The 124,037-nt window shown below is 34.2% G+C and overlaps 8 protein-coding genes, 1 long non-coding RNA gene and 3 pseudogenes across 9 annotated transcripts; 3 read left to right on the forward strand and 9 right to left on the reverse strand.

The window, feature by feature from the left end:
* Positions 1-9,686: 9,686 nt before the first annotated feature.
* LOC148166795 (uncharacterized) lies at positions 9,687-10,615 on the reverse strand. The gene is made up of 2 exons (XM_088048471.1): positions 10,277-10,615; positions 9,687-10,227 (listed from the first exon to the last, which is right to left on the reverse strand). Exons 1-2 carry the CDS (start codon positions 10,487-10,489, stop codon positions 9,823-9,825), a joined length of 618 nt encoding a protein of 205 aa, XP_087904597.1. The 5' UTR covers positions 10,490-10,615; the 3' UTR covers positions 9,687-9,822.
* A 10,406-nt stretch (positions 10,616-21,021) lies between these two features.
* On the reverse strand, positions 21,022-21,678 carry LOC148166796 (uncharacterized). Its single transcript, XM_088048442.1, has 3 exons — positions 21,289-21,678; positions 21,077-21,226; positions 21,022-21,045 (listed from the first exon to the last, which is right to left on the reverse strand). The coding sequence occupies exons 1-3, from the start codon at positions 21,676-21,678 to the stop codon at positions 21,022-21,024; spliced, it is 564 nt and encodes a 187-aa protein (XP_087904568.1).
* Positions 21,679-23,415: 1,737 nt separating this feature from the next.
* LOC148166797 (uncharacterized) lies at positions 23,416-24,264 on the reverse strand. Its single transcript, XR_015770936.1, has 3 exons — positions 23,908-24,264; positions 23,542-23,854; positions 23,416-23,483 (listed from the first exon to the last, which is right to left on the reverse strand). It is a non-coding gene; the product is annotated as an uncharacterized LOC148166797 (long non-coding RNA).
* Positions 24,265-42,991: 18,727 nt separating this feature from the next.
* On the reverse strand, positions 42,992-44,497 carry LOC148166798 (uncharacterized). Its single transcript, XM_088048443.1, has 2 exons — positions 43,081-44,497; positions 42,992-43,017 (listed from the first exon to the last, which is right to left on the reverse strand). The coding sequence occupies exons 1-2, from the start codon at positions 44,495-44,497 to the stop codon at positions 42,992-42,994; spliced, it is 1,443 nt and encodes a 480-aa protein (XP_087904569.1).
* Positions 44,498-45,224: 727 nt separating this feature from the next.
* Positions 45,225-47,552, reverse strand: LOC148166799 (uncharacterized). The gene is made up of 4 exons (XM_088048444.1): positions 47,397-47,552; positions 46,406-47,331; positions 45,390-46,340; positions 45,225-45,321 (listed from the first exon to the last, which is right to left on the reverse strand). Exons 1-4 carry the CDS (start codon positions 47,550-47,552, stop codon positions 45,225-45,227), a joined length of 2,130 nt encoding a protein of 709 aa, XP_087904570.1.
* Positions 47,553-50,098: 2,546 nt separating this feature from the next.
* LOC148166800 (uncharacterized) lies at positions 50,099-50,956 on the reverse strand. Its single transcript, XM_088048445.1, has one exon. It carries the CDS (start codon positions 50,954-50,956, stop codon positions 50,099-50,101), a length of 858 nt encoding a protein of 285 aa, XP_087904571.1.
* A 7,251-nt stretch (positions 50,957-58,207) lies between these two features.
* LOC148166801 (uncharacterized) lies at positions 58,208-62,014 on the reverse strand. Its single transcript, XM_088048446.1, has 4 exons — positions 61,937-62,014; positions 59,365-61,831; positions 58,641-59,295; positions 58,208-58,580 (listed from the first exon to the last, which is right to left on the reverse strand). The coding sequence occupies exons 1-4, from the start codon at positions 62,012-62,014 to the stop codon at positions 58,208-58,210; spliced, it is 3,573 nt and encodes a 1,190-aa protein (XP_087904572.1).
* Positions 62,015-64,832: 2,818 nt separating this feature from the next.
* LOC148166802 (uncharacterized) lies at positions 64,833-66,001 on the reverse strand (annotated as a pseudogene).
* A 13,543-nt stretch (positions 66,002-79,544) lies between these two features.
* Positions 79,545-81,383, forward strand: LOC148166803 (matrix metalloproteinase-18-like). Its single transcript, XM_088048448.1, has 8 exons — positions 79,545-79,555; positions 79,608-79,614; positions 79,682-79,772; positions 79,886-80,036; positions 80,114-80,644; positions 80,720-80,836; positions 81,005-81,130; positions 81,161-81,383. The coding sequence occupies exons 1-8, from the start codon at positions 79,545-79,547 to the stop codon at positions 81,381-81,383; spliced, it is 1,257 nt and encodes a 418-aa protein (XP_087904574.1).
* Positions 81,384-92,079: 10,696 nt separating this feature from the next.
* LOC148166804 (uncharacterized) lies at positions 92,080-92,942 on the forward strand. The gene is made up of 3 exons (XM_088048469.1): positions 92,080-92,169; positions 92,476-92,526; positions 92,580-92,942. The coding sequence occupies exons 1-3, from the start codon at positions 92,112-92,114 to the stop codon at positions 92,936-92,938; spliced, it is 468 nt and encodes a 155-aa protein (XP_087904595.1). The 5' UTR covers positions 92,080-92,111; the 3' UTR covers positions 92,939-92,942.
* A 12,481-nt stretch (positions 92,943-105,423) lies between these two features.
* LOC148166805 (uncharacterized) lies at positions 105,424-119,770 on the reverse strand (annotated as a pseudogene).
* Positions 119,771-119,937: 167 nt separating this feature from the next.
* Positions 119,938-121,098, forward strand: LOC148166806 (uncharacterized; annotated as a pseudogene).
* The last annotated feature ends 2,939 nt before the right edge of the window (positions 121,099-124,037 follow it).

The following is a 124,037-nucleotide window of genomic DNA, read 5'->3' on the forward strand; positions in this document are numbered from 1 at the left end:
GGTCAAACACCTCGGTCAACACACCTGCTTCAAACTTCAAGTTCTTAATACGGTGTTGCAAGGTCCTAATACTGGGATATGGCAGCTTTTGTCTGCGAACTTCCTCGTAGCCTTTTGCCCCGTAAGCCATATACAATTTGAGGCCTTTATTAATACTATCATCCGACCACTCCACACCTCTGTGGTTTCCGTTTGTTAAAAAATTAATTTGATCTGGATTAAACAATTTCTTGTATGTCTCTTTCATCTTTTTTACGCGCCTTTGTAACATTTGATATGCGCGCTGCGTGTTTTTTAATTTGGTTTTTAAATTCTGGTACGGTACATGATCACACCACTCTTTACTCATCTCATCAGTAGAAACCACAGTTGTTGGGTCATTATTCCCCTCTGCAAGAACGTTACTTGTATTCACATTATAAATATATGACAAGTCCTAAATACATACCATAACAATTTTCAGTATTTTCACCAACAGTTTGTTGTAACAAGTCTACTGTTGTGGTCTTCTCTAATTCTGTGTAAGAAATAAACAGCTTAGCTAGGTGTGTCACCAATTAGTAAACTCATACCAGTGCGTCCTTTCTTTGCGGAAGGGCCTTGTAATTCTAACACTGGGATGGTGGGCACAGCATTCCATTTTAAAAGTTTTCGGCCATCTCGTCTGTTGGGTTCAAATTCAGTACTTTCAAAGTGTGCCTGCAATTTTCACATTATATAATATATGCTTATCTTAACCATAATTGTTGTATTTTACTTCACAAATATGAGCTCTTGACGGTATTTCAGTCCTATTAATAAACTGCACCCACATTTGTTTTCTCTGTTTGCTATTGGCACCTTGTGGTAATTGAAATAAACGGAAACCATTCTCCGTACGATTCTTGCACGATGGCACGCTACATCCTGGCATTTTTTATCACACCTCACGACTTTAATACAATTACACAATTACAATCAGGATCGCGTACTTTATTACGTACAGCTATTCTGTCATATATCTTATAGGTTATGTCCATAGGTTATGACCACAGAACACTGTTGTGACACTTGTCTGGTTACGTCCGGTTGTGTTTCTAGTTACAAAACCGCCATTTTCACTCCAAAACAGTGGCGATACCAATTGCGATACTCTCTAAATCCAGTAACTCTAAATTTTGCAATCGTAAAGCGCCATCTGCTAGTGCTTCTGTGTACACACACACAGCGGTCGTGTTGGAGCAGTTTACCAACGCTTCAACCTTTGTTTGGGGAATTGTGAACGTAGGTTGGTAGCGGAGAAATCAGCTGTTCACTCTTGTTGCGTAGCGTCCCGCGCACTGTTAGCACGTGTTGCTTTCGGATTGTTTTAGTTAGTGCTCAAGTGGAAGGTTATTTGGTTAACCGGTTATTTAGATGGAACTTTTCATTGCCAAATGCGGAATTCTGCACCGATAACCAAGGTGAGTGTTGCATTTATAAGCTTCAAAATAACGATTTACACTGGTTTTCAATTAATTTGTGAACTCATTTGTGCTAGGTTGAGTTTGCCTTCATCTTGAAACTGACAGATTCAAAAATTAATTAAAATACTGAAAATAATGGAGTGCGGGCACTATACCCTATTTCAATGGATAGCGAGGCCCCCATTTTAGTGTCAACGAGTATATATGAGAGAGCAGTATATTGTACATTGCTGGGAAATTTTGTAAGGTCACATCAAAGTTTCTGTTTTATAAGGTACCGCTATTAGTTTTCAGTGCGCAATTCAAGAGAGACAGACATAGTCCACAAAGCAATGGGTTAGAACGAGACGCAAGATTTTAGGAAATTGTCATAAAATTGTTGACGTAAAATTTGTCATTGACAAAATTTAAGGTTATCTTAAATTTGTTTGTTTAAAATACACTTAAATAAACCGTGGGTACAAAAAGAAAATTGGTTCCAACATTATAACAGACTATGTGAATACGTAAGAGGTGAGCTAAACGACATTAGGACCGATTACATTTTGCCACGTTAAGGAAGAGCAACACTCAGTAAAGTTCTTTTTATATTGTAGCTTCTGCAGACAATGTGGTAATAATGATGCGATATAAAAAGAACTGACAGAAAGCATTGCATAAATGGAAGTAGCAAATACATGAGCAGAAAATGAAGTACATGAGATATTCTTCAAGCGCTATTTAGAAGAGAGAGAGTTACAATTTGAAGATGTATACATGTTTAAGGTCTTGATTGAGTTTATACAGAACAACTGCAATTATCAACAACAACAAAACGAATATCAGGAGCAAATATTAAGGTCATGGCAAAATTATTTAACACCCTAAAATACAAAATTAAATCTATTTCTAACACTACAGGAGACCATTTGAATACGTAAGAAGTGAGTGAGCAAACCAACATTACGATCAATTCCATTGAAGTGCGAGTCATGTGTTTGAGCCTCTAGCGTTGTCTTTGGCAGTGTTTCAACGATTCCACCTGTATACAGTAAGGGCATAAGTGTTATAAATTCTTTATATGTTGTGAACTGTAGCGAGAAATATAAAAATTATAAGACCTAAAGAAGAACTGAAAAAAAGCATTAGGACGGACATACATGGAAAATGCAAGTGACGCGTATAGTGAGGAAATGGCTAAGAGTATATGAAATAGTTGAATAGTTGAGAAGTTTGAATGTGGAAAAATATTCAAGAACTTGAGGGTGCACAACACTGAAATACAGATTGTTGCAATGAAACCTTGTGATTTTCTTATGAAGTAACAAGAAACCAAATGCAAGTCTGTAAATGGATGAGACTGATATTAGTCATATTTGTGAGTAAAACAATAAGATGATATAGTGTAACTGATAAGTAGGTGGGAAATATATGTATTTAGTAAGAACTGAGGCAGCAGTAGTTAAGATACATCAATGATTAATTTAAGGTAAAATGAAGATTCAACGTTGTATCCAGAAACCAAAGAAATAGTGCATCATCTAACTTAACGAGAATAAAATAATTTTAATCAAATCTTTAATTCTACTACATTTTCTCTATGAATGTATAGCTATGAGTTAGCACCCATGTGTTTAAGGACCTTCGTACGCCACTTAGAACTATAGAACCTGTTTTACCTATCTTATGTGTATTTCTTGTTCTATTGCATTTTCAGTGTTCCCTTTCATTATGAGGAAGCAGCAGTGGCTTCAAGCCAATCATCTTCTGCCGCTGATGTTGAAAGCGATGCTGTATCTCCCTCCTGAGGCTGCGTATCTGCAGTGTTCAGTGCAATGACTGTATCTTGTCCTTCTGCTGTTTTATGAGGTGCCTCTTTTAGATTAAGGGTAGCAAGTCAGTTGGTCCTACAATTTTGATGACGTTTCCCGTTGAGGCCGACAAACTTACACTTTACAAGATTTTTGCTTATTTTTTTAGGCCATTGAAACATTTCTGTTCATAACGCAGGTTTTGTGATGTACTTTGCTAGTACCACATGTGGTGGCCTTCCTTCTTCCATTTTCTTGTCCATAGGTTTGATTTTAAACTCATATTAACAATAAGATGAACGAGTTATTCGGCTGAATGCAAGAAGTTCATGTTGGTATTGGGGCTATTGGGATACAAAAGCGATTGAAGACAAATTGGAGGAACATTATTTAAATTTAGTTGACGGAATTCGTAAACTAACAGGTACAAAATTCCATAAGCTTATAAAAGTACTCAAGGGTTCATATACAAAAACCAACTTTAGTATTCCCCCAATACGTGCTGCTTAATCAATGTCACAATGATCGTCGGCTTAGATAGGGCTTCCATCTACCTTCTATTTGGAGTTTTCTGAAATTGGTGGAAAGTCGTCATACATAAAACGTCAAATAGTATTTACTTACGGCGGAGGAAACAAAAACACCATAACGATTCGTGTTGAGAAATCGCACATTCGAACCATTTTATTACAAACGATATTTGACAAGAATTGACAGTTCATAAAGCAATGTGTCCATACAAACAACACAAAATTTCCATGTCATTTAGTGCGCATGTAGAGATAGACAGAAGATATCGTTGTCTTTCTTTTTGTTACTAATGGCGGTACCTTATAAAACAGAAACTTTGATCTAGTGACCTTAAAATTTTGGAAGAGTTGGTGCCACCTGGAATGTAATGAGGTAGAGGGGGATGACATTGTCAAATCTAGAAATCTGTCAGTTTGTGCGAACGGTGCGAACTTGGCGAAGGGATTTATTTACATTAACCTATTAATTAGAATTGCTGAAGTTGCTGGTTTTCAAAAAGTGAACTGAAAACGCATTCATCAACGAAACAACAAATTATGACGGTGCTGTCAAAGTGATGGCAGACAAGGTCGGCAACTTTTGGTTTATAAAAATGTCCCTATAAAGTACACTTCTCCACACAATTTTTTGGTACAGTCCCAAATTTCGGGCCAGGTTTGACATTTGGACCTCGCTAAGGTCTGAAATGAAGTATACTGCCTGTAAAGTATGCAACCTCCCACTCTGGAGGATCAACAAACCGTGGCGGTCTATTTAAATACCATTGAAAGCGTTGTTTCGATGCAGGATTTATTTATTTTTGACTGTGTTTTTACTATGGTTGGGTTGAAACCTTTTAATATGTATTATCTATACTGCCATTGTTTATTTTAAGACACTTTTGGCGTCATTAGTGGTCCAAAAACGCCAACGAATGACGAGTTTCCAAATTTGGCATTTTAAAAATCGCAAAAAAAGTTACAGGCGTTTGTCGCTTGACGATGAAAATTATAATAAAATGAAAATATCTGCAGATTAGACAAATAAATAATAATAGTGCTTTGTATTTTAAAAGAATAAGCTCTTATCTTCGTTAATTTTAGAAGAAAGAATTTGAAAATGATAAATTTTCCACGAGTTTTTGAATAAAGTGAACTTTTCCTTGCTGTTGGACGTTTTCGATTTTTAAATAAGTTGCTCAGAATACACTCTACAAAATTTCAACTTAAAATTTTTATTTCGATTTTCTTTAAATATTAAAATTTTTAAATTCGATCATTAATTATTGATAATGAAATATTATTATTTTGTTCATTTCAGTTGAATAAATGATTTTGTTTATTTTTTAGATCGCATAAAATTATACTTAATGGGAAATCAAAATTTAAAGTTGAAAGTGGTTCAAAATTGTGTAAGAAAGCATGGACAACATTGTACATATGTACTAAGAAATTCATGGCTCATTTTGGTTCGCCAATTCTTATTATACAATGTGTTACTGCTTAAAAGAACTGTATGTGCTAAAATAAAATTGGAAATTTTTTATTTAAAGACTCGTCATTTAGTATAAATGAATTTAAAATTCGATTCTAAGCAACTTGTCTTACTTGTCTTAATAATACCTATCTTTAAATACATGTATTGCAAAGTTGCAAGTTGCATATAAATATTCCTAAAAAGGAACATTACAATTTTATCAAAATTTAACTTAATATGCCAAAAATTATAAGAGATACCTGTGGCGTTATTAATTGAAGCCACGATGAGAGATAAATAAAAGTAACGTAAGTTTGTTAAAGAACTGTATTTACAACTATCTTATGACGTAAGATGTGTGGTCGACTGATTAGATGTGTGGTTTACAGCAGACTGGTGGTTCGAGGGTGTCGAACCGCCCATGTCGTAAATCCTGGGCGAACCCAGGGCGAACATAAGGGAAGAGGGGAAATAAGTTCGAACATCCTCCCCCGCGAACAAATGTGAAATAAAATGTTTCATGTAGCATGCAAATGATATAAACGAATGATAAATAACTACAAATAGCAAGAAATGTTTGAAAGGAAAAACTTAATACATATGTACCATGCATATGCTTAAACTAACGTAAATAATTCCAATAATAATTGCATAAATCAAAAAAGCAAAAAAAAACAACTTAAATCTAACATAATAACAATGAGAAATTACGTTATAATTAATAACATCATATTATTTTGTTTCCTGATTTTCGTCCTTATTGTCAATTGGTAGCACACACACCCGGTTTACCGCACGTTTTGTGATGCCCGCATTACGTCATCCTTTCCGGGGTGAACTTTCACGACGCGGCCAAGTCTCCACTGCAGAGGCGGAAGGTTCTCATCGCACAAAACGACCATCGTGCCGATTTTCACGGGCTCCTGGTGTCGTTGTCTCCATTTCTTTCATGGTTGCAGCGACGCAAGATATTCCTTTGCAAAGCGCTGCCAAAAATGTTGGCGCATTTGCTCAACCCTTTGCCATCTCGACAGTCTGCCTTCCTTGATATCACATAATGACGGTTCGGGGGGAGCCGGTAGTGGCGCTCCAATTAAAAAGTGTCCTGGAGTCAGGGCCTTTAAATCGTTGGGGTCATCATTCAGCGGAGTTAGGGGACGGGAGTTCAGGCAGGATTCTATTAAAACTAGAATTGTGTTCATTTCATCCAATGACAGAATTGAAACTCCCGCAGTTTTCTTAAATTCAGCGTACACTGATGTATAATAACTCAAGTTTACTTGGAAAAAATAAGCGGAATGTCGATATCAGAGGTGGCACGATTTTAGTCATGAATTTTCGCGAAAATTGCGTTTTCTATGTAGGTAATATACCTATTTGACGAACATAAATAACCACGGAAACTTTTCATAGACGCAACAACACTCTGGCGAATCTCAGAGTGTTAATCACACTACTCTGACGTCACACGCTCCAATAGACAGACGTCTGACTTTATGAACGCACTCCAGTGTAAGTACATCAATAATAATAATAATTTCTACACGATATTACCGTTGACTACATCAAAAGAACTAAGATATAAAAATATTTTGAATATTATGCTTCAATGTGTACTAATACATTTTTAATTTATTTTTTAACAACGTTAATTTCAGTTTCAAGTCTTTGGGCTAATGATTTTCACATTCCATAAAACCGTTTCCTTATTTTAAGTTGTAGTCTATTGTTATAGATTCTTTATAAATAATATTCGCACTAATGTGAGAAGTTATGCGTACGACAACCCCGAAATTCTTTGTTTACTGACGATAAGTGGCGGTTTGTGTTCATTTTGTTTAGGGAGGCAACGTTTTTTGTTCAGAAAGACATGTTGGTAATCATTGATTATACCAGTTGTTAATAAATGTTGTTAAAGTTTTTATATATTTTGAATTCAAAAAAACGTTTCAAATAATTCTGTTGGTTTAAACGGATATTTATGTCTCGTTCCCGAGAAGCACGGATAATCGAGGTTGTACTGCATTTGATTGATGGCAGGATCTAAGACTCCATTAAAATTTTGTTTTAGACACAACCGAGAAATGGTGCCTTTTTTTTCTTTTGTTTGGCTCAGATTGATTAAAATAAACTTTTTCAAAGATGTTAATTTAAAAATTAAAATAACAATCTTGACTTCTAAAACGTATTAATTTTAAAAGAAACGCTTGTAATCGGTTTTTTGAAAACATACATAAAAATTAACTTAAAGTTTTCTAAATAATTTTTCTAGTCAGTTGCTTCCTTTGTTGACAAATTATCGAAATCTGAATTATTTTTATGTAGTCAAAAACTTAAATTAACTGTGTTTACAACTGGAGATGTAAAATTCCATCGCGTTGGAGCGGTTGTAGGTAGCCTATTACCACAGATTTTATCTAAAATATGTGTCCGTTTTGAGGATTTTGAAAAATAAGTCGAGAATTAAATGACTTGCCATAACTGCAGCACCGTCGTATGTTTGGGCATTTTTTTCTAAACTAAATTTTCCAAATGCATCTGTCAGAAATTAGAATAATTCATCAGAAGTCTAGAACCAGAACCAGAACTGACGTCATAAAACCCCATGAACCTTTCTAAAGCACTCTCTCCGTTTTTAACATATCTTATAATTACCAAAAGTTGAGAACGACACGTCTATTTCTAGTTGTGAATTACAACTTGCGCAATCGAATCCAAAAACTGAATTATTATGAAAGAAATTCTTCAATATGTCATTTCGTTTAGACATTAATAAAACCAGTTCTTTAAAATTTCTTTTTATTCAATGATTCTCGACTTTTGTTGTCTCCGCGAAACGATAGTTCCTGATTAGAAAGAAAGATACAAATGTCAACAAGTATTTTTTCAGTTTCTCTATTTTTTTTAACTGAATTATTAAATTTTAGTATCTCGTTCTGACAGAGTCTATCAGAGTTGATATGTTTTGTGTACATCTGCAAGTACAAGCGATGTGCTCTTGGCTTTTTGCATGCTTTTCTAAAGAAGGACCCAAATTTTTTATATTATTGTAACCCAATTTTGACCAAATAAAAATGTTTTGGCAATGTTAAACTACCAGTTAATAATTTACACTTATCGTAGCACGAATTTACGACACTGCGTGACGGTAAAAAATAAATAAACATGGTAATACTTAAATATTATATTAAAAAAAAAGAAAATTAACAAAATGAATATAAATGTTACAACTTCTTGCAGTAAAATAAAAATGCATATATAATATTAATTTAATTTAATTGTTTTAATCGGTTCTTTCCAGAAAGAAAAAATGTAACAATTGATTTATTGATTTCTAGATTGGAGGGACTCTCAAAGCGACGAAGTACAGCCTCTAAAAATTAGAAACAAAAGTTTAAACTGCGTTAAAAAATTTACATATAATTTACCTTTAAGCACAGTGCTTAAATTTAATGCGTTAAAGGATTCTTTACCTCCTCTACCAGCAGCGCTAAACAGCAATGTTGCCTGTGGTGTAACGATTCTTTTTAATATTTCGTAAACCGTTCTGTGTATGTTTTCTCCGCCTATAAGAACCATGAAATTCAGCTAAAAAAAATAATAAAGTAAACTCGTAGTAAGTAGTAAGTAGTAAGTAAACATGCGATGGTTATTTTATATTAAGCTTGCTGACCTTAAACCAATTTCGAAGCCTAGAAAATAAATTCGTCAAACGCCCATATACGATTTTAAAAACATCTTTTCTCTGTTTCGATTTTTATTTCTAGAAACGCATTTGTAGGACTTTTCGATGACTGCCTGCTGAAGATGTTTCTTTACAGTTATTACAATCTGATCAGTACAGGCGCAAACTGTTTCATGAGAAAAACTGCGACCGACAGTGATATAAAATAAATTCAAAATTAAAAATATAAAATGCTTATTCTGTCAGAAAATTATAAAACTAATATAAAAAAACACAATTCTAAAAAATACTTTAAAAATTTGAGTTCATTAAAAATATATAAAAAAAAATAATTAATTAAACAACAGAAAATAATAGTAGATTATGTAACAAGTTTTATAAACGCCACTTTAGTCACGAGTTTGTTTAAGCACGAGCGGAGCGAGTGTTTAATAAACGAGTGACTAAAGAAGTTTATAAACGTGTTGCATACTATATTTTTTCTACGACCTCAAATTTTTCACCACAATAAATAGGTACTGAAGCAAAAATATGAAATACATACTAACTTTCCCAAAATTTAAAATATTTATTTCTCTATTGTTACATTAATAGTGATATTAGACACATTTGAGCAGTTATTGAACTGAATAATAGGCTTGCTTGAGTTATTAAGGCTCAACTCTGTATTATTGTTAAGTTGACAATGAATGTTGCTTCCGTTATTTTCACTTTAGATCATCTCTTGTATTTCATCACCCATCTCGTTTACGCTATTCCCATAATTATTAATTGACTGTACTGTAGTGTTTACGCTATGCCCATCATCATTAATTGACCCTACTGTATTTAAAATTCGGTTGGCAGTTGTAATTTTGTTATTTAAGGAATGGTCGATATATCCTTCTGCAACTGTGGTGCTACGCCATCCTCCATGTCATTTAAGAGCTGTTATATCAGCCTCAGAGTCCACCAGAAGTGTCGCGGAAGAACGACGAAAGCAGTGCCCCGTGTAACAATTTGCATCTGGTAGTTGTAGAAATTTAGCAATATTACATGCGAGACTACCAAACTTATTGATTCCAATGGGTTGTCTAGTACACGTACCACGTTGATAATTCAAAAAGAATCGTGAAATAGTTACATCGGGAGGACGTAATTCCATGTATTTTTTACATATATTGTAGAAGGTTCCTCCAACCACGAACTGGCGTTCGGTTTTTGTCTTAGTATCAGGAATATGAATTAACAGGGCTGTTCCCATATCTTCAACATGAGATGTTTGTATTTTCATTAATTCTTCTCTTCTACATGCCCCCATAATACCAAAAATTAAGCCAACCTACAATATTATTTTTAGAAATTTCTGCAAATGGATAATTTTTACCCACCTTCGTAAATAAATAAATTTCATCTGGTGCTGTTGTAATGAATTGCCTAATTTGTTCCGGAGTTAAAATTTTGGACTTCTTGGGCTTATAACCATCAGATGTTCGCTTCAGGAATGCAATTAATTTGGGATATTTTTTTATGTCAATGTTGTTTTTGAGGTTAAGTGTCATCTTTAGCATCGAATAAGTTGCCCATAAAGACGATGGTTTCATTCGTTCACATAAATTTTAAAAATATGCCAGTAAAACATTCTCCGAAAATGAATGCGCCTTCTTAACAGAACACCACTCCATGAAGAGTTTGTAAGCTCTCTCGTACTGGCATTTTGACTTTTTCGGCAATAAATTGGCCGTTGCCGACGCAACGACCTCTCGAAGATCAGGTGGGGTACAGTTTTCGAGGTCGTTATCACTTTCCTCTTGCATTGCGAAGGGGAATGAACTAATCTTGAATCACCTGAATCACCGAAATTTTTCGCAAACTGTCAACTGTCAAACTGTAGCTAACTTCAACTCGTAACTAAAATACAACGCTATCTTCAGTCCGTGACTATAGAGCTACTTTAGTTACGGGTGGCTCGATGTATTTAAAATGTCACTTAGCATCACTTAAGATGGCCATTTAAAACGGCATTTTAGATACGGTCGTAGAAAAATAATTTTACTCTTGGTCCCCTATAAACCTTTTGAATTTCAGTTTTTCGGAGCTTTGGTTGGGGACTTAATCTCCTTTTTCAGGTGTCTTTTCTAAGGAGGTCCACATCAGACGTCTAGCCAACGATTCTGTTAAAAGTTTTAATTAATATATATAAATATTTAATTCCTTGCATACTTACTGCGCACTTTTTCAAGGGTAACCACTGCACTGGACCCTATTTTACCCTGAAAGGGGAAAAGTTTAAAAAATCCTAACTTTATAAAATTCTTGTTGAAGACTGTGGATTTTAAACGTGCTCGCGCATCCCACTTAATAAATAATTAATTGGATTATAAAAAATATAATGTAATTTTGAATTCTTGACGGCGAATGTGTTGAATACGTTTTAAGGGCACTAAATTAATATCTAAGTTTGTTCAGTTTAAAGTTTTTTAATGAGAATATTTATGCTTCCCTGCCCTGCATGTGTTAAGATTTTAATTAAACATAAGTACATATTATGTTTTTGTGGCGAGAAGTTTGGCTAATGAGAATGATAGGCAGACGATACTTTTAACAATTTTATTATATATTATTACATATTTTTATACGAAAGGATATTGATCAATTAAACACAGTAAAAATTGCCCGAAAATATTCGTGTTTTTTAAATTTGTTTTGCCACATAAATTCATGCATATAAGAGGCGAAAAAGGCGGAAGGTGCCAAACTGTCGCCGCAACTTCATTTTCGCCCTCATCCACATGTTCTCTGCGTTTTGAGTGTGGACATCAGGATCTTGAGGATCCACAGAGTGGTGCCCTCCATCCATCAGACACTATAATTGTTCCTGGCAATATCATCCTAATTTTTTGAATTATAAATAATTTAGAATTTTGAATTATAAATAATCATAAATTGATAACATAAAAAATAAAAATTATCTTTAAAAAACATACAATCCAATTTTGTTGCAAAAACAAGGGAAGTGTAATCTATTTCGTCTGCCAAAATTTGGGCTCTTGTTAGAATTTCGGCCGGCTCAACAATGAATTGTGGGGCAAACCTTCTTTCAGCTAAAAATAATCCATTTAAAAATAAACAAAACTAAATAAAAATAAATAACATACCTGCCATTTTAAAAATTGTCTGAAAAATATAAAGAGCGGGGGAAAAGAAACAATAAAACAAGCACTAAACTACACAAAAGTGGAGAAAAAGCAGGCAAGCAAGAAAGCAATGAAGAGTTATTAAAACTAAATTTTTAATAAAACTATGAGTATACAAGTACCTAACTTAAAAAATATAATATAAACTAAAAATACTAAAACATACTCTAACTATAACACTAATAAACTTAAACTAGACAACACACTAAAACTACTTTAAAGATAAACTAAAGGCTACTAAAACTACAACGAAAAAAGCACTAAAAAATATCCGAGATTCTGTAAATTGTGTTAGAAAGGAAATTATATATTATATATTATATATATATATATATATATTATATTATATTTAAAATCATCTGCCTACTATACTATTTCGATCAATAGTTACGACTATAACGCACAGTTTGATATAAATAGCAATGACAAATCGTAATTTATCATTAAATTGCATATTCGTAACAACATTAAGACAAAAATGTGATTTTTCAGAGTACCTATTGTGCTAATTTTCTCATTACAATGATTTGTGGATTTAAGCTTCTATTCATACTTATACTGAAGTACCGCTGTATGAAAATACAAATTGGAAAGCTTGGGTCAATAAAATGCAAAAAGTGCCGAAATGTACGGGAAGGTTCGCGTATTCTTTATCCCTAATCACTTTATCCATCTTTACCCAGTTGGGTTTTATTGCACTCCCTCGCCAACCAGTCATTCCGAGAAGCGCCCATTCAACACTCCAACTTCATTAAAGGAGATTTGGAAAAACCGGCCAATTCTCTAATCTTTACTAAACCCCGGTTGTTTGGTACAATTATTTAAACTGAAAAGATAACCCATTTTACATAAACTCCCAATTTGTCTCTGAATTGCATTTTCAAAACAAAATATGCAAAAAGTGACTTTTTAAAGTGTCTGTTTTGTTAATATTTTTAGCGCGAGCCAAGGACTGTCAACATAATTTGTCAAAGTAATGGCATTAACGAAATCCCCAATTTATGAGATGCAAAATTATTTTGTAAAAAACATTTGCTCAAGAAAACAAATTTACGCTTAAACATTCTTTTCTTATCGAATTGCACGACGAGTGGAAGAACACTACTAGTTGCAGATGTAATGTGTAACTGTAGTGTTTAAAAGAATCAAACGAAAAATTTTATTAACGTTCAGAATAATTTTGTAATAATTTGCTGCCACTCTTCCATTCTTTCATTTTTGTTAAATTTGAATTAAAACTTATTTTTGAAAGTCTGTTTTAAACTTTAAAAACTGGATACACGAAAAAATAGCAGTAAATAGTAGTAAGAAAAGTGCTTTCCAGCTCGTGAAAAGTTAATTAACTCGCTGCACCCGTTAATTCAACCCCTTTGCACTCATTCGAAAACCAGCATTTTTCATTACTTGTAGAACAGTCTACTATTAATTCATAAGGACTCCATTTATTCCAATAATTAACGAATTTTAAAAATAAGAGTTAAATTCGAATCATAATAATCCTATTTTTATTTATAAATAGCTATTTAATAGCATGGTTGTCTTTGTTATGTGGACTATTGGTTTTTGTCTTTACTAATTTAAGAACATGTTATTGTCTTTCCTTTTTTATGGATTTGCTAAAAATTAAAACAAAACACAAATATAATATACATAAATGTATATGAAAAAGCAGTAAATGCAATAACATGTACTTGAAACAATTGAGTTATGTAACTGTGTTAACCCTTTCAAGTGTTGAATATTGTAATTCATGGTTCATACAATAATGGTGAAGTCGAAATGTGATCATTAATCAATTAATTACTCAAAACGTTTTCACACCAAATTTCGTCAAAAAATGCTGACGCGCGTTCCGATAGCAATGCTACAATGCTACGTTCCGATAGCAATCAGAGCGATGATTAAACTATAGTATTGTAGATGTTCTTAAAATGCGACTAACCTTTAGTGCATAGTAATAAATAACATTTACTAAAATATTCATAAATGCTGGAACATTATCATGAACATAACATTATTATGAAAAGGACAAAATAGTGGCAAAGGATCTGGTATGTCATCCAAATTCAACAGTTGTTTTCTTAGTTTATACTTTATGACCAAATAAGGTAAATGATTTAAACAAATTCTCGCTGTATTCCTAACATATTGGGTAAATTGAGTATTAGGTTACACAAGGTTTTGTAGTCCATAATGTCTTCTGTGGCAGTTGGTTTTCCGTTTCATGAATTTTAAGACATTCAGAACATTTAGGCAATTGCTTGCGATTTTTTTTGGCTATTGCACCTGCCACATAAGCAGTCGCAAAGTCCAAATCTCTTGCCTCATCCACTACAGGAGCATGGGTGGCTAAAATTGGAGTAGCCAGGCGATTAACAATTATTTACTAGGCAAATTTAACGTGGGCAGAGAAAAATTCTTTAGTGTGTCTTCATAGAAACATCTGCTAGCGAAATGACCCAAGCAAATTGTATAATTTTTGGTGGACTCGCCAATCTTAGGATTATTTATCCGCTTCGGCCAAACATTCCTAATATTTTTGTTAACTTGTATGTGTACTCTGAAAAAATTTAGACATATATCTTTAACTATTAAAATGATATTGATTCTTACTTTTTGGATATAGTATCACCACATCCAGGAATACAATACCCTCTTCCTCCTGGAGTCATGTTTTAATAAAATAATATAATGTCTGTTTTAACTATGTGATTAAATTAGGTACTAACACTTTTCTAGACACTATATAAAACACTTAACTATGTCCACAACTAACACGAAATTTAGAAAATACACAAAACTTAAAACGAAACGAAGAAACAGGAAACACACTAAATAAAAGACAAAACCAAAATGAATCTGATAGTTTGCAGACTCTGCACAAATTTCAATTCCTACAATCTGTCAACGACGGCGCTTGCTTAAAATAAAAATACCTAGCGCCACCTAGATCAGAATCCGCAAGTAGTGATTTTTGTAAAGGGGATCTTCGCAGTCGAACAGTATTCAGATTTTTTGTGTGTAATTTGGCAGAAATAACTTAAGTTGAAAATAAGCAATGGTGCAACCAGTATGTAAGAAAGAGAAAGTAATACAAACATTTAGAGAACTAAAATTCGACACTTTCAAGTTCCCTGTTATTGGTCGAAAAATGGTTCTGACCTGACCATAACAAATTAACCGGATGAGCTTTGAAGGATGAATGGGAGTTTACGATGCTGATGTGTCGGTTTATGGTAAATAGAATTAATAAGCATAAAAAATACATATATTGAACAAAATTATTCTTTTCCCTCCTGTGAATTTACAAATTATTGCATTGAAACATTCAGCAGCATTATTTTTCATATTCAAAATTAAGCTGTGGGCATTTTGAATCAGTCTTTTTCCGCATGCTTCTATGTCTTCGAAGATTTCAGACTCTTCATCTGTGGAACTAAATTTGCTTCATTGTCTTCCTTTCTTTGACAAAAGTAACTATCACAACAATCGTGTAATCCAAAAACATGTTTTGGACTATTGATGATGTCTTTTGTCAGAAGAGCCAAAGATGTCTTCCAAACAAATTTTTTCTGTTCTTCTATACGAAATTGCCTTCTTTACAGCGTTATTAGTCTGAATATGTTATTATTGAGACATTTACACAGAGTCGGAGGTACTAAAGTCTTTTTCGAACTGAATCTTAGCTTACCCAGGTCTCTAAGTTTAGAGCAGTAATTTCTGAGTAAATGGTTAACACACTCAATTTTTTTAATCGCAACACAAAGTTTTTTAAAAACGCTACTGTCTTCGTCTCCCACAAGCTGTGTATACATAAGTCCATGCATTGCCATACTTTGTCTGTTTGCGTTTCAGAAGCAATTATCGTAAATTAAAAATATTTTTAAGAATTATTAAATATCTCGCTACATCTTTAATTCACATTTTATTTTCATTTTCGTGCTTTTGGCGATAAAAGAAACATAGGTTGCCACCGATTTGTCAATTTTTATTTTCGAAAAACGTCGTTTTTGGCGTTTAAATTACATATAGTTAGCACTAGATTAAAACTGTTTACCTGAATTTAAAGCGCCAAAAAATAATCGAGTTAAGACAAAAAACCGGTAGCCAATCCGGAAGCTGAACAGAATTTGAAAATCTGTAACTATGGACACATACTATCGTCTATTGGTCAGACTCGTTGCCTAGGAAATTGGGATGGCCTTTTACTCCATATCTAGAATAAGCTTTCGGGATTGGTTGTGAATTTTTTATGTTTTCTCGAATACTATTAAACTTAAGCAATTTTTGTTTTGAAATTTACCATCTGTATTGCTGTCGGCACTCTCCCTTGCTCTGTGGGTCACGAATTTTGGGACATCCTGTATAGAACAGATATAAACCCTTCCTGTCGAAGACATGTATGGAGCGCAATTAAGACCAAAACATACAATTGTATTCGTATAAAGCCCCATTACACTAAAAACGCAAAAAATGTTTCTTTCAATAGAAATGAGAAAATATGCATCTTTTAGATCGATTGTTGCAAAAAACATTTTTCATTGATTAGTCTTGCTACAGTCCTAGTGTCTTCAAGTTTGAAGTGTTTAGTTTTTAAATGTTGGTTGAGACTCTTTAGATTTAGAATTAGACGTTTAGTTCCGTCTGGTTTTGGACCCAAAAAACATTAGAAATAAGTTGGTCTCTACAAACTGCAACTCTACTAATAGCTCCCATTTTTGTTAATTTGTTTATTGAAACCTGTAAGTCTTTTGCCTCAGAAACCGACCATTTGGGTTCCTTTGGAGTAAATACTTGCAAAGGTTTTGTAAAAGTTCCAAACTTATACGACTGAATGTGAGATAAGATTTTTCTGTCACATGTGATAGCTTCCCACTTATGTTTATAAAGAGCTAATCTCCCTACCGGTGTAGTTATTGTCGCATTTGTGGGCGACGATGTGGATTGGTTCTCTGAGTGTTCTTTTAATTTCGGATTAGGCTTGGGTCTTAGGGCAATTCCAGACTGTTCGATTGATTTTGTTGCTTTTGCGCGAGTATCCAAATCGCTCCCAAAAAGCCAGCCATCCACTGTGGCTTCCTGGAGAGTTGGTTTGATGTTGAGCAAAACAAGTTTTCTCCTGGCTACAGATTCTCTGAAATGCAAGTCGGCTAACATTCGTCCTGCATCGCTCAATGACTTAAGAATGGTAAGATCTTCTCCTCCTCCCCCCTTGTTTGTTCAAAACTAATCTAAGGGCAGAGATACTTGCACCAATTTCGGATTGTAAATCTTGCAGTTTCTTGTCTTTACGACGGTTGGATTCAGCAAGAGCTACTGAGACCTCTTTGTTCAATTTTGGCGGTTGAATAAGAGGGCAGTTGCTGGGAGTTGGATATTTATCCATCAATGATTGTAGGTGTTCAGTGGCTAACTCATCTGTCAAAATGGCGGACCAATGTTTAGCAATTCCGGGTTGGATGGTACTGTGTCTGGTCATTCTCCAACACAGTCAAGATTTTCTCGTCAGTGAGGACGCTATTTTGCAGCGAATCATCATGATGGAGATTGGAGGTTGTTTCCACTATGGAGTCTAAATGGGGAAAAAAAAGATTCTGTATTCCATTGTCAAACTCAGGAAATAATAAGTTCATAGTTTTAGAATGATGGGTTCATTAAAGAACTAAATTCTAAAACTTCAAGAGGTGCAGTCCTTGGCAGCCACCATCATCTTGAAAGGGGTTGTACTACATTGACGACCAAATAACAGTGTTTTCATGGACACTTGTTTAGTGTACTCATTGACACTTGTCTGTAGTGTAGTAAATCAAGTGTAACCCTTTTGTAGTAGAAAAAATTTAAAAACGAAAAAAAAAACATTTATTGTGTAAATCGTCGTCTAAGCGGCAACATGCTCAATGTCAATTGTGAAAATATGTTGTTACTACTTTTTCTCAAATGTTTTTTTTTGCGAAAATCTTACTGATGGGGATTATCTTTTGTATTACTGACTAGGTCTAATCTTAAGCTAAAATTTGATACCAAATAATAATTGAGAAAAATTACTTACACTGGCAAAAAACGGTTTTTGTAAAAATTGGGATTGCGCATGTTGCCGCTTTTAGATGGACGAAATATTCACGGTTACATTTATTAAAGCTTTACAAATTTACAAAGAACGACGTTATTTTTGGCTGAACTTTTTTTTATTGATAATACATAGATAAAACAGTCTTTTCTTGCATAAACTGTAGGCTTAAAATATGGTTCACTTCTATTCGATTTTGTTGGCTCCACTTCATTGCAATATTTAAATTTTCCTTATGTTCACGTAAGCGAGTGCTTCCACTGTTCACACTATACGGCGTTTAATATAAAAATTGTCATGTTCACACTATCGCATCGTTCATATGACAGGAAATTCATGTTATCGAGCTTCTACTGTATCTACATTTTTGCTCATATTTTAAGTTTGGAGCAACATGAACAAGTCCATGCTTGAGCTACTTGCGTAGGTTTTTACGTAATTATAAGGACTGTTCAAAAAATGGTACAGATTTGTTTGATATTTTTAAATTAAATTACTAAAAGTGAAATTCACCGGCTGATGAATAATTCTCAGTTTCTCTCGTATAAATGATTAAAATTTTATTTCCGACATATGGCATTTAAATCATTCTTATTGTTATTATTAACGATCATAGATATCTGTTTTTTAGACAATACATATTCTAACAGTGTCAACTGAAGGATTTTGGCACGCGTGTTCTTTAAAGACACCTTACAAAAGTGATCTTTGCCTATGCAATCATTGTGAAAAATCGGTTCCAATCGTGGTATGTTCGTTCGTTGTTGGTATCCCTTGTCAAAAGTTTAGGAATTTATTTTTGATTTTAGAGCAAACACTTGGATTCCTCTTCATTGGACACAAACAATTTTGTAAAATTATCCATGAAATGTGAATTTTGTGTAGCATTTAATTGTCAAGCTCGTCATCTTACCTGAATAACCCTGTATACACATTAATTTCTAATTATATTTCAGTGGTTCTAAACTTGTTTGTTGATGCAATGTACAAAGTGAGTCACAAAATTGCAACACAAAATACACGTTTCACTTTGCAAATTTTATTTCCACGCAACTTGCAAACCTAGTTAGTGGATAAATTTGACATTAGAAATAAATCTGTTAAATAAACGAAGCAAATTGTTGCAAGTATTTGTGTTATGTGGATAGGATCCTCATGTTCAGTAAATGCTCAATAAATGCTGTTGCAGCCGCCAGTCCCTATGCACGACGATAGCCTGGTAGCACCATGTACAGCAAAATGTTAGGTTATGTTTTGTTGGATCTGCAATATTTCTAGTACTGAATTAGCCCCGTCAACAAATCGTCAATGTAGAAATGTTTACATATAACTCGACTTCGGAAATTGGGCGCTTTTGATTCTTTAGATTGAATCTTTAAATTGATCTCTTTAGATTTTGCTGGAGATTCTTGGGCCAAACATCTTTGCGAGGTTTGGGTTCAGCACAAATTGAAAAGTTCTGAAACCGATTAATACCGTGAATAGATCTGATTGCGATTCTGCCATAAAGTTGTCGTTGAAACTTCGGCCGTTTGTAGTTTTTGAATATACGTGAAAAATCGTGCATATTGTAAAGTCCGTTTTTTTTTAAACCACCATGACCGCAATTTTCCCCTGAATTACAACCGGCAACGTTGGCTAGGGAGATTTTTGGTGAGAAAATAATTGTCAAATTTTTGACATTTCTGATAATTAGGCAGTGTTTCCGTTAAAAACGTTTCTTATACTCCTCATTTATTTTGAATACCGCATTTCAAGGTCACAATTTGTGACAGTTGTGGAGCTTTACGACAAATTTAAGAGGATTTATGTATTGAAAACAATCACGAACAGGTCTTTGGGTGTTCCAGTACTCATTTATGTTCAATTCAATGGATAAATCTTCTCAAATTTATCGTAGAGCTCCACAATTTTCACAAATTATGACCTTGAAATGCGGTATTCAAAATAAATGAGGAGTACAGCCTGTGATTTCACATCAAAGGATTTAATAATAAAAAGACTCAGCACAGCCGAAAAGCCGTTTTGTGTAATCAAATTGTCAATTAGGCAGCTAACCTATTTGATTTTATCACCAAAAAGTCACCATCGACGGTGACGTAACTGACGTGACCTGAGCAAGTCCGTTATTCGCAGTTATCGTTGAGTTCTTCTGTCTTTTGTTGTGTTGTATTGGTTATAAGAAGTCTTCATTTTTAACAATTGAATAAATTTTAAACATTTTGAAACGTATTGCTATCATAATGCCTCCGAAAAAAGCAGCAGCAGCAGTAGCGACGAAGGCGGTTAAACGGACAAAAAAAGAAATGGCAGTTGAAGCAGAGGAGCTCCAAGAGAAACCACTACCCAAACGCCGAGCAGCCAAAAAGGAAGAAGAGGTCTCTGAGGAGCCCCCCGAGAAACAAGCAAAAGGTAGAGCAAAGAAAGAAGAATCTGTGGAGCCCCAGAAGAAACCAGTTAAAGGCAAAACCCAGAAAGAATAGTCTGAGGAGCCGGCAGAAGGGATGAAGAAACCGACTAAAAGCATAGCCAAAAAAGAACAGTCTGTGGAGCCAGCTGAGCCTGTGAAGAAGCAGCCCAAAAGAGGAGCTAAAATAGAAGAGGCCGAGGAGTTCGAAGAACTATTTCTCACCTTAAGATTAAACGTTTTTTTATTGAGGTACAGTTTTCGTTCCCGCTGCGGAACCTGGCCTGACCTGACCTTTTTTTTTCTGTGGAGGGGAAATCCATCATGGACACCCGGAACTTTGGTTCAAACGCTCCGTATAGTGCCGGACTCTTACCGGCTAAAACCCCTCCGTGTAACCGTTCCATGCACCGGAAACACCTTTCGGCATGGCTTCAGTGCACGACACTCCCTACTATATGATTGCTAACTCGACTTTCTTTCCTCTTCCTCTTTCGCTTTCAGTATGTCCACCACGTACCTCTACAGCTTTCCAGTTCGTGGCGCTTTGAAGCGTTGTCTCCACAATGTTTTCCGCTTCTAGGTGTACGGATGTTGTCTTCCTGGCTTCTCTCAGTTTACTCATCCATTGCCTACATCTGAAAAATGTAAGGCCATCCTTTTCAGATAGCTACAAAGTTCCCGTGGCCGCTCAGGAATTTCCTCATGTTTCCTCTCAAGCCAAGGGCGGACCTTGGGTATGATTTTTTTCGTCCGTTTTGCGGCGTCTGTCCGTGTCCATTCCTCTTCCCATTTCCTGATAGTCTCATTTCGTGCTGCAATCTTGCTCTCGGGCCGGTTTTCTTCGTTTCCATACCTACGCTCCCTCGCTAACAAATGTATCGAGATTGCGCCTGCAATTACCTGTATTGCCGCTGTGCTAACAGTCCTATAGGCACTAGCGATTTTTCTTTGGGGGTTTTCAAGCACGGTGCTGTACCTCGCTACGCTCATCCATTCACTCCATATAGGAGCTGCATATAGTATAGTTGAAATCACCACGGAGCCGAACACCCTTCGCCTGGATGCACGAGTTCCACCTTTATTTGGCATAATTCTTTGCAGGTTGTTAACAACTTTCATCCTCCTATCCGCAGCGCTTCTAATGTGACATTTGCCCTGCCGCCCACTCAATAGTCTCTTCAATAATTTCTCTGGTTTTTCCGCAGACAATCTCGAGTCTGTGTTTCGGAAATTCCCCCTTTCTGAGGAAGTTGACTAGCAGTTGCCGTAGAATTTCCGGCTCTCGCACTGCGATTAGTTTGATAATTTCTTTACTTTAAATTATTATCTCAATTAAGACAATATTTCTATTTTTAAAGTCGTATTAATACATTTAAGGTCACTAGATCAAAGTGTCTGTTTTATAAGGTACGGCTATTAGTGACAAAAAGAAAGACAACGATATCTTCTGTCTATCTCTACATGCGCACTAAATTTTGTGTTGTTTGTGTGGACACATTGCTTTATGAAGTGTCAATTCTTGTCAAATATCGTTTGTAATAAAATGGTTTGAATGTGCGATTTCTCAACTCGAATCGTTATGGTGTATTTGTTTCCTCCGCCGTAAGTGAATACTATTTGACGTTTTATGTACGACGACTTTCCACAAATTTCAGAAAACTCCAAATAGAAGGTAGATGGAAGTCCTATCGAAGCCGACAATCATTGTGATATTGGTTAAGCAGTACGTATTGGGGGAATACTAAAGTTGGTTTTTCTATATGAACCCTTGAGTACTTATAAGGTTATGGAATTTTGTACCTGTTAGTTTACGAATTCCGTGAACTAAATTTAAATAATGTTCCCCCAATTTGTCTTCAATCGCTTTTGTGTTTCAATAGCCCCAACACCAACATGAAGTTCTTGCATTCAGACGAATAACTCGTTCATCTTATTGTTAATATGAGTTGAAAATCAAATCTATGGGCAAGAAAATGGAAGAAGGAAGACTCACATGTGGTACATCACAAAACCTGCGTTATGGACAGAAATATTATTTCAAATGCATAAAACACAAGCAATGATATTGTAAAGTGTAAGTATATCGGCCTCAACGGTAAACGTTCTCAAATGTGTTGTAGGACCAACTGACTGCTATCCTTAATGTAACAGCGGGGCCTCATAAACTAGCAGGTGGACAAGACACAATACTTGCACTCATCACTTGAACAGTGTAGATACAGTCTCATGAGAAAGACACACCATCGCTTTCAACATCAGCGGCAGAAGATGGTTGGTTTGAAGCCGCTGCTACTTCCTCATAATGAATGTAAAAACTGAAAATGCAATGGGACATGAAATATACATAAGATATGCAAAACTGGTTCTATAGTTTAATGTGGCGTACGAAGGTCCTTAAACTTTGATGTCTCTTAACTACTGCTACCCCAGTTCTTAGTGAATACATATATTTCTCACCTACTTAGCAGTTACTCTACACCATCTTATTGTTTTACTCACAATTATGACTAATATCAGTCTCATTATTCATTTATAAACTTGTACTTGGTTCTTGTTACTTTATATGAAAATTTCAAGGTTTCATTGCAACAATCTGCATACAGTGTTGTTCATCCTTAAGTTCTTGAATTTCTTTCCACATTCTTTACTTCTTCTTGATTGCATTTGTGGTTGTTGTTTCAGAATTCTTCTTTTGACTATTTCATATACTGCTCATTTATTTCCTCACTATATGTGCCCCTTCTATTTTCCATGTTCCATTGCTCTCAGTTCTTCTTTAGATATGATAATTCTACATTTTCGCTAAAGTACACAATATATAAAGTATTTATAACAAATTACATTTATGCTCTTACTGTATACACGTCGAATCGTTGAAACACTGCCAAATACAACGCTGGAGGCTCAAGAACTCGAACAAAGCACTAAAATACATTATTCGCACTTCAATGGAATTGATCGAAATGTTAATTTACTCCTTACGTATTCAAATGGTCTCCTGTAGTGTTAAAAATAGATGTAATTTTGTATTTCAGGGTGATTTAAGTAAATAATTTTAACATAACCTTAATATTTGTTCTTGATATTCATTTTGTTGCAGTTGTTTTGCATAAACTCATTCAAAATCTTAAACATGTCTACTTCTTCAAACTTGTAAATTCTTTCTTCTTAATAGCCCCTTTAAAATATCTCATGTACTTCATTTTCTGCTCATGTATTTGCTACTTCCATTTGTGCAATGCTTTCTCTCAGTTACTTTAACATCTCATCATTGTTACTACATCGTCGGGAGAAGCTACAATATAATAATTGCTAATAACATATTCTAATTAGGGCGTTACTGCATACAAGTCGAATCGTTGGAGATTAGAAAAGACAGTGCTTGAAGTCCGAGACCGTTTCTGAGTGTTGCACCTCCTTAACGTGCTAAAATGGAATCGGTTCTAATGTCGGTTCGCTCACCTCTTACGTATTCACATAGTCTGTTATAATGTTGGAACCAATTTTCTTTTTGTACCCACGGTTTATTTAAGTGTATTTTAAACAAATAAATTTAAGATAACCTTAAATTTTGTCAATGACAAATTTTACGTCAACAATTTTATGACAATTCCCTAGAATCTTGCGTCTCGTTCTAACCCATTGCTTTATGGACTATGTCTGTCTCTCTTGAATTGCGCACTGAAAACTAACAGCGGTACCTTATAAAACAGACACTTTGATCTAGTGACCTTAAATACATTTTTTATACAGTGCCATCTTATGTACTTTTTGTGCACCAACTACAAAATTGACAGAATTGACAGATGATCAAATTTCAGATTATTTCAGTTGAAAGAACACAAATAGTTGGGCAGTTTCTGTGGCCTAAACTACAAACTTATCAGGATTAATTTAGTTTACAGATCCAATTACTCGAAGTATTACTGCAAACCTTTTTATTAACTCTTCATCAATGCCCGTGATTTCTGAGGAAACTTTTTGAGTTTGAAAAAATTTCCGAGCAGTATTTCCATCATTTGTAGTGCCTTCTGCTTGCCTGACTTGATCAACCCTTGACGTTCACGAAATTTTTCTTGAATTCTTTGTTTTGATGCAGATTGTACAATTTTGTGTTCTTGAGATTTGACTGACCACTTTTTAAAATCCAAATTGTACGCTATATGCAGAAGACATTCATTCAAAAAAACGAATTTTGGCATGCAAAGGGGATAAACCAAAGTTGTAAAATTTTTCATTACAGTTTTTCTTTTCTATATTTGACAAATCATTCAAGTCTTTGGGGCTTGCAGAACAAATGTAGCAAGGCATAGCTGAAGACGTTTGCGAAAGCACATTACAAAATTTTCCATCTACCATTGTCATAATCAAAGTGTGCTTCACCTGAGCAGGTCCAGTGCCAAAGTTTGTAGGAACAAGTGACTATATTTGGTTTGTGACTCTATTAACTTCACTTGTTATAACTTCTGGTGTCTCCTTGCAGAAACATCTAATTGGAAGACAAAAGTTAGTTGAAGAAGTTTTTTTATTTTTCCATATTACTTTTGAATTGTTAAGTAAATCAAATATTTTGATGGGTACTAAAGAAGCCACAAATACAGAAGAATCATCCCAACCATTCTAATCCATTTCTTGTTCCACAGCTTGCTTCTATAAGCTCTGCCCCGAAGCTCCATAACACCCCATTTGGTTACCATTTGGTAACCATTGTTAAATTTTAAACACCTGCTTCATCAAAGTTTATTGATTTTAAAATTCTTTTAGACATTACTATACAGGGTCCGGCAACACTTGTGTCCACCCCCAAAATCGTCTTTAATTTTAAAGAGAAAATTTTGAAAATTTGCATACACTCACAGTTGACAAAGCTCTAGAAGCTGACGCAAAAATTTGTTTTTTATCACTGATAGATTTGGCGTCGCGACGCCTTAAAAATCTAATTTTTAGGTAATTGTGAGGTTTTATGATATCAACCCCTAATTTTTTTTTTTTTTAATATAAATGTGTTAAAAATATCTCAGTTGTTATTTTAGATTTAATGCAAAATGTCTTCAAAATTTGGGGAAAAAATGCTGTTTTATCAAGTTAGTTTCCAATTTAATTACGTCAAAATTGGGAACCACGTTTACACCCATCTGTCAACATTTTGTGTCACAAATGACATCTATCCTTTGGCTCGCTTTAGATTGTAACAAAAGTTTTACTTGGTGAAATTGTCGCTTTGTCGATGTTAATTAACGATTTGTGGTGTCCATAAAGTGCAACATGCCCGTGTTAATCAAAATTAACCTTTATAAGAGTGAATGAAGTGACTTGTGAAATTTTGGTGTAGACGTAGTTTGCCCCTGCGCTGTCATAATTTTGAAAACTAACTTGATAAAACAACGTTTTCTTCGCAAATTTTAAACACAGTTTGCATTAGATTTAAAATAAAAACTCAGATATTTGTATCACAGTTATGTTGAAAAAAAATTGAATTTGCGAATATTTCCGCAAAAACTCAAAAATCGCTAAAAATTATACTTCTTAGGCGTCGCGACGCCAAAACTATCGGTGATAAAAAACAAATTTTTGCGTCAGCTTCTAGAACTTTGTCAACTATGAGCGTATCCAAATTTTTAAAATTGTAACTTTAAAATTAATGACGATTTTGGGGGTGGACACAAGTGTTGCCGGACCCTGTATATATAAAACGTGTACAGGCGGAGCGCCTCTAATAAAACGAGAATACCGGCGAACGAGTTACGTAGTTTTGCGCGAGTACCTTCTTTCACCGATTTTTTCTCGACACTTCCGCCGAGCTTTCCCAAACGTACACTTTCCCGAGATTCCGGTGGTTGTGGTTTGGTCCTTTTCCGATTTTTGCTTTTCGCGTGAGAGACTTTTGAAAGTCGTTTTCGTTCGTCCGCCTTTGCTGACGTGGTAGATGTTTCAAAATGCTTTAATGTTCGTGGGGACAAAACCATAACCATTGAGTCGAGAGAAGTCATAAAGATGCAGTAAACATTTCAGAAAAGGGTCTGATTTTTTGTACACACAACATGTACGGTAGCGGCTTTTTTTCTCGGCACTTATTTTAATCGGTTCGAGCAACGAAGGAAACATTAGCGGAGATTGATTTATTAATCGAATTCGACTTATTTTTAATACAGGATCTCTTTGACCATCAAGGTGTGTTTTGGGTATGTATGCGTAACTTACACAAGAAAATCTTTAAGCATATTTCAAAACTTCAATTTACAAGCGCGAATGCATTGTTTAATCACAGATTATTATCATTTGATGGACAAACATTTCTTGATACTCTGTATAAAAAATTTGCATAAATACCAAGTATCTAACAGGCTATTTTTAAGGATACTTATGCGAAAGTACAACAGATAAATGAAATGAACGTGACGATTATCGAATTTTATTACGACTCGGTCGATTTTTAATCGTTGATATTAGACAGACTAAAAATGCGGGAAATCTTTACACAAAAGGAGTAAAAAATAAGAAAATTTCAGAATCTGCTAATTTACTGGTTTAATACTTTTGTATAGTGAGTACTGCAATTAAGCCATAAAATCACTATTTGGTACCTGCTGTAACTTGACAGCGAAGCTTCAAATACTACTGTATTTTTTACCTCCTCTCTTGGGATCTGAAGTGGTAAACAAACTGGACCGCCGCTTTCGGGTGACGAAGACTTAATTACTTAAAGCATAATCAAAGAAACGAACGTGTAATCAATTTCGTTTTTTTAAATTTTAATCCATTCCCGACCTACTACAACAAAGTCGTACTTTATTATCTCTCGAAACCGTAGCGTATCATTTTTCATTAATTTTTCGCATATTGGGATATTTCTCGAAACAGTTACCCATGGAAATTTTATTAGTCCTAACTTATTCTGTTCTGACGATATAAATAAAATATTCTTTATAATTTAATTCTTAATTCTAAATCGACATCACTGCATTCCTCTTCACACAACTAAAACAACGACCATCACACAGCGATAGTCGCGATAAACAAATATGAACTGGACGAAAACAATAAATTAACAAGGGATTAAGAAGTCCTGATGGTCGTTTTATTGTAGTTTAACAAAAAAAGAAAAGGGAACCGTTCATCATAAATACCCCAAAAACTCAAGTACCATTTACGACTCGGCCAACTTATAATCGTTCTAAAGCAGTAAATAGATATTAGACGAGACTAAAAGTGCAAGAGTGTATGACTTAATAAGATACTTTTTACACAAAAGGAGTACACCATCTGAGTTAGTTTTGTTATTTATGAGTATTTATAAGTACCGACATCCACTCCACACCCTTTGTTACCAGAAAAAAAAACGACCATCAGACAGGGATAGTCGGGTGGCACATTTTACCGATGTTTTTCATCAATAACAAAATCTGCTATTCGGTAAATTGGTACTATTGTGTAGTGAGTTTTAAAGTCATGCCGACAACTGTTCAAGCGGAGATAAGAAGGAGGTATATGAGAATTGGATAAATAAGAGTGACTTTGCAGTTCGCAATTTTGCATACGCTACGCTTCGCCTTGCTACTACAATTTAATTGCTCGACAAAAAGTATCACTTTTCTGCCGTCTAAAAAAATCTACCACTCAAAAATTTGACAGTTTTCACGACCGAACTGTACTATTCTCGCTCCTTTTGCCCTTTTGCCGACGAGTTTCCAAACTAACAAAGTGGCGGGTTTTCGTCCTCTTCGGCCGTTTGATTTTCGCAAAATCAATTTTTAAATATCGCCGTACGTCGGTCGTCGCGGAGACAAAACCATAACCATTATGTCGAGAGAGTCATAAAGATCTATCACCGTTCCAAAAAAGGGTCTGATTTTTTGTACACATAACAAGTACGGTAGCGGCTTTTTTTTTCGGCACTTATTTAAATCGGTCCGAGCAACGAAGGAAACATTGGCGGAAATTGATTTATTAATTGAGTTCGGTTTATTTTTAATACAGGATCTCTTTGACCATCAAGGTGTGTTTTGGGTTTGTATGCGTAACTTACACTTGAACATCTGGAAGCATTTTTCGAAACTTCTCTTTACAAGCGCGAATTCTTTGTTTATCACAGATCATCATTTGATGGACAAACAGATAGGTACCGATATCACTCCACACCCCTCTTCACCCGAAAAAACCGATCATCAGACCATCGCCGACTTCATCTTATACCAAGCCTGTTCAATTTTGATTTCTCCCCTTTGCAAAAAGTTCCCTCAAGGTCATCGCCGTACATACGCCAGCGACCCCAACGACGAAAAAACGTATCAAATTCTGGTGATAATTCTTTCATTTTGGTGACATTTCCGTCACTTTGAAAGTTGCAGTGATGATAGGTTAGGTATGTCGGGTAAATTCATCAAAAATTACGGCATCTGGAATGCAAGGAAAGCGATTTCTCCGAACTTCCATAAAGAAAACAGATCATTCTCTTCGCGGAAACGGCTACTAATCAGAAATATAAAATTAAAAATCAAAAAATGCCAGAACGGTGTTTCAAGAAATCGTCGAGAGTGGCGCTAGCTTACGCACTCCTTACGTACTCATGGCCTACTTCGCGGGAACAGATCTCGGAAGCTATTGAACAGGCTTGGTATAAGATGGAGTCGGCGATGATCAGACAAGCGGGTGGTGAATTTTACCGAATCTGCTAATTTACCGGTTTAATGCTTTTGTGTAGTGAGCACTTCAATTACGCCATAAAATAAAAAAATTGGTTCCTGCTGTAACTGCAACTTGACAGCGGAGCTTCAAGTGTTGCCCGAGTATTATGATCAGTATTTTTTACCTCTTTTCTTGGGATCTGAAGTGCATGTAAACAAACTGGACCGCCCCTTCCGGGTGACGAAGACTTTATTACTTAAAGCATAATCAACGTGTAATGAATTTTATTTTTCTAAATTTTAATCCATTCCCGACCTCCTACAACAAAGTCGTACTTTATTATCTCTCGAAACCGTGGCGTATCATTTTTAATTCATTTGTGGCATTTTGGGATATTTCTCCAAACAGTTACCGATAGAAATTTTATTACAAGCGGGTGATTTTGACACGGGGGAAGTTACAAAAAACATACCTACAAATAAATCTTAACTTTATTCCGTTCTGATAATATAAATAAAATATTCTTCATTGTATAATAATGAATGAACGGATAATCAACTCGAAGAGAATAATACATTTTTCAACTATCTACTCCGTTTTTCAAAAAATAAATTTTTTCAAACGTCAAAAATTTTGTTTATCCCACTTGTCACGGTAAAAGTTTAATTTTTGTGCTTATGCAGATAAAGCACGTTATATGATCAGGCTCCATCGTAACAATAGAAATGTGTCAAATGCACTGAGTCTGCTTGAATATATTTTTTTTAAGTAAAATAGACAAATTTTATTTTTAATCGTTCGAAAGCAGTAGATATTAGAGGCTAAAAATGCAAATGTGTGTGGCTTAATTCGGTACTCACTACACAAAAGGAGTAATCTATCACAGTACTTGATTTGTTATTTATGACATACGTACCGACATCACTCCACACCCTTCTTCACCAAAACAAAACGACCATCAGACAGCGATACTTAGGTGGTAAATTTTGCAGATGTCTGTCATCAAAAACAAAATTTAAGAATCTGTTAATTCACTACTTCTTAGTCCTTTTGTATCACTACTTCTGTGAATACTCCAATTAGGCCGTACAATCATTAATTGGTGCCTGCAATTGTAAAACTTGACAGCGAAGCTTCAAATGTTGCCCGTTTGTGACCAGCATTTTTTACTTCTGATCTTGGGATCTGAAGTGGTTGTAAACAAATGATTGGACCGCTCCATCCGGGTGACAAAGACTTTATTACTTTATTACTTAAGTATTACTTAATCGAAAAACGGAACGTGTAAACAATATCGTTTTTCTAAATTTTAATCTATTCCCGACCTACAACAACAAAGTTGGACGTGCTAAATAAAAACGTTTAAGTCTTTTGAGTTCTTATTTCTGGAATTAACTGCAATAATTGTGGCAACCAAAATTAAAAAAGCCGGTTTAGATAATAATTTAATTGAATGTAAGTTAATATGGCAACTAATTTGAGAATTGCTAACATTTGATTGACAGAAAAACGGTTACATTAAATAACTTTAACATAATATTAAGTATTTAATCGAAATAAACCCTCTATGATTAATGCATTTTCCGGTTCAATTTCTTACAGCGAAGCCCGTTGGTTTTTAAATTATTATTACTTGGTACATTTTATTATTTATTTTTAATATTATTATTTCAAATTATTTCAAAAATCGAAAGACATAATCAACGGAGTCATATTTCTTTGCTAATTGTTAAATGAGAGTTAACTACAATCGTAGTAAATGCAGCCTGTATAATTTACCCATTTTCCTGTTCATTTTTTTATAGCGAAGCCCGTTGGTTTTTAATTTATTTATTTTTAGTACTTCTAAGTATTTATTTATTTTTAATCTAAAGTTAAAAAAAAGACAAACGCAACTATTTATATCAATGAGAGTTTCAAAAATTAAAGAACATAAACAACGAAGTTATATTGGTTTGTTAAATGTTAAATGAGAGTTAATTAGATGCTCTCGGTAATCTATGAATCTCGATTTTTTTGTGGATCTAGCTTTTCTGTGGTCATCTTTGTTTCATAGTATATTATGCATTAATTTCAAATCAAATTCCAAAGCTAGGAAAAGCGAGGTTTACAAAAAAAACGAAATTTACCGATTTTGAAAGGCGACCTAGGTCCTAATTTTGGTAAAAAATGATTGTTTTGGTACGTAACTATGGAATTCCATGAAATGAATTGTCACAAACTCACAAAAATTATCAAGAGCAGTCTTTTGGCATTGTTGGTACTGTTTGATTTTTTGTAGCAAAGCCCGTTGGTTTTTAATTTATTTTCTTTAATACTTTAATCTATAATTAAAAAAAATGTCAAGAACAATTATTATTTTTATCTATCAAAGTTTCAAATATTGAAGGACATAAACAAGTTTGCTAAATGTAAAATGCGAATTAACTAGGTGGCCCTCCAAAATCGGTAAATCTCGCTTTTTCGTGGATCTAGCTTTTCCGTGACTATCTTTGTTTCATAGTATAACAAATAAGTAATCACAGGCCACGGAAAAGCGAGGTCCACGAAAAAAGCGAGATTTCCCGATTTCCGAGGGCCACCTAGTGTGGTCAAGTAAATGTTGTAAAGTTATTTGAGTTTATATATTTTTTTTGTTATGATCGCGTCTGCAGGGTGAAGTGTGGCGGCTACTGCTTGACACTTCATCTCAATGATGGCGTTCTTGTCAATTAAACCATGAGAACTGGCGGTTAAAACGCATTTGTCTTCATAGACGAATAATCCACATATTTCTACGCACAAATTATATATTTTTTTCAAATTGCTTTATACAAGTGTGTTCATAAATGTTTCTAGCATCAAGGGTGGCTATGAAATGTCAAATAAATTTGCCACTCGTTACTAATATGGGTTTAGATTTTTCAACTGACATTTGTAGTTAACCTCAATCATTGAACAAAGTTAGTTTTGAAAACAAACTGTTCAAGTTGTGGTTTGAAGCCTGAAAATCTAATTTTGACACAAAACCGTAACTGAAAAGTCATAGACGTAAAGTGACATTTGAAATAATTGTGAACATAGTTATATTCACTATGAAAGCAAAGCGGCAAAATAGCGCATGACAGAAATTCTAAAGCCTCCCTTGATGCTAGAAACATTTATAAACACCTTGTAGCAAATACTTTATTGTCTTGCCCATACTTCGTATTTTTGTTTCCAGTGAAATGTAAATATAATATATTTTTAATTTTCTTAACAGGGGAAGTGGTTTTTCGCATTTTACAAATTTCACCAAAATGGGATGCTGTTAACTAAAAACTAACAAATAATTCGTCCTTATATACTAAAAGCGTGTCGGAGCCGTCCCTTTTGGCGCTGGTAGAAGGGAGTAGAGGGGGGAGGAGGGGATGGGGCGGTTGTCTGAGTTCATTATTACAATTTTGTTCCTAAATATTTCTAGACTTTCATAAATGTCAAGAAATTTATGTAAATAATTGCAAATTTCGGTCGTAATGTCGCAAAACTACTTATTGGCAGGTTAATTTTTGTTGTCGGACCTTTTAGTTGGTTTGCTAATTCTTTGGTCATCAAATTAAACTGTGATTCACAATCGAGCAGGGCTCGACACTCCATTAACTCGTTATCAGCTTTGGCGATTTGGACTATTGCAGTGGCAACTAAAATTGTATTATTGGAATTATTGCGTGATGATAATTAAATATTGTTGACAACGCTATTAAATTCATGTAACAATGTCTAACACTCATTTTTCGGATTTTGTTTGTCAAAACATGCTCATTAGTTAAACAAATATACTGACTGTATTTTCCCTGGGCTTCAGATTTATGGATTTTTTTAAAACTTAAACAAAAAGCAAACGTGCAACATTTAAGTATAATGGATTAATCAAAGAATTTTTTTTATTAATAACGGGTGTTGCCACCATTAGCCCTAAGAACCGCTTCCATACGGTTAGGCATAGATCTAATGAAAATAACTTTTTCTGGAGGAATATGGTTCCACTCCTCGCAACTTTCAGATCATGAAGTGGCTGCGTCGCAGGATTTCTGCCTCGAATCCTATTTTTTAAATGATCCCATATGTGTTCTATCGGGTTCAAATCGGGGCTCCGTGCTGGCCACTTCATAACTGGGATTTCAACAGTATCAAGGTATTGTGTAACGACTGCTGCAGTATGTGATGTTGCATTGTCGTGCATATACAGGAAATTTTCCCCGACAAATCCAGCATAAGGTATCACATGTTCTTGCAGAATCTCCTCGATGTAACTTTGGACTGTTAAACCTCTTCTGCGTTCACCAATTCGAGGACCAGTCACAAAAACAAGTTCTGTTTTTCCTTCACTCGAAATACCGCCCCAGATCATACATGAACCGCCACCATAACTGATCTGTTCGTTTATGCAGCATTGTGCAAATCGCTCTGTACACTGTACACTCTGTACACTGTACACGGTCTTCTGTACACTTTTACTCGTCCATCATTTCCGTGTAGACAGATTTTGGTTTTATCTGTGAACATAACTTTACACCATTGCTCAAAAGGCCAGTCCAAATGATCTCTAGCAAATTGCAATCGAGATTGTCGGTGAGCTGCAGTTAATTTTGGACCAGTTGCAGGTTTGTGAGGTGTCAGGTTCCTTTCCTTCAATCTTCGCCTCACAGTGACGTTGTGGCAATAAATCGATCATCTCTTTGAGATGTAGCACGAGGTCTTCCTGTTTTTGGCCTAGTTGTAAAGGCACCAGTTGCCAAGTACCTCTGGTGAAGTCTTTGAATAGTTGCACGACTCAAATTAAAGCGGCGAGACACATCTCGCTGACTGAGTCCTGTTTCAAGCAAAGCAACTGCCTGTGCTGTTTGTACAGCCGAAGTATACATTTTTTTTAACTCTAATTGTTTTTTGCTTGTTTGATATGTCAAACACGTCAAATAGAAGTTACCAGCAAATGGTTTGCTAAGCATTCTTAGCCTAGGAAAAGCATTAAATTAGATCTGTAACAGTGAGAAAATATGAACATTTTTACTTTAAAAGTTGTTAATGTGGTTATTTATAAATTTAACTTTGGACTTTTTTGTAATCTTAAATTGAAAACAATAAGTTTTGCAATGATGCCCTTTTTGTTCAAAACTGACATATAGGATTGGAACATTTTCCAGTTGAAGTGAAATTTTCAAGGTGGCCTGATACATTTGCACGCAAGTGTATATTGTCGGTACTCCGGCAGCAAGGGTTTGTAAATACATTCAGTTCTCGCTGTGGTGAAAAACCTCATCATCTGAAGGGTCACCACGAAGTCACGACCAGTTTCAGTTTTCCTTTGGAAGCGATTCCCGATCTCTTCTTCCAAGTCTTCCCTGTATTCGGGCGGGTAAAAGAATGCTTGGAACTCTCTCGTCCCATGTGCGGAGTCTGTCTTTGTTGTTACGGTGCCAGAGAATTGCTTGGTTTCGCAACAGCATGAAATGAGTTTTCCCGGTTTCGGAATCATGATAGTGTTTGCTAATTTCCACGCGGTTGGAAAGTAAAGATTTGTTAAGCAATTGTTAAAAATAGCGGTTACTGCAAGAAAGCCTGAGTCTGGTAAATTTGTCAAAATGATAAGTTTAATCTGATCGGGGCCCGGAGCTTTGGTAGTTTTTAAATTAAAAATGATTGATTTTACTTCGTGAACTGTAACTGGGTCGGTTAAGTGCTCATCGTTGTGGGGATATGGGAGAGGTTCGATTAGTGGAATATCGCGTATGGTTTTAATGTTGGCAGAGACTTTTTCGAAAAAGGGTTGATTGAAATGTGGGTCGTCGGGGACTTGATGAATTTGTTCAAGAAGATTGGCAACGCACTCGGCTTTGTCTTGGGGAGAGTGGTAAACGTTGGGGCCTTCGATTAGATTTTGATTGGGTTTAGAAAGTTGACCAGAAATTGCTTTGAATTTTGACCAAAATGCTTTACCGTCTCGGTAATCTAAGGATTCGCAGGTTTTGATCCAAGTTTCCTCTTTGAATTGATTGATGTCGCGTCGGATTTTGGCACTGAGTTTGTTGATGAGGGTTTTGAGAAAGGGGTCACGAGTACTGACAAAGTCGCGGTAGATTTTAAGTTTTTCCTTAATTAGTCTTAGAATACGCGCAGGTAGAGGGGTTTTGTCCTTTGGGATGGATTTAATCTTAATGGCTTTAAGTTTAGCTGAAGTTAATGACTCTACTTACTGGTCGATTTCTACCTGAGAATTGACTGCGGTAATGAGTGGAAGGGTATTATTGAATTCTTCTCGGAAAAGTTCCCAATTCGCGTTTTTGTAATTGAAGACTTTTGTAATTTCCGGAGCCGGCTGAGGGCCATTAGATAAGAATTTAGCAATTAGTGGAAAAAGATCTGAAGTTGCGGTGGTTAATGGTTTTGGTCAATGCGGGTTTTGGTGCGGAGGACGGTTTTTGACGCAGACTCGACGAGTTCTGCGACTTTGGAGCGTTGATGGGGGAAGAGGTCCTACAACATTTTGGTGACGAAAGTGATCGTCTGTCGCACAGAAATGCACTGAGGTTCAGGGTCTGCAAACTCGGGTGGGGGCAACAAGATGAGAGTTGGAGCAACGGGAGTGTCGCAGGTGACGACTGCGTCTTTAATTTTGGGACATTTTTTGGACCATGCAGGATGGTCTCCTTTGCAGAGAAGACAGGTAATTGTGTCAGAAGGACACTTGTTAGAAGGATGGCTTTCGGGGCATTTGGGGCAGGCCAACTTGTTGTGGCAGGAAGAGGCGGCGTGCCCAAGTTTGAAGCACTTGGTGCACTGGAGAGGAGCGGGTTTTTGAGGGGCTTTGGATGGCTTACAATGGTAGCGCTTGCCAAAAAGAATGATTCCTTCCTTGAGGAGGAAGTCGACGGCGGAGGTCGTTAAAAACCGGAGGAGATTGCAGAAGTTGCCCGTTTGTCTGGAACGGATGCGCCAGACATTCGAGCATTGCAGGTCGAGACCGCGAATGGCATTTAGGACTCGTCCTGGACGTCTTTGACTACAGTTGACATTTGTGGCGCCTTAGGGGCATTTGGGGGAACGGGTTGAGCGGAAGCTTTATGGTGCACTTGCACGATCGAAATGATCGGGCAGGCGGAGGAAGTGCACAGGCGAGATTGGAAATTTGAGGGGAGAGCTTTAGTGGTAACTAGAAGAGCGGTGCGGTTCCAGTTAACCACAAGTTTGGAGATGTCCTTGAGAAGCAAGGACGTTGTCAAGAAGCCGTAGAGGGATTTTTGCGTGGAAAAGGCTTGGGGAAGATTTCGGATTGTGTACCGGAAGGGATACACATTTTGACCGATTTGTTGGATTTTAAGGATGAGAAAGAGAATGCTCTCTCACGTGGAGGAGAGCGAGGTGGAGATTGAGTTTTGCTTGAAACGGACTTACCCGTAGACGTTTTGGATTGCTCTGACGAGCTCGCACCACTGGCACTCACACATGAACTTGCACTTTTCACGGCGCGATGGCGAAGGTTGTGAGTACTCATCAACGGAGCGCGATGTTGAGTACTCAGAGAACACTTCAAGAATGTGTGTGACTGCTCCGCTGTTCGTCGCGGGTTTATATAGCCGCCGGGCAGCCGATGACGTCACAGCGGTGGGTGGGACGGCGTCAGGTGTTCTCGCGCGATTTCGGAAAACTTCGAGAAGCTTCGTTACAGTTTGTCGCTTTATTCTAGTAAGTTATTGATATACAATTTTTTTAAATGTTGAACCATGATATGCTCATAATAATTTAGAATTATTTTTTTTTAAATATTACCTTTTATCATAAATACCAATGCATGATCGGCAAATGCTGGTCTCCTGTTTCCATTTCCAAAATCGACAATTCCCTGCATAGAATCTATTTTGCAAATAGAATGCATTAAAATCCATACAAGTATCTATACAGGGTGTCCCAAAAGTGACGCACCACCTTAAAAGGGGGTAATTGGGTGGTCCTCCAAAGTACCAAAAAAATGTTAAAAAAAATTCCAGACTCTCTGTTTTCGCAGGAGGAGTAAAAGAAAATTAGGAAAATGGCAACATTGCAGAAGTGTACCCCCCTATAATTTAAATTTCCAGTAGTCAAAGCCATAGTAACGTTGCTGTTGCATTGTTGGCGTTAGTCAGGTCGGCTCATGAACGAGTATTGTAACTATGGTTTCACATGAACGATGTCACACTGATGAGATTGTTAATTCAAAAATTTTCTTAACAGTTTTTAGGCATTTCTTACAAGATTTTTCCGATTTTTTTTGCACCAGGCCTTTGCGCAAAATGTTCTTTGGGTAACAAATTTATTTGAACGTAAAATTATTGCACAGAAATCGTTAATTTTCGCATCAAACTTTGCCTCTTCAACCCATCGTATCTCGAAAAATTGAAGACATGGATTTTTTTTAACATTTTTCCGGTGATCTATGGCATTGTCCGATGATACAGTTTTACGGTGGTGCGTCACTTTCGGGACACCCTGTATATTAAATTTGCCAGGGAGATAAAGAGTTGGTAATGAGTACCGCTTCAGTTTGTGATTATCCAAACAAAATCTATGAAAGTGACGAGCAAAAACTCGATAATTGCTCAGCAGATCCTCGTCGCGATTTTGCAATTTTGTTTTTTTTTTTATGCGATCGAGCCAAATTTTACGTATGTCCACATTTGTGGCAAAACCGAATCTACAATACATATAATTTTAATGCAATGAAATAATTACTAACATGTTTATTATTGTTATTGGTTCAGATTCGGCCATTTTGTGGCCGACCAAGAATATTCATATGAATAAATAAATTATATTGCTAATATAATATGAAGATACAACAAATAACTTGTACATAACTTGGAAGATTTTTGTTGTCACATCCAGAACACAACATGGTCTCAGTTGTTGTCCTAAGATCATTTTTGTAATTATAAAAATAGTTCAATTTTACCCACAAAACACGATTTGTAAGTTACTATAATAACTGAATGAATTACAAATCCATAACATTCAAATGTAAACACAAAAAAGTCAAAGAAAGAATTCAAAAAGTAAAAAACACTGCCAGCAATAAATTGCGCAATATTCAGTAAAGCACGCTTTACTTTTTCTGCTGACTATAATAAATTTTTGTTCGTGTCGACATGGACCTTCCATAAGAAAGCATTGAATGGCTTGGAGTATCAATTTTATTGTAAAAGTGATTTTAATAAATTTAATTTTTATTAATAATCTCGTTTCCTTTTTTTATATAAATCTAGTGTTTTTAACTATAATTATAATTATAAAAATACTAATTTTTCCAAGGTCACAGACAAAAAATATTGCTTTTAGGCCGTTTAAATTTTCTTTAATTGTTATTAAATCCTAGTTTGGGGTTTAATAATCAATCTAACAAAACGGAAGGTTAGCCCGCTAATAAAATCCCGGCAAAAATTAAACTCGAAGTGAAATAAATATGAAAAATTTCACAAATATTTGTGGCTTTGACAACGAAATGTATAAATTATTTTGTGTATCATTTTCTTCGTATTTTTTCCATAAAAAATTATAATCAATTTTGTTTAAAAATTTATTTAAAATAGAAGAAATAGAACGTTATACTTTTCTAAAACAAAATTGTAGTTAATTGTTTTCACATTATCTTCTGACGATCCCTGATGGAAGGAGTATACAATGAGCCCAATCATTTATGAATAAATATTTTATTTAAAATAACAAAAAAATAAAAACAAACAAAAAAAAATTCTATAAAACAAAAAACTAAAAAAAAAACTATTACAATTATATACAAATTAATTGTTGTAAATATACAACGTGCCACCACCATTAATGGTGACATAGAAAATAGAAAAGACATGTAAATAAATCAAAATTACACTTAACATAATAGTTTACGAAAATGTTTGTTCAATTAGGTACTCTATACAGGGTCCGGCAACACTTGTGTCCACCCCCAAAATCGTCTTTAATTTTAAAGATAGAATTTTGAAAATTTGCATACGCTTACAGTTGACAAAGCTCTAGAAGCTGACGCAAAAATTTGTTTTTTATCACTAATAGTTTTGGCGTCGCGGCGCCTTAAAAATGTAATTTTTAGTTAATTGTGAGGGTTTGTGATATCAACCTCTAATTTATTTTTTTTTCATTATAAATGTGTTAAAAATATCTCAGCTGTTATTTTAGATTCAATGCAAATTGTCTTCAAAATTTGAGAAAAAAATGCTGTTTTATCAAGTTAGTTTCCAATTTCATTACGTCAAAATTGGGAACTACGTTTACACCCATCTGTCAACATCTTGTGTCACAAATGACATCTATCCTTTGGTTCTCTTTAGATTGTAACAAAAGTCTTAATTGGTGAAATTGTCTCTTTGTCGAAGTTAATTAACGATTTCTGGTGTCCATAAAGTACAACATGCCCGTGATAATCAAAATTAACCTTTATAAGAGTGAATGAAGTGACTTGTGAAATTTTGGTGTAAACGTAGTTTCCCGCTGCGCCGTCAGAATTTTGAAAACAACTTGATAAAACAGCGTTTTTTTCGCAAATTTTATACACAATTTGCATTAGATTCAAAATAAAAACTCAGATATTTGTATCACAGTTATGTTGAAAAAAAAATGAATTCGCGAATATTTCCGCAAAAACTCAAAAATCGCTAAAAATTATACTTCTTAGGTGTCGCGACGCCAACCAAACCGTGAAAAAAAACAAATTTTTGCGTAAGCTTCTAGAGCTTTGTCAACTATGAGCGTATGCAAATTTTCAAAATTGTAACTTTAAAATTAAAGACGATTTTGGGGGTGGACACAAGTGTTGCCGGACCCTGTATATCTTCCCTTTTAAATTATATGTACCGGGTGTTCCAGCGATTGCTGAACATAGGGAAATAACATGGGAAAATTAATTTTATTTTTTTCCTGCTCTCTCGAACTCCCAAATGAAATTCGGTCAATGGTGAATTATTCTTTGAATGATTCTCAATCAGACCGTAATTTTTTATTTCGATACTTTTGCAGCATTATTAAAAAAAACAAATTAAACACTGTTAATTTTAAACTTCCCGCTGAAATGTCGGTATAATTGAAATTTGATATTTGTCGTTGTGACAGCAGATCACCGTGAGTCCAAACTAACCTCACTTTTTAAAGATTTGAAGATTTCTTTTGGAGGACTAACCCTAGATGAAGAAGCTAATAGTCCAACTGAGGTGCTACATCAGTTTTACTGCAGTTTTGCACTACAAAATAGGTAGCATTCATGCTACAACTGAAATGCATCTCATTTGTCAAGATGCTCTGTTAACGGATTATTTGCTTCACAAAGAGTCCAGAGCATTTTAGAAACGACAAAAAATATATGGCAAGGAATGTCGAATAGAAGAACACAGCTAAGCATTGGTGTTTTTGTTTTTATTAAAAGTTCAAAGGTTCAAAGTTCTCGCAACATTTTGTTAAATTTTAACCACATTTTTGCACAGACTGAAGTTACCTATGTCGGAAACCAACAATTTGGGCTTAGAACAAGAATTTTGAAACGTTAGACATCGTTGTTAGTCCTCCAAAAGAAATCTCCAAATCTTTAAAAAGTGAGGTTAGTTTGGACTCACGGTGATCTGCTGTCACAATGACAAATATCAAATTTCAATTGTACCGACATTTCGGCGGAAAGTTTGAAATTAACCATTTTCAATTTGTTTTTTTTAATAATGTGGTAAAAGCATCGAATTAAAAAAATTACGGTTTGATTGAGAATCATTCAAAGAATAATCCACAAGCACATGTATAAAAAAACAAAGTAGTACAATTAACTACTAATATGGCCCCTTGAGAACACAGCTACTTTTTAAGGAAAACACCCCAATTTTCAAGGGTTAACAGAAAAGCAGAAAAATCGTGAAAAGACTACCGTTTTCAAGGTATATTTTAAAATTAACACTTTTTAAAGAATTTGACCGGTTTTTCAAGGTACCTTTGATAAAAGTAAAAATTTTAAGAAATATATCCTGTTTTATCAAACGTGAATACGGTTTCGGCCAAGAAAAGTTACCATTTAAAAAACACTAAAAATTCGTCTTTTGTAATGTTTTTCTGTTGTGCTACTTCAGAACAAAAATGAATACGGTTTTGGCCAAGCAAATTCGAACAAGCCCTCATGAGAAATCTGAATTCACCGTCCTGTGAAATTTTATAAGGATGACGACTTTAAAAGAAAATTGATGTAAAAACTGTATTTGTTATAGTTGCTTCATTACCTACCTGCTAACTTCTTCAATTCCCCTAATAAAAAATGTTTTTTTTTATTTTTAAATGCGACTTATGAGTTAAAGGTGAAATTACTTACGTTTTTAGACATTTTATCATTGGTTTTCAAGTACTTAATAGACAAATAACAACAACATTAATTCATACATTTATTTATTTGATATTCCTTTGTAATATGTATCACATTTCTATACTTAGGTACTTTTCAAAGTTCTTTTTCGGGACTCGGTGTCCACTCTGCAGAACTGTAAAAAGAAAATTAAAAGTGAATTGGTTGCTTTAACATACATACATTCTGCTCCAAAAGTCATCTTTTAATGCTCGTGTTTCAAATAATAAATCCATCTCAACAAGTCCATAAAGAATCAAAAAAATTTTTGACCCTCTATCAATTTCCTGGTTTCTTAATATAACGTGAGTGTGTCCATATATAGTCACTTCATTATTTAGTACGAAAATAGTAGCTTGTCGCCTGCCAACAGGGCCTTCAATTGTTACGTTAAAATTCATTTTCCGTTTCTTCATTAACAGTAACTGAAATAACCTCAGTTCATTTAGAAGGCTGGTTTTTACACCGAAACGTTTTTCTTCCATTTTTTGCTATCTGTAATTGATAAACAGCCGATATACTGAAAAAATTAGGTAGAAAAAAAATAGATCTCTAGATCGCTATATTTATAATAACGTGAGTGCAAAAAAAATACTATTTAAAATATAACGCACCGATTGCAGTAAAACGTGTCCTCATATAACCATGGAAATTTGACAAATATTTTTTTGTTTAGCAGTTTCTTATATTGAATCAGGTATAGAAACTACATAGAACGTTTTGTGCATAGAACGCTTCACAACTAACACAACTGCCATTTTACATTCGCGCTTGCGCATTAAGCATTATTAGCCGCATATGTGAGATGGATAATCCAATCCCAGAGTAGATCCAATTAACACAATGAAATACAATTTGTGTATAAAATATCTCTAATAATAATTATTATTATCACAATGTTATGTGATGAAACAAAACCATAAATAAATCACTCAATAGAACAAGTTAGTCCAGAGGCGATGTTAAATCCCATTTATTTTTTTAAGTATTCCATTTACATGTTCTCAATTAATTTATTATTAATTAACAACAAAAAGAATTGAATTTTGTGTTTATCCTAAGACGAGAACTGTCTTCTTCGGATGTCGAAATTGGAATGTGAATGCTTATACTAAAACTAACTATCTACAGTAATGGCTATTTACAACAGGGCCGACGCCAGGGTCGGGGCAGGTAAAACCCTAAAATCCTAAAAATATGTTGGTACACCCAACATAGCTCGGGCGCCTTGAAAACCCTAGTTTTTAATATAATTCATGAGCAATGAACATACTTATACATATAATACAACATAAGATAATGAAAGCTATTTATTTGGCAAATATAATTGATGAGATAAAGAATGTTATGAATAATATAGACCAAGAACTAGATTACATAGATTTTTGAGCTTTTAATTGACTTAACATACGAGATAAACATAAAGGTGAGAAAGTGTTAGACTAAAAGCGACTTATGGCGCACTGTCACACGTATGTGGATGACGCACTCGCGAAATTGATTTTTGTACACACGGCACTTTTAACTGTCTATGGGAAGAAGGCACACCTTCGTAATGGGCCTCTTAAGTGTTCCTGATGAGGTCCTAATGGTCACCACCCTCACCTGGTTGTCTTTCCCAGGGTGTAACTGGAGAATACGTCCTAATTTCCACATCAGCGGAGGGCAGTTGTCTTCTTTAATGATGACCATGTCATCCACCTTTGGCACGATTGACTTCTTAACACACCATTTGTTTCGTTGTTGGAGATTGTTAAGATACTCCATGGACCAACGCTTCCAAAACTGCTGTTGCAGTTGCGTCACTCGCTGCCATCTTGAGAGACGATTGGTCTTTATAACGATGATGCTTGGCTCTGGATATGCGGTAAGTGGGGCTCCAATAATAAAATGGCCGGGAGTTAGGGGATTAAGGTCATTTGGATCAGATGATAGAGGTGATAGGGGACGCGAGTTGAGACATGCTTCAATTTGCGTTAGAAGCGTATACATTTGTTCTGGAGTCAACAAGGCATTGCCCACAACACGTTTTAGATGAAGCTTTGCGGATTTAACAGCAGACTCCCAGAGACCTCCCATGTGTGGAGCACCAGGAGGAATAAATTTAAACTTTATTGAGTTATTGGCTAAATTGTCAATGACTTGTTCATTAAAGGCTTGCAACTCTCGACCAGCACCGACAAAGGTGGTAGCATTGTCTGAGAATATTTGAGGTGGTTTACCTCGCCGCGAGATAAACCTTTTTAATGCATTTAAAAAAGATTCAGTTGAGCAGTCCAAAATCAACTCTAAGTGCTCAGCTTTTGTCACCATGCATATGAACACTCCGATGTAAGATTTTGAGATTTTTGGCTTGCCTCTACCTCGATTTTCATTAATTAGTATCGGACCTGCGTAATCAACGCCTGTGTGGAGAAACGCACGAGCTGGTTCAATTCTGCATTTTATTAAATCTCCCATGATCTGATTTAGCGTATGTGGATGAGCGCGGAAGCAGCGTACGCATTTATGAAGTATGTTTCTAACGGTGCTTCTTCCCGAAATTATCCAAAACATCTGTCGCAATGCTGCGAGAGTGGCCTGGGGGCCGGCGTGTAAATGATCTAAATGTACCTTTTTTACTATCAATAATGTGAAGTGGTGATTTTTTGGAAGAATGGCTGGATGTTTTTGTGATTTACTAATTAATGTGCTGTTTTGGATTCTGCCACCTACTCTTAATATCCCTTGATCGTCTAAAAATGGATTTAAACATAGAAGTTTGCTTTTGCGATGAATGGGTTTTCCCTTTTGCAGACGATCTATTTCTGCCGCAAATTCCGTTAATTGCACAATTTTTGTGATAGTTGTTAACGCGCCTTCTAATTCGAAAACAGACAATTTACCAGATAACTTGCTCGTTGGATGTGAGGTGTTGGCAATAAAACGCAGAATCCATGCCATTGTGCGGATGAGGTCAGTGTAGTTCGAATATTTTGTTATGATGTCACAAGTTTACTGATTTGTGGTGACTAGTGTGACTGATGATTTTTTGATTTCAGGAATTTCATTTCCCAAATTGCTTGACATAATTGGCCACTGATCGCTATGCTCTTGCAGCCATGATGGCCCGTGCCACCAAAGGCTTGAATTAACTATTTGATTGGGCATCATGCCCCTTGAAATTATATCAGATGGATTATCTTTAGACGGTACGTGGCGCCATTCATCATTTTTAGTAACTGATTGAATTTCGGCCACTCTGTTGGCAACGAAAGTTTTTAAGGAGCTGGGGACGGTTGCAATCCAGGGCAATACAATCATAGAATCTGACCAGAAGTACCGCTTGCTAAAATTTAAATCTGGGTTTTTTGATAACGATTGGATTATTGTTTGTGCTAATCGTGCACCCAATAATGCCCCGCAGAGTTCTAAGCGTGGTAAAGATATTGTTTTGAGTGGCGCTACACGAGACTTGGCGCATAGCAGATTTACTTTTGTTGACCCTTCTGTACATATTGTTCGCAGGTAGGCGGCACGCCCGTACCCCTTTTCTGAACTGTCGCAAAATACGTGTAGCTCTGTTAATTTGTTTGGTACCGTAATGTGTCTGGGAATTTGCATAGCATTAATAAACTGTAATTGTTGAAGTAAAGTAGTCCAGGTAGAATGTATTGACATTGGGACGCTTTCATCCCAATCGCACTTTAAAACCCATAATGACTGGATTAAGAATTTTGCCAGGGCTATAACTGGTCCCAATAAACCCAAGGGGTCGTAGATTTGAGCTGTTGCCGACACAATTGACCGCTTTGTAACCCTCTTTTGAAAAACCGGCAATTTTATTTCATATTACAGGGAATCCCTGTTTGTGTCCCACAGTAAACCGAGGGTTTTGGATTTTCCGCTCTTAATGTCTACTTCAATAGGATGGTCATCGCGGTTTATGGTGTTTTTGGGTAAAATTTTAGTGGTATTGGCAGCCCATTTAGCTAGTCCGAAACATCCTTTAGACAGCACGTCTTGTATTTCCTGTCGTAAATTTATTGTGCTCTCAATTGTGTTGGCACCCGTTAACACGTCATCGACGAAAAAATCTTCGCAAATTGATTTACATGCTCTTGGGTGATTTTTGTTTTCAGTTTCTGCTAATTCGCGTAAGCACCTGATAGCTAAGTAAGGAGCACATGATGTCCCGTATGTAACTGTATTGAGTGTAAATACTTGTAGTGATTGAGTTTGATCATCCCGCCAAATGATTCGTTGGTATTTGCGATCATCTGGATCGACCATGATCTGGCGGTACATTTTGGTAATGTCCGCTGAAAAGGCGTACTTGTATGTCCTAAATCTTAAGACAATGTCAAATAATTCGTTTTGAATTTTAGGCCCGGTTAACAGAATCTCATTTAGGCAAATACCATTTTTCGATCTCGCGGACGCGTCAAAAACTACCCGTATTTTATTTGTTTCTCCGTCATCCTTGAATACTGCGTGATGCGGAAGAAAGAATTGCGGCGCTGATAATAAATTTAGATCTGCTAAAAACCCTGCTAATGTCATGTGGTGCGACTCTTTGTACTCGGACAGGAAATTTGAATATAGAATCTTAAGCTCCTTGTTTTGGAGAAACCGTTTCTCCAAGGAATACAATCTTTTAATCGCCACTTTTAAACAATTACCGACCGTGGATGTATTTGATTTGAATTTGAAGGTTGACCTTGAAGGATTACAGGCTTCTAGTTCCCAAAATTTTTGAAGTTCGCTATTTAATTTGGCATTTGAAATGTTTAGAAGATTACAACTGCTGGATGATTGATCGGTATGACTGATCTTGGAAGGGAAATGCTTCCTCCAACAATCCAACCTAACTGGGTTTTTTGGAAGATTGGCGATTCTTTTGATGTTTGAATTTGACCGACGCATAAAAGTTTCCAAAATTGTTCGGCATCAAGTAGTATGTCTACGGGCTGCGACACATTGAAATTTTCGTCAGTTAATCTTATGTTGGGCGGTATTTGAATCAGAGACTTTGCAATGGCCGTTGTTGGAAGATTGCCTGTGATTTTAGGCAAAACAAGACATTCCAACTTTGCTGCAAAATTCGTATGACGCGATTTGAAATGGATGTCTACCTTGTGGGTGATGACCGATTGACTCATGCCCATGATTGGTATTTTGATTGGTTTTAAGTGAAGTTTCAATTTCGTACCAGTTTCGTATGTAATGAGGTTTGACTGTGAAACCGCGTCTAATAGGACTTTGCAATTTTGAAAATCACCCGTTGAATCGGCGACTGCCACGACAGCCGTTGAGAGCAAAACATGTGTTGTTTGCGAGATTGAACAAAAGTTGGCCGATGTTGATGCAATTGGTTGAAGCACTTCGTCTTTATGCAAAAGTGTATTATGCAGTTTATTACAAAGAGAGCAATGGTGACCCTTGCATTGAACAGCAACGTGTGATGGCTTAAGACAATTTGTACACAATTTTAATCTGTTGATTTCGGCTTCACGAACATCTACTGCGAGCTTTAGAAATTCGCGACAATAAAAAATAGGATGTAGACCCTTGCACAAAAAACATGTAGGATTTTGTCTTTGCTTGTTAACCGACACAAGTGACGAGACCGGTTGTGTGTTTTTGTGATATTGAAAAGGCTGCTTTTGATCAGACTTCTGATTGTATTTAAGGTTGGAGCTTGCAGTTGACGCATGATTGAATTTATTTGTCGTTTTGTTAATCTCTAGGGCCTCTAAAAGATGACACCTTTGAGTTAAGTGATTTTTTTCAAAACTCTTAAACTTTATCAATGATTATAATATGTTAATAAGATATGTTTTGGATAGTATTGCTTTCCTACTAATTTACCGCACTTGCATAATATTTTTTTACCTCTATATGGTTTATTCCAACATATGTTACACAAAGTTGAATAACCACCTTTGCTTTTTGTATTTGGATAAAAATTGTCCAAATCTTTTTCAGTATTGCAGTTTTTACAAACTTTTTTATCCATTTATTAGGAAGATAATATTTCATAATAAATGACTCATAATACCAAAAGGGAACAGTCAGCTAAACAAAAGTTAAACATAATAATTAAAAAAGATTACACATTAACAGAGTCTAGTATTCCGTCAGTGAAGAATTTAAATAATATCCGATCAAGACAATTAGCATTAAATTTTTTAGCACAAAAAGGAGACCCTACTTCTAAAAATATTAGTTTAAAAGAGTTTGCTAAACAGAATAAAATTGGTGAAAATGCAATTAGGAATCAAATAAAATTTCTCACTGGTGAAACATTAATTAAACATAACAAAATATCAAACAATATAGAACAATATAACAAAAAACAGAAACAAATTAAATCTAAACACAAATCAAACACATCCCAATCAGATTACAAAGCGTCCCTGAAAGCTGGCAGTACAAAAGAAGCTGAAGAAGAATTTTAATAAGACTATGAATTCCTTGACTCTGTCAACGTCTTTGACTAGTGCTTCGCATGCTCATGAATCTTAGGAGAATTCCCTATCTAATAAATAATGGCACTAGTTGATGTTGCAGACAAAAATCAGGTAAAAATTATTCAAAATAGAATAAAAAAAGACTGCATTGAGTTTAATAATTTATCTGTTGGCAATAAAGTTAAAGCATTTAATCAACTGTATATGGAAAACAGAATTTTAAAAGAATTAGGAAATGCTGCAGTTGAAACAATAGAAAAGATGGATGAAGAAATCGAGCATAAAGATAACAAAATTAATGTATTGGAACAAGAATTAAAAGATGTAAATAGTTATGATGAAGAAAAAATAAATGCATTACTGAATAAACATCCTGTTATTAGGTATAACAATAAAGAGCAAAAAGACGTTTAGCAAACACTCTTTCTCTAGTTAATAAATGAATACAGCGAATTTATTAATCAAGGCAAACTTAAAGATTGTTGAATTAAAAAAAGAATAGAAAAAAATTATATTTATTTCTATTTGTATTATTTCAATAATTCTTATAATAATGTTAGTTGCATTTCTGCTTCGTATATACCCTCTTTAATTTTTCCACCATTAAGATCAGAAACTAAATAAATCCAAACATTATACACCCGTTTTTCTACAACTGTAAATATTTCTTCTGTCCAATTTGTTTTTAATTTGTTACGATATACGTCAACCATATTAGATAATCTAATTCTATAGCCAACTTCAAATTTTGGTTTTTTATTTGTTAATGTAATCATTATACGGTTTCTAACAATTTTCTTTCATTTCTTTTATTTACATCTTTTGGTTTCATTTTAATAGTAGTATGATAAGAATTGTTATAGGATTTTATAATTTTTGGAAGTGGTGAAATCCAATCAAAACTGTCATATAATATTGGCTTGAATTTATTTCCTAAAGAACGGTTGAACCTCTTAACAAAGAAAGCTTTATTTTTTGTTCCTGTACTGTAAAGATTGATATTGTATTTATTTAAAACGATCCTCATATCTTTATTATAAAACTCTTTTCCTTTATCAGCATGTACATTTTTTGGTGGATTATGTTTATCTTTAATCGCTTGTTGTATGATTTTTACAAATGCATTAGCTACTTCTAATCCTGATTTAGTTTTTAAAGGTTCTACCCATACAAATTTAGAAAAGGTGTCTTCAGCAACTAGAATATAGATAAATCCCTTGTTAATCTTTTTAAATTTATTAAAATCATTCGTCTTAGGCTTTGCCTCTTTTGGTTCTTAAATTATAACTTGGATCTTCTGATTTACCTTTTGGTCTATAGAAAACATAAATATCTATCTGCCAAGTATCATCAATACCTTTGTGCTGGAATGCTCGTGTTTCATAGTTTTTCCTAGCAGGTTTGAATAATTCAATAATTAAAATATCTTCAGGTGATTTTGAAAAATTATTTTTCACTGATTGACAATTTCTGCAAGTTGATATTCTTCTCCAGCGTTTATATTTTACAATAAATTCCCTTCGGTCATGAGCGCTTCGCACGAATTCTGGTTCTCCAGTGGATTTAGTTTTCGTTTTGCATATTTTACAATAATCCATTTATTTGATTCTAATTCATGAACGTCCCTGAAAGGGACCACGGCTCCGCAGGCCGATTCTTTTATATGTACTTTTCTTTTTATCGCATGCAAGACATACTGATGAGTAATAATTCTTACCCATTTTATCTTCTTTAACAATTATATTTTTATTACCTGTGTTTGTTTTACATTTAACACAATAAGTATTCATTTATAATTATGAAAATTATAAAGAGTTTAAAAATGTTTCCAAAGTTCTTTCCGAGGTTCTTTCATTTCTTCATAAGGTAATTTTGTTAATAATATAATAGCAATTTTTCGTAAAATTTCAACTTCTTCATATTCTGTCAGGGTAAGTTCAATTTCTTCACCATTTACTATACAACAGACAGTAGAGATACCATTTTCATTTAAATTGATTACTATATTGTTTTTCATTTATATATATTTTATTTTGTAAATAATTCAGGCGAAGCCCTCATGAGCGAAGCGATTGTGCGTAGGTCAAAGGCGTTATACAGAAAACTTGACTAACATACAAAAGAAAATTGGAATACTTAATAGATATGGTTTATTATGGTTATAACCACCGACCTTTTCATCCGTGTTTACTTTTTCTTTTTTTATCATAAAAGATAGATCAGATTCTTTAACAATAAAGGGTTTAGAAACATCTATTGTTCCTTTATTATTACTGATATTCAAATCTTTCAAATTAGCCGTTGAGTAGAATTTTACAACTTCCACATCCATTGGCAATCTAATAAATCCTTCACCATCAAAATAAATGAAAAGCGAAGTAATAGCCTTTTGTCCTTCATGTTCTTTAATAAAACGAATTTTTCCTACAAACTGTAAAAAAGAATAATGTCCATAATTGGTTAAGGTATCATCTAATTGCCCTTTATTAACAACATCATACTTATTAATTGCATTAGCAGTTTTAACTAATCTTCTATTACCAATATTAATATATCCTCCTGTAGCGGTTAGATTCAATGAATCTTTTGTAATCATATTACTGAGTTCAGGTTTAACAATTTTTAAAATACTTTGAGAGTCATCTTTTTTTATCATATTATCCATCTCTGGTTTAACAATTTTTAAAATACTTTGAGAGTCATCTTTTTTAATTAAGTTATTATGGACTTCGTCCACTTGTAACCGAAACGAGTCAAGTCGCAGACCTAAATATTGTAAAATGACAGCATCACTTTGATTTTCAGGTTGCTTTACATTAACTAATTTGTGTCCTGAAATATCATAATCACCATTTTCTGTTAGATTAAATCCTATACCAGGTGGCCCTCTTGTTGATTTACCTCCTTTTTTTCTATTTTTTCTAAGAACGTATTCAGGCGAAGCCTTCATGATCGGAGCGTATTCAGAGGTCATTTATGGGCGTAAAATTCTTCCTATATTTCATTTCAGGAGATTTAAAATCAACAGTTAAGCAATCAAAACTTTTGATGTTATTTTCATAATATTCCCTAAGTTTCTCATCCAATCCCTTTTCTCTAAATATTAAACTTATATCATTACCATCACAGGAAGGAAATATTGAAATATAATTACATTGTAAACGAATTGATTTTGGTACTCTATACCAATCCTGCGTTATATAAATCATTGAAGCATTCATTTTTCTTCCGCGTATAGCTTAATCTATCAGTTTCTTTTGATCTTTTTCCGTTACGAAATCATCAACAACAATCAAATTTTGTTTATCTCTATCTATCGTGTGATTCATTAAATTTCCATTCTAGGTAGGCCGTGTATTTTGGACGTGCGTTGACTTCTTGTTTGATAACTAGCAAATCTCACAAATATTAAGTCGAAACTACTGTAATGGTGTTAGTTACGACATGAATTTTTTTCTCAAAGCCAATTGCGAATGGAAATTTAATGAATCACATAATAGTTCGCCTACATCGACAATGTCTTCTATATCTGATGAAAAGTACGATTGTCCACGAATTTTTTCATCATCAAATACATTTTATAATAATTGATAATACGGTTCTTCTAAATCTTTTGCATACAAATAAAAAGTATCAAAAAATAAATATTTTAAAAGATTGACAACAGTATTTGTTTTACCAGAACCACTTCGTCCTATAATTATTAATATAAAAGGCCATTTTGGCGCTAATTCATTAATGTTATAATATTCTTTTTCGTCTGCTTTAATAATATGAATAGGCAAAGAATCCATTTATTTATTTAACACAAATAATGCAAACCGTGGACACTTATCGCTAAACCGCGTTAGCGCAAAAGTTAAAGCGTCGTGTTCTGAACATGTGCACACGCTTTCGCAGCGTGTTCGAATCCCGATTAAATAAGACACCGATGCGAAATTCTCGCAAAGCGCTTATGACCGAAGGGAATTACAGCGAAACGTTTTTTTAAAATAAAAATTTCAAAACTAATCAATAAATTCAAAACGTATCCAAAAATTCAAAAAAAATTTGAAGGGCCTTATGATTAGTAGCAGACATGTTTCTATAAATAGTTGATGCAAATAATTTAAGATGGCGCTGGTGTTTACTAACTTACATAGAAAAAATAAAGGTTATAGAACGCCAACTTCCCGTAATTTTTTCGATCCCGTTCAACTCCATCGATTGAGTTGAGTGAGGTGCAAAATGACTGAAGCCTTCTATGACCTTAGGTTTTGTCGCTTTCACACTTTTTTAAAGTTATTCATGCCAAAAAAACTAAAAAGTGCGAAGTAAGTTTTATTTATACCTTTTTAATCTCTTTCTGTACATATTGATGGCCTTATCATAAATTTTATCGCTATGTTGCACTAAACGAGTGTCTTTTCCACTTAAAATTAAATTTACCCCCTTAACATAGACATAACTACTAAGATGGCCCCTTGAGAACACAGCTACTTTTTAAGGAAAACACCCCGATTTTCAAGGGTTAACAGAAAAGCAGAAAAATCGTGAAGACTCCCGTTTTTAAGATATATTTTAAAATTAACATTTTTTAAAGAATTTGCTCGGTTTTTCGAAGTCACCCTTTGTAAAAAAAGTCAAAATTCGGACAAAGTCCTCATGACCGAAGCGAATTTTAAAAAATATAGCCTGTTTTATCAAACGTGAATACGGTTTCGTACAAACAAAAATGTCCCTTTTAAAAACATTTAAAATTAGGAATTTTACCTTGTTTTCAAAGATTTTACCCTGTTTTGAATTTTGTACCAGTAGGCCCCCTCAGAACACAACACATTTTTAATGCTTTTAGCCTGGTTTTCAAAATAACTTTTAAAAAGTTAAAATTTTTAAAGAATTTGCTCGGTTTTTCGAAGTCACCCTTTTTTAAAAGAGTCAAAATTCGGACAAAGTCCTCATGAGCGAAGTGAATTTTAAGAAATATATCCTGTTTTATCAAACGTGAATATGGTTTTGGTCAAGAAAAGTTATCATTTAAAAATACTTAAAATTAGGAATTTCACCTTGTTTTCAAATATTTTACCCTGTTTTGAATTTTGTACTAGTAGACCCTCTCAGAACACTTTGTTTTTTTGATGATTTTACCCTGTTTTTATAAGGTAGAAGGCATGCTATAGAAACTCATGTAGATGGGTCTGTTCAGCACAACAGTTCAAATTTAAGGGTCTACGCTACGCATATACCCGTATATGGCTTACGATTTTTCGTTTTTGAAGCGCATTTTGGACTTTGAAAAATCGCTCGACCTCTGTATGTATGCGTCTCAGGTAGAGCTATGGAGGTGACATCTTCGAATTTTGAAAAAGTGAAAAATTTGACTTTAATTAATTAAAAACTGAAATTCCCATTTTTCGTTTTTAAGGAATATGAAGCAACCTACGAAGTTAAAAAAAATACCAACATGTGGAGAATTAAAACCTCTATGGAGGTGACATTTTTGTTTTTGTCATTATGCTATAATTTTGAAGTTATTAATAAAAAAACAAATCAAAAATAGGCAACCAACAGTACAACTAACGCAAATTATCTTATGCAAATCTCATGATTTACGACCGCTCACTAGGGGGTCACTGACGTTCCGCCCAATTGTAATAAACTGCTATCGGGTAAAAGCAGGTAAAGACCCAACTGGTCGCTCTCGGCAACAAATATCGAAGGTACTTGTAGCTAGTGTATTGAGAAATAATATTTTATTATCTCTGATACAAGGTCCGGCAACATTTGTGGTCACCCCCAAAATTGTCTTAGAGATAAAATTTTAAAAATTTACATACTCTAATGGATAATCGAAGAAGCTCTAGAAGATGACGCAAAAACTTGTTCTTTATCACCGATAGTTTTGGCGTCGCGACGCCTTAAAAGTGTAATTTTTATCTATTTGTGAGGGTTTTTGGAACCATTCAATATATATATATATATATATTTTAATATAAATGTGTTAAAAATATTTAAGTAATTAAGGCAGTAAACCTTCATATTAATCCTGACATTGTAAATAATTCTTTAGCGATGGTAGGGAGCAAAGGTATCTTCAACTGCGACAACGCAATTTTACGCCACTGATTTAAAATCGGGCCCTAAGTTCTTATTTTTCAATGTAAATAATTAACTATTTCTATTTAGTGTCCAAAAGGTGCAACAATCAACGTTAATCAAAATTGAAGTGACTTGTAAAAAATTGATGTAGTTTGCCACTGTCCGTCATAGTTTTAAAAACTAACTTGTTAAAACAGCAATTTATGCTCAGTTACATTAAATTTAAGATGAAGCTTATGTTAAAAAAACAATTCGCGAGTATTTACGCAAAAACTCAAACATCGCTAAAAATTACTCTTCTAATGCATCGCAAATTTTTGCTTTAGATTGTTAAGCTTGATAAAGCGAATGCAAAATTGCAAATATTTATTTTTGAAACTAAAAACGATTTTGGGGGTGATTATTACTGTTGCCGGACTCGGTATAATTCACTGTTTTTCACACAAAATTTTGTTATTTACGCATTAATTTTACATTTCGTATTTTCCAGTTTGAAATTAGAAGACCTTTTTTCCGCAATTATAAAATGTGTATTATTGGGAACATTTTCTATTTCAAAAACTTTATCCGATAATTCTGACTTAAAACCGCTACTTACATTTTTACTTTCGGAACTATTCCTAATATTTTTCATCACCGTTTTTTAATAAAATTGTTGGCTCAAATCTTGGTGTTGATAAAAATTATCAAAAACACAATTTATTCCCAAACACCAAATTTTGTCAAAAACTGCTGACGTGCAAGTTTGATAAAAGCAACTGACCAACTTTAATCGACAAAACTCTAGAAATTTAAAAAAGTAGGTACATTGATTTACAAGTCGAGCACAGTCAAAAACACAAGTATCCAAAGATTGAAAGAATTTAAATATTTTTTCAAGATATTTATTTATAGGTTTTCCGAAATACATTTTTAATTGCTTTTAAAATTCGTATAATTAAACTACTAAGATGGCCCCTTGAGAACACAGCTACTTTTTAAGAAAAACACCCCGATTTTCAAGGGTTAACAGAAAAGCAGAAAAATCGTGAAAAGACTCCCGTTTTTAAAGTATATTTTAAAATTAACATTTTTTAAAGAATTTGTCCGGTTTTTCCAACTCTTTTTTAAAAAAGTCAAAATTTTAAGAAGTATATCCTGTTTTATCAAACGTGAATACGGTTTCGTACAAACAAATTTCCCTTTTAAAAACATTTAAAATTAGGAATTTTACCTTGTTTTCAAAGATTTTACTCTGTTTTGAATTTTGTACTAGTAGGCCCCCTCAGAACACAACACATTTTTAATGCTTTTAGCCTGGTTTTCAAACTAACTTGAAAAGTTAAAGTTTTTAAAGAATTTGACCGGTTTTTCGAAGTCACCCTTTTTTTAAAAAGTCAACATTCCAAGGAAAATACACCGTTTTTTCAAACAAGAATACGGTTTGGTCCAAACAAATTTCTCTTTCAAAAGCACTTAAAATTCGTCTTTTTACCCTGTTTTTCTGTTGGACTACTTCAGAACAAAAATGAATACGGTTTTGGCCTGGTTTTCAAAGTAGCTTTTAAAAAGTTAAATTTTTTAAAGAAATTGCCCGGTTTTTCGAAATACTTTGTTTTTTAAGCAGTTTAGTCCTATTTTAACAGTCTTCTTAATTAAAAGATAAAATTTGCCTTTTTTGCTCAGTTTTTCTATGGAGCCACTTCAGCACACATATGAATATGGTTTCGGCCAAGAAAAGTTACCATTTAAATATACTTAAAATTCGTCTTTTGTCCTGTTTTCAAAGATTTTACCCTGTTTTGAATTTTGTACTAGTAGGCCCTCTCAGAACACTTTGTTTTTAATGCTTTTACTCTGGTTTTCAAAAGTTTTTAAAAAGTTAAAATTTTTAAAGAATTCGCTCGGTTTTTCGAAGTCACCCTTTTTAAAAAAGTCAAAATTTTAAGAAATATATCTTGTTTTATCAAACGTAAATACGGTTTCGGCCAAGATAAGTTACCATTTAAAAATACTTAAAATTCGTCTTTTTACCCTGTTTTTTCTGTTGGGCTACTTCAGAACAAAAATGAATACGGTTTCGTTCAAACAAATTTCGGACAAAATCTCCATGAGCGAAGCGAATTTCCCTTTCAAAAACACTCAAAATTAGAGATTTTACCTTTTCAAGTATATTTTTCAGACTTTCCTTTGTTTTTAAAAAAGTTAAAAGTTGAAGGTACTTATTTTTTATTCAAACATACATTTTTTTAAGTTAATACACTATATGTTGAAACAATAAGTAGTTAAATATATGATATATTCTAACTCAGATTATTATGCCTAGTTTTCTTAGTCATTTTCCTATTTTCTATGCATTTTTTTCAACAAAAACCCGTATTTCTAGCAAAACATCAAAAAACAACATTGAACTTTAATCGATAAAACTCTAGAAATTTAAAAAAGTACATTGATTTACAAGTCGAGCCCAGTCAAAAACACAAGTATCCAAAAATTGAAAGAATTTAAATATTTTTTCAAGGTATTTATTTATAGGTTTTGGGTTTTACAGCCTTTTCTTGAAATGAAAATTGTGGTGTTAGCTTCGACATATTTGAAAGCTAATTGTCTTATTGGTAACCTATAAAATCCACCGGTAGCAGGTAAGATTAGAGACGAGGATCATTGTGTAAAATTCGTACAATTAAAGACACAAGTGGATTCAGATTTTTTAAAAAATAGTTTTTTTGCATAATAACATTAAACGCCAATTTTGCTTTTCCTGAGTGGTTCTGGCTTAAAAAATATTAATTAGGGAAGTATTTTTATTGATTAGTGAGATGTATTATTATGAAGAGTTAACTTTTAAATCACAGAAAACAACAGAGTCTAAAAGGTCCAAAAACTCATGTGTCAGGTAAAAGGTTTGGTTAAAAAAAATTAAATGCGTTTTTCTCAAATAAAAATATTAAAATAATAAGTAATTTTAAAATTTCCCCGGCGACCAGTGAGGAAAAATTTTGGATCACATTTACGAAAATTACATTTTTCAATTAAAAAAAACATTCTTCCATTACGTACTATGGGAACTGGAAATTTGGGGATTTTATACATACATTTTCCATTAATTGAAAAAAAATTACGCCCGTAAAAATTTTTGTCTACTTGAACCAGAAATTTCACAAGCTCAAAACGCAGAGAAACTCAAATCCTGATATTTTAACTCATCTTTCGTCCAACACGAATTTATTGTTCCAACCGCTGGGTTTCTTAGGAAATGTGCAGGTCAAGCGACCGTTTCCATAAAGTTTATGATTCCCTCATTACCAAATCCTCGGTAATCCCTTTTGGCAGCTGTCAATCAAAGGTGTTGTTAAAGTTGCATACTTTTCAAACACGAAATTTTCGGGCAGGCTCGTAGACCCTTAATTTTGCAAACAACTTTACCTGTATTAGTTTTATAACAATAACTTTTTGGACCTGTTGATACCCAATCAGCAATCCATACGTCCTTACCTAATTCATCGGTCCAATCTCCCAATAGATAACCTGTTTTAACAGTGTTTTTACAATTATCAATATATACAATGCTATCTGTATCATAATATATTACACTCTCTCCTAATATGTCTAACATTTCGTACAATCTTAGTCTAGCATTTGCGGTTGTAAAAGCCGCTATGAATATATTGGTATTGAAATCATTTTCTACATAGCAACCTTTATACTTGTAATCAATTTGTAACATATTTTCGTTTAATTCATTGATATGTATATTATCAAGTCTGTCGTCTAATAAGATCTCATAAAATCTCTTAATATCTGTAACATACTCTGTTGCCCCCATATTTTGTCTTTGACCAAATTTACCCCATAAGGAATTTAAACAGATTTTTGCAACAGCCCTCTTTCCAGGATTATTTTCTATTTTACCCAATTCAATACCTAGATTTTCTTTTACGGCTTTTCTATATTCTTCTTCTGATTCAAAATCATTTCTCCATTCACTTGTCTCTAACTTTATTTTCATAAATGCTTTTAGATATCCTTTAAACAAATAACTCGATTTTTGTTCAAAATGCCAAACTTCATTAATAGTTATTATTTTGTATCCTTTTTCAATTGCTTTTTTTACTTCGTTTGTACACCAGGTTCCTCTGACAATTCATTGAGATTCCGTATGAGTACATTTATCTTTTTGAATATTTAATTTTGCACACAATTGACTTAATGGAAATGTTAGTTTTTCATCGCCAGATTTCCTTTTATTTTTAACAGGTAAAACAGGGTGATACAAACCTCTTGGTGGTAAAATTGCACATTTTATTAAACCATACCATTTTGAATTATATGTAGGAGGTTTGAATATTTTAGTAGGATGTCCAACTGGATAATCATCATAACATTGTACTGTTGGATATAAACTACAAATATCTATATATTTCATTTTCTTTCCATTAACTTTTAGTTTTGTAGCATTAGTTCTTCCTCCGAAGAACGCATTTCTAGGATTAAGTTCTTTAATTTCTTTATATTTGCTTTTAGTTTGTTTCATTTCTTCTTTATATTCTTTAGATTTAATCCAATTGCATTCCCACATTTCTATTAAATTATAGCCAGCTTTTTTTATTTGCTCGCTTCTTTCTATTGTTTGTTCATAAAGATCTTCCATAGTTGTTTTATTCTTATTATTAATAAAATCTGAACTATAACATTCTGTACAACCATGCCAAAAACAACCGTGATATTGATAGACTGTATTCGTTTTTTCATCAAAGCCATCAACTTTTGATCCACATATTCTCACTTCACCATCGTTTAATGCATGTTTTATATTTGGATTATGAAAACTATTCAACCAAGAAATTGATTGTTGAGAATATTGATCTTTTTTTAGATTATCAACAACTGCAATTGTATCTTTCTTAATATATTTCGATCTATATATAGCCATACAAACACCTGCAATTGTAATGTATCTAAAAGGATCTATGTTAGCTATTTCTAGAAATTGTTTTCTTAATTCAAGACATCCTCTTCTTAATATATCCACATCAGAATTACAATAATCATAAAGTCCATTTTTAAAATCAAATAAATAATTTTCTTTTCTTTTTTGTTTATGCCATTCTAAAAACTCTTGCCTATCTTTTATTTTCATAGAATTAATACCATAGTATTTTGTATTTGGTATTTTTCCAATATAGTTCTGATTTTCTGTTTGTATTGTATTGAAAAAATGTGGAAAATAACCTTTTTTAAGTTCGTTTAGGCCGAATGTTTTGGGGAAGTTTTTTAAAGGTCATTGAACAAAATTACTACTATCAATAATTCTTAAATTAATTGATTTTATTTCCATTAACATTATTTTAGATCCATTATATATGCAGAAAGGTTTAATACCGTTTTCAACGCAATATTTTAGAATAAAGTAAGAATCATAGCCTTTGCCATAATGTGCAATAGCTGTGTATCCTTTATGATCTCTAGAAACTAACCATTTACAGAAATCTCTGTTAGTCTCAAAAGAATCAACATTACCGTAAAAATCGTGAGCTATAACTAAATTAGGTACGTGTTTGCCCGTTTCTTGCATCGCCTCATAATCAAAGAATAAATATTTTTGTGTGTAAGAGCATTTAGTTGTATTAAATGAACATCCGCAATTAAGACATTGATAACCGTTTTCGATCTTTCTTGGTATTTTAACACAATTTTTACATTCTTTACATTGATAAATGTGAGATTTTACTCTTATGTTTGTTTTATCAGGAAAAGTTACGGTACAACCTATTTTACTGCAGTTTCGGCATCCTTTTACTTTGTATTCTTCACCACCGTCTTCGGCTTTGCCTCTGGGCTGGCCCTGCCAGTCTTTTATTTTTGTTTGACAGATTCCACCTTTTTGCCGCTTCCATTGCATGTAACATTTATGTTTACGTATTTCAACCTCTTTATAACAATTTCTACATTTTTCCCAGCCACATTTGTGTTCTTTACTACCCTCTTCTATTATTTTATTACCTCTTTCAATAATTTTATTACATTTTTGGACCATTTTCGGTTTTGTACAAATTAATCTATTTCCTTCTTCAATCATTTTTTTACCTTCGTCAACCATTTTATCACCTCTTTTGAGTATTTTATTACACTTTAAGCATTTATGAAATCTTTCACAAACTTCAGAATGATTTTCTAAACATTCTTGATTAAAACAGTATCTATTGCATTTTTCGCAATATATTCTTTTAGCAGAGTCTTCTTTGTGATTAGATTTGAAACACATTATGCATGTTTTATCCTTTGTTTTGCATTTATGTTTATCTTTGTTTTGATATGGTTTATCACATTTTTTACAATAATAAGATTGACCATAGAAAGCTGTCATACTACCAATTGTATCAAAATGATTTCCATTTTTATATAAATATATTTTTATATCTTTTTCGGGCCCCGAATATATTATGGAATTAAAGCATTCCGCTGCTACGACTTTTATTTGAATATTTAATACTTTTTCTATACTTGCAATATCATGTAAGGTAAAATACTCTTCATTATATTCTTCAAGCTGATTACATAGCTCTTGAGCTAAAGTTGTTTGTAAATTTCTTCCCATTCTTATATATTTTAATTCATTATCATTATATTCCTTACCGAGTATAATGTTTGTATGATAAGTTAATCCAACAATAACGGCTCTTGGACAACATAATCTATCTTTATTTTTTATTTGTGTTATACTTTTCTTTGTTCTTGAGTCTTCTGCTATATTTAACAATCTTTTAGCGTTAGTAGCACCTCTAGGCATATTAACAACTTCTACATGAAATGTACAACCGTATATATCTAAATCTTGATTTGAAGTTAAGATACTTTGAATTTTGTTTAATAAATTATCAATTTCAGAAGTTCTTGATAACCCTGTGGAAATAGGGGACCAAAGATCATTGTGATTAACTACTATGTTTAATAAATCTCCTTCTTTGAAATTTGTTTTCTCTTTTACTATTTCAATCATTTCATTTAAACCCTCTCTAATGACAGTAATTTTTTTCATAATTATGTCTGAAAGATCAGACTCGAATCCTCGCCTGTCTTTCAATAATATAACTTTATAGTAAACTTCATGTTTCTTCCATTTTTTGCTGTATTCAGCTTTTGTTTCTATTATTTTAATTTTAGGTTTTTTTGAAAACTCTATAAAATAACTATCTTCGAATGCAAAAGATTGCTCACCAATTTTTTGTAATAATTCTGCCTTTTTCATTTTTGAGTAACCTTTAATATTTCTTTCTTTAGCAATTTTTCTTAGTTCTTTTAACGTTTGATACAGATTTGTCTTCGCCTTTGGCTCTGGGCTGGCTCTGCCAGTCTTCGGTTGTTCTTTCAATAATTCTTTTAAACTAGGCGATTTGATTTCGTTGAGAAGAATGTTTATATTATCATTGTTTACATTATCTGAAATTTGATTCAATAGATCTATTTTTTTACTATTTCTCTTTATGTTTAAGTTTAGTTTGCTAGCAATTGATTTTAATTTTTTAATACTAATCCTGCTTAGTTTGTTATGCCAATCTCCAGCATTGAGTTCTTCTTTTAAAATTAATTTTACAAGATCTGATTTAGTTTTTGAGTTATATTTTGAGTAGTTCTTTAAACCTTGCCTTCTTGCAATGGTTTTTAATTTTTTCAAATTTAGTTTATTTAGTACAATTTCATTATCTGATGTTGGTGTTAAAAAATGTTTATTCATCAATGACGATTCATTGTGAGACTTCGCTGAACTCTGCAAAGCTTCGTGGGCGTCCCTAAAAGGGACTACTGCTCCGCTGGCCAAAGGTGAACTCGAGGACGGGATATCTTTATTAATTTGTTCAATTATCTCACCCACTTTTTTTAAATCCCCTTTAGTAAGTTTTACAATTTCCTCAAGACTCATTTTAAGAAGTTGATCTTTCTGTATCTCCATTTATAAGAAAAAAGTTTTTGCAAAATATTTTTTTCAAAACTCTTAAACTTTATCAATGATTATAATATGTTAGTAAGATATGTTTTGGATAGTATTGCTTTCCTACTAATTTACCGCACTTACATAATACTTTTTTACCTCTATATTGTTTATTCCAACATATGTTACACAAAGTTGAATAACCACCTCTGCTTTTTTTATTTGGATAAAAATTGTCCAAATCTTTTTCAGTATTGCAGTTTTTACAAACTTTTTTATCCATTTATTAGGAAGATATTATTTCATAATAAATGACTCATAATACCAAAAGGGAACAGTCAGCTAAACAAAAGATAAACATAATAATTAAAAAAGATTACACATTAACAGAGTCTAGTATTCCGTCAGTGAAGAATTTAAATAATATGCGATCAAGACAATTAGCATTAAATTTTTTAGCACAAAAAGGAGACCCTACTTCTAAAACTATTACCTTAAAAGAGTTTGCTAAACAGAATAAAATTGGTGAAAATACAATTAGGAATCAAATAAAATTTTTCACTGGTGAAACATTAATTAAACATAACAAAAAATCAAACAATATAGAACAATATAACAAAAAACAAAAGCAAATTAAATCTAAACACAAATTAAACACATCCCAATCAGATTACAAAGCGTCCCTGAAAGCTGGCAGTACAAAAGAAGCTGAAAGAATTTGATAAAAATTTTAATAAGACTATGAATTCCCTATCTAATAAATAATGGCACTAATTGATGTTGCAGACAAAAATCAGCTAAAAATTATTCAAAATAGAATAAAAAAAGACTGCATTGAGTTTAATAATTTATCTGTTGGCAATAAAGTTAAAGCATCTAATCAACTGTATATGGAAAACAGAATTTTAAATGAATTAGGAAATGCTGCAGTTGAAACAATAGAAAAGATGGATGAAGAAATAGAACATAAAGATAACAAAATTAATGTATTGGAACAAGAATTAAAAGATGTAAATAGTTATGATGAAGAAAAAATAAATGCATTACTGAATAAACATCCTGTTATTAGGTATAACAATAAAGAGCAAAAAGACGTTTAGCAAACACTCTTTCTCTAGTTAATAAATGAATACAGCGAATTTATTAATCAAGGCAAACTTAAAGATTGTTGAATTAAAAAAAGAAAAGAAAAAAATTAAATTTATTTTTATTTGTATTATTTCAATAATGCTTATAATAATGTTAGTTGCATTTCTGCTTCGTATATACCCTCTTTAATTTTTTCACCATTAAGATCAGAAACAAAATAAATCCAAACATTATATACACGTTTTTCTACAACTGTAAATATTTCTTCTGTCCAATTTGTTTTTAATTTGTTACGATATACGTTAACCATATTAGATAATCTAATTCTATCGCCAACTTCAAATTTTTTATTTGTTAATGTAATCATATATACGGTTTCTAGCAATTTTCTTTCATTTCTTTTATTTACATCTTTTGGTTTCATTTTAATAGTAGTATGATAAGAATTGTTATAGGATTTTATAATTTTTGGAAGTGGTGAAATCCAATCAAAACTGTCATATAATATTGGCTTGAATTTATTTCCTAAAGTACGGTTGAACCTCTCAACAAAGAAAGCTTTATTTTTTGTTCCTGTACTGTAAAGATTGATATTGTATTTATTTAAAACGATCCTCATATCTTTATTATAAAACTCTTTTCCTTTATCAGCATGTAAATTTTTTGGCGGATTGTGTTTATCTTTAATCGCTTGTTGTATGATTTTTACAAATGCATTAGCTACTTCTAATCCTGATTTAGTTTTTAAAGGTTCTACCCATACAAATTTAGAAAAGGTGTCTTCAGCAACTAGAATGTAGATAAATTCCTTGTTAATCTTTTTAAATTTATTAAAATCATTCGTCTTCGCCTTTGGCTCTGGGCTGGCTCTGCCAGTCTTAGGTTTTGCCTCTTTTGTTCTTCAATTATAACTTGGATCTTCTGATTTACCTTTTGGTCTATAGAAAACATAAATATCTATTTGCCAAGTATCATCAATACCTTTGTGTTGGAATGCTCGTGTTTCATAGTTTTTCCTAGCAGGTTTGAATAATTCAATAATTAAAATATCTTCAGGTGATTTTGAAAAATTATTTTTCACTGATTGACAATTTCTGCAAGTTGATATTCTTCTCCAGCGTTTATAGTTTACAATAAATTCCCTTCGGTCATGAGCGCTTCGCACGAATTCTGGTTCTCCAGTGGATTTAGTTTTCGTTTTGCATATTTTACAATAATCCATTTATTTGATTCTAATTCATGAGCGTCCCTGAAAGGGACCACGGCTCCGCAGGCCGATTCTTTTATATGTACTTTTCTTTTTACCGCATGCAAGACATACTGATGAGTAATAATTCTTACCCATTTTATCTTCTTTAACAATTATATTTTTGTTACCTGTGTTTGTTTTACATTTAACACAATAAGTATTCATTTATAATTATGAAAATTATAAAGAGTTTAAAAATGTTTTCAAAAGTTCTTTCCGAGGTTCTTTCATTTCTTCATAAGGTAATTTTGTTAATAATATAATAGCAATTTTTCGTAAAATTTCAACTTCTTCATCTTCTGTCAGAGTAAGTTCAATTTCTTTACCATTTACTATACAACAGACAGTATAGATACCATTTTCATTTAAATTGATTACTATATTGTTTTTCATTTATATATACATATTTTATTTTGTAAATAATTCAGGCGAAGCCCTCATGAGCGTCCACACAGTGACTAGTGCGTAGCATGCGAAGCGATTGTGCGTAGGTCAAAGGCGTTATACAGAAAACTTGACTAACATATAAAAGAAAATTGGAGTACTTAATAGATAAGGTTTATTATGGTTATCCAGTGGATTCGCTTCGCTCATGAGGGCTTCGCCCGAATTTTCGTTCGTGTTTACTTTTTCTTTTTTATCATAAAAGATAGAAGATCAGATTCTCTAACAATAAAGGGTTTAGAAACATCTATTGTTCCTTTATTATTACTGATATTCAAATCTTTCAAATTAGCCGTTGAGTAGAATTTTACAACTTCCACATTCATTGGCAATCTAATAAATCCTTCACCATCAAAATAAATGAAAAGCGCAGTAATAGCCTTTTGTCCTTCATGTTCTTTAATAAAACGAATTTTTCCTACAAACTGTAAAAAAGAATAATGTCCATAATTGGTTAAGGTATCATCTAGTTGCCCTTTATTAACAACATCATACTTATCAATTGCATTAGCTGTTTTAACTAATCTTCTATTACCAATATCAATATATCCTCTTGTAGCGGTTAGATTTAATGAATCTTTTGTAATCATATTACTGAGTTCAGGTTTAACAATTTTTAAAACGCTTTCTGAATCATCTTTTTTTATCATATTATCCATCTCTGGTTTAACAATTTTTAAAACGCTGTCTGAATCATCTTTTTTTATCATATTTTCTAATTCGGGTTTAACAATTTTTAAAAAGCTTTCTGAATCATCTTTTGTAATTAAGTTATTATGGACTTTATGATCGGAGCGTATTCAGATGTCATTTATAGGCGTAAAATTTTTCCTATATTTCATTTCAGGAGTTTTAAAATCAACAGTTAAGCAATCAAAACTTTTGTTGTTATTTTCATAATATTCCTTAAGTTTCTTATCCAATCCCTTTTCTCTAAATATTAAACTTATATCATTACCGTCACAGGAAGGAAATATTGAAATATAATTACATTGTAAACGATTTTGGTACTCTATACCAATCCTGCTTTATATAAATCATTGAAGCATTCATTTTTCTTCCGCGTATAGCTAAATCTATCAGTCTCTTTTGATCTTTTTCCGTTACGAAATCATCAACAACAATCAAATTTTGTTTATCTCTATCTAGTTCGTCTACATCGACAATGTCTTCTATATCTGATGAAAAGTACGATTGTCCACGAATTTTTTCATCATCAAATACATTTTGTAATAATTGATAATACGGTTCTTCTAAATCTTTTGCAAACAAATAAAAAGTATCAAAAAATAATTATTTTAAAAGATTGACAACAGTATTTGTTTTACCAGAACCACTTCGTCCTAATGTTATAATATTCTTTATCATCTGCTTTAATAAAATGAATAGGCAAAGAATCCATTTATTTATTTAACACAAATAATGCAAACCGCGGACACTTATCGCTAAACCGCGTTAGCGCAAAAGTTAAAGCGTCGCTCTCTGAACATGTGCACACGCTTTCGCAACGTGTTCGAATCCCGATTAAATAAGACGAAATTCTCGCAAAGCGCTCATGACCGAAGGGAATTACAGCGAAACGTTTTTTAAAATAAAAATTTCAAAACGAATCAATAAATTCAAAACGTATCCAAAAATTCAAAAAAATTTTGAATGGCCTTATGATTAGTAGCAGACAGGTTTCTATAAATAGTCGATGCAAATAATTCAAGATGGCGCTGGTGTTTACTAACTTATATTGACAATATGCAACAGATAAAATAAAAACCATATAATGAGGTTTTATTTTCACTGTATATAAATGACTAGCACTGATAGTAAAACGTCTACAAAGCCTGGCAAAGCGTCCCCAAAGCGGACTAGCGCTTCGCATGCTGAAATAATTGACGTTATTTTAAAAAATCGTAAAATAATAAAAAACAGGATCCATTTAAAGCAATTTAAAGATCATTTAACAAAAGAAGAAATTAAAAAACTACAGAAGCCTATAACTGACAAACTTGATAATATTACTGAATTAGCTTCGCTCATTCATAATTCGGGCGAAGCGAATTTGGACAAAAACAATGTTTTAGCAATCGAGGAAAATGTATCAAAGAACGGTCCGCAGGCCAAAGGCTGGCAGGGCCAACCCAGAGGCAAAACCGAAGGCGATGATGTAAGCGTCCCTGAAAGGGACTACGGCTCCGCAGGCGAATCAGATCAATTATTATCATTACCGAAATCACCTTCTGTGCATACCGCAATTCTGAGTTTAGATCCGGATAAAGATTTAAATTTTGATATTATTGAAAAAAAATTTAAATTTGAAAAACCTTCACATTTATTATCGTTAGACATTAGAAATCGAAATACAAAAATTGATACAACTATACCCGAAATATCAACTAAATTAAAATCATTAAATGCACACATTACAAACGCAAAGAAATCACAAGAGCAAGAAAAAATTGATAATTTACAATATGTGTATTCACAGTTGAAAAAATATAAACGTGCTTTAGAAGATATTCGAAAAATTCCTTTCTATGAAAGACAGCAAGCAGGAAGCGGTCAGCCTTTGGCCTTCATGCGCACTGCGCGTATTTTTTCAGATCCGAATGAAATGGTAGATCGTCTTGATCTATTAATTGCGTCAAAAAATGCTGGAAATGATTCAGTTGAAGTATATAATGAATGCGTAGAAATACTTGATAAATTGTTTAAAATGAAACTTATAAAAAAGTCAGATCACAGAAAGATATTCACGACACTTGGCATGCTTTTTTAAACTGAATAAATGAGCCTAATACACATCAGATCTAAAGAAAATGATTTTGAAATAAGTTATTCTGAAAATCCTATTAATTTATCTGGATTAAAAGGTGAAATTGCTTTAAAAACAGCAAGTCTCTGGTATAATTGGGATAACATTACTGAAGAGTATAAAAATAATGAAATAAAATACAGGTCGTCCCTAAAGGGACTAGTGCAGCGCATGTCTAAAGACCCTCGTGAGCATAAACAAAATGAAATTAGAAAAGATGGGGTTCAGGTTGAACAGGATTGGAAAATATTAAACTTACCAAACGGTCTGTACGATGAAAATGAATTAAATAATTATATCCAAGAATATTTTGGAACGTTTGAAACACCTCCGTTTTATTTTGATGTAAATTATGCAACTAATCGTTTTATGCTAATTATACGCGACATAGATTGTGAAATTGACTTTTCCCACGGAAAGATTCATGAGCTTTTAGGATTTGATAAAAAAATATATAAACAAGGAATAAACTATGCAACAAAAATTGGTAATATCACCAAAGATATTGATCAAATTTTGATTCACTGTTCCTTAATTTCATCTAGTTATCAAAACAATCTTAAAAGTGATGTTATATACGCTTTTACTCCAAATATTTCACCTAGATCTTTAATTAATAGTGAACCAACGCATCCAAAATATTTACCAATTAATCGTACGGATTATATATTTCATATTCGCATTTCTGTTACTGTTGAAGTTGGCGCCGAAACCCGGGAGCGACTGGAGCGACACCACGCGCTTCACTCACGCCACAACGAGTCGTACCGTTCCTTCTTGATGAACAACATAAGTTCACGTGGTCTTCGATTTACTTTTTGTATTATCCTACTTATATTACATTAAACATTACTAACTAAAAACCGTGTTTACTCTATCGGCCTCTACAGGTTATGGGCCCAGAAGTCGCGGTAACACGGGGTGAATAGTTTTTGAGCGAAGTTAAATAAACGGGTGATCGCGAGTGAGTCCATTTTTGTACGGGCGTACCGGAAGTAATGGAAATGGCAATGGCGTCGGGAAGCATGGCCCGCATTCCACTGTTATCCCGGGATAACTACGATACGTGGAAGCTGAGAATGCAAGCCGTCATGACCAAGAACCAAACATGGGCGTACGCGGTTGGACGAACCCCCAGACCAGAAATAAGGAACCCAGAAGACGCAAATCAAGTGGCTGCGCTTTCATCATGGCGCGAAAAAGACGACAATGCGAAGGCAGACTTGTATCTGGCCATCAACGACGCCGAACTCAAACAAGTAAGGAATTGCGAGACGTCGAATGAAATTTTACTGAAGTTAGAAAGCATTTTTGAGTCAAAGGGGCCTGCCCGAAAGGCGTCGCTATGGAAGAAACTAATGAGTCTTCGACTAGAAGAACACGGGGAAGTGAACCGACACATAAATGAATTTTTCGATGTGATCAATAAGTTGTCCGAGTTAAAAATCGAAGTATGCGACGACCTGCAATCAATAATGCTGCTACATAGTTTACCAGAAAGCTATGATAATTTCCGGTGTGCCATAGAATCCAGGGACGTTTTGCCAGATCCCGAGACTCTAAAGGTCAAGATTATCGACGAAAACAACACGCGACAGCAGAGAGTTCAAAATGGTGACAACGCGATGTTCGCGAAAAACATGAAGAAGAAACCCCTGCGAAGAACTGAAGAGTTGACATTTAAGTTCAAATGTCATCGTTGTAAGCGGGTCGGCCACAAAGCAGCGGAATGCCGTGTAAAATTAACAGAGAAGCAGAGGACGGCGTTAGCCGAAGAAGAAGACGTCGGAGAAATCTCGTTTTTCGCTTCAACGAATGAAGAAGCCAACAGGGTCAGCAAAACCAGTGGCGAATAAGATAGATGGTGTTTGGACAGCGGTTGCACTTCACACCTATGCGGCAAGCGCGCGAAATTTGAACAGTTAGAACTTTCCAAAAACACCAAAGTGAACATGGCGAATAGTGCTTCGACCGTAGTCAGCGCGAAAGGTACCATAAAGATAGTTGCGTTCGACGGAACAAAAAATCGCCGTGTAAAATTGGACAACACTCTCTACGTACCTGATCTCAGAACCAACCTACTGTCGGTATCGAAGATTGTTGACTCTGGCAACAGCGTCATCTTCGAGAAGAAACGAGCAACAGTGAAGAACAGAAACGGGGATGTTTTGCTGGTGGCCGATAGGGTAGGCAACTTGTACTACGTGGAAGAATGTACAGAAGAGTTTGCAGGCGCAACCAACAAAACACCAGAACAGTCGAAACTTTCTGTCTGGCACCAGCGTATGGGTCATCTCAATAAATCAGACCTTCTGGAAATGAGAAGAAAAGAAGCGGTTTTAGGTTTAGACTTCGGTACCCAAGAGAATATGCCCTCATGTGAAATCTGTCTTGAGAATAAATTGAGCGTGCAACCTTTTCCAAAGAATTCAAGAAGAAGCGATGAGTTGTTAAACATTGTCCACACAGACATTTGCGGGCCAATGCGAACTGAATCGAAAGGAAAGGCAAAATATTTTGTCACATTTACGGACGATTATTCTAGGTATACGGAAGTAAAATTTCTACGACGAAAATCAGACGTGTTTGCAGCGTTCAAGGAATATTTGCGCTCTGTCGAGCGACAGACTGGAGGCAATTTGAAACGGCTGCAATCAGATAATGGTACCGAATTCAAAAGCGACAGTTTCGAGAAGTTTTTGAAGAACGAGGGCATTCATCGAAGGCTCACTGTAGCATATACCCCCCAACAAAACGGCGTCGCCGAAAGGAAGAACCGCACACTCGTCGAAATGGCAAGATGTATGCTACGACAGTCAAAACTTCCTGAACAATTTTGGGCTAAAGCAGTGGCCCACGCGAATTATATCCGAAATCGATGCATCTCAACTTCTTTGAACGGGAAGACACCTTATGAACTGTGGCACGGAGAACGACCATCCCTGAGTCACTTGAGAATATTCGGGGAAGAAGTTTATTCGTTAAACAAGCAGCCAGGGAAAGGAAAATTTGATTCACGAGCTACGAAAGGAAGGTTCCTCGGCGTAGATGCAAGTTCGAAGGGCTATCGTCTATGGATGCCAGAGACAAACAAGGTAATCATCTCACGAGATACTAAATTTTTGGGAATGTTCAAGGGGGAGCCAAAGAACCAGCAAAAGTCAGATGTACCCCCTAGAAATTTGTATGAAGAACCAACATCTGATGACGAAGAAATACGCGAACCTGTCATAGAATTCATCTTCAACCCCACGACGAAGACAGTCACAACGTTGCCTGATCCAGATCCAACAGAAATTGCTACTGATGCGGATCCAACCGAAGACGAAAATGCACCGGGTCCATCACAAGAAACAACAAAAAGGGGGCCCGGTAGACCAAAGAAATTGAAGACTGGTGAGCGAGGCAGACCAAAGAAAGTCTACAATTTGAGGTCGACATGTAACGAAAGTAGCGTTACCGAAGATGAAGAGTCCCAATCAGAACCGGAAGAATCTGTAAACGAACCATTTTTAACCGAAAGAAAAACACCAGAAGACGAAGTCAATTTTGCTTTAATGGGTGAAATCTCTTGGCGCGAGGCGACGGAAGGACCAGATTCACAAGAATGGCATGAAGCCATCTCCGATGAAATAAAGTGTTTGATCGAAAACGACACTTGGAACATTGTCGATCGTCCCAAAGATAGAAGAATTATCGACTGTAGAACGGTTCTCAGAAACAAATACAACCCGGACGGGACCATACAAAGAAGAAAAGCACGAGTAGTAGCAAGAGGTTTTTCACAACGTCCAGACATAGACTACCACGACACGTTTGCACCTGTGGCTCGACTAAGTTCGGTTAGACTGTTACTCGCACTTTCTACGGAACTGAATTTGAAAATAAATCAATTTGACGTCACAACAGCATATTTAAATGGCACTTTAGAAGAAGAAATCTACATGAACCAACCAAAATTGTTAGCGGAATCCCTCCGCGACATAATTGATTCCAGAAGAGCCAACGTTTCCATCATAATTAAGGCGAAGAAGATGTTGGAAGAGATTAAGAAGCCGAATAAAGTTTGCCATTTGAATAAGTCTCTCTACGGTTTAAAACAGGCCGGAAATCGCTGGAACAAACGCTTCGACGATAAACTGAAGAGCATGGGGATGAAAGCTTTAAACGCAGACCCATGCGTTTATTTCACCGAACGCAAAGGAAAAATTGTTCTGTTGATTTACGTGGACGACATCTTGGTGGCTTACAACGACCCTGAAGACTTAGAGTTTATACACCATGAACTGAGAAAAGACTTCGACCTGAAAAACCTGGGAAACGTAAACTATTGTTTAGGAATAGAAATTAAGAAAGGCGACGACGGTTACTCCATGTCACAAAAGGGCTACATCAATGAAGTATTGAAACGTTTTGGCATGATGGATTGTAATCCCGTTTCTACGCCTGTTGACACAAGTGCCAAGTTAACAAAGAGTTCTGAAGATTCGACAGATACTGAGAACCTGCCTTATAGAGAACTCATAGGCGCACTAAACTACATTGCAGTGGCAACAAGACCAGACATTTCATATGCTGTGAGCCACCTTAGCCAATTTAACACGTGCTACAATAAGACACACTGGATCGCAGCAAAACGTGTCTTAAGGTACTTAAAAGGAACAGCCAATTTCGGAATTGGGTATAAGAAGACAACAGAAGAACTAAGAGGTTATGTCGATGCCGATTGGGCAGGCTGTCACGTAGACAGGAGGTCATACACTGGCTACGCTTTCTTATTAGCCGGAGCAGCTATAACATGGGAATCTCGAAAACAACGCACCGTAGCCCTATCTTCAACAGAAGCGGAATACATGGGCCTAACTGAGGCCACACGCGAAGCTATTTATCTGAGGAAATTCTTGCAAGAAGTGGGTTTAGCGGTTCATCAACCTACTAGAATATACAACGACAACCGAGGAGCTCAACTTCTGTCCAAAAACTCGGTACACCACGCCAGAACAAAGCACATCGACATAAGACATCATTTTATCAGAGAAGTCCTCAAAGAAGAAACCATCAAGTTGACGCATTTGGAATCAGAAAAAATGCCGGCTGACGTGCTGACCAAGGGACTATCAAAGGAAAAGCACCAGAGATGCCTGAGGGAGTTAGGTGTCTCTTCTCTAAATAACGCTCCATTCGAGGGGGAGTGTTGAAGTTGGCGCCGAAACCCGGGAGCGACTGGAGCGACACCACGCGCTTCACTCACGCCACAACGAGTCGTAACGTTCCTTCTTGATGAACAACATAAGTTCACGTGGTCTTCGATTTACTTTTTGTATTATCCTACTTATATTACATTAAACATTACTAACTAAAAACCGTGTTTACTCTATCGGCCTCTACAGTTACAAATCAGCTAAATCAATTGATAAATTTTAATGGAGAGTGCTTAAATTTTGTTCTAGATATTCAGTAATTGTCTTTGGCTTCGCCTCTGGGCTGGCACTGCCAGTCTTCGCCTTTCGGGACGTCTTACCTGATTCTTTCTTGTAGAATAAATGGTACAATTGCGTCCAAAAATAATGCACCATCCCATTGATTATTTCCAAACAGCATCGGAAAACATTTTGAGGGCCTCGCCGGGGCAGGTATAAGTCCCAGCACATCTGGGTAGTCATAAAATGGTAATAATAGAGTTGATGAATGATTAAAATTTAGATTAGTTTAAAAGTGCAGTATGAAATTTTTCAAATTTCGCTTAAATTAAATAAAAATATAATTGTCAATTCTGACATGTCAAATCACTTGCTTTCATTGTTTTGTAGCTTTTTCACTTACTAGTTAGTAGAAACATAAGTTAATTACTAGTGAAAAAAAATTAAGAAAATTTGAATTTCTTAGGTCTCAAACAATGACAGAAAATGTATTTTTATGTCAAAGTTGAAAAAACAATATTTTTTAGCTACAGACAAATAATTAAAAAAAATATACACCCGGTTTACAGAAACAAAATTAAATCCTTAATTTTGATCAAAGATTTTTGCGAAACCAAATAATGTTATTGGGGTTTTTACATCTGAAAAACTAAAACTTGAGAAAAAGTATAAATTGATGCTTCAAAAATTATAAATGCTAGTTGGCCATAATCAGTAAAACATTTAACAATACTAATATTGTTGCCAAATTTTTAACAGCACTAGGATTGTTAAATGTGCCTTTATACAATCTACTGCTAAAGTGATACTGTTACTCTAACAATTTGGAATGAAATGAAATATTTAACATTATGATAAAGTGACATATGTAAGTTGACGGAAGTTGCAAGTTTAATTTAATTTCAATTAAATTATTGCGTTAAACCGGCCTATACTTAGTTACTTACTATTGATCAGAATTAAAGATCGATTGTACAAAAATTTATTATTTTAGCAATGAAAGTGAATTGTATGAAGAAAAATGAACGTTAGAATAATCAATAATTCAGCAACCAAACTTAATTAAATGCGTGATTAATTTAATTGCATTCAACTTATAGTGGGATCGGGGTCATTGATTAAGAATACAAACATAGATTCAAAATTTCTTTCAATGTTCTTCATACCATGTCTGACGCACCCCTGTACAAAAACTGACCGCTCAGATCTCAAGCAGACCAACCCAAAAGTTCTAAAAGGGTAAAATGTATTGTAATTAGGTGCATATTATGTTCATACCATGGTGCATTATTTTTGGACGCAATTGTACTTGTCGTTCATAGAAAACAATTATTTCCGAAACAATATGGGTTTGGTCTTAAATATCACAGAGATATTAGAGGTGGAAATATTTTTCAATCTATAAAAAAATTTGCTATACCAGCTTTAGGCTTTTTATATCGCAATATACTAAAACCTTTTTGGAAAAATAATAAAGAGGATATCATTCAAGGTGTAACTTCAGGGCTGAAAAATATAGCGTCTACATACGTAAAATCACCGCCGTTTTCTACATATAAAGAGGAAATTATAAATCCCATTCTAAACAAAATGAAAGAAAAATCGTTGAATGAACATTTACGAGGCGACGGATTAAAAACGGTTAGGTCAAAAAATCGACTAACTAAAAAATCAAAGGATACTATTAAAAATCTGATAAAGCCACAGAAAACAATAAGAACAACGGATTATACGTGGTATGAAAATGTAATTACAGATATACTCAAAAATAATCAATTTGAATATGAGATAAAAAAAAATAGAAAAAACTCTATGGATATTTTTATAAAAAATTATGATGAAGAAAGATTTAAATATGGAGTAAAAGATGCTCTAGAAGATATACCAAACTGTGATGGAGATGGTGTGCAAATTAATAATCCACGGCATATTAGAGATATACATTTTTCGAATCCTGATATGACGTTTAGCTTTTACAAAGGGTCTTTGACTAGTGCTCCGCACGCTTCACATGCCTAATTCATTTTAAAAGAATGTAAGCCGGGCATGCCCTTTTTTATTTAAATAAATGGAAAACGTTGTAGACAATTTATGGCGTATTGATGAAATGCCTGTAATTGATGAATCAACAAAAAGTTATACTTACAATGAAATAAGAGAAAGTAATATCAATGTGAAAGAACTTGAACAGTATACGCTCGAAACTAACATAAGCGGATGGAAACATTTATCAGGTGCTTATATTTTTGTCAAATCTAAAATTAAAAACGATCCAAATAATTATGCAACTATATCAAACAATGGAATCAATGATTTTGACTATGTGAGGCTATTCTATGAAGAGGTATTAATAGAAGAAACAAATTATGTGGGTGTTGCTACGTTAATTTCAAATCTGATTGAATTTTCAGGAGATGTATCTGATACTTCAGCATCATGTTGGCACAGCAGATTCAGCAGATACATCTCAATATAAATATGATGCGCAAAATAAATCTGAAAAATTTAAAGATTTAGATGTTGATATAAAAACTATTATTTCAAAAATCACAAATAATTCTGCATTCAATAAAGGATATTTAGAGAGATGGTTGTTAACAAAAGATGAAAAAACTATTACAAAATTTATTCCTTTATCTAAAATTTTCCGATTTGTACGAGACTATAACAAAGTTTTGAATGGAAAAATTCGCATTGAATTACGTAAAAATCGAGTGAAAAATATATTACATGCTAAAGTTGATGGAAATTATGATTATGAAATATCTGATATTAGTTTGTGGAACCCAATAGCAAAACCCTCACTAGAAACTGAAAAAATATTATCTTCATTATTAGTTAGCAATTCTAACTTTCTTTGTGGATGGAATGCGCTGAACTGTTACCGTAGTAATTTGTGGTCTTCTGGAAGTGGAAACTGGCGCGTTGTAAATAATCAAAATAAAATATCTAGAGTTTTTATAGTTTTTTCTAGAGCTGACCGAAATGATATTTTTACCAAGACAATGATGGTTTTTGATAATATGAATTTAGAAAGAATAAATATTAAAATCAATGGTACCCAACATCCTACTTATGAATATCTGGTGAATAATAAGGATTTACAACGTTTGTATGCCGCATTCCTTTCATGTAATTATAAAAAAGATTTGGATGAAGGTACGTGTGTTAGCTATAAAGATTTTTGTAACCGATATTTAGTTGTTGCTTTTGATGTAACAAAAGAAAATGATGAAAATTTGTTTAGTAAAACAAAATCTTCTGAACTAGAAGTTAATTGGACATTAAAAGATTATCAAAATGTTAATTACTATACAGGGTCCGGCAACACTTGTGTCCACCCCCAAAATAGTCTTTAATTTTAAAGTTACAATTTTGAAAATTTGCATACGCTCATAGTTGACAAAGCTCTAGAAGCTGACGTAAAAATTTGTTTTTTATCACGGTTTGGTTGGCGTCGCGACGCCTAAGAAGTATAATTTTTAGCGACTTTTGAGTTTTTGCGGAAATATTCGCAAATTCAATTTTTTTTTCAACATAACAGTGATACAAATATCTAAGTTTTTATTTTAAATCTAATGCAAATTGTGTTTAAAATTTGCGAAAAAAACGCTGTTTTATCAAGTTAGTTTTTAAAATTATGACAGCACAGTGGCAAACTACGTTTACACCAAAATTTCACAAGTCACTTCATTCACTCTTATAAAGGTTAATTTTGATTAACACGGGCAAGTTGCACTTTATGGACCCCAGAAATCGTTAAGTAACATCGACAAAGCGACAATTTCACCAAGTAAGACTTTTGTTACAATTTAAAGCGAGCCAAAGGATAGATGTCATTTGTGACACAAGATGTTGACAGATGGGTGTAAACGTAGTTCCCAACTTTGACGTAATGAAATTGAAAACTAACTTGATAAAACAGCATTTTTTTCTCAAATTTTGAAAACAATTTGCATTGAATCTAAAATAACAACTGAAATATTTTTAACACATTTATATTCAAAAAAAATTAAATTAGGGGTTGATATCACAAACCCTTACAATTAAATAAAAATTACATTTTTAAGGCGTCGCGACGCCAAAACTATTGGTGATAAAAAAGAAATTTTTGCGTCAGCTTCTAGAGCTTTGTCAACTGTGAGCGTATGCAAATTTTCAAAATTTTATCTTTAAAAGTCAAGACGATTTTGGGGGTGGACACAAGTGTTGCCGGACCCTGTATATATGCTGTAGTTGAATCTCAAAGAATTGCAAATATGAATATCATAGATGAAAAGATTTATTTGGAAATGAAGTAGCCTGCCTCACGCTTCGCTGAGTTCGCCTTTGGCCAGCGGAGCAGTAGTCCCTTTTAGGGACGCTCACGAGGTTGTGCCGAGTTTTTAATTAAATAAATGACTGATTATAAAGTATATTTATCACCTAATCAAATAAAAAAACTCCAAAGTTGCAAAGATAAAAGAATAGATTGTAATATAAGATTTGATTTAACAGAAAGAGCTAATAAAACAATTAAATTGAGAGAAAAATAGATTGATGAAATTAAAAAATGTAAAAAAGACAAGAAGAAATACTGTGATATCAAATTTTCTCCAACACAGATAGGTGGATTTTTGCCTGCTTTAATTCCTGCAGCAATTGGGGGCTATTCGGGTGTCAACAGATGGCGCAACTAAACTGGAAAATGGCGGCTTTAACGGTGAACAACAGTATCTAACAAGCAACAAAAATTTGCATTTTTCTTTATTTAAAATGCCATACGATGCAGATAATTGTCTTAAATAAACAAGCATTCTTCGGACATTTAATAGAAGGCTGCTGTGGACTTATTGGCGGTTCAGATCAATATTTCTTGGCGATTTCATTCTGTAATTCGGCTCTGGTTTTAAAAGAAAGTTACATATTTATATAATAATCAGGGAAATGATGCACCGGTGGCAATTGAATGTTTTCCAACAATTTTTTTGCAAGTGAAACCTATAAACCAACATCAACGTAGCTGTATTTGGCTTTTTTCACTTTTATATTTTTAGTGCGTGCGTTTCTACCAATTTTCAGTATCTCATGATACAAATTGTTACTAGAAGGCTTCTTCTAACATTTAACATTGTCAGTGAGCCTGATTCGCTGAATTATGTTAACATTTCTTGCCAATTTACTCTTGAATAATATGAGACATTTGACCATTTAAATATTAAACAAAACGACAAATCACTTTATCCTAAGCAGGGAAAAAGTCTAGACACAAAGTAGAAGTATTTTAAACTGTTAATTTGCCAAATTCAACAACGAAAACGGTTCAAAAACACTTTTCAAAGACAGGCCGTTTTTGTTGTTCACCGTTTCGACGTTTTAGACAAACGACGATAGATGTCGCACCCTTCGCCAATTTTCCCAATAGCTGCAGCCAAAGCATTGGGATTAGGTGCAGCCGGATATGCAGGTACTAAATTAGCACAAAAAGCCTTCGGAGATGGTTTAAAAAAGAATAAAAAAAAAACGAAGACGTCGGAGACATATGGACAAGGAATAAAATTGATAGGAAATACGGCTTAAGTAATATAGAAATATCTGATATTATGAAAAATGAGAAAAATCATGAAGCTACGCGAAATTTTCGAGGTGTTTTTGCAATTGACGTGTTACCAAAAAAAATTAGAAAAGATGAATCAGGCATAATTAATTTTCAACCCTCTAATCGTTACGGCTCACACTGGGTATGTTATGTAAACAAACCATATTTAAGAAATATTTTATATTTTGACAGTTTTGGTATTTCTCCACCAGAAAAAATTAAAACATATTTATTAAGTAGCGGAAAAAATATTGCGTGGAACAGCACACAATTGCAAATGAATTCTTCTGTTTTATGTGGCCATTACTGTATATACGTAATAATTAATGTAAACAGAGGCAAAGATTTTTATGATATATTATATTCTTTTAAACAGATACCGTGTAGCTTCAATGAGAAAAAATTTGTGGACATAGTCCACTCATGAGCGTCCCTTCGGGACTATTCAATGAAATGCTATTTCAATATTCGGTTATGCCTTCATGATGAATCTTTGATTCAGAATATTTGTATGTTATAAATGGAAAAATATCTACAAAAACGCTTGTATGTATACAGAAAAAGTTACATATATTTTTATAAAATTGGAATCGGATTATCTATTAGTAAATTATTATTTAGTGCATCGGGATTATCTTCGTTAGCCCTTCCTCCACTTGTTTGTTTATCTCTTGGTGCAGGGGTTATAGAAATATTAGATAAGAGGTTAAAAATATCAGAAAGAATTGAAGAATATAAGTTGATTTATAAATTTTGTAGACAGTTATCACATTTGTATAAAGCTGGTAAAATAAACGAACAAGAAATAAATATACGTGAAGAGGAATTTGTCAGTAATTTTAATTATTTTCCCAGAGAGAAATACCTAGAAAAAGTTCACTTAAACGGTATTTGATTTTTATTGTAATAAATGACAGAACCAAAAGAAATTAAATTATTTGATTTAAAGGCTAATTAGAAGTATGATGTTATTGCTGTAAGTAAATCAGATGATGTTGGTCCAGCTAATGGATTATTCTTTATTTTAGAAGGAAGGTTGAAGTTATATTTATCCGTTGTTGACTTATTTTCAGAGTCATAAAAAATTAGTAAGTTATATGAGTTATATGACGCTGTTTCATATTTTCTTGATAAAAACCAAAGAGTGTCTCTACAAAGAGATAATATGATCTTCAAGTCTAAAGATTATTTTTGTAATATAATTATTTCTAAAGATATTCCATTTTTTTAATTTGATATTTAAATTTACTCTAATAAATGAAATATATTATTTTTTTCTTATTTCTCACTACTGTAAAAAGTTCAGATGAAGTTAATATTACAACTTCAGTAAAACCTTACGATGAATCAAAGATTCAAAGTTATTTAGAACAATTTGGGTATTCAGATAGTAATGAATCATCATTAACAGAAACGTTCTTGACTAGTGCTTCGCATACCAATGAAGCATTAATAAGGTTTCAAGAATATTACAATTTACCTGTTGATGGAACATATTAAATCAACAAACACTTGATTTGATTAAACTACCGAGATGTGGAAATAAAGATAATCCAACAGCATATAGAGTTTATTATCAAAAATGGAATAAAACAAGTCTTAAATGGTATTTTCCTTTAGCAACAGTTGATATGAAAGAATTGACACAAAAAGCATTTAATCAATGGCAGTCTGTTTCTAATTTAAAATTTTCCTATAATAGCAATAAACCAAATATAGTCATTTCTTTTGCTAAAACACCATTTCAACACTATAATAATGCTCGCTGTCAAAAAGGAATATGTAACAATAAATTTGATGGAAAAGGAAATATATTAGCACACGGTTTCTTTCCAAATAATGATGAATGTCGAGGAATTCATTTTGATAAATCAGAAAACTGGTATTTTGGTGAACCAAGTGATACACCAGACGGACAATCAAATTTTTTTACTGTATTATTACATGAGATTGGACATACATTAGGTATTGAACATTCTGCCAATAATAAATCAATTATGTATGCCTATTATACTGGAGATATTTTTGACTTATCACAAGATGATGTGTGGGCAATTCAATATTTGTATGGAAGACCTGAACGATTATAATATGAATTAATACCAACAACAACAACAGTTAAACCTACTGTAGGGCAAAGCGTCCCTGAAGATCAGCCTAGAGGTATATTCAGTAATTTATGTGATTTTAATAAAGAAATTGATACATTCTTAATTGCAAATCATCATATGTATATCTTTTGTAAGAAATATGTTTGGTTAGTCAATTTAAAAGACATGACTTATGATAAAGAACCAAAATTAATTAAAGATTATTTATATTTTTTACCAAATGATTTTAAAGAAATTTCACATATTTATCAAAGACCTTTAGGCGATGTTTTAATGGTTGTTAAAAATTTATATTATTTAATTGATTTTCCAAGTTTTAATGTTAAAAGTGGATATAACGGTCAATCTATTGAAAATTTAGGAATACCAAAAGGAAAAAGAATTGATGCAATATTTAGAACTTATTCTGGAAAAACATATATATTTGATGATAAAGTCTTGTAAATTGAGTTTGATGAGTGTTTGTTTAGATCAAAGAAAAATGGCCTTATTTCAGAATTATTTGCTGGAATACCTCCAAATATAAGCAGAGCATTCAGATATAGAAATTTATATTTCTTTAAAGATAAAATGTATTATGAATTTGATGATATTTCAAATACACTAGTTAAATCTGATAAATTTGACTTGACAGTTTTTGGATTTAAATGTGGTCTTATCGATCAAATAATAAAACTAATTAATCGTCTGTGATCTATCACATATTTTTAACATCTTCATTTCTTTTTATTGCTCTCTTATTATCGTCAAATTCTACGACTCCACAGGTCTAAAAGTCATGAACTTCTCTTATAAAATCTTCTGATAATTTTTGGTACTTTAATACCCTTTCCCAATCAACTTTATAAAAGAATTCAAGAATAAAGTCTTCCGATAATTTTGGGTGCTTTGATATCTTTTTCCAATCTATTTTATCTTCAAATTGTTTGTTTTTCAATAATTCGAGCTGCCCCAATTATTATAAAAAATATTTAATCTTAGAATCAAAATATAAGTTGAAAAAAAACTTGTCTAAAAGCCTTGGAAATCAACATTTTTTTAACCGTCTTGAAAACTGGTGTAAATTCTATTGAATTTTATGGGGGGTGATCTATCACTCCCCATTGTTTGCTGAAGTGACTCCATCATAGAAAAACTGAGCAAAAAAGGCAAATTTTAACTTTTTAAGTAGAGAGTTACAATAGGGGTAAAGTGCTTAAAAAACAAAGTATTTCGAAGGGCTTGTGGCCCAATACATTTTTGTTGTGAAGCAGCCCAACAGAAAAAACAGGGTTAAAAGACGAATTTTAAGTGTTTTTAAAAGGGGAATTCGCTTCGCTCAGGAGGACTTTGTCCGAATTTTAACTTTTTAAAAGTTTCGTTGAAAACCAGACTGAAATCATTAAAAATGTGTTGTGTTCTGAGGGGGCTACTAGTACAAAATTCAAAACAGGGTAAAACCTTTGAAAATGGGAGTCTTTTTACGATTTTTCTGTTTATCTGTTAACCCTTGAAAAGTAGCTGTGTTCTCAAGAGGCCTAACAGGAAAAAAGTCCTAATTTTGAGTGTTTTTAAAAGGGGAATTTGTTTGGCCAAAATCATGATCATTTTGGTCTGAAGTAGCCCAACAGAAAAAAACAGTAAAAAAGCGAATTTTAAGTGTTTTTAAATGGTAACTTTTCTTGGCCGAAACCGTATTCACGTTTGATAAAACAGGATATATTTCTTAAAATTTTGACTTTTTTAAAAAAGGGTGAGTTTGAAAACTCGGGCAAATTCTTTAAAAATTTTAACTTTTCACAAGTTACTTTGAAAACCAGGCTAAAAGCATTAAAAATGTGTTGTGTTCTCAAGGGGCCATCTTAGTAGTAACATCTATTGTTAAATTTACAATTTTAGTTATTATTTCGTTTTCAATTTTTGCTTTATGAGAACATTTAAAAGAAAAGTTAACATGATAAGGAATTATCTTTAAAATTTGGAATCTGATGTTTGTATGAGAAGTTAAATTACCTAATACAATTTTGGAAATATTATAAATTCTGTTAATATTTTGAATAAAATTTAAATTGCAATATTGTAATTTTCTTTGGAGAATATCGTAGTCTCTTTCGGTAATTAAATTATGTTCATGTCCATTAGCAACTTCGGTGTTAATAATTGCCGATTTACATTTATTGCACATTATATTTTTAATTTTTTTGACTAACCACCCAGAAACATAACCAATAATGTTTTTCTAATTCATAATTTGGTAATTTTGAAATATATTTACATATATTAAAAATTTCTACATCAGTTTCGGTCAGGTCGTAGCAAAAATTATTCATTTTGTTTATTAATCCTCGAATATTAAACAAATCTGGAACATTGGTAGCTTCGCAGTTTGTTCCTATCGATTTTGAACCAAAAAAATCTCTTATTAACAGGGATTTAAACGTATCTCTAAATTGTTGGATTAATTGCGCGAGGACGATAATTTCTAACTCTTCCAAAATCATTTTCTAAAACGTCCTGATTAAACGCCCTAGGTAAGAAAAACTTGTACTTGCCACTTTCTACTAAAATTTCATACAAGTCCAAAAATCCTTCTAAAGTCTTCACCCAGTTTTTCAACGCTGGAGGTATTGGCTTAGCACCATTTGCATTAATGAAGTACATGTTGTTTAAATTTTCTATTGCTTCTTTCCAAAAATTTTTGTGGCCAGAATTTTTCGAAACACCATTGCGGAGAGGTTTCCCGTTATGTCCTCGAAGTGAACTACCATTAACACTGTCAAATAGTTTGTCGAAGAATTTTATTATTCTTGCTGTTCCAAATGCAGACTGAGGAAGATTACTATCACCTGTAATAGTAGATTACATACCGAGGTGGGAAGTTCATGATTTTCATTTTTTCGAGAGAAAAAGTTTGTCACCGAGGCGTCAGCCGAGGTGGACAATTTCTCGAGAGATAGGAATCGAACTTCAACCGAGGTTTGTATACTATTTTATTCACAATCATATTAAAAAAAATAATAAAGAAAGTGAAAAGTCCAATATTGTTAAACGTTTATTTGCTTCCAAAAACTGTTACCAAATTACTTCCGCCCATGCTCTACATTGGAAATGACTCATCTGGAGTGGATATATTTAACACTTTTTCGTACGCACACGCATCAAGAGAATAAGTAAAGTCCGTTTTTTTTTAAAAACCACTAACACCGCAATTCCCCTCCATTACAACCGGCAACGTTGCCTAGGGAGATTTTTGGTGAGAAAATAATTGTCAAATTTTTGACATTTCTGAAAATTAGGCAGTGTTTCCGTTAAAAACGTTTCTTTTACAGCCTGTTGGATTGCAAATCAAAGGATTTAATAGTGAAAAGACTCGGCACAGCCTGAAAGGCCGTTTTGTGAAATCAAATTGTCAATTAGGTAACTAACCTATTTGATTTTATCACCAAAAAGTCACCATCGACGATGTTGCCGGTTGTAAAGTGCTGGGAGAGTGCGGTGTTGGTGGTTTTTTAATAAAAAAACGGACTTTAGTTCAATTTGGTTCAACCTCCTACCAAAGTCGCTACTGTCAATTCATGAAGTTTCAGGTTAGGAATTTTTGATTTCAATACAACTTTATTATTATAAATATCTTGAATAGTAAAATGAATAATATATTTAACCAACGAAACTTAAAACTAACAAGTTAAATTATATTAGAGAGAACACCGTTAATGTTAAATGTGAACGAAGAGTGATCGTTGTTTCTCCTCTTAAAATGTTGACATTCTTCTCATTTTTTGTAAAATTCTCCGGAAAATGTACTAGTTTTAAACGGTATAGAAGCTTCAGCATCCATTTCACACACTTTTTGAAATCAACTTCGACGCCAAATGACAAGATAGAAATGTCAAATTCAGTAACGCGGCCTACTTCATTTATCAAAATCTAGTTATCTGGCATTTGGAGGTCGGGAAATGGTCACTTCCCAGCGAGTTGGGAAGTGAATTACCGTAGTAACAGCTCACTTTCCACCTTACGAAAAGTTAGAAAATGAACAATTGTTGACTGATTGTGAATAAAATTATTTGTTGTTTATCAAGAACGATTGCCCTAATGGTACTTACTATTTTTTATCATGAGGGAAAGAGTTGCGCTTATAGAGTGACTTAAAACTTGAGTAGCGTACGAAACTTTCATTTTTCTAATTTTGTTAGGTTTCACATGAAAATCGGTAATTTTTGGCAGCGCACGAAGTTCACCAGAAGGCTGATCATTCATATATGCTTGCATTATGTGTTCCCATTCTGCTTGCAGTTTGTGTCCGTTTGTGTCCCATACCAAATGTTTTGTTATTAAATTATTTCTGATTCCCTTGATTAAATGAGGTGGATCATAGAGTGGCACAATTTCCTGATTTTGTACAACTATCCTTTTTTTAACTTTCAATTTTTTGTCGATTCCTTTAAAAGAAGATTCATAGCCGCTTGATTGTTTTGGCCCTGGTCACATATTATTGCCATAACATTTAATCCACAATTTTGTACTTCTGTTAACAAAAGTTTTAAAGTTTCAGCAATAACAACCGATTTTGTGGCAGAAGAAGAAAACCAAAAATACACTGGTTGTTTCCATTTCTTAAACAATCTGCAAAGATAAAAAACAAGAGCGTGGGCAGCAATTTCCAAAGTATTATTATCATCAGAATTTTGAAAACCAAAAATTTGATCTGTATTTTTGTCATAATCCAAATGAGGCATGATAGAAATTTCATCAAAGACTAGTGTGCATATCTTATCTCGCTGGTTCAATTTCAATGTGGCATCTTTTAAATTTTCGAATAGGGAATTTTATTTAACATCGCCATAAGTGTTTGTCGATTTTTGATTGCAAAAAGTTGTCTTAACTTTGAATAAGCTCTTCCTGATTGCTTATATAACGCTAATGCCAACAACTTTTCGTCAGTCGTGTATCTCCGTCCCTTTGGTTTAATATTCCGTTTTCGTAATTGGGATAGGCAAAAGTGGACTGCATCATTGCCCAACACTTTACGAGTACTTTCCAACTTGAGATTAAAACTCTGAGCAAGTTTTAAACGTTTTCGGTATAAAGAAGCTTGAATTTTGTTAGCACGTGCCAGTTCTTATATTTCTGTACATACTTTGAATTTTGTTTTCTAACTGGTGACAGATTTCATTTATACTTTTTGCATTGTGGTTGTTCGAAAAGATCTCGTGCAGAGCTTCTTTTTCGACTACAGATTTTGTCACCTGGTTCAGTGGTTGGGTTATCGTTTACAGTAACTTCTAAAGTACTTGTTTCTTGAATTTTTGACACACAATCATCTAGAAAAAATGATTGTGAGTAGTTTTTAACTTACATTACCTAAAAGAGTACCGAAGGGAATTAATTGACTGGGAACTGCTGAATTTAAAAGCCTTCCGTTTGTTCCAAATTCGGAAAAATTAAAATGTCGTGAACAAACAGTGTGCTGCATGTACACTTTGCCTGAATCTAAAGCTTCTAAATTTCTGTTGCCTGTTCTCTTCACCCATTCTTTAAACCTCTCAAAATATTTGTCAGGATTTGGAAATCGGTGAAATTTAGGGCCAGGTTTGAAACACGTTTGAACACTGCACAGCTTCATATGATTACTTTTTGTGAAAAAACTTGTTATGCAATGACAATTTTTTGATAAGTGGTAACTTAGAATAATCTATTAATTCGTTGTTCTATAATTTTATTGCTAGGTTTCAATTTAAAATTTTAAAATTTCGTTGGGAAGGATATCTATTGACTTGAGTGAGGTGCAAATAAGAAAAAAACCACAAAAAAACAGTGACTTGGCATTCTATTTACTATTTTTTCTATGCTAACTTATATTGACAATATGCAACAGATAAAATAAAAACCTTCATAACTCAATTTATAAAATGTCGTCTACTTCTGGTGAACGTGTTACAAACTTTCTTCAAGAAATTCATCAATCTTCAGATAATAATGAAATTGATCTTCAAATTATGCGAATAAAACTAAGAATAAGTAAATTACAAGATAACAAAATAAAGTATCTGAAAAAACGTACAAGACAATTAATTGAAAAAATAAGATTAACTGAACAGTAAGTAGCCAACATGTACAAAGACATACAATATTTAGAAAGTATTAAAGTCCAAAACAATTCAATAACCAACGAAGAGTCCCTGGCGCAAGATTAAATTCTTCGTAAACTCCAAAAATAAAGTTGGTATGGATTGATAAAAAGGGGTGAAAGATTAAATTCTTTGTAAACCTAAAAAAACTTTTTGATCAGTCCAAGGTTCGAATCCATATCCGGGAATATTTTTTTCACTAAATATAAATGATTAACACTGATAGTAAAATGTCCACAAAGCCTGGCAAAGCGTCCACAAAGAGGACTAGTGCTTCGCATGCTGAAATAATTGACGCTATTTTAAAAAATCGTAAAATAATAAAAAAACAGGATCCATTTAAAGCAGTTTAAAGATCATTTAACAAAGGAAGAAATTAAAAAACTACAGAAGCCTATAACTGACAAACTTGATAATGTGTAGTACCATGCGGGGTCTAAACCATACGTTTTATGCATAACTCGACGGAAATTTTCAAAAACATCGGCCAATAGTAAAATATCAATTTTCATATACAAATCAAGTATTCGCCCAAGTTGTTAATTTTGAATTTAGTCCAAACGTTTTTACCATGTTGATAATTTTCTTCAGAAAATCATTTTGTTTACTGTAAAATTTTTCAATTGGTGCTAAACATGTTTCTGGTAGTTTTTCAATTGAGTCGAGGTAGTCGTATGGAAATACACATTTACGTGTGAGTAATTTGAAGGAATTCTCATCTAAGTCTATAAATTCGCGTTTTAAATGTTGTAATTTATCTGCTTCTAAAGTAGATACCAATTCATCCAAGGATGCATTCATAAATCTGAGAGAATCAATGTACCTAAATTTCATCAGTATTTTAATCTTTCAGCGTGAATGCAATGTACTTTTCTAGATTGATTGGCAAAAGTGTGATTTTTCCTAATTTTGAAATATCTTCAATGGAGAAATATCTCTTACAATGTTTTTTTGTTGTCTATCTTCTTCGGTAAAACATTCCCCACATATGTGACATAAAACAGCTGATTTAAAGCTTGGACTTGAACCCATAGCTTCGATTATTTTTTCAGAGACATTTCTTGCAATTTGTTTAAGCTTATTTGTAAACCACACAGCAACATTCTCATCACGACAGAAATCATAAAAGCACAGATTATCATCATAGTTACATTTCAAGAATAGCTCAACACTGCACGCTTTATGTTGTTGATATTTTCGGATATTTGAACGTATGGTCTTATCAATGTTTGCGGTTTTTCCAAAAAACAAATTACGCGGAAATCAGACTATAAGCAAAATAACGGACAATTTTAACTTTTGGTCTCAGTACTTGATTGATTTTTGTATAGACAGCGAAATAAATAATAACAAATCGATTTAATTACAACTATCTGTCAATTCAAATTTCCGCCATCTCCCAAATTCAAAATTTAAAGGCGCCATCTTGACCTGCAAAATTTAATGTCCAAATTCAAAGTTCCCGCTATTCCGTATGTCAAATGTCCTGCCGACATCTGCCAAAATTTCCGCCGCCAGCTATCAAATTCCCACCGTCATCAAACAAAAGTTACTGTCAAGTTTAAATTTTTTAAATCTCCCGCCATTTAGGCGCGCCCGCACATGTCACGGACTAACGGCAGCGCTTCCAACCGGCGACACTTTTAAATTTCCCGCCGCTATTTGTGCGCCTGATTGGCAGATGACCAGAAATACCGGCTTTGTATCACTACTGTTTCTCTCTGCAATTATTTTTGCTTGATTTTCGTTAATACCCCTTCTTGAATTTTATATATTCTGTGGTTGGATGCACCCTTCTTTTTTTGTTATTGTTTTTTGATTTGCAGTTCCTGGTATTTTAATGGATTCTTAATTCATGTATGTCGTTGTCTAGTGTTGCCATATCCAACGTATGTGGACTAACATTTGTAGGTGCCATTTGTTCACGAAACAGAAATTTTGTGGTTCCTCTTCCAGTTTTCCATTTGAGATCTTTCACAGATTTGTATGTACGCAAGTGATTTGGTCACTTTTGTTTGCAAGAAACTTTAGAATGCTGAAATGTACTGCTTAATTAATTTGAATTAGGTTTTAGTAATGTGATGCTTACTTCAATTTTTTGACTCCACAGTTCGTTACTCACGATGCTCCTAAACTGTTTTCGGTTTTCATTTCTTCGTCGTGTGCATCAATTACACTTATTAATGCCAGGGTATGCCGAATCAGTCGGAAATTTTGTTTCAGTTTCTGTGTTGGTATCAGTCTCTGTAGTAGTTTCAGTCGCTGTATTAGAATTAGCAGGTTTTTTTTCTGTTTTTCTCATTGTTATCTTCGAGAAATAAGAATTGCACTGTTTCTGTAATAATGAACATCAATAATCAAATATTTATGTACCCCAAGGATCATTACCTTCTTTCACACTTTGTTGCAATATTGTCTCATTTTGGTCATTAAATTTTATTAAATTAAATTATTTTGTGATCCAGATGTTGCTGTGATTATTTGTGATCCAGAACGCAGAAGTAGTTGTTACGTTACGACCTTACGTACCATCGTTCAGTATTTGTAACAAAAGAAAAAGTAAGATACAACTTCTATTGTGCATTTTGTTTATTCACCAAGTTATTTAAAACATTCAGAATGGCCAGATTTGTGTCCGCCAACGGTTCCAGAGCAACCGTCTGACGCTCTACCATCGTTACCAGGTGTGCTTTGAGACGGTTTATTTCTTCTTCGGTTCTTTTTGAAGGATTGCACCTGGAACTTGTGGATGGCAAAGGTTGATAATTTAAACTGTTCTGTAGTGGGTGTTTGTGGAGATGGTGAGAGTGCAAGTAATGATTCTAATTCAGGCTAAAGGTCATGCTTATGCACAGGCTTAGGAGAGATCTAAAAGGAATACTGTCATTTAAGGAAGAAGTTCGTATAAAACATTATGTGGTGTGTTTTACAGTAAAACTCATTGGTAGTTGTAACTTGTTTATTTAAGTGTCTGGACAAGTCGGTGGTCTGTTAAGGAGCGATTCCACTTGCTTGGTCTAGCCCAGACCAGACCAGACATCCAAGATTTTGAGAGACGTTTTTATAATTTTTCAGTCCCTTTCTGCGTAGTCAGGGGTGCAATTGCATCTTAATGTTTTATCTTATGTTTTAAACACAGAAAGGGGCAAGCATTTCTTTGAACAAAATTTAAGTTTAAATGACATTAAAACATTAAAAAAATACAGTGCAAAAAAGAATTGTTGGTTGCTTTCTTCAGACTAATACAATTTCTCGCAACCACGGGGTAAAAGCTTTATAGGCGACTTTGGTTCTTAATTGTTTTAGTGTGGGCATAAATCTAGGGAGGCGCCACATTCGACAAAACGTCAAATGTAGGTAATACAGAACTCTAATTTAATGCTAAATTGTCATTAATTAACTGTCATAATCAAAGTCACAATCGTTCATGTTTATTTTGATGATTTGTAGTCACTTGGTAGTATTTTGTGATCAACTTAATCCTGGATCATAAATTAATTCCATTAAACCTTTGTTAATGTTTTAGGTTCACCATGTTTGCGTATATTCAAGATCTTTTGGAGTGCTTAATTGTAACTTGACCATGATGCACTAATTTACGTATTGAGATTTTAATTAATACTTGGGTAATTAATTAGGGTAACAGTCCTCAACATAATATAGAAATGACCTGCTCGGTACATTTTTGTTCTAAGGGTTTTAATGTCGGTTGGTGGTTGGGGGTAATAATTTCCAAAATTTTATTTTTCCATACTTTGGTTAACTTATGATTAGGCACATTAGAAGATCTTGATTTTACTATGAAGGTTTAACTTTCCCCGAAATGCGTGTAAGAAATTATTTTCAATGAGGCGGTCATTTCTTTACAAATCCGAATGCCGTTAGCGAGAAACATGCTTAATTTATTGAGGAAGTTGTCAAGTGAGTAAATTTGTCTCAGTTAAGTCATTAATACTGTGACAAGTGTGACGTGCTAAAGGACTACCCTGTAGGGTTGCCAATGGGTTCCAGATGTGAGTACAGTTATTCTGTAAGTCGCCGTTGCTACAATTCTTGGATTTATTTTTTAAGAGAAATCATCATGTAGTCACAATTACGCGAGATGATCTTCAGGTACTGAATGATCGTGAAACACTTTTTGCCTGTCTCGAATCGCTAACTATTTTTTTAGGGATTTTTCCGCATGTGGTATAACAGGGTGAAGTAATTTTTAGGTGGAAGCGCTTTTTCATAAGTATCTAGTTACCACTAAAGAAGTTACTGGAGCAAACAACCAACACAATCCGGAAAATCGAATGGTTATATTACTCATCATATCATTAAAAAGGTTGAGTATCAGTTGCCCTGGGATCTATTGGTAGAGCCTCCGTCACGATAATCTGATAGCCGTTTATGGCAATCGGTGGTTTACTGCAATAAAATCTGCCTGGGTTTGTTCAGGGGCATTGCCAGATTATCGTGAAAGGAACTGAAATTGTTTTGCATTAGTATTTTTGGGCGAGTTTATTGCTTTATTACATCCGGACCGTCCACCACCCTTATACCCATTTGTGTTCCGTGCGTTCATTCTCTTGTTTCACTTGGTTTTGAATAGTTCGCTGTGTTTCCAAGTTATAATTTTTTTCTTCGCTATTTGTCTAGCTTGTAAGTTCATAATTTTCGTTTGAGCATGTCAAAGGTAAGCGGTTTTTTCACCATTTAGCATTAAAAAGTTAAACTTTTCGTTCTTTAGGCAGGTACATCAACAACAAATTCTTGCTCATTTGTAAATTGCGGAAATCGAACGAGGCCACTATATCGTTTTCCGAATCCAAACAGGGATTATGATAATTTTAAAAAATGGGTGGATATTGTGGACAATCCGCGCTATTTACATTTGACTCCACATCAAATATTTCAAAGAGGTCGGGTGTGCTTTAAGCACTTTACATCTGAAGATTTTGATGTGGAGTCAAATCGGTTAATCCCAACAGCCATGCCTAAGCGTGATTCATTGCCAGGTAATCATTTTTTTTGTTTTTGTTTTTGTTTTTATCTGATGTTAATTAGGTCCGAGCACGTCGGGAGGTATTGATTATATACCCAGTCCTGGACCGTCTGAAAAAAATCTTGTTGAAGTGAAGTTTTTAACTCCTCCAAAGGAAAATTTATTCTTCCTACAAAAAATTGAAGAGTCTCCAAGAGTAGGGAGGACCCCTAGAAAATGTAAGATAAAAATCAGATTGATTACTTTAATGGTTTTTATGTAATTGTTTTTTTTATTTTAGTGTTAATGAAACCTGAGAGAGCGCAGTCGACGCTTTCTTCAGTAATGCTGGAGACGGAAGGCATTCAGGGCATCTGTGAACTAAGGCCATCCACCCCAACAGGTAATTATTATAGCATATTTTTCGTATAAAGGTAAACTTTGGTACACTAATTTTTATTTTATTCATACAAAATTGTGTGTAACAATAATCCTCACAAGTTTTAATTACGATACATGCACCTGCAATAGTTTTTTACCTCAAAGACATTGTGAAAATGTAAATTTTTTACTTCAAACTTTGAGCATATTTAACCTATTATTAAAATTTTTCCTCCGCTATTTCTATTTTTTATGAAGTACAATGGAATGACGTGGGTTTTTATACTCAACCTGTTCCGATAAATACATTAACACATTTTCATTACAGAACCCCCATTACAGCAGGCAGTAACCCCGTGTGCCGGGACAACAAGGAAAAGTAAGATATTTTGATTTATCCAAACTTTATATTAACGTATCTTTTGTTTACAGAAACGCTTTTGAAACGCTTCGGTTTAACCAAGGCCAGCTTCACATTACCAGGCGTCAAGAAGCTGTACATCATGGCGCAGAAGCTGGAAAAACGCTTGAATCGGTTGTCCCGGAGTAGAAACTCAATAAAAGTTGCGGCTAAAGCGGTGGCGAACACGGGGTTGCACAAGCAATTAGAGGAGTTGACACCATTCCAGCAAAGGTTTTTTTTAAGCCAAATTAAGAATTTGCGACGTAAACCTTCTGGTAGAAGATTTACGTTCGAGGACAAGGCAGATGCCATTGCTTTATGGAAGAGTGGTCCAAGGACTACAATCTTCTATCAAAATTGTTTACGTTACCAACTGTCGGTACCTTAAAGACTGTACTTAACAAAATACCAGTCGAGCCAGGCATCTCAAAACCCATTTTTGAAGTGTTGCGGAAAAGAGTAGAACAAGATGAGCAATTCAGATTTTGCAATCTACTTTTTGATGAAATGTCTCTTCAACCGCATCTGGATTATTTAAGATATTCCGATTCAATAATGGGTTTTGCAGATGATGGCTGGGAACGCATCAATGAGGTAGCGGATCATGTTACTGTCTTTATGTTGCGCGGGGTGGTCAGAAGGTGGAAACAACCTATAGGGTTTGCATTTTGCAAGTCCACAATGAAGGCAGAAACAATAGTCTGCTACTTCAAGGCCATTGTAGAAGCAGCTACTAATGCTGGTTTGCACATTGTCGCCTCAATTTGTGACCAGGGCACCACAAATGTTAAGGCGATTGACACCCTCCTTGAACAAACACGGCAGCAGCGCCAATCTGTCTCTTTAAGAGATGAGGGGGAACAAAATAATGTAATAATTGTGAGAAACCACAAAGTTATTCCATTATTTGATCCTCCTCATCTCTTAAAAAGCATGAGAAATAATTTGCTTACAAAAAATTTAAAGTTCAAGGAGGGTGACGAACAAATGGTGGCAAAATGGGCACACGTGATAAAAATGTATGAATTGGACAAGAGAGAACTTGTGCGACACGCACCTAAACTTTCTGAAATTCATATTCGTCCAAATTCCGTCCAAAAAATGAAAGTATCATTGTGTGCTCAGGTGTTTAGCAGATCGGTAGCTGCTGCTATGATGGGTTTTGCGGCTGGTTTTGTTAAAGAGGTTTTACCACCTGATGCCAAACAGACTGCCGTTCTCTGTGCATTTCTGAATAGTCTTTTTGATAGTGTTAACGGAGGTTTTGGAAAGTGTGCTTGGACTCCATTGCGTGGAAAAGTAGAATTGAAATCGCCTCATTTGAAGTGCTGGATAAAAGGGAAAAAATTCTTTTCAAGTATGGAATTCATAAAATCAAAACCATCTGATAAAGCCCGACCTCCAGTTTTGGATGGTTGGATTCGCACTCTGGATGGTTTTATATTGATCAAAAAAATTGTAAACGAACTAGGTGTAAAGTCTTTTCCGGCTCGGGCTTTTAACCAGGACCCGTTAGAAAACTTTTTTGGTCAAATAAGACAATGTGGAGTACGAAACACGAATCCATCTTGTTATGCATTTATTCCTTTTTACAAGACACTTCTTATTAGGAATTTTCAGTCCTATCATTCTCGCGGGTCCAATTGTCAGGCAGACACTGAACAACTCCAGGTTAACATTAGAGATTATTTAGGTCAAACAAATGTTCAAAGTGGAAGGCAGACTGGGAGCGATCGGTGGTTTCCTCCACAAATTGATGAAGAAGCTGAAGTGTCAACAGACACTAATGTTTTAGGTTATATAGGTGGATTTCTCATTCACCACATCTCCCCTGAGAAGTACGAATGTGAAATCTGCTTACGTAACTTAAAACATTATGGAGAGCCGGATCAGCTTCATCATCGATTAGTGGAGTTGAGGGAATATGATGATGACAAGCGGCGGTTGCAGTATATGAACATCAATGTGATTAAAGTTTTACTTAAACTTTATAATCATTTGAAAATTCTAATACCTTCCGCTGTTTATCATAATCAAATTTCAGCCCGAGTGATTAGTCATCTACGAGAGACAATTGATTTTGATTTTCATGCATGTGACCACAGCGAGTCAGTCAAAGCTGAACTTTTTCATTTGTTTTTGAAAATTTACATTTTCAATTACGTAAAACAGCTGAATAAGCTCGCTGCTGGTAAATCCACTTTGCCTGAAAATCCAGATCCTTTGGAGAAAGAAATGCATCATATATACCGACGTTTTCGGAAGTAATTTTGGAAATGGCGATATATATGATCGTTTCGCGTAGATATTTCTATTTATTACAATTTTATTATCAATTATTATTCAATTTAAAGCAATTAAAGCATTACTTTTTTTTTCATTGTAAATATTTCAAACTGTAGTGTTCTTGATCATTTTAGTGACAAAGTAGTTTTTAATAATCGTCAATTAGTGTTTATTTTTGATGAATATAAATTGTAATAAATGGAAACAGGTGCACACAGCGTAGGTTCCTAATTTGGCTTAAAAAATATTTTTGTTGGTGTTTACTGATGGTGTTATTGAAAAATTTAAGATTAGTTTTAGTAAATTCTTTTTTCTCCAAACGTCACAAAAGGTCACTATTTTTTAGTCGTTTGTAGACAGTAAAGTAGGCAATTTTGTTATAAGTAATGAAAAGCGCTCGTTGACATGGAAACACTTTTGCTACCTAGGCAGAAAAAGTACTTTGTGTGACGGGTACTATTTGAGACTTACATTTTGCACTTGCACTTGCACGATCTTAACTTTGAAACCCTTTGAAACCAATATTTTTCACAGTAAATGTCATCAATGACAACTACATGCATAGCCATCCATGTTTATAGTTCAATTTGCGTTCACTCATTGTCGGTCGTGGAACTGAATTTAACGTTTGGAGAAAAAGTTTTATTTGTTATTTGGCCGAAAAGTGGCTTTACTGTCTCGCAATTTTGCATACAATTTAATTGCTCGACAAAAAGTACTACTTTTCTGCCGTATAACAAAAATCTACTATTTTTGTCCATCTGATAAAGTAGATATTAAGTTTTTACTGGTTTTAAATTTTTCAATTACTTTTTAGTAGTATTAAAGATTTTCTGTAAATTTTTTGTAAATTTCTCATTTAAATTGTGTATATTATGTATATTTTTAGTGTCTATTGTTTTAAAAAAAATAACATGTATAGAAATTCAGGGTAGATTTTTACACGAGTATATCACCATACAACCTCATAGAAACAGTTTTTGTTTGCTTTTTTAACTGTATGAAATTCAGAAATTTTCAACATTGAAATGTTATTTTTTCATTGTCACATTAATTATGTGTAACTTTTCTCAATAAATTCTTTAAATATGATCTTGATGTGTATTTTGTTAACCACTTCGTTTTCGTTATCTTACAGTGTTAGACACGTGTTAAATATAATAAAAAAGTGGGTTTTTGTAACATGAATTTTGTGAGATTCGAACTTACGTTCATCTTATTATCACCTTTGTTGTTTAATTAATTCATTTTATTCCCGGCTGGATGGCGCTCCTTCAATGGGTGCGATAAGAAGCGAATGATCTTTTGTTTTTGTCATACAGCGCGCCAATTACGAATCTTATTAATTTGCATACAAATTTGCTAAGTGCCAAGGTCAAAGTTGCAGTCGTCGGTTGATTTGCATAGATTATGCCATGTGGGTAAGAACACATGTAGCGCATTGGAATGCGCGAGAGACTTAAAAGTCCTCACCAGTCTGGGAAGAAGCGAAGCAGGTTCGAACCCCGACGAGGAACTTTTATCTTTTTTTTTTCAGTTTAGTACATGGGCATAACGCATGATGGCGCTCTCTTGGAACCAACAATTTACGTTAAGTCAGCGTTCTGTATTACCTATTCTGTGCTCGCAACTTGCACAAGCGCAATAAAAATAATTATTCCATCCATCATGTGTGAGGTTGCTTTTTGAAAGAAAACGAAATTGTTGGTAAGTTTTTATTTATTAACAAATTTTGTAAATAGATCTAAAAATGTTTCACTTGTTTTGGTCAATCTTTCGAGAGCATCAGCTTGGCGTTCCCCTATTTTGACCAGGAGGCTGCGAAGACGGTTCGCCTCATCTTCTGCTTTCAGCAACTTTTGACCCACGGTGTCTTCGGGCTTCGTCTTTGTTTGAGGCCCTCCTGGCTACAGGACTAGCCCTACTTGTGGATGGTAATTGGGGAAGGATTCTACAAGAAACGAATGTTATTGAGGGAAGGAATATTTTCTATGAAACAATTACAGTAGGATGTTCTTCGCCGGCACAACTTGGAAGTGCGGAGTGTTGAGAGACAGGTTCAACAAGGATTTTCTATAATACATAGGTAAATGTGAACAAAAATTAAACTCATCTTAATTATTACATGAATCTATTTAAGTAACCTAAAATGTTATTTTAACTGAAATATAATAAATGTTAATTGGTCCATTTCTTGGTTTTGCAAAAATGGAACTTTAATGTGAAGACTTACCTGAGAACCAAGCTCTACGGTCTCATCGCCAGCATAGTGTGGCCTCAGAATTTGCAAGATCTTCAGATCTAGCTGATTTACTAAAACTAAATCTGGATCCTCACTGGGGCCGGCACCTCCTGTTTGTTCCTGCTTTTTCCAAAAGGCCAGGTCAGGTCGAGGATTTCTAATTCCGCCAGCACTAAAATTCATACAAAATTATTATGGATTTAAGAGGTAACCATACTAACCCGCTGCCACTACTTTTTGTCCTTCCGGACTCTGTCAGACGCATTCAGCTTTTGGGTTAGTTCTTCCCAAAAGTTGAACACTTTGGCGGGGTTAGAGACCTGATGGCGAGCGAACGCTAGATGTTTTAGCATAAAGTCCACCATCAGGCTCTTTTGCTGAGGCAGTGGCTTTCTGTTTTCCTTTACCTTTGTCCATCTAAATTAACACGTCAAACATTGTAGAATTGTTGATATGTTGTAATTTCATACGATTTTTACCTTTCTTTGTTTACGTAGGCGAAGGGGCGGCAAAACTGGTGGATGAAACTCCCACAATGCACAAAACTACTATAACAGCTTCTTCAGCACACTTTGTTTTTTCAGCATTTTATCTTCGATTTTTAACGGTCTTTTAAGAAGTTAAAATTTTATGGCATCTATCCCCTTTTTTTAAAGTATCTTTAAAAAGTTTAAAATTTTAAGGCAGGCACCTACCTTGTTTTTTGTTGGGTCAATCTAGAACACATGAATACAATTTTGTCCAAACAAATTTTGCTTTTATAAAGGTATATTTTAAAAGCAAAACACTGTTTTTTTAACATTTTGCTCCGTTTTTAAGATATATTTAAAATTTAAGATTTTTCGAAGATTTTCCCCTAATTTTAAACGTATATTTAAAAAGCAGATATTTCAATGATTCTGTCCTGTTTTTAAGGTAGAAGGCATATTATACAAACCTATGTGGATAACGATTTTAAAAGAAAATTGATAGATTTTTCCGCCGGGATAAAACACCTTGTCTGTAAAATTGATATAAAACTGTATTTTTCGAATTTGCCGCTTTAATAGGTCCATTAGAGTACTCAATTTGGAGTTGTTTATAGGTATCTATAAAAGAACTCACAGTGGGAATTTTTTTTTAAGAATTGGCAGAACTAATTAGTCACCTGTTTCTTGTCAAGTTCTTGGTCAATTTGGATTTTACGATTCGTGTTTAATAAATTGATCCGTGAACAAAAAATGTATCAATATAATTGAATTGTTCTTTGCGGCCAACAATAACTGTACCTAAATATAATAAATGTGAATACTGGCTGTAAGGTTAAGTTGCGTTATATCAAAATTCAGTGACAGTGAAACTCAATAAATGTTAAATTTTAAATTAAATTTGAAAATCAAGTGGCAAGTCGTGGTTACAAAACCATTACCAATCGTGTAAAACGAAAAGTCTTAAGAATTGGAAAATTTAATTTTTTTATTAAAAAAGGGTGCAAATTCGAAAAAATAGTATAAAGGACTTGTTTTATAATGGCATTGGTGCACTCGTAACATTACAAAACTCGCCTACGGCTCGTTTTGTACATCGGGAACTCGTGCACCAAATTGGCCATTATAAAACACGTTCTTTAATATACTTTTATTAATGAATTATGATTATAATATTATATGGACCTATTCAGTACAGAGATGAATACGGTTTCAATCAAAAAATTCTCCTGTTGAAAAGCAAATATGTCAAGGATTTAAAAAAGTAAATTGTTTTTAAAATTAGTGAAAATATAAACTAATTAAAAGTATATACAAAATTTTATTTGCAATGATAAACACACTTCAATTGAAGGAATATAAAAAGTAAATAAAAAACAGGTTAAAATACTGATACTGAGGGCATTTTTTTAATTACACTCCTCCGATACCCATAAGTTACTTATTTTGTCAATCAGATAAAAATTTGAGGGAGTGCAATTGCAATGTAAATAAATTGAAACTCTAAAATTCTCCTCATTATAAAATTTGATAGAATACTTTTTTATATTGATTTTAAATGCAACTTTGTGTTTTTCAATCTCATGGTGTAGGAGCTCTTCTTTTCCAAAGAGGTTGCCTTGATTTTCTTTAATCAATCGATTTTTATGATCGATCTTGCAGGAGCATCACATCTCATATCCACAAGGTTTACTAATTGAAGTTAATCGTTTAATATCTACAATTTTCACGTTAACTGGCGAAAAACAATTTTGGGCGAAGACATGCATTAATTCTGTTTAAAAAAGATAGTTTAATGCTCTACAGTGTTGTGACAGCTTTTGCACTTCTGACGTGTTCTGTTTTTTTAAATCTTCCACATTTAATGTTGGTGTGTCATACACCCTTTGATTAATAATCCTCCATAGAAAAAAATCTAATGGTGTCAAATCGGGACTTTGAGGTGGCCACATATTCTCAGACCCTCGACCTATCCATCGATTTCTAAACCTTTGATCTAAATATTCAAGGACAATTCTATGGTAATGCGGTGAAGCGACATCTTGTTGCAGCTACAAATTTCCTCAGGTATTTAGATCAAGATCCTTTAACAGTTCAGGCTACTCAGATAGTAAAAAATTCAAGCATTTTACACCATTAGGATACCCATCAAAAAAGTAGGGACCAATAATGTGATTATTTATATTGCCAGCCCAAACATTAACTGAGAATACATTTTAGAAGTGTGTTTCACGAATCCAGTGCGGATTTTCTTGGGCATAATATTGGCAGTTGTGGCGATTTACTTCTCCGTTATTATTGAATTTGGCCTCTTCACTGAATAGTACTTGATCGAGGAAATTAGGATATTCATTTAGTTTTCTTCGCGCTCAAATTTTGTCTTTGACCAAATTTACCCCATAAGGAATTTAAGCATATTTTTGCAACAGGTCTCTTTCTAGGATTATTTTCTATTTTACCCAATTCAATACCTAAATTTTCTTTTACAGCTTTTCTATATTCTTCTTCTGATTCAAAATCATTTCTCCATTCATTTTCTCTAACTTTATTTTCATAAATGCTTTTACATATCCTTTAAACATATAACTCGATTTTTTTTCAAAATGCCAAACTTCATCAATAGTTATTATTTTGTATTCTTTTTCAATTTTTTACTTCTTTTGTACCCCAGGTTCCTTTAATAATTCTTTTGAGATTTCGTATGAGTACATTTATCTATTTGATTCGGCCTTCGGTCTTCATGAGTTAATTTGCACACAATTGACATAATGGAAATGTTAGTTTCCGCCAGAAACGGGGTGATACAAAACTCTTGGAGGTAAAATTGCACATTTGATTAAACCATACCAATTTGAATTATACAAAGGAGGTTTGAATATTTTAGTAGGATGTCCAACTGGATAATCATCATAACATTGTACTACTGGATATAAACTACAATTATCTATATATTTTATTTTCTTTCCCTTAACTTTCAGTTTTGTTGCATTAGTTCTTCCTCCGAAGAATGCATTTCTAGGATTAAGTTCTTCAATTTCTTTATATTTGTTTTAACTTTGTTTCATTTCTTCTTTATATTTTTTAGACTTAATCCAATATCATTCCCAAATTTGTATTAAATTATAGCCTTTTTTTATTTGCTCGCTTCTTTCTCTTGTTTGTTTATAAAGATCTTCCATAGTTGTTTTGTTCTTATTATTAATAAAATTTGAACTATAACATTTTGTACAACCATGCCAAAAACAATCGTGATATTGATAGACTGTATTAGTTTTTTATCAAAGCCATCAACTTTTGATCCACATATTTTCACTTCATTATCATTTAATGCATGTTTTATATTTGGAATATCAAAACTATTCAACCAAGAAATTAATTGTGGAGAATATTGATCTTTTTTTAGATTATCAACCACTGCTTTCTTAATATAATTTTGATCTATATCTAGCCATACACACACCAGCAATTGTAATGTATCTAAGAGGATCTATGTTAGCTATTTCTAGAAATTGTTTTCTTAATTGAAGACATTCTCTTTGTAATACAGGGTGAACCCGAATAAAGTACAAACATTTTAACTACAATATCAGAGACCGCTGTAGATAATAATTCTGCAAAAAAAATCAAAATTTGAATGGAGCAAAACCCTCCTGGATTACCCGTTGTGGTGACTTTATTCACGGATTTGAAGATATGAGGACTAAATTGGAATCTACTTGACCACGCTGTGGATTATCTTGGTTTGATATATTCGAAGGACCAGAATTGAAATTGAATTCGATTTTTGTAGGTATTTACTGTTTGACGGCTTACAGACTATTTAAAACTAACTGACTAAAATCTAAAAGGCCCCACCCGTCAAGGGTTTTACCACCAATGGGGTGGAATGGAATATTTCACACGCCGCCTCCTTGAAGTTAAAACTTCAACATAAAGAGGCTGATTAATAAATAAATATTTCGAATAAACAATGAAATTACATTTTATAGAATAATGCATTATTATACACAAGTTAGGCATGTCTTATGACTACACTGAAAAAAATGAAAAACACTTTAAAAATGAAACAAAACACACCTAAAACTAAAATATCTGTACATAAAAACAGTGACCATGCATGAACATAATGAAAAAATATCAGAAAAAACTAAGGGTTAATGAACTTGATCAATAACTCCTAACTAATTATTGTCTATTGGTAAAACGCACACTTTTTTTACCGAACGTTTAATTACGCCACTTGCTGTTTTGATTGACACTATGCGCACACAACCGTCACTACCTGGGTGCACCTCTACTACTCGCCCCAGCTTCCATCGTAGACGTAGTAAATTGTCTTCGAATTCTACACTAGGTCGTCTTTGGCGAGGTTCGTCGCGTTTGCAATTACTCTTTTCATTTGGTTTTTCATGTTTTTAACTCGTTTACCAAAGTTCTCCAAAATGGGGCGAATGGGCGGGAATGAAATTAAATTTTACACCCTTTGATACGAATGGGTCGGATATTTTTTCTTGAAACTTTTGTGACCGGAGTAATTCCCTTTCGGCACCTACAAAATAGCCATCGTTGTCGCAAAAAATTTCGGCAACATTTCCTCTGCGGGACATAAATCGTTTGATTACGCCTAAAAAGGAGTCTGACGTTAAATTTCCGAGCAGCTCGAGATGGATAGCTTTGGTAGCTGAAAAGATTAAAAGAGCTACGTACTCTTCGACCTTTCTTGAGCTTCTTCTTTCTGGCAGTCTTCCCAATTCCTAAGGCAGCGACCGCTGGCCCGTTGCAATCCGGCCAGATGCCCCGAGCGCCCAGGATCAAGGGGTGTGAGCTCGGTCCCCTGCCACAACCTTTTTGCTGCCTCCCTAAACTTGGGGTTGTTGTACATCACCCGCTTGACCTCCCAGATGGCGAACATGTTGGGCCCGACTTCCCAGCTGACCTGGACATCGGCCACCACCGCACTCCCCATTCCATTCGAGATTACCAAGTCGGGTTTATACAGCGTGCCATCCGGATGTCTGACGTGGGGCTCCTCTAAAACCTCTAGGCCGTTGCGACGGCAGTGAGTGGCCACCTTGGATGCCACAGCATTGTGGAGGCGAAGACGCTCATCTTTAGCTACGGGACAAGCTTGCGGTATATGACAGATTGTTTCTTCCTCCCGACATCCCCCACGGCATCTGCGGGCCTCGGGAGGGTTGGAGGTGTATGCCCACCATTTTTTTAAATATTGATAATAAACTTTTTTCGATTTTCTTTTGCAGGAATGATTTCAAAAAACATTACAATAACACATACAAAATTACAGATGCCCACTACAATTGATCGCTTCATATGAAGCACACACGCTTTTCAGAATCCAATAGAACTCTTCCATAATTACTAAATTGGATTAGAATAGAACTTTTTAAACTTATTTAAAGCCAATTCCACAATTTCAACGAATACTTTCGGGAAAGCTTGGCTCCAAGATGTTGTTGCCTCGTTTACAATTATGTGTTCAACAAGATGGTGGCCATTTTGAACATCTATTGTAGTGTGGCTTTATTGTCTGTTTTTTGAATAAAATTGCGTTATTGTTTTTGCCTTTTATTGACGCCACTGATTTAAAACTTCAAATGTGACGGGAAAGTGACAAATTATTCGTTTGGTCCGAATGCTACTTGGATTTCTGTAAAATTGAAAAATTATTTGACGCCATTCTATTGGTCAGCTTTAAAGCCTTGTAGCTTTTTAACTAAAACGAAAAAAATAAAATTAATTGCGGATTCCAAGACAGTTTGCCTTCCTTAATTACCCCATTAGTCTATGGCCGTAACGTTACCTAACACCCTATATAATTGCAATATCTTCCTCTAACTATAATTAAAAAACCTTGAGATTTCAACAGACATAAGTCATACATTACTTACATTGAAATGATCCTGACAACAGCATCTACTGCCTTTATTCGACACAAAATCACTTCGCCGCATAGCTCGTTGCCAAGCCATTCTTGTTTGTTCGTCTTGAGGAAGACTAATAAACAGTTTATCTGGTGCTGTTATTGAGATATTTCTACATTGGGGAACAACACACGTTTTGTATGATTTGTTTCAAGCTCATACTTTTATGCAAAATACGCTAGCGGCTCAAATATTTAAAAACAACTGGCTCAGTAAGCTAAAATGACCCATCTTCATTTGTCGGTGGGTCATTTTTGTGGTCTTCACGATTTTCGTGTTCTTCCACAGTCTTGGGTCCTTTTCTTCGGTGGTGGTTTTTTTCTTTCTTGTTGTCTTCTTCGGTGGTTTTCTTCTTTCATCTTCGGTGGGCTTTGTGCTTCCAGTGTGGGACCTTTTCTTCTTCTTCTTTCTTCTATCCTTCTTCCATCGCGAGTCTTGGTCTTTTGAATCGTTTCGTGGTGGTTTCCTCTGTTTGCTTCCGAATTGTTGGGTTGTCATGTTTTGCTGCCTTCTCGAAGTGCCTCCTGGCGATTTTCTGGATGACATCTTCAATGGGTGGAATCTTCAGGTCATTGTGGATTTGTTCGTTGATCATGATTGAGGAGTGGGTAGAGTTCCTGATTGATCCTTTTTGCCTTGATTTCTGCTTCATTGATGTGTTTCTGGAAGTCAAGTTTTTGGTCCAGGGTGATTCCAAGATACTTGATTTCCGTCTTCCATGGGATTGGTTTTCGTCACTGAACTTGATGCTTCTTTCTGGTTTGTGCTTCTTTGGTCGCTTCGTGAAAATGAATCCGTTGCTCTTCTTTCCCTTGACTCCATTTTTCTGTCCATTTTTCAACTTCCTTCAGGTGGGTGTTGATCTTCTTGGCGAGTCCTGCCGTGTGTCTTCCTTGGGCCAGAATGGCCTTGTTGTCCGCGAACGTCGCGATGACGGTGTCCTCCGTTGTTGGAACGTCCGCGGTGTAGAGCAAGTACAGGAGCGGCCCTAGGACAGAACCCTGAGGGACTCCTGCTTTGCTCCACCTCTTGGTGGATTCCTCTTCATTGACTTTGACCTGAAAACAGCGATTAGTAAGGTACGAGTGGATTAACTTACCGTAGGCCAGCGGGATCCGGAAGTCTATGAGTTTCCGGACGAGCCCTTGGTGCCAGACTATGTCGAAGGCCTTTTCAATGTCCAAAAAGACTCCTGTTGTCATTTTTGATACGTTGAATCCTTGGATGATGAAGTCTGTGATCCTTGTTGTTTGGTGTCTTCTTCTGAATCCGTGTTGTTCTTCCGGGACGATTTTTCTTTTCTTTGGATGACTCGTTCGGCTACCTTGCTCAGACTGGAGAGCAGACTGATGGGTCGGTAGCTGGCGGGGTCCTTCTTCTTCTTTCTTGGGTTGTTGATCATAATGATTCTTGCTTCCTTCCACGCTTCCGGAAACTTCCGGAGACCTAAAATTGCATTGATTATTCTGAGTAGTGCTTGTTTACCTACCTGTGGCAATTTTTGGATTGCCGTGTTGGTGATTCCGTCCTTTCCCGGAGCTTTCTTCTGGTTGAAGTCCTTGATGATTCTTTCGATTTCTTCTTCGGTTGCTTCATCCATCCTGTACCATTCCGGTATCTGGAGGTGATGTTGGACGTTGTGGTCGGTTTCCATTTCTGTCCTTCGAGGGGTTGTTGGTCAATTGTTCTTCCATCTTCTCCGCGAAAACTTCTGCCTTCTCCCTGTCTTCGATTTCTTCTCTTTTCTTCCTCAGTGCTCTTGCCATTCTTCATGGTGGATGATCTTCTTCGTTGAGTTCTTCCATTTTCCTTTCCCACTTCCGATTTTCTTCTTCCCTGAGAATCCGGCTGAGTTCGTGGTTCCATCTGTTGAGTTCACTCTTGTCCTGCGGTGCGAGGGTTCTCTTAAACACGCTAAAATGACTCAAATACAGCATTAATATATGGAGCGCGGAGGTGGTGCGCCACTTTCTGGACAGCCTGTATATTCCATGTACACAATAGAACTGTCCACGTCAGCAAAACTGAATCGCCCTTAACACATTCATTTTTTCAAGGTTGGGGGGATAAAGGTGTTTATATGACAAGTATCTCACCGGTTTTACAGGCATGTCTAATCATTTCTTACTAAAAGTTTTTAATTTCGCTCACAATGTCTCCTCTATATTGCTTAAATTCTTTAAGCATATCCTGCAGGAGCAAGTTTTGGTGTCTGAGAGCAGTGTTTTGCTCCCAGAGCAAAGAATTTTGCTCCCGAATCACCAGGAGCAGCTCCGTGGTTTTCAGCATTTGTTCTGTTGCAATTATGTTGGTGCTTTTCTTCTTTTTTGGTCCTGCAACTTGTAGAGGCGGTAATTTCTTGGTAGGGATAGGTGAATGAGCAACTGATTCTACATAATAGTAAAAATAAAATAGGATACATTGTTGTTTGTGCAACAGAAAAATTAATCAACCATCTATTGTCAATGAATTTGATTCAAAATATAAAAGTGGTTAAAATCTATGATTTTGATTTTATTAGATATTTTTGCAACGTATTTTGTACTTCAAACATTAACTGGCCGTGACTAGGGCTTGGAGAATGGTGGATAGGTTCATTTTTGAAGGTGGAGGCAATAGGTTCGTTAATAACTAAAAACAAATTAAAATAATTACATCAACAAAACTGAAAGTTTTCAAATTTTTACTATGGTTTTAAATGGATTATAGTCACTAGACCATTGTGATGGTAGTCGAGATTTATGCATCTGAAGCAAAAAGTATGTTAAAAGTACTATCTTACCATGGTCTCGGAATGTATCAATGCCTCCTTGAATCCCTTCAATGCTTTCTGTGCCTATAAACGCGAGCAGCTTTTGATCTATTTCTGTCATCGGAGGGGCCTCGTTCTCCCCTCCTCCCGTTTTTCTAATCTTGCGTTTATAGGCACTAGCTTTTTGTTTAGTACGGGATTTCAAATCCCGTATTTTTTTTTTTTTCAATTCCTCCACCGTCCTATGAGTTGGAGCCACTGCATTTACATGCTCCACCACGCTACTCCAAGCCCTGTCGCGATGGAAATGAGTGAGTTTGGGTCCCTTAAGTGGGCCTCACGAAATATTTCTTTTTTCCACAATTTCGTCCACCTAAACCGAATATTCGGTCTACGTAAATTTTTTTGAACGAGTTTTGTTTCTAAAACATAAAAATATAGTTAATTTTTACATTCACACACTCATTACTTAAGAGGAGTCTTCACATAGTAGGTGACAATTTAAAAGCACATACAGAGAAAATACAAACGTAAAAATGCCGTAAAACACTTTCTCAGGGGAAAGATTTGTAAGCCGCAAATGGACATTTTATTTCAACAATCGTGTTTTTATCTACGAGCCCGTCTGTTGAAACACCCAAAAAACACATATTTTTGCCTATGAATAGACCACATGGTTGTATAGAAATGAAGTTTTCTTTTTTTGTAAATCTGCCTTCGCAATTTTTTGTATTTTGTCATGGTTTATCGATTTGGCATTTAAATTTAAAGACTTGTATAGAATAGAGTCAACAAGTTCTGACGTGTTTCCAGTTCTATGTTTACAAATTTTTGCAAAATTTGATGTTGTTCATCATCGTTAACCAAATTAGGGCCCGATTTCATGTTGACTTGCGGCATTCCAAATCAGAGTTGCGCCTTAGCAACCCCAATCAAAGTGATGCTACCTTAGCAACTGTGTCAACGCAATTTTGCGTCACTGACTTGAAATCGAGCTCTTAGTGCACTTCGGTAAAACTGCGATTAGACACGCCAATAGATCTTAAATCTGCCCAAATTCGAATTCATTTTGTGGTCTAAATTGTCACTAACAGTTATTTTCATATGATTGGCGCAAATTGTGTCAAGACTATAAAAATGATGACATACCAACGACCAAAATTACTTGTATAAAAATTTCTGTTGTGCTAGTTGTAAAACTAAATGATTTTACAAATATAAATTCAAAAGTTCCGCAATTAAAATTAAAAGTTGACTTGTTTTGCATTTTTTACAATAGGATTGGTTTTTTGAAATTACTGATTTAATACACGAAGTAATTTTCCCGGTGTATAAAAATATTGACTGTTACTTGTGACTTCATCACCAATCAAGCTTTTATCAAAATCAAACTGTAGCTAAAAAGCTCTAAATATTCAGACAAGGGAATGGAGGGTTGGTAACAAACGCAGGTACCTCCAAATGACCCATGGAACTTGTAAATCTTTCGACGGTTTACTGCTTTCATTACTTGCGGTTAAAGGTAATAAATCGTTTTTTGCTCACAGAATAAGACCGAACTTTTAATAATGAAATTGAACGGAATCATATCTCCTTTATTTATAAAGCAAAATGAGCCAATTTTGTAAGATGTTATTTTGATACATACGTAATGCTTTCTTCAAAATAATAAAATAACGTCAAATATAGTGTGAAATGGAAAACTGTTAAATTGTGCATCAAATAACTTCAATTTCAAGAAAATTGCGAAGTTTTTTTAAAAAACTAAATAACAGTCTTTTAGTAATAGCAGTAACAAATTTATACTCAAAAACTGAAATAAACGCAAAAAATCAAAATGAAGACAATGGTGGGAAACCCAACCTGTCTTGTTCCATTTTTAACCAAATGGACGAAAATGATATTCAAATTTGAATTAAAATGTGTGGTACCGAAATATTAAATAATTCTTAAAAATCCTTTTAACTCTTAGGGGTTGATTTCAAGTCACTGCGTTAACGCAAATTTGCAACCGTTGCCAAGGTATGAGCAATGTGATTGGCATTGCTATGTTGCAAATGGGAAACGACAATTAAACCCCCAACCGCACCGCACCATCGTAAAAACCGTAAAAGTCAAGTCATCTGTGCAGGTCAGCGCTACATTATCTTGACGGTTGCTATACAGAATTGGAATAGAACAAAAATTATCGAAAAAAAACAACATTTAATAGTAGAAAAAACAAAATTTATTTCAGAAACAACATGGTTTAAAATTATTTACAGAATTTAGAGGAAAAAAATCACATAGCTAAGAAATAACAGAATTTAAAGAAAAAAATCACAAAACTAAAACAACACAAAATATAAATCTAATCACATTAAATGTTCAATATGATGGCCCTCCGCGTCTAGGCACATTTGTACTCGACGTTCAAAAGAGTTTGATCACTTGCCGCCCGATTTTCTTCATTGAACATTTGGAAGACATCTCTTATTCTTTGTCTCATGTCCTCTGGTGGTGTCAAATCCGATTAACGCGCTGGCCAAAGGAAGGGGCCACCTCTTCCGATCCACCGATGTCCAAATTGTCCGTTGACATCATCCCGGGCAACTTCGGCAAAATGTGGAGGAGCGCCATCTTGTTGGAACCACAAATTTTGATGAACGTTAAGTGGCAAATTTTCCAAATTGTTGTGCAAAACGTAACGAGCACCATTCAAATGTTCCATGTAAAAGAAAGGACCAATTAGACGATTGTTAATTATACCACCCCAAGCATTGACCGTTCAATGATTTTGGTGGTTTTGCTGTAACATCCAATGAGGATTCACAGGTGCCCACTAATGCATGTTATGTCTGCTCGTCAGAAAACAGAACATTTTCTATTTAATTAGTTTCTATTTACCCTTAAATTCGCTTGAGCCCATAAGCAAAATTGTCGTCGGTTTTCAAAATCCTTTCCATGGAGTTCTTGATGCAGTTCGATGTGGTAAGGATAATAGGTATTCTGAAGATTTCCTTAACGCTCACTTGAGGGTTGTTATCAGCATTGTTTAAAACCACTGCTTGGTTTAATTCGTGAGTAATGGTCCGATTGACCACCATCTTTTTCCTTGGCTTTAAACTCGCAGTCTCCTTTAAAACAACCATAATTCTGTTGAAAATCTTCCTGTTAGGATGAATCCGTTCTGCAGCTTTGTTGGGATTTTAGCGACATTCACCAAAAATTAAAAACATGTCTACTTTCTCTTCAAAAGTGAAAACGAAAGACATCTTGTTTGAGACCACACAATAAAACAGTTTAGAGTAATTTGCTCTTCACAGTTAAATTTTACTACCAAAATTCCCTCAATCCCCACCCCCTAATTACTGATGAGTAATCATTTTATAAACAGTGCGTATTTACCTGACCCAACCCTGGTACAGTTTATCAAACGCTCTAGTACGGTTATGGCTTTGACTTTTTAAACCGTTTATAGCCACCTAACCGCAAACCCCCACAGTCATAATAACCCTCAAGTGGTTGGGTCTCATCTGGCTTGAAATGAACCGCAATAAATATTCTCAATCTCTTTTCAAATATACAATTTAAAAGCGAATTGCGAGTTATTGATGATTATTTATTTCAAATCGCGCGTAATAGTCGTAAGTCGCACACTTGGTTCCTTATGCTTCTAAGAAAAATTAGATTATCTGGACCTAAGTCCCGTTTAATAAGTGAAACTTTAAAAAAAAATGTTTTTACAAAAAAAAACGTAATACATTATTAGAAATAATGGCTAACGAAGATATATTAATTAACCCAAATTCAGCAACTTCTATGGACTATTTAACCTTAAATAAAACTCCCACAAATTTCGTTCTTGTGACACCAAAAATGTCGAAATTAATGCGCGTTCAATTTTTTTGTAATTTTTTTTAGCTGCTCCAAATAAAAAATTTCTACAAATTCTCTTTTTCGGTCTAAATTTTTCTAATTCGCCACTCTTAATAAGACAGTCGAGAATGATAATCTCCACAAATGTCGTTAAAATCGTATAAAAAGTAAAGAAATTACTAAATCTTAAAAAAAATTGGTGGAATTTTTTTGGTCTAAAAATTCGACTTTTTGATCTAAATTTTTGCAAATTAGTGATATTACTAAAACAAACAAAAGAACCAACATGCATAAATTTCGTTCCTGTCGCACTAAAAATAACGAAATTACAGTGTTACAAATTGACATTTTCACAGTTGTCCAAATAAAAATTTATAAATATTCTCCGTTTTGGTCTAAATTTTTCTAAATCGGTACACTTAATAAGGCAGTCAAGACCTATAAACTCTACAAATTTGCTTGTAGTGGCATTAAAAATGAAGAACTTACAGGTCATTAAAAATTTTTGGTCAAAAAATAAAAATTTTTCTTGACTTCTCGAAATCAAAATTTCTAAAAATTCTCTTTTTCGGTCTAAATTTTTCTAATTCGACACTTTTAATAAGACAGTCGAGAGTGATAATCTTACAAATTTCGTTAAAATCACATAAAAAAAATTGTTGGCATTTTTTTGGTCTTAAATCGAAAATTTGTAAAAATTCGACTTTTTGATCTAAATTTTTGCAAATTAGTGATATTACTAAAACAAACAAAAGAAACAACATGCATAAATTTTGTTCCTGTCGCACTAGAAATAACGAAATTACAGTGTTGAAAAAATTGATATTTTCAGTTGTCCGAATAAAAATTTATAAATATACTCGTTTTTGGTTTAAATTTTTCTAAATTGGTACTATTAATAAGACAGTCAAGACTTATAAACTCCACAAATTTCCAAATGTTCCAATACACGTATTTTTTTTTTTTTAGTATTCCCAATTAATATAATTGCGTTTATCATCAATTTGAGTAAGTTTAGGTCAGTTGAGTAACAAAATCACCTCGATATGTAGACCTGTAAGGAGTTGATTTATATGACTGACCAGCTGGGAAATAATATTTATTAGATGAGACCCAACCATTTGAGCGTTGTTATGTTTATGAGGGTTTGCGGTAAGGTGGCTGTAAACGATTTAAAAAGTCAAAGCCATAACCGCACTAGAGCGTTTGTTAAGGGCCCCACAAACCTCGTTCTTGCACGACGGTTTTGAACAACGGTTTCAACGTTTCGTGTTGAACCGACAGTTTTACCCACAGACCTCGGTTTTTCCGACCGTTTCGTTCCAACCGTCGAAACCGCCGTTCAAAAACGTCGTGCAAGAACGAGGTTTGTGGGGGCCCTTTAAACTGTAATCTCGTAGGTATAGTTCAGCCAAGTTGGTCTGAGCTACCATAAAAGCATAAAAATTTGCGGGCTACCGCAACGGGACAGCTTCAAAAGATCCTCAAGTGCTCATAATGAGGGGTTTATTTGCTCAAGTTTGCACCCTGCGATAAGAACAGCATCCCTAAACAGGCCAGATGTCTTGTCATAAATGACAAAATACCGCAAACTGTCCGGTTGCGGTTGCCGTCTAATTTTTATGTTTTTATGGTAGCTCAGACCAACTTGGCTGAACTATACTTGAGTGCTTCTTATTCTAACGAGAGTCAAAATATTGCCCATTATAAATCACTTAGGGGACAGTTTGCGGCTGGGAAGCAGGTCATAAATCATATAAAGGTATAGTAGGCAGCTTTTACCATGGCGTACCTGACTTTTAGAGTCGAATATTATCTTATTGCACTCATAATGTGGAGGGTGTAAACAGGTTATTGTGTCCGAAAATTAAAATTTACGACATCTTCAAGTAGGTAGAAAAAGGTGGACCCATGCCTCTTTCAGGTATTAGCTCGAGATGATTAATTATTATTGATCCCTTCAATGTTTTCTTTTAAAAACATTATTAAATTTTTAATTTTTGTTTATTAATTTGAAAAAACCGAGAGACATTAATTTTTCAAACTTCTTCATTAGATTGATCTAACCAAGGTTGCCATGAAATAGGTTGTAAAGAGAACAAAGTGAACAAAATTCGCCAAACAGTTAACATCAAAACGATTTTTCATACTTACCGGTCGTCTTTATACATATTATCACTCCAAATAGATTGTTTAAAAAAACCTTTTAGTTTAACGACATTTTAATGTTCGACTTAAAGTCCCCACTTTTTCTAAAAATTAAAGAATTAAGAACAAATAGTTAAACAGACTTCTTACAAAAGATTCTGGAAAGTACTTATTTGTGGATTAATTAAACAGCAAAATTGGATTGCGATAGAAATATAATTTTGCGTATGTCAAATACGAGTGCAAATGGTACCGTTCTGGGAGAAAACAATGAGAAGGAAACGAATGTTTATAATTTATTTCGCAAATTCAGAAACATATTGTTGATATTAAATTTTGAATTACTATAGCGAAATTAAAATTTTGCACATCAAATTGATTGATGTTTAAAAATTGTAAACTGTCTTTATAACCTTAAAATTTATAAACGGCACAGCAATTGTCAAAAATTTACTTTGTATGTCAGTCACAATGACAATAAAGGTTGCTTTATGCCATGTCAAAAAGTGATTCGAAAATTCTTTATAGTTATGTAAAATACACGTTCCAACATTAAAATGATGCTAATTTTTTCGTTCTCATTGTAAAATTGTGAAAACTTGATAGCCCTCGATTTTTTTAACTTGTTTAAAATTTAAATTAATAAACAAAAATTAAAAGCTTATCAACGTCATTAAAAAAATCACGGTGAAGGGATGAACAATCATCTTAAGCCCCCGCGCTACTACCTAGAAGAGGCACGGCTCCACCTTTTTCTACCTACTTGAAGATGTCGTAAATTTTAATTTTCGGACACAATAGCCTGTTTACACCCTCCACATTATGAGTGCAATAAGATAATATTCGACTCTAAAAGTCAGGTACGCCATGGTAAAAGCTGCCTACTATAGTTAAAACGATTTTTAAGAATTATTTAATATCTCGGTACCACACATTTTAATTCAAATTTGAATATCATTATCGTCCGTTTGGCGAAAAATGGAACAAGACAGGTTGGGTTTCCCACCATTATCTTCATTTTGATCTTGAAAAACGCAGTTTTTTGCGTTTATTTCACATATGGTTAACACTAGAAGAAAACTGACCACATCAGTTTGTAGCGTTTCTTTTCCTCTTCATGTACAAAAAATATCTTTTCCTAATTTGTATTGTAACTTTCCCAAGTTGCTATGGAAACAAAGCTATTCTAACATTCCGTATCGAAATGGATATTCTAGTACTGAAAACGAATGCAAAAATAGCGAAAATAGCTCTGTTACAAGAACAAATTAGGAAAAATAATATAAAAACTTCGTTTATAAGGCCATTTAGGCACTCATCCATTATAAAACTCGCGGCTTTGCCGCTCGTTTTAGAAACTTGGATTCGTGCCTAAAAATTTGTCTTATGAAACTCGGTGTTTTAATATACTATTTTATAGCTTCAAAATTAATATCGATTTTGGGCCGGGACCATAGTGTTGGCAGACCCTGTATAACATCCATGGGTTATTAGAGATTACCTACTATTATACAGAGTGTTCCAGAACTTATGACCCAAGGTGGGAGGGTGCTGAGAGCAATACAGATGGTAAATTTCAAAACAAAAATTAATTAGGTTTAATAGTTTCGAGAAAGGATAAAAAATTAACAATTAATCCCGAAAGCTTATTCTAGAGGTGGAGAAGAGGCCAGCCTAATTTCGTCACCGACGACAGTGTACTGTTCACCTGTCCAATGGATGTTAGTATGTGTCCACAGTTACCGATTTCAAATTCTCTTCAGTTTCGGAATTGACTACCGTTTTTTCGTCTTAACTCTGTTTTGAGCGGCTTCGAAATTTTGGTTGAGAATTGTGGCCTCCGTAAGCCTCTTTTTAATAATCTAATTTAATCAGAGTTCTGGGATAGCCTGTATTATACCTTCTTCAAAATACACATTATAAAGAACTATTATTCATGGTAATTTATTATTAGGGCGTAATTTTACATCGGCGGTCATTGTTGTGTTAAGTTGGGAGTCATTTGGCGAACTGAATATGAAAAGATAAAAATAAAAACAAGGTGTTTATAAATGTTTCTAGCATCAAAGGTGGCTAAAATTTGTCGCTCATTGTAAATATGGGTTTAGATTTTTCAACTGGCATTTGTAGTTCACCTCAATCAGAGAGTTTTGAGAAAAAAAACTGTTCTAGTTGTGGTTTGAAACTTGAAAATCAAAAATTTGGGCACAAAACATTATAAATAATTTTCAAAATAGTTATAATTACTATGTAGACAAAGCGGCAAAGTAGTGCACGACAGGAATTCCAAAGCCACCCTTGATGATACAAACATTTATAAACACCTTGTACAATTTATGGTGGTAATGTAAAACCAATTTTTACGACACGATTGACCCACTAATTGATGGGTCGTATCGAAATTACACAACCGATGACTTAACTTTTATCGTCTTTAAGCTATAATGTGGTAGAACTTTTAATCATTTTCTAACTGCAACAGACTTTTTATTTTTCCCCAATATTGCCATTCTAGAGCAGAATGTCGCTCAAACTGAACCTCATTTTTTCGTTGTCATACATTTGTAATATTTTGTGTGTTTTAAACACCAAGTCAACAGTTTTATACTACAAAATTACATACTCGGAACCATCGTATAAGATTAAGACAGAATTGCATAGTTCACCAATTATTTCTTTTCCACCTACTAATCGTAGTTACACATCATTGAAAGTTCTGAATCGGAATATTCCCAAACATTTTTGCAACGTTTTAAATATTACTCGCGATTTTGAAGTTTTGCTACTGTCAAACTGTGGAATTTTCATGTTAGAAGAAAATTGCTTGTCTGAAAAATTACGAAAAGTTTCCAAAAGACTTGACATGAGTTCTAATAAATTGACAGTGATTAAAAAGGGGACATTTACAAATCTAAAATTAGAACATTTATACCTCGAAAAGAATTTCATTTCGAGGATCGAAGATGCTGCATTTGTCAATTTAACGAATCTAGTTTGGATAAGCCTTGGTTTCAACCGGCTGGTCACTTTTAATTCGGCGGCTTTCATCAACATTGTACACCTCAGCGTCTTGTCTTTGCAAAATAACTATATTTCTACTTTATCCAAAGGTTTCTTTGGCCATGTGCAATTTCGATCTCCGCTTCTTGAGTTGTTGTGTAACAACATTTCTTTAGTTGATAAAAATGTGTTTAATGAGTTTACAGTTGATGGTGTTATTCGTTTACAATTACAAGGTAACAACATCGAGGAATTACCAGACAAGTTTTTTGATAACTACAATTTTTCCGATGTTAATTTAATTTACAATCCGTTGAAGCGGATTCCTGTTTGTAGTCATAACTGTTCTGTGCAACGTGTATTTCACGATTGCAATTGCACGATGGCAACATTGCAAAATGATGTTGGTCAGAATGGAAAAGTTTTTTTTGTAAAACGTGTTAGTAAAAGTATTTGCACAAACAGACAAAATGGTCAAGGAGTCATGTTGGAACATAGCGCTGTTATACATTTAGTTCTACTCGTTAACACTTTTAACATTTTCTTGTATTTTTTTTAGGTGTTATTGCACGTGTATCTCAGGACTGAGCAATGAAATAAGCGACTTTAATGCAAACTTAAAACAAAAAATTAACAGCTACATTCGAATATTAGAAATCTGTTTTTGTATTAGGGGAAAGTCCGCCTATTTGGACTGGTTGCACTTTTTTCTAAATACAACTAACTAAAACTAAAAGACTTTTAATACAACTAATGCGGATTAACGATATTTCATTGATTTTCAATGTTGGGTAATTTTTCCACACTTTTTTAAAGCACCAAAGTTACTTTAATTTTGAAAAAGATCGTTTTTTTTGCATATTTGGATAATCTACACGTTTAAAAATAACATACAAAAATTTCAAATAAATATTTTTAATGGTTTTTCAGTTACCGCTGCTTATTTTAAATGGAGTACCCTAAATTTTATTGCATTTTTGAATTCTTTATGCAAATTGAAGATCACTTTCTGTATAATGTGCTATACCTAAATTGTATCATTTCTGAAATATCTCGATTTAAAAAAAAATTAAATTTTAGTGTGGCGATTTTGAAATAGATTAGGGGAAAGGGTGGCAAGATGGGGTACTTAAGCTTAAATGGTCAATAATATAAAAAATTACATAGTGAAATAATCATATTTATTTTTTAAGTAACAACTAATTATTACAATTCTAATATTTGGTGTCATTAGGAACTTCTAGTTACACATTTAAGAGACAAAAATCAAAATAAAAAAAAGGTGTTTTGCCCCGTCTTGCCCCATGGTGCTGGTAAGATGGGGTACCCCCCTGAGTAAGATGGGGTGATGAGAATGATCACAGAGAAAGATAATTATTTGCACTGGCAGAACTCGCAGACGTGGATGGCTTCGTCATCATCATCATCTATTCCTGCGCAGCTATTATGAGACCATCTATCACATATTGAGCATGATATCCGCCCTTTAATGGAAACAGAATATACTTCCAAACAATACATACATGGTGTCCCCCCCCCTCTTCATCACACAAGAACCACATTTTTCTCATTGGGGGACAAGATGGGGTACCCGGGGTATGCGTTACCCCGTTTGTTTAAGCGTCAATCACAGTAACACTTCACCTAGCTAGCGTTATTTAACAAACCACAGTCATGTGTCTAACTTGAAGAAAATATGATAAACAATTTGCAGTAAGACACTTTTTTTTAATTTTCGACATGTGTGCACTTGCGAACCATTTACCGCTGGGCGACTGACAAGTATTATGGCGGCGCATCGAACAATGAACGAACGAGCGTGATTGGTCAGTTTGAACTGTGAATTTCGCTGGGTACCCCGTCTTACCTCCTTTTCCCCTATAGGGTTATCTTGGCAAGAAAATTTCACTTCCGTTGTGCAATTTTTTTTTATAAAAATCAAGATATCTCTGAAATGGTTCAATTTAAGTATAGCACATTATTCATACAGTCACCCTTCATTTGGATGTAGAATCTGAAAATGCAATAATAAATATACAGGGTGTGTCGTAAGTCGTGGATAAACTCTCCACTACCATGGCTGGAAAGTTAAATATAAAGTATTGTTGAAAAAATTATTTTTGTAAATATCATCTTTCTTGAGATATTGAGTAGTATTACTGTGCTAATTTGGCAACACTGTTACTACCTGTGTACCTATAAAGGTAGATTTTAATGAATCTTGTTACTTAGAAACTTGCAGTTTTGAATTCCGAATTAATAAATGATTCATGATTTCCATCGCACTTGCCAAGCACTAGGTACATTGCACAAGACTCGTTTGCAGAAAATTCTACCATGTGAATGTATGCAAACAAGAAAATAAAAACCTAACAAAAGTCAAAGTCAATTCCATTGACTATTGTAAATCAAATTTTGCAATTTCCGTAGTTTCATATGCTTTTAACAAAGATATGATTATACGGTGTTGGCATGTTGTACACACAACCTTTTTTTTTTGAAATTTAACACTTTCAATACGCAATACTTAATGACGTTTTGATTATTAAAATTGGTTGCATTCGTTGCAAATGCTTTAAAACTTCATTATTATGGTTACAGCCTTCTTCAAAGTTTACTGAATTTCCTACAACTTGTTACAACTGCTTCTATCTTAAGAAGTGAAACTGATATAAGAACAAAAACCACGTTTTTATGCTTTTTTTGAGACCGGCCTTTATGAATTCGTCAGGTTTATCCGCGACTTACGACACAGCCTGTATAGGTGTTCCATTTTAAATAAGCAAGTTGACTACTACGAACACATGAATTTTGTCATTCGGTTTGTCTTATTCCCGTATATTTGTTCGCTAAATTTCAAATAGTTTAACAAATACGTACCAACAAAAAAATCGAATTCCAATTTTTGGTCATCTATGTATACTAGAGCTCATGACAGTCAGTCCACTCTTTAAAAAGCTAAGTTGGTAGCGGCACCTAACAATTTTAATCGATAACCGTTGGCAACAAAAACGTTTGACATTTATTTTACCGCAAAATGTCACCACATGATACGCCTTTTTGCTACAACTTCACTGTCGCGGATCTGTCAACTGTCAAGTCAGGTGTAAGTGCTAGATTTGCGGATTGTGATTAATAGAAGACGCATGAACACTTTTTGTGAGCTTATTTCATTGTTATGCCTGGTGGCAAATAACAAAATAACGTTCACGGGTGAAAAGCACACAGTTTCTTCTAACTTGAGCAAAATCGTCTGCTGTCCAAAAAATGTCAAATAATATGTATTACAGTCAACTCCCTCTAAGTCGAATTGTCATTTGCCACTGAAAAAAGTTCGACTTACAGAAAGTTCGAGTTTAAGGGAGTGAGAATAAAAGAGGAGATTTATATGTTTTTTTAAATTATTATTATCTAAACGTATGTTAATTAATTGTTTATTTATGCGTTTTTAAAAAAATCTGAAATTCTAGTTTTTTTACACTGTTTTTGGTGGTATCCTTGCTCAAAATATTTTTCAATATCGTGTAATTTGGAAAAATATGGTTCAGTATTTTGGTTCATTTCCAAAGCTATTCTTAATATTTATATTTAATCAGTTTTGAATGTCTTTATACGGTGGTTTTGAAATTTCAACTGTACTTTCGTTGTCACTTGAATCTTCCGAATCGTTAGTTGTATTAGTCACATATTCAATGATTGCTTCCTCGCTGAACTGAACTTCGATGAAATCTTGAATGGTTTCGTTACCGATGTTGACCCCAAGAGCTTGAAGTCATTCCCACAAGGGTTCTAACTCTTCAGCATCGGTATCTCTAAAACTTCTTAGATCGGCTAGAAGTACAAGATCTTCTTCATCCTAGATGGAGTTACGTCCGAAACCAGCTTTTTTAAAGCAATTGCTTATGGTTTCTTCTGTCACTAAGCTTTTGTAAGATACCGAATGCACTTCCATTGACTCGATAGTTTTTAATAAAATGCTTTTTGTATAGTAAACTTTAGACTTGTTATTATGCCCACATCCATTGGCTGCAGTTTAGAAGTTGTACTTGGCGGAAAAAACTGAATAGTGATGAATTTCAATGAAGGTTGAATGTCGGGAGGATGACTGGTGCAATTATCTAAAAATAATAGAATTTTGCAATTTTGAGCACCAAATTTTTTGTCTAGATTTAGTAGCCATTTGCTTCTTTGAATTTTTTGAGTATTAAAAAGTCAAAGCAAATAAATATTGTTTTGTCTGCTGAATAAAGATTTAATGATATTTGTTATGTTCGACTTAGAGGAAGTAATTAACACAAAATTATGTTCGAGTTAAAGAGAGTTCGACTTACGACATTCGAGTTATGTTCGAGTTATAGGATGATTTTTGCATGTAAAATGCCATGCAAGTGCTTTTGCCATCCTAATAATTCGAGTTAGAGGAAAATTCGACTTAGAGGAGTGTCGACTTAGAGAGAGTCGACTGTACTAAGAATCACCCTGTACTATTGAAAGCCTGATTCATGTGGAAATCATTATCGGACATATCATTAAGTTACATTTGATGACAACATGTGCTGGTAATGAAAATTCAATTAACAAATAATTTATTAACCGATTGATTAAAAAACTTCAACCTGGGTGGATACAAAGCGCACTATTAAAAAACTAGTCTAATAAAGCAAACGTGTCAAGTTCCTAACTTCGTAGACCATGGACTACAAGGTCAAGACTTTAATGAAAGGCAAAATAAATGAAACCTGATGCATTTTTCTTCAATTTGAGTTTTAGACGATTATTTGAAGATTGTTAAGCTTTTAGCTTCGGATCTCTTCAAGTTCAGAATTGTCAGAGTTTTATTATGGATTACATTACTAGTGCAAAGTGCTGCAACTTTCATCACGGCCTACTGTATGATTTATGAACTAAATCGTAACGAAATTCTTCAATACAGCATGGTTTTTTTTGGCACTTCTCAAGTAGCTACAATTGTAAGGAGAACCAACTTTTTTATAACTTATTTGTAGCCGATTTACGCACTTTTAATGAAACTGAGAAAAACGTCAGTCATTGACAATATTAGGAGTGAACTTAGCATTTGGACAATCGACACTGCTGGTAAAAAAGTTCAGTCCAGACTTCAAAAAGAAATTATGGCCGTTAAGGGATACGCCGTAACTGCGATTCTAATAGTCTTAATTGCAGCTTGTTTTCTAGCGGTAAATTTCAGTCATGATGAAAATTTATTTTTTATTACATTTTTGGGTACGACACATTTTCCCATTTGTGCCGTTATTTACAAAATGACTTTTCCTATTCTTGGTTACTTAATAATCGCTGTATGCCTCGAATTTGTTTATTATACACAGCATCTAAAGTATCAGCAGCTGTTGTCTAAAGAGTATTTAAGAAATTTTGCGAAACCGGTTAGGCCCATCGAAGAAAAGAACGCGTTTTATAGCCAAGAGTATCAGAATGAAGTCCGCAAGAGGTTAATATTTTGCATTCAAAGAGCCAACGAGCTCATAAAGTATGTAAAGATTTCTCCTCTAAATTTTGCGATTGTAATGAATGTTGCAGCGTTTACTCTACAAAACTGAAAACAGTGCAACGTGATATAATTGTTTTTGTTCTTGGGAGTTGGCCCATGGGCATTGCTGTCATATTTCACGTTCTTCATAACGTAAGTAATGTCTCTAATATCATTCCAAAACTGTAATGTAAACTGTTAATTAGGATTACATATGGACTCCAGAATATTTTCCTCGATTGTTTTTTGTAGTCTCTGCAAATTGCTTGGTCTTTTGTGGCACTTTTTCTGCCGGTCAGACGTTGGAGGAACAGTCGTCGGTCTGTATACAGGGTGTTAGGTAACGTTACGGTCATAGCGACTTAAGTGATGAAAGCAACCGTGAAAAGTATTGTTCGAAGTTTTTTTCGGTTTTCTCTATTTGCTTCATTTGCAACCAATCAGAGAACAATTTGCACCAAACTTTGTAAAGAAGGTTTTTGTTTAATATCAAACCAGTGTATTTATAACCAACAAGTAATTACTAGATTCTTTCTACACATCCATACTTTTACACATTTCATTACTACACATCCATACTTGTCATTACTGCATGGCCACGGGATCGAAGGCCTTGTCTAACCTACATTTTGAAGAGATAAAATTTTTTGTTAAATATTGGTTAAAGTCGTAGATAAAATAGTGTTCTTTAATCGCATGTAAAAGGCTCATTATTACACTTGATTTTTTTTTATTTTCATCCTGTATTAATAACCTTAATTATTAGAATATAGAATACAGGGTGAACCCGAATAAATTGCAAAGATTTTAACCCCAATATTAAACAACGCAGTTTGACATAATGACCAAATTTCGCGTTCCTAAACGTCACCGTTCCCGAAAAAACAATAATTAAAGTTTTTTGAAGAAATTACTGCATTGAACAAAAATGATTGGTTGATTGAAAGTGACTCTGAAAAGAACCTATGAAAACATAAATCGGTCAATATTTCGTTTCTTTGTAAAGCAAACTCAACTTATTGACGCTCATTGAACGCAGAATTTTACGCAAAATTCAAAGCTGGGTGAACGTTTCACGTACGTCAACAAATAACCATATTAGCGGCGATTAAATTTTCGGAAAGTTAATTTCCAGTTTCAAAATATCAAAGTCTTCAATCTCCGAAACTGAGATAGAGAGATAAGTTATTTTTTCTACTCCTGTTATAGTAATCTACAAATTACAAACGGTTGTCCTTCAAAGTAAATCCATGGTTACACACACTGCAATGTAATGACCAGTGGGTAATATATATAATTACATAATAGTGCAGAGGAATAGCAGTTGCTGTGGATGTCATAAAAATTTGTCAAAATTGACATTTGCAATTTGTATTGGTGTGTTTCATCATGATCAGTGACTCTGAGTGTGAACTGCAAGCTACACCCTTAAAATTGCGGCACAAGCAGTTAGTGCAATTGATAATCTTATGTCGAAAATGTCAAAAGAGCGGTTTGAGTCGGTGTATAGCAAGTTCATGACATGACGTGCGGGCGGCGGAGTGCAGTCCTTCTCCAAGAGTGTTTTACTAGCGTATTTTGGCAAGTTAAAACAAGATTTCAAACCTGCTTCGTCCCTATGGGCTTTTTATTCAATGTTGAGACTGCGTTAACCTTCAAACACGTCGTTACTATTGCAAATTACGAGAAATTACGGGGATACTTGATGAGACAATCGGATGGATTCAAGTAATTCATAGTTTACTATAACAGTAGTTGAAAAACATTGTGAAATTGTTCATAATTTGTGAAAATGGTTCTTTGTTCTTGTTGAGTTGTTCCTTATAATAATGTTTGAATTATCAATGTCTTAATAAATATCATGTAAAATTCAACTTTTGTTGCAATTTATCAAAAATAATCGAAAAAAATTTCACCGCTGTGGGAAAGCAAGTCGTAGAAAAAGTATAGTACGCAACTCGGGGGTAAGGCCAATTACGCTCTCGTGGAATTATAGCGCTTGGCTTCGCCTCGCGCACAATTTTTCCCCTCGTGCGTAATTGGCTTCTTACCCCACACGTTGCGTAATATACTATTAAACACTTATTAAAAATTTGTTTTCTTCTGTTTTTTTTTTAACAAAATTGCACTACTGTTTTTTTCTCTCATTGACATTATCAAAAATGCAATTTATTCCCAAATTAAACTCATCGCTCTGATGATGGTAGCATTGCTATCGAAACGCGCGTCAGCATTTTTTGACGAAATTTGGTGTTTGGGAATGAATTGTATTGTAACGTTTTCTCTTTATTATTTTTACAACTATCCAAAAACAAAAGTTATTATTATTTCAAACTAGCCTACTCTTCCCATACTAGCCTACTATCGTCACACTCTCCCCCTCTTAATTTTCAACGTCCTCGGAGAATACTTCTTCTCTACCTCTATATGGAAACAAACGATCACTGTGAACTACCTTCGGTTTACCATTGCGGCCCATGCGGATTCTGAATACTACATCATTCAAACATTTCAAAATCTCATACTGCCCTTCCCAGTCTTTCTGGAGCTTTGGACATCTTCCTTTTTTTCTTTTAGGATTGAAAAACCAAACTTTGTCGCCTTCTTTATACCTGGACCCCGTAGCTCGAAGATCGTATCTCGCCTTCATTCTGTTGCTCGCCGTACTGATGTTATTTCTGGCATCTTCATGAAAATTCCATAAGTCTTTCTGCATTTTGTTAACCCATTCTGGCAAAGTTTGTTCCGATTCTTCAGGTAATTGACCAACAACTAAATCTATAGGTAACCGAAGCTCTCTTCCAAACATCAATTTTGCTAGTGTGAATCGCGTAGTCTCATTTACGGCAGTTCTATACGCCATCATGCAAAGACTGATTTTCTTGTCCCAGTCACCTTGGTTCTTATCGACGAATTTTGAAAGATAATCCAAAATTGTTCTGTTGAACCTCTCAACCATTCCATCTGACTGTGGGTGAAGTGCAGTCGTTCTTGTTTTATTTATGCCCAGGATTTTCATTACTGAAGAAAATAACCCTGATTCAAAATTTCGCCCTTGATCTGAATGAATTTCCATTAGAACCCCAAATCTTGAAATTACGTTTTCAATCAGTGCTCCAGCCACAGTCTCAGCTTCTTGATTCGGTAGAGGAAGAACTTCTGGCCACTTTGTAAAGTAATCCATTATAACAGCTAGATACTTGTTTCCACGAATTGTCATCGGCAGTGGTCCGAGAATATCGATAGCTATTCTCTCAAACGGAGACCCGACGTTAAACTGTTG

The sequence above is a fragment of the Gnatocerus cornutus genome, unplaced genomic scaffold (assembly GCF_029298725.1).
Source record: "Gnatocerus cornutus isolate USDA-ARS CGAHR unplaced genomic scaffold, icGnaCorn1.1 Chromosome13, whole genome shotgun sequence".
NCBI lineage: Eukaryota > Metazoa > Arthropoda > Insecta > Coleoptera > Tenebrionidae > Gnatocerus > Gnatocerus cornutus.

What these genes read in the sequence shown, in the direction of transcription:
- LOC148166795 (XM_088048471.1), bottom strand. Translation starts at nt 10,489, where the DNA reads ATGAAACCATCGTCTTTATGGGCAACTTATTCGATGCTAAAGATGACA. An exon ending in AAATTTATTTATTTACGAAG is followed by an intron (nt 10,228 to 10,276) that starts GTGGGTAAAAAT and finishes ATAATATTGTAG; the next exon opens with GTTGGCTTAATTTTTGGTAT.
- LOC148166796 (XM_088048442.1), bottom strand. Translation starts at nt 21,678, where the DNA reads ATGAAAGTTGTTAACAACCTGCAAAGAATTATGCCAAATAAAGGTGGA. An exon ending in CGAAAAAAATCATACCCAAG is followed by an intron (nt 21,227 to 21,288) that starts GTCCGCCCTTGG and finishes GGAACTTTGTAG; the next exon opens with CTATCTGAAAAGGATGGCCT. An exon ending in CGAACTGGAAAGCTGTAGAG is followed by an intron (nt 21,046 to 21,076) that starts GTACGTGGTGGA and finishes AAAGCGAAAGAG; the next exon opens with GAAGAGGAAAGAAAGTCGAG.
- LOC148166798 (XM_088048443.1), bottom strand. Translation starts at nt 44,497, where the DNA reads ATGGCATGGATTCTGCGTTTTATTGCCAACACCTCACATCCAACGAGC. An exon ending in GTGCCTTCTTCCCATAGACA is followed by an intron (nt 43,018 to 43,080) that starts GTTAAAAGTGCC and finishes TACGTGTGACAG; the next exon opens with TGCGCCATAAGTCGCTTTTA.
- LOC148166799 (XM_088048444.1), bottom strand. Translation starts at nt 47,552, where the DNA reads ATGGATAAAAAAGTTTGTAAAAACTGCAATACTGAAAAAGATTTGGAC. An exon ending in TATGCAAGTGCGGTAAATTA is followed by an intron (nt 47,332 to 47,396) that starts GTAGGAAAGCAA and finishes ATAAAGTTTAAG; the next exon opens with AGTTTTGAAAAAAATCACTT. An exon ending in GACACAAACAGGGATTCCCT is followed by an intron (nt 45,322 to 45,389) that starts GTAATATGAAAT and finishes TGTCGGCAACAG; the next exon opens with CTCAAATCTACGACCCCTTG.
- LOC148166800 (XM_088048445.1), bottom strand. Translation starts at nt 50,956, where the DNA reads ATGAAGGCTTCGCCTGAATACGTTCTTAGAAAAAATAGAAAAAAAGGA.
- LOC148166801 (XM_088048446.1), bottom strand. Translation starts at nt 62,014, where the DNA reads ATGGAGATACAGAAAGATCAACTTCTTAAAATGAGTCTTGAGGAAATT. An exon ending in TAATTTAAGAATTATTGATA is followed by an intron (nt 59,296 to 59,364) that starts GTAGTAATTTTG and finishes AACTTAAAAAAG; the next exon opens with GTTATTTTCCACATTTTTTC. An exon ending in GGCTATAATTTAATAGAAAT is followed by an intron (nt 58,581 to 58,640) that starts GTGGGAATGCAA and finishes ACAAACTAAAAG; the next exon opens with CAAATATAAAGAAATTAAAG.
- LOC148166803 (XM_088048448.1), top strand. An exon ending in GTGTGGGCAATTCAATATTT is followed by an intron (nt 80,645 to 80,719) that starts GTATGGAAGACC and finishes TGTAGGGCAAAG; the next exon opens with CGTCCCTGAAGATCAGCCTA. An exon ending in TTTTGTAAGAAATATGTTTG is followed by an intron (nt 80,837 to 81,004) that starts GTTAGTCAATTT and finishes TGATTTTCCAAG; the next exon opens with TTTTAATGTTAAAAGTGGAT.
- LOC148166804 (XM_088048469.1), top strand. Translation starts at nt 92,112, where the DNA reads ATGCTGGAGACGGAAGGCATTCAGGGCATCTGTGAACTAAGGCCATCC. An exon ending in AAGGCCATCCACCCCAACAG is followed by an intron (nt 92,170 to 92,475) that starts GTAATTATTATA and finishes TTTTCATTACAG; the next exon opens with AACCCCCATTACAGCAGGCA. An exon ending in TGCCGGGACAACAAGGAAAA is followed by an intron (nt 92,527 to 92,579) that starts GTAAGATATTTT and finishes TTTTGTTTACAG; the next exon opens with AAACGCTTTTGAAACGCTTC.